The 144179-nt window shown below is 35.6% G+C and overlaps 1 protein-coding gene, 1 non-coding gene and 1 pseudogene across 7 annotated transcripts; 2 read left to right on the plus strand and 1 right to left on the minus strand.

Annotated features, from left to right (window-relative positions):
* Positions 1-10857: 10857 nt before the first annotated feature.
* PTBP2 (polypyrimidine tract binding protein 2) lies at positions 10858-113046 on the minus strand. Of its 6 annotated transcripts, none has more exons than XM_037826570.1 (15): positions 112780-113046; positions 111051-111081; positions 84890-84943; positions 71819-71894; positions 64382-64554; positions 55932-56075; positions 51688-51852; positions 51490-51600; positions 39409-39604; positions 23465-23619; positions 21965-21998; positions 21454-21546; positions 12705-12921; positions 12524-12601; positions 10858-12353 (listed from the first exon to the last, which is right to left on the minus strand). In XM_037826570.1, the coding sequence occupies exons 1-15, from the start codon at positions 112785-112787 to the stop codon at positions 12221-12223; spliced, it is 1668 nt and encodes a 555-aa protein (XP_037682498.1). In that variant the 5' UTR covers positions 112788-113046; the 3' UTR covers positions 10858-12220. The 6 variants fall into 6 exon arrangements, with proteins under 6 accessions (XP_037682498.1, XP_037682500.1, XP_037682499.1 ...); XM_037826572.1 differs by having other exon boundaries at positions 23465-23604; positions 112780-113045; XM_037826571.1 differs by having other exon boundaries at positions 10858-12350; positions 112780-113045.
* LOC119526985 lies at positions 42525-43123 on the plus strand (annotated as a pseudogene).
* On the plus strand, positions 74179-74285 carry LOC119528425. The gene has a single exon (XR_005215723.1). It is a non-coding gene; the product is annotated as a U6 spliceosomal RNA (small nuclear RNA).
* Positions 113047-144179: the final 31133 nt, after the last annotated feature.

Raw genomic sequence — 144179 nt, forward strand, 5'->3', positions numbered from 1 at the left:
AGAAGAGAAATACAGGCAGAACTGCAGCCAGCTGAAGCAGAGGACTCTATTTCATACATACATACACATACACACACACACACACAAACATCCCTCTTAGGCAAAGGACATAGTTGAGAATTTGAGGTATCTGCCCAACTTAGAAATCAACAGCAAAGAACCATCACTGAAAACCAAGCCTAACTTTGTGCTTCCTCTTTTTTATTATCCTTTGATTTCGAACCACAGAGACTGTGGCAGGTGTGACAATGAGACACAAGAGAAAGAATAAATGTGTCAAAAGAAAAGTATGCATATTTATGGAGGCATATGATTAAGTATTATCACTAAATATCTATGGGCTAGGATGATTATATATATATTGGAAGTATTAGTGGGCTTTGGCTATGCCATTTACTGTGTCCTTGGTAGTATACTCTATTGAGCCTCATTTTCCTCTAATATGGGAATCTTTATCTCACACCACAGCCACAGAAATTAAATGAGCAGAGTTAAGCATGTATCAACCTTAATAGAAAATATCCTTGTTTTAGCCATTTACTCACTACAGGACCACAGCCATAAATCCACTTACTGGACATTAGATGGGTTTTCCTATTGCCACTGCCACTGAATGTGTTGTTTCCTGAAACTTTGCTCCCCTATCATCTGAAAAAGGAAAACAGATATTCTCATGTTTATCCTATAGGAGAAAGGTGGAGGACAGCAAAAAGTTCTGGCTTTCTAGTGCCATGCATTTAGATCTTGTGATAAAAATGTAGAAGGTTTACATCCAAAGAACAGATGAAAAGTTAAAATGCACCAGGAATACAAGTTACATAAATAAGGGACCAAGACCAAAAGAGAACAGATTCAAGAAAGTTCTTTGCTTCATCTTCTTTTGAAGGGCTACTACATAGATGGTTGGCTTTTAGTGTTGGTTGTATATACAAATGGAGGAGTCTATCATGACCTCTTTTTGCACTGCAAATCTTACAAAGTTAGATTAGGTTGACATGCAGGGGCAGCTTAATGAATTAGGATCATGCCTTCATCACAGCAAATGAAATTTAAGTTCTTATGCTAAACCTCAGATTTTTCAAGAAATTGTCAAATAGCCCCACTATATGCTCCACAGAAATAATGCAGGGTTTAAAAAAAAAAATGGTTAGCCATGATTTCAGATACCTATGCATGAAGAGTTGGTTGCTGAGTGTAGTGTAGATACAAAACACACACACACACACACACACCAGAAATCTTACTACATTTTGTATGATTTTGGTTCTTCCTTTTGTCTTGTTTTTTAATCCAAAAATCACAAGGCAGAATTGTTTCCCATCATTTGCCACAACTAATCTAGAAGACACACCTCAGCGGTCCAAACCAAACCAAACAGAAGACAACATTCTAAGTATTCTGGTAAAAACAAATTGAAAAGTTTTGCATACTAGTGCCTGTGTATAAGGTGTGTTCAGATTTAGAAATTTAGGGAAAAGAAAGAGATGGCAAATGAAAACAAAATTTGAACTAATTTTGCCACTTATTTTGCATTTATGAGGCTGAGTTACAAGATGGTCTGAGATTTATGCAGTAAATATATTATATGCTAAAGAATAAATAAGAGTTCCTCAATCTGCCTAGACAGGTCAAACACTATTAAAATAATTACAACTATCTACCTCTGCTCAAAAATTCATTTCAAGTATGTGTCAAAAATTTGATAAGACTTTTGGAGTTACTAACCTGGATTTGAACTAAATATCTACATGCCAGCCTGTTTAAGAATGGTCAATAAAATGGAGAAAAGACAGAAAGAGAACATACTTCAGGGAGGGAGAATATACTATCAGTTAAACAGTGCTAGAGTCCTAGTAGGTACAGTGAAGCAGTGATCAGAAACAAAGCAAATGCTAACAAATATTCTTTGAAATTCTATTTATGTATTACAAAATTCAATATTCCTATAGATGCACTACTTGATTTCAAATAATTCTCATTAAACCCACAAATGACTTTTGTAGATGCAATAAGCTGAGGTGAATAGAAAATTGAGAGACACGGAAGTGGTAAAGTAAGAATTTGCAATCTTTTAACTGGTTTTGTGTGTGGCATTACGTCAAGACTATATTGCATGCATAATTTTACTTGAATTATTTAAAAGACAAGTTATGGTTAACAGGTACGTACTTTCATCCTATTTGAAAGTAGTATTTAAATTTACTGTAAGACTTCAAAATTTTTTAAATGGTTAAACATTTCTTACAAAGGAATCTTTATGCATCTACATTTTTTCTTCAAAACATTAACATTTCAACTTAAAAATTTCTGTATTACTCATAGTAGTGATTCTGTCCCCCACCCCCCCCACCCCAAACCAAACAGCAGCCTGAACAGAGTGTGAACCAATAGCCCTGGGGGGCCATCAAACAAATTCTAAAATGGCCTGTAATGAGCTTTTAAATTTCACTTTAAATATAAAACTTTGTCTTACATTCTTCCAATGATGTATCCATGTTTGTTTTAATGGAAAAATAGTTTAAACTGCCATCAAAAAATGCCAATTTAAATGCAGCATTAAACATGCTTTCTCTTATATAGTAGAGAAGATGGTCATGGGTTTAAATTATCAGAGGATAATGTAGCCTTATTGAATAGATATTCCTTTTATTGGTATTCAACAAAACTCTTCTAGAAGTCTCCATTTTTATATTTTAAAATAATTTAATATCAACTTTAGTTTGAGGTTTTTAGGTGGATAGGTTTAAATAAATTTTTGTGTGATTTTTTAGAATTAGAAAAAAGTAACATAAAAACAAAACCAATTCAAAAGGGTTACTTTGTGAGATTGAGACCATCTTCTTGACCAAAATGGGAAAGCGAAATGTAACAAAATAAGTTTCAGCGGTTGAGAGATTTCAAATGGAGTGGCCACTCTGGTGGGCATTCTTATGTACTATATAGATATCCCTTTTTAGGTTTTAGTGTATTGGAATAGCTAGAAGGAAATACCTTAAACTATCAAACTGCAACCCAGTAGCCTTGATTCTTGAAGATTGTATAACTATGTAGCTTACAAGGGGTGACTGTGATTGTGAAAACCTTGTGGATCACACTCCCTTTATCCAGTGTATGGATGAATGAGTAGAAGAATGGGGACAAAAACTAAATGAAAAATATGGTGGGATAAATTGGGTGTTTTTATTTTTCATTCTTATTTTTATTCTTTCTTGTAAGGAAAATGTTCAACGGCAGACTGGGGTGATGAATGCACAACTATATGATGATACTGTGAACAGATGATTGTACACCATGAATGACTGTATGGTATGTGAATATATCTCAATAAAACTGAATTTAAAAAAAAATAAAAAAGGGTTACTTTAATGAACATGATAAATTTACCAGCCTTGTCACACCAAATCTGCCCTCTCTCCTAAATCCATTCTACAAAATGAAGCCAGGAAAGATATCTAAAAATCAGAATCTCATCATTTTACTTATAATTCTTCATGTATCTCAGGATTGAGTCCAAATGCCTTAGCATGGGTCATAATTTTGACCACTTCCTATCCAAACTCATTTCTCTATTCCTTCCTTGTCTTACAATCTCTGACCAAGCCATGGAACTTGTAGTTTTTCCAAGGTGCTCTTGATTCTGGTCTTTAATTTTTACAAAGTATTCTTTTTGTAAGATCACCTTCTCCTACCTTACCCTCCAGCCAAGCTAAACTCTTAAGTATGCTATTAGATGTCTTACACACAATATGTAAAACTGAAATCTACATCTCTTTTGCTCTCATAGCTAATTTTATAAATATATAAATATATACAGTTATACAATTGCTTTAAAAATATGAAAATGGGAAAGTCAAGGGAATAAACTTATCACAGCTTATTTATACTGTGCTATCTGCTGTAGTGTAGAGAGAAAAGACCTTGGGCTTTCAAATGAAAGATGCCCATTCACTAAAAAAAAAAAAAAAAAAAAAAAAGATCTTATAATCAAATCACCTTAAAATTGGTTGGTCAAAAAGGCAATTTTTGTCCCATTGGAGACATTCCCAAACCTCTATTTCTAAAGCATTTGATATTTTGTAAAGTATTTCGATGAATTATTGTTTGAAAATAAAAATACCCCTATGAGATAGAAAAGATAGATTATCAGCTAAGGCAAACGGGCTCAGAGCTAAATAAAGTGCCTGCCCAAGATACGATGATTTAAATGATGATGCCCTAACTCAAACAAATTTTCTGACATGTAATGCTGAATTTTTTCTGCTATATGCTGTCTGCTGTAATGTCAACTAGCCCAGGAGCTCCTTAGTTACAGAAATCACACTATGCAAAACCACAGAATAAAAAATCACAGGGCTTAGGTGGAAAATGGAGTTAGGTGCACAACACTCAAAAAAACTTCATCCATGACACAAAAGATAAGAACCAAATAAAAAAAAAGGCAGCAGCGTTTTACATGTCAAATGGTTAAGACACACACACAGTACAATAAACATGACACTTTATCTTGAAAAAGGATCTCAAGTTTGCTTATGGAAGTGGGTATTGGAAGGGCTGCAGCTAGTGAGTTAATTATGAAGGGTTGGAAGGAGGGTTGTCTGAAATCAGAGGGAAAGTTGTCATCAGCTGATGTGGATGAGTTTGGGTCCTAACAAGCTAACTGAAGCAGCTTACAGATATCTGAGGTGTGTGCATGTGTGTTTTGTGTATTCCTACACATTTTCCTTTTGATAATCCTACATAGCATTTTTCTGGTTTCACCTAGTGTTTTGTTTACAATGAAATCATACATAAGTAAACATGAAATGCATGTTATGCTCAAATTGTTCCCTAATATACCAAATACGTTGCCACATTTTTTTTTCCCCAAAAATGTATGTTATGGAAGAATTGATGGTACTGTGGTTCTATTCATCTTTCTATTCCTGACAACAAACATAGCAAGTGTCCAGTAAATGTCTTTTGAGTACTTACAAGAGTTTGAAATTAATATTTAAGGAAAAAGAAAGTCTCTACAATTGGAATAGCAAATACATTTCTGCCAAAAAGGCAGATGAAAAGAAACACTACCAATGGAATAGAACTGTATCAAATAATCCTCACAGAAAACAGATGAGGTAGATATTATCTCCACTTAAAAGATAAGAAAATTAAGATCTCATTGCTCCTGGGTAGCAGAATAAGGCTTGAACAGAGCTCAGCCTAATTGTCAATGCCTATGCTTTTCCAGTATAAAATATATTTATAATTTATTATGTATTAATTTGTATTTTACATTATAAAATTCAAAACCTAGGGAAGAGACAACTACAGCGATGTTATTACACTCCTCCTGCACTTTTACATTCTTTAAAAATAGCAATAATTATTTTTTTGAACACGTACTTAGAATTTTAGAACTTATTACTTATAAATTGGACTCAGCTTTTAGAATTCCTTAAAGGAGCTCTTTAACCACCCTCTCCAAAGCAACAGTAAATCAATAATTCTTTAGCAAATTCCCCTACATGTAGCGGAGTTGATTACGCTTCTGATACATACATGAATCCTTCAATTTCTGGGAGACTTCTAATGATTTCAACCATTTGGAACTGTTACAATCCCCAAAGTTAAAAAGCAAAACAAAACAAAACAACAACAAAAAAGAAAGGGATTTTAAGCCAAACAAGACAATAAAAATAGAAACACCTGATTATACAACATATTGTCATTAACCAGAAGTAAAAAGAAAAGCTCTAATTGGTTGGCTATGGTTATAAAATCCAAGTCAGAGAAGCAAGAAATGTAATTGCAAAGAAAAGAGAAAGATGAAAGAAAAATGGAGAAGAGAGAAATTAACAGCCTAAGTGATGGACAGCTAAAGCAGCAAAAAGGATTACAGACAGCAATAGGAGTGCATAAGGAGGAAATACTTTGTTAAAGGTAACACATGGCAATGGAGAAACGGCTAGCCACAAGAACATTAAAAATTGTGCTAAAGGTATGGGGAATACCCCTGGAGGCATATTATTGTACAGCTAAATCCGTATTTATAGCACAGCTCTAACCCTTAGAGAGAATATCAGAGTCATCACTCAATAAGGTTTATAAACTTAAACTCTAAGACTGTGTGCAAGCCAACTGGAGTGGGGAAAGTGATAGAAGCAGCATTTGATGAATATGAAGTCTGCTTACTAAAATGACCCAAAGGCATAAATTATACCACACAATATAGTAAATAAGTCAGGGCTTAGTGTTAATTTGCAATTATTTGAAAAAATGAGTTCACATGGAAGTGTTTTCCCTATCAGGCTAAATATTATTAGTACTAAATTAAAAAAAAATCACTGATTTGTCATTTATAAACTTGTACATTAAATTAGACTAGTTGTAGTTCACAACTAAAATTATGTTTCTCCTTCAACTGGTATTAGTACGTTGAAAGACTGAACTGGAAACTCAAGAACCTATAATCTAATTAGAGCTAAGTTACCATAAATGCTAAAACATTTGACATCTCTGTAACTGTCTATATTTAAAACCAAAAATCAGAACTATATCTTGAGTCCTTTTCAATTCTTCAATTCTTTGTTTTTAACAATACATCTTTTTGGGCAATTTAAAATTACCAATAAAATATAGCAATTCTCTCAGGACAATTAGAAGAAAAAAATGAGAACTTTAAGATGATTTTCATAATATTGAAAGGATGTGTTGTTACAGTGCCACTCAAAACTTTTTTATAAGACCATATGCAGATCTTGTAAAAATGTAGACTCAGAAGGTCTGAAGTGGGGCCAGAGAGAGATTCTGATTTTCAAATAAGCTCTCAAGTGATGCTAATTGCTGCTAGTCCAGGGACTGCATTTTGAGTAGCAAAGTTCTAGGGTATAAAGAAACGTAATACTGACAAAAGCTAGGCTAGCCCATGCATTATTAGAAAATAGTGCATTATGACTAAGGAACAAAAACACTGTAAGGAAAATATGCCAGACAGTTTCTTAATGAAATATGTCTGGGATCTGCATTTAAATATGGGAGTTGAGAGGTGTTTGGTAGAAACAAGAATGGTCGTAGTTGCTAACTAAAGCTTAGTGATGGGAGTTCCTTATCTGGTTATGTCTACTTTTGTATGTTTGAAATCTTTTGTAATATGATGTAATTCCTGGACTCAAAAATCCTACATGACACTAACATCTGCCAGAGATGAAAGCCAAACAATAAACTGAAACTGAAAAAAAAAAACGAATGAAGGAAGGAGGGAGAAAGTGAGGAAAGGAAAATGGTTAGAGTAAGTTACAAAAGAGTAGCTATGTCAAACTTGAAAGGGAATGTTTACATTTAAGGATCTAACGCGTAACTTCAGCTTTAAAAATACTAACATTGCTCACCTTTTACGTATTTTACTTTAAGAGAAACTTTAGAGACCTGAACTCATTCCATATTTAATGAGAAGAAATTGATTTTAAAAATTCCTTAAAATTGGTTAAATGTCATGAGATTTCATATGGGGATTAATGGCCAAACTTCCTAGTCTTAAAAAAATTACAAAATGTGTGCTATGGAGAACACAATATTGTGCTACTTAAACACCATTAATAATTACAGTACTTGCAGTATCTTTGTAACTAGGCAGAAAAATAAATTCAGGCTCCAGAATACAGAACAGATTCCCTCTGAAAAGCAACCACTGAATGATAAAACACCAAATTCAAGATAATAATTACCTCTGGGAAAGGGAATGAGGTAGGAACTGAGATCAGGAAGACGTACATAGGGGATTTCAGTTTAATCTGTGATGTTTTACTTCTTTAAAAAAGTCATACATAAAAATTACATATAAAGTATGAAAAACTGTTAGCTGGTGATATAGAGTTGAGTGAGACTTGCATAGGTGTTCATTGTTTTGCCTTTTTCTTTATATTTGAACACTTCATTTTGTCCTTAGTGTGGGTAATCTGATATTCTTCCTAACTTCAAATTTTATACTTATAGCAATCTTAAAGGATAATTCAGAGGGAGTATATTTAGGAGAATAGAGAACTCTAAAATTAAGATTTTTGGTACTTAGTGCACGTATTCTAACATTGTGGCTTAAAATTAAGATTTCTGCTGAATTCTCAGCACCAGATTTTCTAGAAACAGATATTCAGCTAAAATAGAAACCTCTGTATGTTCAATTTCACTAAACAATTCTGTAACCTTTCTTCCTGAGAAAAAGCATGTTTTGTAGATTTAGGCTCCATTTAAAAATATTAAGGCAGCCTTGGAAATCTTGCTTGAAATCCTGAGCTACTAAAGAGACTGTCTTTTCCTCCTGGAAAGGATTTAAGTGTTAGAATTACCTTCAAGTTTCATAGCAACTTTTAAAGATTTACTCATATAACATCTCATTTTTAAGTGGAGTCTCTAAATGTCTCTACAATTTTATTACTGGGCTATCAAATAGTTCTTGATTATCCAAAAGAAAATAGAAGGCTAAATCCAAAGTCTCCTTTCATTTGGATTTGGTTGCACTATAAAATGGCACTCTGCATATCTTGCTGCACCAGTCTAACATTTAAAATAATTTAAAAGCATTAGAAAATATTTCTGTGTAGCAAGAAGATAAATATATTAGGACATTTATTGTGGCTAATTAAGTTTACTATAGGCAAATCTGCAGCAGCCTAGAAACTCTGACATTGTAACTGTTTTTAACTTCCATAGCGGTTTACCAATCACAAAGCATCTCTGCAGTTATCTTATTTGAATCTCATGATAACCTCATCAGAATAGAGCAGAGTTTATTGTCTCCATTATACAGAGAAAGAAACTGAGGCTTGACCTTTTCCTGGGAACTACATGGTGATCTAAATGGAACTATATGAACAAATAAGCTTATTACTACAATTTGATTCTACTAAACTTCACATTAAAATTTAAGGCTAAAATACATCAAGTGTGCTGGTTAATATATTCCTAAAGAAAAATCTGTTACCATATCTGACTAAGCAAGAATTTTCTTAGGAGCTTTCAAATGCTTAACAAGGTTTCTAACATTAAATAAACTGTATGAATTTATTTCTTAAGTACTTTGAAATACACTTCCAAAATAAATCTTACTTAATATTAACAAATCAGTCTTTGCATCTCTCAGTTACTTTTTTAAAAAAATGAAGACATCTTTCTGTATATTCAAGGTCACAATGCATATTTTATAGTAAGGCCTGTATTAACAAAGTAGCTGAATCTTAAGAATACTTCGCTGTAAGAGGTAAGAATATGAGACTGAAACATAAAGAAGTAATAACGATAATGCCGATATTATCATTTTTACTGAAGATTTAACAAGTAACTTACCAGTGCCAAAGACTGGGTTAAATTTTTTAATGTATTTAATATATTCTAGAATGTTAAAATTCATATTTTGTTGACGGCTGTACTGGAGGGTCCTGTAAGTGACTGTAGTATCTACCATGTCCCTGTGTGGGACACTTTGGTTTCTGGTCATCCCCATAAGGGAGAAGTTGGGAACTCTTCCCAGCTCAGCACCTAGAGCAGCCCCACATTCCACACATATCTCAGGACTTTCTCCTTCCAAGCCAATCCTACTCATAAAGAACTGCTTGAAAAGGGGACAGAAGCTCCTTTCCAGTATTGTAACCACCATTCAATACTGAGAAAAACTGAGCATACCCTGAACTTGCTCCTTATCCAGAGTAAATTCACTGAAAGTAGCTTTGTTTAATTACTATTCATTAAGCATGGTATTCATAACTTAGGTATGCCTAAGTTGGTATTTTTACAGAACTTAGGCAGATTGATGGTGCTTGGATGCCTCCATATTACAACGCTATTTTAAGAAGAAAAAACATGGGGGATCAACTTTCTTCCATATCAACCTGTAAATCAAATACATTTTTTATTTACTATATTCTTGGGTATAACTGAATTATTATATGAAGTATAATACCTTTAAATGCATTTCATGCTCTTTCATTTCTTTTTTAAACACCTAATTCATGGATTTTGTATAATTATAAAATGACAGAACAAATCTAAGGAACATGTATAATTCCAAAGTTATCTAATACCATATACCTGTTTGGAAAAAGTGACTATTAATATTTTAGTAATATAAATAGCACCCTAATAGTAATCTTGTAAAAAATGAAAGTAATAATATTTATAGTTGTAAAATGCAAATTACCCTTAAAGAAAAACTTTAAATACCTGAATGAGTATCTTCCCACCCAAGGCAAAAGTATATGATATGCTATGCTCTTTCTTACTCTCCAATCACATCAAGTTCTTTTATCTTAAAACTTACACAGTTGTCTAACATTAGTAAGAATCTTTAGCAGACACAAAAGACGAAAGATGAAACTGCAGCAAGAGAGCATGGCAAATTCAAAAGATCTATTAGTGCATAAATCTACAGGGAAAAAAACAACAACAAAAGAGAAAGAATTAACAAGCTACAATAAAAGTTATGTCTTTAAAGCAGTAGATTATAACAGGGTGGGAAATCTTTAGTATGTGTCACCCTAAAAAGCAGTTACCATCTTTTAAATTTAAACCAAAACCAAAACCAAAACAAAACAAAAACAAAAACAAAACAAAACAAAACAAAAAAACAGCTGGTATATTTTCACAGCATCTAGATTTATTTATGGTATAAAGCCATGGAATTGTAATATTATTACTCCTTTCCCACCCTGGCAGAGAATAAACATGAATTCAGAAGCACAGTGGAGTGAAAACAAAGAGGAGAGAGAAAAGGCAGCAGAGAAAGACAGAAAAGGTGAATACAGAGCTACAGAAGTGTTTATTGAGCATGCTACAGAGGTAAGCAGAGTACACACAAAATGAAATTAAACAACCATCAAACCTCCCAACTTTGTTAGAAAATTAATTTTTAATTGTGCCGCTTTCAAACTATACTGAATTTTACATTTCTAAAGATGTAAAAACTTAACTAATAGAAAATATACATGACCATTCTGTCTACATAGATAACAGAATCTATGAATCTTGAAACTAAGTACATCAATTTCAAAAAGTATTGGTCATTTAAACAGAATCAACAATTCAGATTGACAAGAACTGTTCAAATTAATTTGACCTGTAGATTCTGAGCCATGTTTTTATTAAAGTCAGATCTATTCCTAAATACAAAATATTTTGAAGATTTATTAAAACTGAATATTACAATGCAAGGTAAATTAAGACTAAAGGCACATAAACTTTGGTCCCACCTGTTTGTCAGTTTTAGAAAACTGCCACAAAATTAACCTTCCTGCAAATTTTCGCAGTACACTTTCTTTGTCTTTGAAAAATACATGCACCAGTTCCTGAACTAGCTAGACCAGTCTGCACATGCTCAGAAATCCACAACCATATTCCAAATCTTAATACAAACTAAGGATGGCAAGAGATATTTAAATGCACATAAGTCATGTCAACTTCAAAAACATCTACGAAAAATATTCAGCCACAAACAAGACATTACTTAGTGCTGACAATTATATGATACATCCCACAAGAGTGTGTACAAAAAGGTTAAGATTCCACAATGCTTTCCACATAGGGCTCAAACTTACAGAAATCACTCTGTCGTCTTAAGAAATTAATACTCTGCATCTTGTTAATTTTAACTAATGCCTACATTCATAACTGAATTTAGACCAGAATTCTGAGATACAAAAGGCCAATGTTTTTTTTTAAAGCAATAAAGCCTACAATAGTAAAAACTAAAAAAATGCTGTTTTGTTCTTTCAATATCACGTATCTTATTTATTAAATAGAAAGAAATGTGACAAGCCAATAATTAAAAATAAGTTCCAAGCAGGAGAAACAAAAACTTAACCTTTTTACACACCCCTGCCTAAACATATTTTAATTCCCATATAACAATGTGCCCTAGACAACCAATTCCTTTTTTCTAGTAAATGCACAATAGCAACACTAGTTTTCCTTTTTAAGGCACGTATGTCAACTAAGTTGAAAAAGAAAAAAAGTAAAATTAAACCGAAATTTTAAAGACAATAAAAATGGCTTCCCTACAGAACAGATGAAGCAAAGCAGTTCATAACTCTGCCTTTACATATGCCATTTCAGTTTATAACAAAGGAATGATAACAGCATGGGAAAAAAAAAGGAAACAACAAAAAAATCAAACTCTGGTCCCCACTTTTCTGAACAGTCAATAGGTGATGACACCAAACAATGTGATTCACCCCCAATCTTCATCTCCCCCTTTTTAAATTGTTGATTTGGAGAAAGACACTCTCAGATGATGGTTTTCACCAAGGTTATAATTATGAAGATCAATCAAGGCCTGGATAGCTTCTTCCACTGTTGCCATCTGAAGAAGAGCCATTTTGTGATCTCTTCTGAAACAAAATTATGAAATTAGATACTTAATAAAAATTAGGAAGAGCTTAAATACATGAATTCTGCCAACTGGAGAATCAAAAATTTCTATGAACAAAAAGAATAAAAACTACTTGAAAACTTTTACTTCTACTGAGTCATTAATATAAAGACAAAGAAGCTTGCTTACTGAAAAAACTTAAATGCTTTCACAGTGCCCCCAGTGTTAGCAAACAGTGTTCGCAGATCCTCTTCTGCTACTGAAGGACTAGGAAAATTGGAGGGAAATAAGAAATAAAGGTTAATAACCAATTTTATATTTTTGTCTTTGAAATTTATATCTTTTACTACACTCCAGTTTAAATACTTACGGGATATTAGACAGGTGAAGGGTTGCAGAAGGAGGAAAAATATTCTGAAAATTTTTGGATCCAGGTTTCTTAAAACGATGCAATGGGGAATTACCAAAATCTTTCGTTAACCCTTGATCATCAAGTCCCTCTCGAGGTAATTGTACAGTCTGATGTTTAGAGAGAGTAACACGAATAATTTTTCCATACATTTTTTGTCCATTAAGATGATTCATGGCTATAAAAAGAAAGGACACTTATTAAAAAACAGTATTATTAAAGTTCAAAATGAAAAGAATTCTTATTTAAAATTAATAAAGATCTGAATTTTCATGATTTCAAAATAAACCATAAATTTACACTAGCCATTGGTGGCATGATTCATTCTATTTTTATTTGTACTATACAAAGCATTTTGGCAAAAAAGCTTCTTTCACAAAAGAAAATCAAGATTATCAGTGTCTCTTCCTTAATCTTGGGGCTTCAAAAGTGTTCATTATCTCAGTAAATCTCATACTTCACTGTCTAAAAAACATAGTAATCCTTTTTAACTCTTCTTTTCCATGTTCCACATCGTAACCACTAAAAACTGGTACTTTTCCTCCTAATTATTTCTCAAATTCATGTTCTCTTCATTTTTTCACTTTTCAGTGCCATTATTTTTGATTTGGATAATTTAATCAGTCTCTTAATCTATCTTTCCTGTTGGACTCTTTCTCTGCTTTTCTCCAATCCATTCTCTACACAGCAGTTGGAGTGACCTTTTTAAATTGCAGATTCTGATCATGCCATCCTTGTTTAAAATCCTTAGGGATAAAGTCTAAACCCATTTTTTAACATGGCTTACATATCTTTCCCAGTCACACGCTTACATATCTCTGCAGGCTCATTTAACAGATATTTATATTGATGATGTGCAATACCAACCACTATGCTAGGGCTGGGAATAAAATGGCAAGAGAGGATACCATCCCAGTCCTCATGGAACTTAACAATATCTAAGCACCAAACTGTACTTCATGCACTTTATGCTCCAGCTATACAAAATGTATTTCCTGAAAGTTAGTGCTATTTTTCTTATTACTTTTAGTCCTGTGCACATGCTGTTCCCACTGTAACAGTTTCATATTTCCTTCACTTCCCCTATTAGTCTACTCATCCTTCAATGTCACTTCCTCCAGGCGGCCTTTCTTCATCCTCTGGAAACATTTACAAACTCACTAAATATTCCCCATGTAACTTACTAACCCATACCTCTTTTTAAATTCATTACAATTTATTTTAATTATCTTTATCCTTCTTCACACTGTAAGGTACATGAAGGTAGAAGTAGTGTATCTCAGCATGTAACACAGCACCTGAACACAGAACATTATGAGGCTACTTCTTGATGTTGATGTTAGGTCATTTATGTTTTTAACTTTCAAAGCACATATCCTCTCCACCTATCTATTGTTCAGTTTCCCCACCAGTCACAATAATAAAAAAGACCATTTCTCTTAAGTCATATACTTTGGCTAAATTCAAAGTGTGAGTGACTATAATCAAGCTGGAATAAAAGTATTACAGCATAAAGGTAAAACCAATGTGAAAGAGCAGAGAATTCAAAGCAGAATCCCTATTCTCCAAAGTGTAAAAACATCCAATTAGTATATACAGCACAAAATCTGACACAGGAGATAACCAGAATGCTTAGTTAAATCCATGAATCTTTTCATTCTCACTTGTATAGAATAAGTTAAATATAACACAGGTCTGAAAGGGAAAATACTGTAGAAGTATAAGATACCATTCAGAAAACAAGCAAAAGTCAAGTATTATTTAAGTTATGCCTTCCCTAATTTGAAAAAGCAAGTTTACTCTTCTTGATAGTTACAGCAGTGTGATGTATCTGTAATAACTTTTCCTTAGATGTTCAACTAATGGTAACAGAAAAAAAGTCATCTCTCAGGTCTGAATCATTTTACCTAATAAATTAATGCTGCATTTTCTTACGCTAATTTCTTACACTACATTCTACATACATTCATAAAACCAACTATTATTTACAGTGATGGCACATAAAATCCTTTTATAATAAAATCCATTTGAAATATAAAGTATTTTTAAGATTCTAGAAATCTATTTTAAGTGAACATTACTTTTGCTTATGACAAAATGCTATTATCTCCAGACAAAATGCATTGTAAGATACGAATTTGGGAAATAAAGTGATATAAAGACATAGACTATGGTTGCTGTAAGAAAGCTGCCTATATAGCAAAAAACGCACAAACAGCTGAGCTTTGAGATAATGAAGGGTGGGAATAAGTAAACATTAAAAAGTACTATGTACTGCAATTGTACAAAGAGGAGACGGACAACAGAGGAACAAGATTAAAATAAAACAAAATAACCAAACAGCTACTTCAAGAAGTAACCAGGTAATGAGAGAGATTTTAGTTAGCTGACTGCTGACAATAAAATTCCGGCATGATGACAGTACCTCTAAGAAAAAAGAGGGGGAAAGGGGATGATAATTAGAATACTAGAGGTTTTTACATTAAAAGGTTTTAAAAAATTGAAGTACACACAATGACTAAATAAAACAAAGCAAAAGAAGGTTAACTGAATTATTAATTTGGAACAGACCAAGTCTTAAATAAACACTTTGAAATCTACTTCTCCAAAAATATGATATAAATGGACGCAGCAGTGATGTAGGAAGAAAAAGACAATGCTGCACAGATGCAGGAGATATCTGTAATTATGTTCTTTTATGATTCAAAATATTGTTTATTCTTATCACCTCTCTCTTTTTCTTCATCAATCTGAAAAGACACTGGTCCATTTTATTAGTCATTTCAAAGGACCTAACTTTTGGCTTTTCTGAGAGTATTTTCTCTCAATGGTTGGTCTTCTATACCACCGATTTCTGATCTTGTCTTTATTATCACTTCTCCCTTGATTTACTGTTATTCTAAAAGTTGAAAATTTCCCTTAAAACACACCTGCACCGCACCACACATTATCATTTAGTTTTAAGTATCATTTAAGTTTAAATTTCCATTAAAATAACTTCTTTGACGATTATATAACTATGTAGCTTACACAGTGTGACTATGTGAAAAGTGAAAACCTTGTGGCTCACACTCCCTTTATCCAGGGTATGGACAGTTAAGTAGAAAAATGGGGACAAACATTAAATGAATAATGGGGTGGGTGGGATGTTCTGGGTGTTCTTGTATTTTTATTCTTGTTTTTATTTTTTTAATTTTAATTTTATTTTTTTTAAGTAATAAAAATGTTCAAAAATTGATTTTGATGATGAATGCACAACTATATGATGGTACTGTGAACCAACTGTACACTATGGATGTTTGTAGGGTATGTGAATATACCGCAATAAAACTGAATTAAAAAAAAAAACAAAACACAAAATTCCAACAAAGAAAAAACAAAGTAACTTCTTTGAGGTATTTGGACTTATAAAAAACTTTCCAAATACATGGAGATTTTAAATGTATCTCTTTATAATCTGAATAGTCAGAGGATGTGATTTCTGATATTCTTTGAAATGTACTGAAGCTTCCTTTATGGCTTAGTGTATGATCAATCTTTGTAAATATGTGCTTTAAAAGAATATGATGGCAATTGCCAAGAGATGGAAACAACCCAAATGTCCTTCAACAGATGAGTGAATAAATAAAATGTGGTATATACACACGATGGAATACTACACGGCAGTAAGAAGGAACGATGTTGTGAAACGTATGACAAAATGGATGAACCTCGAAGACACAATGCTGAGCGAAATAAGCCAGGCACAAAAAGAAAAATATTATATGCTACCACTAATGTGAACTTTGAAAAATGTAAAACAAATGGTTTATAATGTAAAATGTAGGGGAACTAGCGATAGACAGCAATTAAGGAAGGGGGAACAGTAATACAATAAGAACAGATAAGCTATCATGGGTAAATTTAACGTTCTGGGAATGCCCAGGAATGACTATGGTCTGTTAATTTCTGATGGGTATAGCAGGAACAAGTTCACAGAAATGTTGCTATATTAGGTTACTTTCTTGGGGTAGACTAGGAACATGCTGGAAGTAAAGTAGTTAGCTTAGGTTAGTTGTCTTTTTCTTACTCCCTTGTTATGGTCTCTTTGAAATGTTCTTTAATTGTATGTTTTTTTTAAATTTTTTTATTTTTTTTTTTGTTTTTCATACAGTTGATTTAAAAAAAAAATTTTTTTAAAAAGGAAAAAAATATGCAGAGCCCCCTTGAAGAGCTGGTGGAGAATGCAGGGGTATTGGCCTGTCCCACCTCAATGGTTGCAAACATGCCCACAGGCATAGGGGACTGGTGGTTTGATGGGCTGAGCCCTCTACCACAGGATTTGCCCTTGGGAAGACTGTTGCTGCAAAGGAGAGGCTAGGCCTCCCTATAATTGTGCCTAAGAGCCTCCTCCCGAATGCCTCTTTGTTGCTCAGATGTGGCCCTCTCTCTCTAGCTAAGCCAACTTGAAAGGTGAAATCACTGCCCTCCCCCCTACGTGGGATCTGACACCCAGGGGAGTGAATCTCCCTGGCAACGTGGAATATGACTCCCAGGGAGGAATGTAGACCCGGCATCGTGGGATGGAGAACATCTTCTTGACCAAAAGGGGGATGTGAAAGGAAATGAAATAAACTTCAGTGGCAGAGAGATTCCAAAAGGAGCCGAGAGGTCACTCTGGTGGGCACGCCTAAGCACAATATAGACAACCCTTTTTAGGTTCTAATGAATTGGGGTAGCTGGTGGTAGATACCTGAAACTATCAAACTACAACCCAGAACCCATGAATCTTGAAGACAATTGTATAAAAATGTAGCTTATGAGGGGTGACAATGGGATTGGGAAGGCCATAAGGACCACATTCCCCTTTGTCTAGTTTATGGATGGATGAGTAGAAAAATAGGGGAAAGAAACAAACGAACAAACAAACAGACAAAGGCACCCAGTGTTTTTACTTTAATTGCTCTTTTTCACTTTAATTATTATTCTTATTATTTTTGTGTGTGTGGTAATGAAGGTGTCAGGGATTGATTTTGGTGATGAACGTACAACTATGTAATGGTACTGTGAACAATAAAATGTACGATTTGTTTTGTATGACTGTGGTATGTGAATATATTTCAATAAAATGAATATTAAAAAAAATGTGATGGATGTATAATTGCCAGATGCATAATTCTATAGATGTGTAATTCAGGTAATTGTGTTGTATCATTTACATCTTTGTTAACTTTTATTTTTATCTGCCTGACAGATAATTCAGAAAGATGGGCTGAAATCCCCTATTATGACAGTGGATTTGCCTATTTCTTGTAGTTCTATCAATTTATGATGTCTATATTTTGAGGCTATTTCATTAGGCACAGACATACATAAAATTTTTATATCTTCATGGTGAACTAAATCCTTCATCAAAATTCTTTGTTTTAATACAGGTACGTAAGGTTTTTTTTGATTAATATTTGTCCAATATGTTTTCAAATTCCTTTACTTTCACCCTTTCCATGTTCTATGTGTCTTTCATAAGAAGTATACAGGTAGCTTTTAAAAAATTAAATCTGATAACCTGTTGTTTTTTTTGTTGTTGTTTTTTATTAAATTCAGTTTTATTGAAATACATTCACACACCATACAATCATCTATGGTATACAATCCACTGTCCACAGTATGATAACATAGTTATGTGTTCATCACCACAATCTATCTCTGAACATTTTCCTTACATCAGAAAGAACCAGAACAAGAATAAAAAATAAAAGTGAAAAAAGAACACCCAAATCATCCCCCCATCCCACCCCATTTGTCCTTTAGTTTTTATCCCCATTTTTCTACTCATCCATACACTAGATAAAGTAAAGGGGGTGTGATCCACAAGGTCTTCCCAATCACACTGTCACCCCTTGTAATCTACATTATTATATAATTGTCTTCACGAGTCCAGACTGCTGGGTTGGAGTTTGGTAGTTTCGGGTATTTACTTCTAGCTATTCCAATACATTAAAACCTAAGAGGTGTTATCTATATAGTGCATAAAAATGTCCACCAGAGTGACCTCTTGACTCCATTTGAAATCTCTCAGCCACTGAAACTATTTCGTCTCATTTTGCATCCCCCTTTTTGTCAAGAAGATACTCTCAGTCCCACGATGCCGGGTCCACATTCATCCCTGGGAGTCATATTCTGCATTGCCTGGGAGATTTACACCCCTGGGAGTCGGGTCCCACGTAGGGGGGAGGGCAGCGAGTTCACCTGTCGAGATGGCTCAGTTAGAGAGAGAGGGCCACATGTGAGCAACAAAGAGGTACTCAGGGGGAGACTCTTAGGCACAATTACAGGCAAGTTTAGACTCTCCTTTGCAGTAACAAGCTTCATAAGGGCAAGTCCCATGATCGAGGGCTCAGCACATCAAACCTGTTGCCTTTTAATTGATGAATTTAATCCTTTACATTTGTGACTATTTATTTATCTAGACTTGTTTCTAACAGTTTTTCATTTATATTTTCTTCCATATCATGGGCTATTTTTTCTCCTGTTCTCTTGGTCATTTTCTTTTTTAGGGTGGGGAGAGGAAGTCTCTTTAGATATCTCTTCTGTGAGACCAGCAATGCCTCACTGAAAGTGAAAGCCAGTATACATACCTAAAAGTTGCTCAAATATCATGAACTAGAGTAATATGATTTCCATTCACTTTATAGCACAATTTGATAGATATAATTTAGTAGGATAAAGGTCTGTTTCGAACAAGAACTAAATAAAGTTTACTTTTGAGATAGCAGCTGTGTATTAACTAAAAACAATTGAGACTTCTTTTTAAGTAGTTCTTAAAAATATGACTTGGAGAAACTAGATGATTACTTTGCCATAAAGGAACCATTCTTTGGCATTTTGTTACAATCCATGCACTATTTTTAAAGATGAGAATCTACATATTATTTCATTCTCAAAATACGTGATTTGAGCAAATAATACTGATATATATCAATTAAACAGTCAAGTTTATTAAGAAAATCTTAACGTCTGCAAATTTTAAAACTCTTGTCTGAAATGATTTACTATCACCTCTAAGATTTACGACAATCCTATTTACATTTAAACATACTGACTATCTCTCTCACCAATTTTCCGTTATTTCTCCCATGCTACCTCCTAAGCTAAAACACATCTGCCTATATTGTAAACAATGAGTGTTTCCAAATAGTCCCATGAAAACCAAAAACAATGAGAACAGAGCCCCAAACTAAGGCATATTAAATTTCTTTTAGTCTCACTTATTTTTCTCAATAGTGATCCCTAGTTTTGTGTAGGTTTTGAGTATGCGTGTTTTAAAGGCACAGGAAGTGTGAGCACTTTTTTTTTAACGAATATATACTTAAAGGAAGTAAAATCCAATTGATCCTAGTGGCAATGAAAACTAATGAATTAATTACCACTACATATAGTCTCAAAATTATGAATCATGTCATTAGTAAGTAAAAGCTCTAGTGAAAAGATCTTATGAAAACTGGTGAAAGAGTTACAAGTTGAAGTATAATAAAAATTAAAATATCACTTACTTAAAATAGTCTTTTCATAAAACAAAAACGCTAAATAGCCTGAAAAATTTGGATAATTAAATTCTACCTCAGGCAACCAGGATGATTTTGCAGGCTTTATTTATACAACGTAGGTAATGCCACAGATCTCTCACATGGTGATTAAAAAAAAAGAGCAATATTTGACAACACTTTAATCATAAAGCACTATAAAATGCTACGTGCAATACAAATAAAAATAATGGCAATGACACCCCCAACCCGAGTACAGAAGTATACAGAAGCAGAGGAAAAGATTCAATAGGTACCTATTACATGATCAGTTTTATGTATCTTTAAGAAAGCTATCCCTATCTCCAGAAAAAGTTTTACACTTTGTCTGAACTGTCAAAAAAGCTGTTAAGAAACACTGATATTCAAAATAACTTCTGACTCCAAAACACAAAATTAGTCCAGTATATCACGTTATTCATATGTGCGTCTCATTTGGGTATAACTGCAAAGACAAACTATTCCTTACTTAAAACAAGGCAAATTTCAAAATTGAACTATGTGAATTTGGCCAGTCTGAAAGTCCCTGAATCTCAGTGAACAGAATCATAAACTAGAATATACTGATATTTATTGTTAATCACACTGTGAGGATGAAGTTGTATTTTAGATTTACATGATTTGACTTGGTACATGAAGTCAAATAGACTAACAATGGTGTTTTTGGCACAGGTTTTTCATTTTCTAAGACACTGTTGTCTCTAAGACTTTTTGCATGTGACTCTCTCCATTAGTAAGTTTAGCCAAATACTTATGACTTTAGAAGAATTAAAATAACAGCAGTAATCAGGATTCCAAACTATGAACAGTTAACTTCTATTACAGAGTAGCCAAGAATGAAAAACACTAAGAAAGACTTAATATAACTCTTTGGTGAAATTGTTAATATTGCAGTTTGGAGCCAAACCCTTTCCCACTGGATTTAAACACTGAGAACTTTTAGGAGCAAATCAGGAAAATACAAATAAGTTCATCATGCACAACTATGCACATTAAAATATGAAAAATATAATGACATTTTGAGCCCCAGCTATTTATAAAAAATGATTTCTTAATGGCATATAGATGCTAATTCCTATTCATAGATTTACATTATATATTTGAAATCAGATTTGAGGATATATAGGTAACACATAGTACAGTCTTACCAAGTTGTGATTGGTTTCCATCAGCCATCTGTATTAGGGCACTGTCTTTCTTATTGTACAAAATCTTCACACGCTGCACATCTCCATAAACACCTTTTTTGAAGCCACAGAGAGTTAATCCAAAAAATGGAATTAATTTTCAGTGCAAGTCAGCTAAAGATTATCTTTCTGACATATCAATGGAACATTCAGACATCAACATGATCACTCATTCAATCTCATCATTCACACAAATGAATAAAGAAGATCAAGATTTTGAACAGTGAATTTTGAAAAGAATAATTTTTGATAAACCCTCAAAGCTATGTGAATGATATTAAATTAAAGACCATGCAAAATAAATCAGCATGCATTAAAACAAATTTTGTGTCTATGGAGAGTTTTAAATAGCAAAGAAAAATAGCAAAAGATTTACTATTCAACTTTAAGCCAAAGTGCTAGCTACAAATAAGAATTAAGGTGAAACAAAAATCAAATCAATAATAAAAGTATAGTGCTAACAATAACATACCGAAGAGGGTAAACAGACTTTGGGGCGTAACCATCTTTAGAAGGAGAGAAGAGCAAGCAGCGTAAGACAAGAAGAGAGAAGAGTCGAGGAAGAGCGGAGATGAACAGATCATCCATAACGAAGGGTGGTTCCCGCAGAATGGTGAGGTGGTCATGGATCATGGTTCAAGGCGGTTAATTGGGGCAAGTTGGTCCGAGGAACATTTGTTCAAGCACAGAAGCATGAACATAGGGAATGGAGACAGGGAATGAAGACAAGGACAAGGAAAATAAAGGTAAGACAGGGAAGGGAATGGGCATTTGGGAAAAGACAAGGAAAGGGAAGGTGAACACACAGGGAAAAGGATGAAATGGGGAAGGGAAACAGCAATGCAGAAGAAAAAAATAAGGAATTGGGGAACAAAAAAAAAATAAAATATAGGTCAGTACATAGGAAATGCAGGAATTTGGTCAGAAAATGGTTGGTTTATGTACTGTACAAGAAAAACTGAGTAAAATGTAGTCATCCAAGACAAATATGGGTAAAGTACATCTATATCAAAGAGTAAATTACAGCATTTCATCTCAACATAGGGAAGGAAAGCATGCATAGGAATTTTAAACTTTGAACTTTAACTGCATAAGCATGGCTGGTTATGAAATGCAGGCAAAAGTTTTAAAATAAAAACAAAGGCACTCTGATCCAAACATTTTAGCATGCAGAACTGTGAATGACAATACTATTAAATGATAAAATAAGCTTAATGTTCATATTAACAGAGGCCAATTAAAAATGAAACAAATATTCAAATTAGACATAATAAACTGATACATTGAACTTCCCACATTTCATACCAGCTTTCACAGCAATCAAAATAAAACATACTAGACATAAAATGTACAACTAAAGAAAACAACTCAGCAATAGATTTCATTTAACAAGAAAGGGAGAGGGGAATAAAGTTGAAAAATATTTTTAGAAGACAATGACTAATAACTGCAAAGAAAAAATTACTAAGAAAGACTGGAAGAGTGCCTCGTCAAGATCTTTGGAAGAACCTTCAAAGAAAAATGTATTAGAGTAGTTCACATAAAATAAGATTTAAAAAATGCAATGACACATAAGCATGGAATGAACAAGCAAATAATTAGAAAAGGCAAAGAGCAAAATTGTTTTACAGTTAAACCTACAAATTAGATCATATTTGCCTTTCAGAACAAAAAGATAAAAAGCCAAACTATGGTACTTCACCATATTTTTCTTAGGAAAAATAGGTAGCTATAGATTTAAATAAATATAAATACTTATAGATAAAAATATAAAGATATGACTATACAAGGAAATAAAGTACTACCTAAACAAATACATAGATTTTATTCAGAAGTAGAAATGTAACATACAGAAAATACTTTGACTAATGAATGTACATAAAAAAGGCAAGTGCAAAATGAAATAAACATGAAAAACTTTCACGAATGAAATGGAATTAAATAATACACATTAGAAAATTATTTTACTAACCTCTTCATTTAAATTGCTAACCAACAGGACTGTATTGCCACCAGCTGAGACTCCAGGCATACCCACTCGGCCAGCAGCAGCTGCTGCAGCTGCTGCAGCAGCATTTGGAATGGCCAAAGGACTCAGAGCTCCTGGAACAGCTGCAACAGGAAGCCCTAATTTTAAAATAAAGCATATTTTACGAAACACACACAAGTCCTTTACAAAAACCAACTTAAGCATGATGGCTGCATGGCTTATGGCTGACCATCCCAAATGGTTCCTGAAAGTTAATTTCGGTAACACTTAGGAAAATGGTTTCCGATGTGCAGTAGAGAAAAATAACAGGTTTCAATGAAACTATTAATTATTTAAACTAAGGTACATACCTGTATTTTGTTAAAAAATTAAATATACAACAAGCCGTTTCCTACGAAAAAGCAAGCAAATCATAAAGAATGTAATACTTGAAAGTCTAAAAAATTTACTTCCATGGTTTACAGTGAGAAGCCAAATCTAAAATATAGTACTTCAACATAATAGTAACTCATACTTTTTCCTTACATAAACTCACACTTGGAGTCATATAAATAATTATAAATTATGAAACAAATATTAAATACTTCACTTCCTAGAGAAAAATCACTCTAAACATTAGTATTTAATTCATTCAAATAACCGGAAGAAAATCTTATCAGCGTTTGTTTGCCTTCTAAATTCCACACTCAGATAGTTATAATGAACACAAGTTTCTCAAACACATGCTCCCAGTGCAAAGAATTAGAAGACATCACTACATCACACAAGCTTTCTCTTTCAATATTTTCCCATCCTTTGCCAACCACTTTGAACATTTTGTTCTTAGTTTCTATTGCTCTATTTTCCAGTGTTTCTCTTGTCCTATCATCTTTAAGTGATTTTATCTCCAGTCATAAATTAAAGAGAACTCCCTTCTGTCTCAGCACTTTTTATTCACTTCTCAATTATCAATGAACTCGGATTCTTTCATTTCAAATTTTTACAAACCAGCTTCTCTATAAATACAAGTTCACTAAAAACAAACAAACAAAAAGAATCATGTTTTTTAATATTCCCATGATAAAGGAAAAAAAGTAACCAATCTAAACGATGTTGACTTCATGACATACCTGGATAGAATTGGCCCTAATCACTGTTGTCCCGTAAGTTCACGTTTTACTTCTTCTCTTTCCAGCCTTCTTGTGCATGTCATAAAGATCTGTTGTTACATTTGGTTTCAGACATTATTCTTTTTAATTAATCTTTTGATCTTTTTACTTTACAGAAACTACCATGACCTTTCCTTAGCAATATGAGGGATTCTTTAGCATCACAATTCTTAATTCCTTTAGTTTTTGACTTAAAAAAAATTTCCTCCAATCTCTTTTTAATTCAGCCTCCATCCATGCTGTCTGAACACTCCACCAGGAGAATGAGGTTTCTCCTTTATATTATGGCTCTGGATGAGTTTATTTTACAACTTTTTACTCACATTATTTTTTGGATCCCCCTATTTTTCTTATTTCCCCTGTTTTTACTTTTTATTTTGGAAAGTTTCCAACATAAACAAAGTAGAGTGACTAGAATAAGGAACCCTCATGTACCAATAATCCAAGTTCAATAATAATCAACTCAAGACCAATTTTGTTTCATTCACTTACTCACTTATCCTAGAGATAAGGATTTCATTTCAAAATAGGAACTTCTCATATCTAATATTTAATGTAGAGTAGTACTCAGTGCTTTTTGGGATCCACCAGTGTGGATCTTTACAACAGACTATTCTAAAGCATTACTAATTTCTTCATGTCACCTCCCAAAGCTTTCATTACACTCAATAATTTCTATAGTTGTTCCCATTTAACACACTCAGTAAACATTTTGATTTATCAATTTCAAATGGAGATACATTCCTAACTCCTAGGAATGCATTCACAATAGTTTTGTTCTTGCATACTCTTTGAAAGTGACCGCTTTGTTGTTGTTTTTTATAAAGTGTTCTTCAGGACTTGCAGATAGCTTTGGCTGAATGCACATGTCATTCAATTAAAATTGAACAAACAGAATTTTAACAGTAGTGAAAATTCCAGATTTACTCATTATATTGTTAAATTACCTCCTGTTTTCCCACCTTTAATCGACTTTAATTGGCTATTTTTACATTGAAAAAGTATCTTAGAATCGTATTATGTTTCTTGATCTTTAATGGCATCCAGTTGATGGCAAAAAACTGCAAAATGTGGCATGCAAAAGAAACAATACCAAGCCTCAAATTCACTTTTAATAAAGATATCTCTTCTGAAAATTTTCAAATCTATCTGAAATCTGACAAGCTCTTGTCCACAATAAAAAAATAAATTAGTTTAATTTCTAGTTTCATTTTCAATTTTAACAGGGAAGAGGCAATTCTCTGGCCACTAAGACAGAGAAACTTAACTTTGAGCTTATTTTAATTACTTATCAAACTTAATCTAAAAAATCTCCTAATCACTGGCATTTTCTCTGTACCTTTTAACTCTTACCAACATCTGTTTACTGAAATACTTTGGATCTACTTCCACTTATCCTAGTAGAGGAGTCTTGAAGTTTGTATCCCACTGTGAAGCAATTCTCAAACATTTTGGTTTTAAGATCCCTTTACACTCTTAAAAATTACTGAGGACCCCGAAGAATTTTTGTTTTATGTGAGTTCTACCTATTGATATTTATATCAGAAAATAAAAGCAGGAACTTTTTAAAGCACAAGAATACACGATAACACATTCCCTAAGTCTTCAGAGTGATGTAAATTCCACTGTACACTAGTGAGAGAATGACACTGAAAAACCAAATCACATTTTAGTATTATCATGAAAATAGTTTTGACTTTATGGAAATTCTGAGAGGGTCTCTGGGACTCTCAACAAACACTGTCATGTATACTTGGAATGATACCTTGCACATACGGGGTACTCAAATTCCAGGTTATTAAAAAGATGCACTTACTCACTTCAGAGGAAAGAAAATGCTGTAATGTACAATAGGTATGTTTAAAAATGAATGCTGACACACATTTAGTTGGATTATACACTATGTCACTTTCAAAATTTATAGTTTTAAGTCATTTATTACTCATTTCCTGTTGACGTCTCCAAAAAAAGTTACTGACTCATAAAACGTATATAAAATATCACACTACTTAAGTTCAAAATATCAATCTAAACAAGACAGCCTAAGGTTAACACTTCATTTTTGAAGAAAACTGCTTATTCTAAAATATGCCTCTATCATACCAATATTCAATTTATAGTTAAACCACCTAATTACTTACCAAAAAAATTCAAAAGTGAAGGAAAGCTTGTTCTAGGAGACTTTAAATACTCAATACACAATTGTCTTAAAAACACACTTCTCCCTGAAATCTGGATTTTACAATGGAGATAACTTGGTGGATCAATATTAAGAACATCAAGCCTTATTATGGAAAACTGGTAATTGAGAAAGACATTTTAAAAATCTAGGCTAATGCTCTTTTTTTAGTGCAGTAAACCCAAGACATGTTTTTAAAAAACAAAATGCCAGATAATATCATTAGTTTTATACACAATATTGTGCTTTAGTAAAAATAAGATCACTACTTTTCTAATGGGAAAAATTGGGACTCAAAATAGATGTAATTTTCCTCCTTATAGCATGTTTACCAGAAAGCTTATCAAGAAGTAGAATGTAAACTGTGAGGCCCCAACTGCTGTTGTTACATGTAGTCTATTTACTTTTCCACTTATTATCACCATTTAGGCTACTAAGTCAGGTGATCTATTTTTCTGCCAATGATCCTTCTTCATTTAGGCAGGTGAGGAATGGTGCAAGAGATAAAGGGCAGTCACTGCCTGTCCTTCACACCACTAACATATATTTCTCTTCCATTATTTCCTTCTCTGGGATGATAATGTAGAAAAATTCCTAAGGCCACCTTTAGGTAGTTCTAAAGCACTGGATTAATCTAAGCTTTTACTGGACTTTTAAAGTGTCTAAGAATAGATTCTACAATTTCTCTCAGAATATTCTTCTCTGATAAATCACTTTACCAATCAGGTAAAATTTCTCTAGGTTTAATCTAAATTGTTTTGCTGCAATAAAAATTTAAAAACCTACAAATTAGTTCATGATATACTATTTATACCACAATAAAGTCTGAAGAGAATTCTGTATTGTATTTTTCTTATAAAAGTTAAATCCTAGCTGTAATACATTTAGTATTTTCCCTTTATAAAAATTACATAAAACATGTTATATACATTATATATATTGGTTTCAGTGGATTATTTTTAGCTACAGATATTTTAACCATTTATATCTTTAGCTAAGGCAGAAGGTATGGTTGAAAAAAATGTCAAGATGGGAGACAAAAATGCCTGCTCTACTCCCAGGATTGTTACAAAAATAAAATAATGTAAAACAGCTTATAAACTGCCACATGCTAGAGAAAAGGAAGGGGTCAAAGGGATCCTTTCCACGTGAAATGATCCTCATCATCTGGGCCATCCAGATATTTTGAATGAGCCAGCAATTTTAGAAATATCCCAAGTTAGTCCTGACACTGTATTATTGCTAACTCTCCCTTCCACTGAAATTGATGGAAACACAATCCTGTATCTGATGGAGACCCAAAGACCTAAATCCAGAGGCAAGAAGTGATATAAACTATATACTTATCTCTCTTCCTTTTAGATCATATTTTTCTGACATACAAAGGCATTCCTATTTTATTTTATCTCAACTGAAGAATTAAATTGTCTTTTAAAATTCATTTTAAATCATTTATAAATTTTACTCATGATTTTTAAAGTGTAATTTTTTAATTCTAGAACAATCTAGATTTATGAAAAAACTGCAAAGACATTACAGAGTTCCTATATGCCCTACTCATTCATTTCCCCTCATTATCACCATATTACATGAGAATGATACATTTGTTACAATAAACTGATATACCGGCACATTAATATTAACAAAAGTCCATACCTTATTCAGATTTCCTTTGTTTGGACCTAATGTCCTTTTTCTGTTCCAGGAATCCATCCAGGATCCCATATTACTTTAGTCTTCTTGTCTCCTTAGGCTCCTCTTGACTGTGACAGTTCTATGATTTTTAAGGATGTAGTATATGTTTTATCCCTGATTCCCCATTCCAAGCCTTCTATCGAAAGCCAATATATGATTACTTCTTTTCCCTGTTCAAGACATCTGCTGGTTATTAGTCTTACATACTACTGAACAGGGGACTGGCTGAAGTGGGATTCTAAGGGCCCTTCTAATTCCGGAAGTATAGGGTTCTGGGAGATGGGTGTGAGGGGATTGAGGCTGGGTGTGATTAGGGGAACAGGACAGCTTTTACAACATTGTATTTCCTGATCTGAAAATAAAATTCTACTTTTGACAAGAATGATAATTGCTATTTTTACCTGAAATAGTCCATTCCTCCTCTTCCACCAACCTTCCCTTCAATTCCTATTTTGACCTCTGGAATCCATTTGCTTTTCTATCATTAACAAATGTCTTTTTATTCAACCTGCTCCCTGGGAGAAACTTTTTAATTAAAAGTTTGCTTTGTCCTAATGACACTTCTCTTATAATTCTCTCAAAAAGTCTTTTTCTTTCTCCAAACCTTTCCCCAAAGGGAAGAAAAAGTATGCAGTATTCATCATTCTACCTCACCACCCAATGTTACATTCAGAGTGCTGTTCTACCACCATCAATACCCTCCAATCATACTACCTCCTTTCTCATCAATATAAGCATTGGCTCCCCGGTACATTTAAGTCTTTACTTACAGACTTTAAGTACCTGGTTTTATTTCCTCTTCTCCTCTAGCCCCTGCCATCATTCTTCGTTATCTTTGCAAAACTCTGGTCTCACGATTTCTTAAAAAACTACTTTGGTTTTCACTATATTTACAGATTTTTAGCAAATTCTGTTTGCTACATCTTTGACTTTTCTTTTCCTTTTGCCATTTTTGACATTTAATTCCCTTTCCTGACTCCATCATTCCATCTTCTTCCTCCTATTCCCACACAACCACTAAATCTACTTTGGGCCTATATGGTGACCATGCCCTTTCTATTCTCCCTAGGCTTCAGTTTGCTATACAAGTTAGGCCTTTTAGTCCAACAATATCCTTGCTTGCTACTACCCATTTAATGCTCTGCAAAGCCAAATTGGGATAAATCCAGTCTTGTATTTTGTCTACGCTTTTATCTGGATTCAGCAATACACAGAAAACACACACAGCAAATTGGATTCCACATTTTGTTATCCAATTTTAGCCAACTTTCTAGTTTATTTTCAAAAGGGGATGATGTCATCAACATGGTGATGTTAACAGCTACCGAAAACTTTTCTCCAGAGATTCAACAAAAAAAAGGACAACTCTGAATTGTTTGAAACTCTGGAGGAGGATATATACTGGAGAAAGACCATGCAAATGCCAAACTGAAGAAAGAGAAGAAATACCAGGTAGGAATCTTCCATCCCAGACTGGCTGGTCCCTCTCCCCTCCTCCTCACTTGGTCTCCATGTGGGAAAGGCACTGAAACAGCAGACGGGACACCCCTCCCACCAAAAAGTCTATAAATCTCTCACAATAGTGAGACATACCCCCACTGTTTGAAGACCCAGTGGACAGGGGAAGACATTTCAAGGCCCAGATCAGTGAGGGACAAAGAGACTGAGAAAACGTGGAAAGAGACTGTTTCCAGCCCTGGGTCTAAAAGCTCTTCCCCCACCCTTGAAGGAAGAAGCAGCCAGTTGCCACTTCTTTGCCCTGGAGACAGGTGAAGTGTTGGGTCAGCTGGGGAAGTACTTTGCCACAGGTGGAGTCCCACATCCAGCCAGATTTTGGTTGGCAGAGGGCATAGAAATCCTGCAGTTTCAACCCAGCTGGGTCAGACACAGCTTGTGTTCAGAGGCAAAGCAGCCTCTGAGGATGATTAAGTTACCAAACAGCACCATCTACTGGACAGTCTGGAAAGTGCAAGGAAAGTAAGAAACTTTTTAAAAAAGATGCTTCAGATGCTTTCTTAGGAGCACAGGCGCTGGTCCACATGCCCTGTATGGAAACATGGCCCTGTTTTGATTGAGAAAACAAATGCTAAAGCAGGGCTCCAAAACAAAGATCTTGCTAGCTGGTGGAAAACAGAGCACCACTGGAAGCCAGAAGATCTACATTACCACACACAGTGAACCTGCTGGGGTACCCAGTGCCTACCTCCCATCCCTGTGTCAGGCCACGGTTGGCACATGATTCTGGAGGGAAGATTGAGGGCCACAGCCAATCTGACAACTGGCCAGGGAGAGAAACAAAGAAAAGATAGAGATCAAAGACAACCAACAAGAAAACCTTAGGCAAAAGAGAGAAAAGTCTCTAGAATAAACCAACCAAGAAAATCAGAGGCCTACACAGCAAAAAATCACAGGCCAAACCAGGATATGGGAAGATATGGCCCAGTCAAAGGAAAAAACTAACACCTCAACTGAAATTTAGGAGTTGAAACAACTAATTATAGATGTTCAAACAAATCTTCTAAATCAAATGAATGAGTTGAAACAAAATGCAACAAAAGAGATGAAGGATATAAAGATGATACTGGGCGACCATAAGGAAGAATTTGTAAGCCTTAAAAAACAAAAGTCAGAAATGAAAGGCATGACAGAAGAGATGAAAAACACAATGGAGACATACAACAACAGACTTGGAGAGGCAGAAGAAAGGATCAGTGGGCTGGGGGACAGGACATCTGAAATTCTGCACACAAAGGAATAGACAGGGAACAGAATGGAAAAATATGAGCAGGATCTCAGGGAACTGAATGACAACAAGAAGTGCACAAATATACATGTTATAGGTGTCCCAGAAGGAGAAGAGAAGGGAAAAGCAGCAGAAAGAATAACAGAGGAAATAATCAACGAAAGTTTCCCAACTCTTATGAAAGACATAAAATTACAGGTCCAAAAAGCACAGGGTACCCCAAACAGAACTGATTCAAATAGACCTACTTCAAGACATTTATGAATCAGATTTTCAAATGCCAAAGACAAAGAGAGAATTTTGGAAGCAGCAAGAGAAAAACGATCCATCACATACAAGGGAAGCTCGATAAGACTACGTGTGGATCTCTCAGCAGAAAGCGCGAAGGTAGTGGTATCATACATTCAAGATACTGAAGAGAAAAACTGTCAACCAAGAATCCTATATCTGGAAACCATCCTTCAAAAATGAGGGAGAGTTTAAAATATTTACAGATAAACAGACACAGAGTTTGTGAACAGGAGACCTCCTCTACAAGAAATACTAAAGGGAGTGCTACAGACCATAGGAAAAGACAAGAGAGAGAGGTATGGAGAAAAGTGTAGAAATGAAGATATCAGGAGCTAGAAAGAGGGGAAAGATTGAGCATTTGATGTTGAAGGAGTGTAGAATGTTCCAGAGGGTTGACTGTATAGATCCAGAAATGGATAGCACAATACTGTGTGATGGTAGCACCCTATTGTAAGTACACTGAAAAAAGATGACTGTGAATCAGCTGAAAGAGGAAGGTTAGGGGTATGAATGACACCAGAAGGAAAGATAGAAGATAAAGACTGGAATGGTATAAATTAGTGAAACCTGGAGTTGTCAATGATTGTGATTAAATATAAAATGTAAGAATGCTTTTGCATGAGAGAGCAGCAAGAAAGAATGCAGCTACGTGAATGGACTGTGAGGACAGCAGGCTGAGTGAAATAACTAAAAGCTTGTCATTCCTTAAACATGACATACTTTACTACATTTGCTCATGCTATTTTTTAATCCTAATTATTATTATCCAAATCAAATGGCCTTATGCCCATAAAATCTTCCCAATTCTCCTTTTGATAATGAATCACTCATTTCATTATGCTCTAATACCACACTATTATAAATTTTAGTGTATTATATATAAAAATATATATTATAAAACATTGTTTTATATGTTTTATATTTGTCTCACATTTAGAGATACTCTATGTTTGCTGCCTCCACCAAATTATGAGCTTTATGAAAACAGAAACTTTGCTATTCCTGAGTCCCTGAAGTGCTTAGTGTTATATGACTGCTGAATAGTAATATGAATAAACAAACCAGGATGTCATGTACATGAAGAAGACTTCATCTAGAGACGTGAAATACCCATGGCTAGTACTAAAAGGGGTTTCAGAAAAATTTAAAGAAAGAGGGGAAAATACGGAGGGTAGATTAAAAGAGCGAGGTTACCACTTTTAGAGTAAAATCTAAATAAAGGGTAAAAAAAGAAACTATAGATAAATGAAATAGAAATAAGCGGTTAGGAAAAACTCTGGAAAAAAAAAGATAAAGGAAAGAAATCGAAATGAAATTTCCTATATATATCTATCACTTTCTTGATTTATCTTTACAAAAGTTTATGAAAATTTTTTGCATAAGTTTTACCTCCTTTGAAAGAGAGGTAAGTTTTATACTATGATCACATGAGCATATACAGTTTTTACTACTAATTGCAGGGCAACAGTAATATACTTCTTTAGATGGCTTTTATTTATTTCTTTTAGCCAAACAATCAAAAACTTGTAAATAACATTCATCTTTGGATAATAATGAACAGCCCAAATTCATTAAATAATATGTAAAAGACAAAGAATGAATATATCTTTTCTTAAAAAAAAAGAGAGGAAAATACATACGTATCACTTATATATGTATTTTTTAGAAAACAAATGAGTGCTGTTCATTGCTCCAATACTATATTTCCAATAGGTCTGGTTTTTAATTATTTTCCCCACTAATCACTCTACTAGAAAAAAAAACAATCAACAGGACAGCAATGTTTCACAAAAGATGTATGTTTTTACAGCACATCTTATAGAATCAGATTCAAAGAGTAAGCAGGCATAGACTACATACATATGTTAAGTAAGACAACACCTGAGGAATATGATTGACATCGCTTAATTTAGTAACTAACCTACAAAAGGTTATTTTTTCTCAGAATTAGGTAAAGAGAAGTGAGTTATAATCTATTAGTATTTACTGAGAAAATATAAATGCATTCTGGTTCTTTACTGTATGGGATTCATTCTTTTCTTTGAGAGAAACATGTAAATTTTAATTAGCTCTATTTGGGGCAACTGAGCCTAGGCCTAAATAGACAGATAGATAAATAAATCTCACCTCTAGACCAGTAGGTCACCACATCAAACCACTTTGGGTCTACCAGAACCCAGAAGTAGCCTACAGTTTCTAAAATTAAAAGCATTAGTTGCGGAAAACCTATACTGCACCCATTCAAAAACTGGTAAAGCACTTAACTAAAAACAAATAAAAGCTGGGCATCAAAATATTCCATTTAAAATTAATAAATAAATTCAAGAATTTAACCATCCTTCACAAACTGTTATTTCAAGGTAAAAAAACAAACCTAGGTGATGAAGGAAAATTCTACTTTATTAAAGGTTTCCAGCTAAAAAAATGTAGAAGAAACATGTGAAGGGGGTGGAGGGAGCACCATTTACAACCCTCAAGGAAAAAATTAAGGCAGCAATTAGAATACTAAAACCATTAAGGAAAAATACAATGGGAAGAATCAATTGGTACCACCTGAAACCACTATCAGTGACATTACCAAAAAACACCCTGGAAATCAGGCAACCAGATGTTATGTCTCTTTAGGAGGCCAGATATGAAGTACAAAGGAACCCCTATAGAAGTACTCTTGCTGAAACAAACAACTGAATCTGAATAATCATGCCTTTGGAGCTAACTTCCAGTTTATATGCAAAAAGCAGCAGAGAGAGGAACAGTTTAGAAAACACTACAACTAAACAATCAGACTTAAATTAAGGCTATGGGACTTTCTAAAAGGATAACTAGTTACCTTCAACAATTTAGGAGTCAAAACAACCAAATGCCCCGTGTGGCCCTTGTTAGGATCCTGTTCAATAAACAAATCAACCCTTAAAATACATTTTTGAGAAACTGGGATTGGGTATTAGATGATACTAAGAAGTAACTGTCAATTTGCAAAGGTGTGACAATCATATGGTTTGGTTAAGAAAATGACATTTCAGAGATACTAGGTAATATGCTTGAGGTGACATAGCACAGTATCAAGGAAGTGCTTTAAAATGCTATAGGAAAAAATGAACAGATGAAGCAAATACACTAAGTACTGAATCCAGATAATATGTATGTGAGATAGACTGTTTTAGTGTACGATGACTGAAATGTTTTGATAAAAATTTTAAAAAATTATCATCTGAATGACCCATAATAAAAACAAAAGCTTCAGAAATCATTTAAAAATAAGTTTGTTAACTACAACACATCATAAATACACACAAGAGAAAAACATCATCAGTTTATATAGATATCCCTTTGTAGTTTTTAGTGTATTGGAATAGCTAGAAGGAAATACCTGAAACTGTTGAACTGCAACCCAGAAGCCTTGATTCTTGAAGACAACTGTCTAATTATATAGCTTACATGTGACCGTGTGATTGTGAAAACCTAGTGGCTCACACACTCCCTTTATCCGGTGTATGGATAGATGAGTAGAAAAATGGGGACGAAAATTTAATGAATACTAGGGCATGATGGGTGGGTGGGATGTTTTGGGTGTTCTTTTTGACTTTAATTTTTAATACTTTTTTTTGGAGTAATGAAAATGTGCAAAAATTAACAGTGGTGATGAATGCACAACTACATGAATGTACTGTGAACTGTATACGTTGAATGATTGTATGGTATGAATAAACCCAATAAAATTGAACTAAAAATAAAAAGAAAACACTTTTAAAAAGAAAACAAAACAAAAAGTATTTCAAAGAACGGGAAATGTCTTCCTACAAAAGAAAAAGTAAAATAAATAACTAAATAAAAATACTGCCATATAGAGTATTTTTAATGAGGGCACCATTTGCTAACAAGCTAAAATCTAGCATCTGAAAAATTACAAACTTTTTTCACTAGCAGCAATTCTCAATTCTTGCCACACAGAACCATCTTGGGATTTTCTGAATAATACCCATACCTGGGACCTACTCCAACAATTCTTAGATTGGAGTGGGCCCAGTGATTTCAATGTGCAGCAAGGTTTTGAGAAACACTGTTCTGTAATGATGATTGGACATTTACCTTCGTGAATAAATGTTTGTCATATCTGTTCTCAATTAGCAATTTTTAAATATTAATAATTCCCCTAAAAACTTTGCTTTGCCTTTCTTTGAAGACTGATGAGAATGGCTGAAGGCTACTTTATTCAACTTAAAATACAATGAAAGCTCTAAAATAATTATCTGTTGTAGGTATTACATGCTGCAATTTTTAAAAACATGGAAAACATAATTATGAAAAATTAATTACTTCTGGCAATTTTTCTAAAAGTGATCCATCCCTTAATAAATTAACTATATTTCTTGAACATAAGAGGATCATTATAGCAATATCTCAATTTATAATCTCAAAGATTTTTGATCACCTTGTTCTTTGAAGTGGAAATATGTGAAAGACTAATAGTCTGCTGGGTTTGTGATTATGTTGTATTTAGATGTCAGATTTCTAACTAACTATAAAGAACTCAAAGTCTCCCTTCTTCAAATAAATTATATTTTTTGAGACACTGTGATCCCTAGCACTAAGAAAGAACAAGAGAAGACAGATATAAGTGGTAATTTAAAAAAATTACAGTGCATAATCTATCAATTAAAATTTATAATTCTGATTCTAAAACAATTATACTCAGTCAAGTGGTCAAATATAATATGAAAATTATACAAGGTATAACTCAGGAGAAGAGTATTATCACCTTTCGTCTTCTTAGAAAATCTTTGAAATCAAGGGGTACTCTTATCAACTTCTTCATTTTGAAAAAGTACCGTTTGAGGAAGAATCAGCTAGAAACATGTCCCATCAATACTAGTGTGTACTTTCAAGTCATCTGACTGATTAAATATAATTGGGGGCAAAGAAACAGAAAAGATTTAGTTATCATTCCATGAAACAATACATTAAGTGGTTCCTCAAAAAAGACCACAATTATGCACCAAATATGTGAAAAAATTATTTTAAAGTCTTGTAAAGGGATACTTTTGTACTGAAATGAATTATTTATAAATATTTTTCACAAAACTGGCTAAGTCTAATAAAGTTGAAGGCTCAACTCATACCAAATATGAACACCAATATCCTTACTAAGCATTTTACAAGAATTTTTGTACATCTCAATGAAAGAATGTGGACAATCAATTCAGAGAAGAATTGCAAATACCTAGAAAGTATAAATTTTGAACTAGCTCATACAGTAAAAAAAATTAAAGACTCATTTCCCTATCAAATTACTTTCATTATCAAATTAAAAAATAATCCTATGCTAGTAGAGGGAATGCAGGAGAGCAAATCTAATATGTCATTCACTCATGTTAGTTTAAATTAATATCACCTTTTTATAAGGAAATTTGCAGTAAGAATCATAGTCTTATTATATTCTTTGACCCAGTAAGCCTAATTTCAGAATCGAGTCCAAGGAAACAATCAGAAAAAGCAAAAATGTTATGTACAAGACTGTCACAATGCAATATATATTAGTAAAAAGTATAGAAGTAGCCTCAATGCCCAGCAAAAAGTAATTTTTCAAGGAATATATCCATTAGAATGCTATGCAGCTATAAAATTATATTTTTCACAAAAGTCTTAACACCAACTACAATAAAATGTAAGAAAGTTCCAAGTACAGTGTGATTTAACTTTGAACAAAATTAAGAAGAAATATATCAGACAGTGGTTATCTTTTGTAAAATATCAAAACTAAAGAGTCCACTATTTGGTTTTGAAAACTTATCAACCCACCTACTTTCAAAAATCATTTGAGGATACTTAATAAAGTTCAGTTATAAGATGCAAAGCCATCAGAACAGGTAAAGATGAAGATCTAGCACAGAAAGATGAATTCACCATATTTTTCAAGGAGCATGGCAAAAGCTTTTCCCTTTATCAGAGATGTAAAAACAAATATATTTAAAATTTTGTATCAGTTGAAAGGACACTACACAAACTGATTTATTAAGAACTGAGGAAATTACTTAAGAACATTTAGTGCAAAAATGCAGAATACTTGAAAAATGAATACATTCAAGCATTGAGCAAGACGAAGTTATCTGTGCTAGGGCTTCATAATCTATTATCAGAAAAGCTTTTAATTATTACTTTTAAAAAATTTTCACCACAGCCATGCATCAAACTGTAGGGAAAAACGGTGATGAATTCCCTAGAAAGGTCCAGGTGACTTCTAACCTGCCTCCACTCAGGATCTGAACACAAACACATTTAAGTATACCCAGATGGGCAAATGTGCATAGCTCCTCATGGTCCCAAAAGTGGTATCTGTTGTGGTCCTCTGTCTGATGATAGCTGGAGTTTCCTGCTCTTTTTTCCTTAAATTGTTACTTTAATGAGTGAATTTGTAAACCTCTCAGAAATAATATGTAAAATCTTGATGCAATCAACCACCTTCATTTAGTTATTGTATAGATTAACTATTGTATCTGCAGAGTGCCTAGCAGAATGCCTAGGACCTAGAAGCTACAATAAAAGCTGACTCTTTTCTCTTCTAGAAGACAACACAATTTCCAACAGCAAAGAGTTTAAGAATCTATACTCATCACAAACAAGGGCCATACATCACTCATTATTGTCTCAGCATGTTTCAAAAAAAAAATTCGTACACTTTGAAATAGTCAAAACTATTCATTTGTGAGCCAAGACAAGGGAATCAAGGTTTTTAAAAACTAGGCCCATAAAGAGACAGAAATTCTGTCAGGAAAAAGTGTTATCAAATTAAAGCATCTGTTATAGTCATAATAAATGACTATGGCTCGTGTCAGATATATTAGAAAATTAGAATAAAGGGACAGCTTTCTATGAAATAACCAGAGTATTGGTTTCTCTCTTCAAAGATGTATCACAAATGGACAATACTATAGTTACACAGCCATAGCAAATAAGTGTGAATTTCTAGAAACTACATAATTATACAAGGCTTTTTTATTATTGAAAGATGAACACTAAACTGTAAGAGGTAGTTTGTGACTCATTAATCTTGTGTTCCATGTAGACAGAAACTCTGATATAAAGATAATCTAACCAATGTCATAAATCAAGAAACAATTTCCCAAACAAACTGAATAAAAGGAAACTAAATAAAAGTCATCGTGTTATTAATCACTTCATCCATTTTACTTACAAAATAACATTTTCCCTTATTTTTTCTTCATCTTGACTCCATCAACTACACAGTGGCATATTTTTACACTGCATTTGTTAGGGGGTCCAAATTCATTGCAGAACAACGTGAAATATAAATGATTAAGACAAAATGCAAATGAATAACAAAATAAATTTTATAGAAATTCTTCTGCATTTAAATTTTAAGAGAGGCTATAATAAGCTTCGAGAAATCCACCTGCCTTCTCCCATTACATATGTTTTATCTGTTAACATTTCACCATTTCTATGCAGCACTAACCTAAAACAATCAGAATAGCTATATGGAATACGCACAAGGGCCATACAACCTGAAAGACAGTATGGCATCAAGTCTGAAATGTAAATATTATATTATGAAGTCAACAATATTTCTTCCTTAGAGTTTTCTGTCATTTGTCTTGGGAGAGTGGTGAGGGGGTACGGAGGTGAAAGAGACAAAACAGATATACTTTTAATTACATTTATGAAGAAAACTTCAGGTTTTTTTTCTCAACTACATTTATATCCTTGCTCACCTGAGAAAAACAAAACCATAAAATCTAACAGAATTTCTGAACTTCTAAAAGGCATATTCATTATACTTACTGGAGTTTAACACGCACTTTCCCATTTGGCAAAAATGGGAGAAAAGTGGTAGTGCCAACAAAAATCATACCTAAGAGAGATGTTTCCTTGGCAAATGCTGCAGCAATAGCTGGGTCCAATGCAGGTTGTCCATCTCCGGATGGAAGGTCAGGTCTAGTATAATCTCTACTTTTATCATTGTTGTATTTTACATTCAAATTCACAAGTTTGGAAAAATCAATCCTTAGGGTACAGCAAGCATTATATATATTCTGACCATCTAGAGCCTATAAAAAGTAAATAAAATGTCAGCAATGCTTTTGACAATAAAACCTAACAATGAAAACCTACACATAAAAGACGTCAGAAAAGGGATCAAATTTCATACAGCTGAACATGTATTAGTTACCATCAAATACTATCTTCTCTAAATAAAAAGCGCTCTTAAATCTAAAATACAACCAATTAAATACTCATGCTAATACTTTTAATTTAAAAAGTGCAAATAGCTTTATTTTTGCAAAAAGTCCCACCACTGAAGTAGTACCACTATAGTAAAAGTCTGCAAAGTACTTTTTAAAGTTCATTTTATAATACATATATTTTATGGTGGATGGAAGTATTCATATGACTTGTTATATAACCTCTGTTTGATGCCACATTGTATGAGGCTGACTCAAACAAAATAAATATCCCTATGATACATTATAGCAATGTATGTGAAGCTGGGCAGAAGTAAGTATCATCCTTTACTTCAGGGGTTCAACCTGAATCAAAATAACTTGAGAAAATTAGCAAATCCAAGCCATTCCAGGGGAGGTTGGGAATAGAAGAATATTAAATCAAGATTTAAAAGCTTGGACTCAATTAGGCCATCTTGAGCAAGTTACTTAACCTCTCTGAGTCTCAATGTCTTAATCTGGATGATAAAGGCAACTATGTTTCCTCACAGCATTATTTTCAGGATTAAATAAAAGATCACATGTGTAAGTGCACTGTGAATTACAATGGACTATGAAATGCGGCTGTTACGATTATTGTTTTATTCTGCTCCTATACAATCACCATTTCTAGTCCAGCTGTATATAAGCCTGGAACAAACTAGAGAACAGGAGACTATACTGTCAATTTTTCATATCAGTAATTAAGACCATTCTTAGTTCTATAAATCACTGTGGAAATCAAACAACATATCTTCTGATAATACACAAATAGAAGGTCAAACCTGACGTTTACAAGAGTCATTACGTGTGTAAAAATAAATTCAGAACTGTATTACTTTAAAAGTAGACAACATATTTTATTACAAACCTGGTGCTTGAAAGAGCATTTTTAAATTACTTTAGTACTACTACTTTAACAGTCATTTGGTTAACTAAGGAAAGTAACTAGTTTGACTTAAAAATAAGAGTGCATTGTTCTGGAAAAAATAAACCTCAAAAGCTGTTTGGGCATATGAAGCTTATACTTCATTCAAATACTCCCACTCTCTGGAAATACAAAACTCTACGCCTTAATACATAACATTAAGTTTAATGTGACTCTATCAAGCTAAAAACTAACCTAAAAAATAATTCCAGAATTTTTAACGTAAGGTCATTCATTTCAATATGGTACTGATAAACACTCACCTAAAGGAACTACATACACACCAGGGACTGAATTACATTTGGGTTAGACAAGGTACCTATCACCACATAAAAGTAGAAACCAAATACACGGAAGTGGAAACCAAGTATCAACTCCACTTGCCATAATAATACAATTACTAATATATTTAATACCCTGTTGTAAAGGCAATCAAAGTATTAAGCAAACGCAGGTATTCATTTACCCATGCAACACTCCTATAAGGAAAATGTGAGCCAAGAAACAGAATCTACGTTTCCTCAAGTATGAGTACCAAAAGATGTGTAGCATAATTTACCCTTAGGTGACTTCTTCAATAATATTAAAGAGGAAAAGATATCTTGGAAGTAAAGACCTTGTTTTGAGTCACAGTATCTAAATTAGTGCCTTAAGTAAAACAAATGACACTAGTAAATCAACAATAACATCAGTTAAATTTCTATCAATAACTTCAGTGAAATTTCTTTGAGGCTGTGTATTTTTTCAAGCAATACTGAGGTTGACTAACACTGCCAAATGTCTAAAATAAATGTCAATTTTTAGAAAGCCCTCTTAAGAAGCCTTTGACTTTTCTCCCTTTAACTTTTACATAACTTTGTGAAGCTGAAAGGAAGACAGCCAAGTATACCTAAGGTGCAAGAGCTAGAAATCAGCAAATAGTAATATGTAAATTAAAACAATCTGTTAGCAAGAGGAGAGGAACACTAGGTCAGGATCCATGAATACAGGAATCTAGGCATTTTCAAGTCACCTGAAGTAAAGTGAATATAAAAAAACAAGGTATGAAAAAATAAACATTAAAATATACATGCAAGATCATTTCAAAAAGTGTCACTTCAAGCTCAGGTGTTTGCAAAATCCAAGGAAATAACTGCAGCACACAATTCAGTCCCGTGGTTAGCAATCAAGAATGCAGTGATATCGCTGGAGTAAAGATTTTGAACAATTTTTACTGTTTGCAGAAAGACTTCCCAAATGTATCTACTCACAGGGAGAGCTTAGGGAGCATGTAAAAACAATCAGGAAAAAATTTTCATAGTAAATAACTATCAGATTTAAGGCTAAAGCATAATAAAAACTGGGGGGCGGGGGGTGACATCATCAACATGGCAATATTAACAGCTACTGAAAATCTCTCCCCCAAATATCAACAAAATAAAAAGGACAATTCGGAATTGTTCAGAACTTTGAAGAATATATAGATTGGAGAAGGCCCGTACAAATGCCAAATTAAAGACAGAAATAAATATCAGGAGCTGCATGCAGGCTGAAGTATTTAGAAATGAAGTGTCAAGATGTCTACAGCTTTCTTTCAAATGATTCAGCAAACTTACAGATACACAGAGAGAAAGATGGAAGACAGAAGAATATGAACAATTTTTTAATCTAGCTGGAGAGTATACGGTTGTTCTCTACACTATTACTTCAACTCTTCTATGTGTTTGAAATTTTTTATAATAAAAAACTGGCTGCACCAATGGGACCAATGGGGAGGGGTGGCCACAATTTTCAGGCCTAACTTTGTGGGGAGTTCAGGTGAAGAGAGAGAGCTTGGAGTTATTTACTGTGGCTTTTGTCATGGTTCGTCCACTAAACTGCATCGTCGTCATGTCCCAGAACATGGGAATCAGCAATAATGGAGACCTGCTCTGGCTCCCGGTCAGGAATGAATTAAACTATTTCCAAAACATGACCACAACCTCTTCAGTAGAAGGTAAATAAAATTTGGTGATTATGGATAGAAAGACTTGGTTCTCCATCCCTGAGAAGAACCGGCCTTTAAAGGACAGAATTAATTAAGTTCTCAGTAGAGAACTCAAGAAACCCCCAGAAAGAGCACATTTTCTTGCCAAAAGTCTAGATGATACCTTAAAATTTATTGAGCAACCAAAATTAGCAAATAAAGTAGACACGGTTTGGATAGTGGGAGGCAGTTCTGTTTATAAGGAAGCCATGCATCAGCCAGGCCATCTTAGACTGCTCGTGACAAAGATCATGCAGGAATCTGAAAGTGACACATTTTTTCCAGAAACTGATAGAGAGAAATAGATAAACCTCTCCCAGAATACCCAGGTGTTAGTTCTGATGTACAGTAGGAGAAAGGCATTAAGTACTAATTTGACGTGTATGAAAAGAATGATTAACGTGAAGATGTTTTCTGACTCAACTTGTTTCCCTCCCCCAACAAAAAAAAAATTAAGTCTTTTCACATTAGAAAAAAAAAGCTTCTGTTAACTTTAAATCTATAGATAACTGTTCTAAGCATGGTGGTTTTACTCGCCATTAATCTTCACTAAACTGTATCAGATACCATTTGTGACGTATTTCTTATTATAACTGCTTTAATGCCCATCCCTCAAGGGTCAGGATTAGGTCCCCAATACCTACCTAATGTACCACATTCATCAAGATAGCCCAAAGCTGGAGAAGTTACTGATACCATGAGTTGAAACCAGGACCCATAGTGATAGGAGCTAGACAGATTAGTCCAAAGGGCAGTAAGGGATTACAAACAGAAGTACAACCAGTATTTTAAAAGAAAATTGGATCAGAATAGGGACTGTAAATTATTACGGTTATATTATCCTTCTGAAAAAAATTCTGTTCGCTCAGATAGGAAATCAGTGAATTGAGAACTCCACTACATTCAATAGAGAAGGCAGAGGTAGGTAGGAGACTAACTTTTTGAGGTTTAAAAGAGAAAAGGTCTTACACCTTTAAAAATTCTGTTTCTCATCATCAGTAAGATTCAGAGTTGTTATATGAAAAAAAAAAAGGCTGCTCTTTACAGAAAGAGCTCAATCTAATAGCAAGCATGGTGGCTAAAATTAAACTCAAAAAGGTAATGAATTGAGAAGGAATATTGCTAGAGCCCAAAATTAGTTTGTTAGAAAATAAGCTTTGCAACATTAAAAAATAAAACTTAACAGTATTTTTTACCCATCATGTTAACAAAGATTTAGATTATATCCAAGAAAATAAACATTTCAGCATTTTATGCATTATAAATTGGCACAACCATTTTAAGAGTGAAAATCAGCAATATAAATTAATTAAATAAAATTTGAAATTTTCATATCCTCAGAACCCAAAGCTTGCATTTCTAGAAATTAATCCTGAACTAAAAAAGAGTATTGTAGAATTTTTTTTAAGTCAGTCTGGAAACAACCAAATGTTGATCAATAAAGAAATACATAAGTAATGCATCTATAAAATGTTAATGTTCTACAGTAGTTAAAATGATTGAAGTACTGACAGAAAAATGTCAAAGACTGCTAAGTCAAATAAGCAAATTGTATGTATTAGCCAAATTTCTAAATAAATATTAATATGTATCAAAAAAACTGGGAAACATTTCAGAATTTAAATAAATTTAAATGAGACAAATCTGTACAAATTAATATGGCAAAGCCATAAATGGAAGAAAAAACAAGGTATACTCTTTGTTTGGAGAACACTTTCTCAATATCTATCAAAAGTTTAAAATGCTCACTCTGACTCAGTAATTTTACTTCCAGGAATTTATACGAACAGAGATATTTGTACACATACACAAAGATGTGTGTATAAAGATTTCACTGCAATATTTGTAAAAACAAAATACTGGAAACTACCTAAATATCCATCAGTAGGAGAGTAATAAAAAAATACTATGAAGACAAAAAAAAATACAAAACTGAGGAAAGATGTTACAAACACAGAATGCACAAATAAATGAGCACAATGAAACAATGTATGTGGATTGAAATTACGGAAAGCCACAAGGAAACTCTTTCCCCTTTCCCTTGAAAATGTTTACCACTTACTTAGGTATGTTATTTTTTTGAGATTGCTGAGATACAGATTTAACAAATGCTCAGGGAAGCTTTAAGCTCCAAATTCCATAAATATGTAACTTTCTAATTTTTAGAAATTTTTAAAAATTATCAAAATCCAGAATATAGGACAAACATGATCTCATATGTTTGATGAATATGCAAACATGAAAATACGCAAATTCATAAAGTCAGAACCTAGAATACAGATTATTATCAAGGGCAGTGTGGGAAAGGGGGCATTAATACTTAATTAGTAGAGTTTCTGTTTAGTGCAACAGAAAAAGTTTTGGTAATGGATGGTGGTAACAGTAGCACAACACTGTGAATGTAATTAACACAACTGAATTCTATAATTAAAAGCAGGTGGAAATTTTAGGTTGTTGTATACATATTACAAGATAAAAATTTTAAAAAAGCAAAACAAAACAACCATATATGGTAGTCTGAAGTTGTCATATACCCCAGAAATAACATTTTTGAATTTAATCCAATCCTGTGGGTGTAAACCCACTGAAAGTAGGATCTTTTGATGAGGTTACTTCAGTTACCTCATATACCCCAGAAATAACATTCTTGAATTTAATCCAATCCTGTGGGTGTAAACCCACTGAAAGTAGGACCTTTTGATGAGGTTACTTCAGTACAAGTAGGGCCCACCTCAGTTAGGATGGGTCTTAATCCTATTACTCAGAAAGAGAAAAAAACAAACACAGCAAGAGGTTGGACCTCAGTGGAACCTGGAAGAGAAGGGCGAGACCAGGAGACACCGCCATGTGTCCTGCCATGGGACAGAGGAGCCAAGGATCACAGGCAGCCAGTCCCAGAATGCCAGTCTTTGGGAAGAAAGCATCATCTTGATGATGCCCTGATGGAGACTTTCTTTTAGCCTCAAAATTGTAAGCTAATAAATTCCCATTGTTTAAGTCAACCCATTTCATGGTATTTGCTTGAGCAGCCTAGAAAACTAAAACACAACCCATAGAACTAAACATAAACTAAAGCACAACCCACAGAACTATACATACATATATATACATAAAAATCCAGAATGTAAAAATGGTTTTATAATACTAATAAAATGTCAGAACAACTATGTACCAATATAAAAAAAATCCCAGAATCATGCAGGCTTTTCCTAAAACATCCTAAAGCAATCATTTCATCATAAATCCTCCTGCCATATGAATGCATAAAATTAAGTGGAGGCCAAGGAGAAACTTTATCCAAGAAAACAGTAATGGATAATATGATTAGGTCTCTTGAAGAATCTGCATAAAACAATGAGTACTGGGTATGAAGGAATGAATGGCATGATCTTACTACTGCAAATATTTTACCTCATGTTTATTTTTACTATTAATAATTAATGAAAAACAGTCACCTAGAAGGAATCAATAATGAGAAACCACCCACTTGTATGCTAAAATAAAATGACCACATAAAAGGACTTTCAAAAGACACAATGTCACTATTCAGTGTCAACTACAGATATTCCTAATAAAAAGAGATAATGCTCCTGAAAAACTGATTCTAATAAGATAAAAAGTACCATTTTCTACTCATGTATTAGTAATTTCAGGGCTGCATAAAACAGTTTTTAAAAGCCTCAAGTGAAAAGGAGATTACATCAGTCTCACTATTACAAAGTCTGTGATATTTTTATGCAGCATGTAATTCTGCTCCTCAAAAATATAAAAGCTCAACTGGTAAGCCAAGGGAGAGCCTACCTTTGTCCAACAGTGCTTGCCAACAAACAAACAAGACTTTGTAAAAGGAATTAGGGTGCTTTCTTATTTTAAAAAATGTGAAGATCATGTAAAATATTTACTTTTTATTGGATCATTACAATTGTTACCACGACGTGTGATTATCACTCTGTCAATTCTCAATATGAACACTAACTTCTATGGGTGACTTAAGATGTTTTTAAGCGATTGGATTGCAATATATACCAATGTCAGGACAAATTCAGGAGACTGTTGGATTCCTTCCCCTAACCCTCATTAGTAAATCTCCATGTGTTTATCTCCTTTTTTCTGAATTGCTTACTCTCTTTAATAGCAAATTCTTAATAATAAGAATAAAATCCAATTAACAGAATGTACTTGTCAAAGATCATAGTATGCGGAAAGAGTTTGGTTAGCCCTATCACTCAAAGCTGCATTCACACAGCAGTGGTTCCCTGCGTTTCCTTAAAAAATATAGAATACTAGGTTCCCAACTCTAAGGATTCTGATTGTGTAATTCAGAATTGCCAGAGAGGCACATTTTAAATAAGTCATCTACATAGGAGAAGAATGCAAGTGGTCTTTGGAACACACTTTGAAGAACACTATAAATTTTCTTGGCCTGTTAAATGGATTCCCAATGCTTAATAAGAGATGTTTTGTCGTCTCTCACTCATTTGATAAACTACCACTAGAAGCAGAGAAATAGCCATCAGGCTTTCTTCCCAAACTCATATCCCTTGCTTATAATTTTATATGGTCGCCACTAGTTTTAAGCATAAAATGTAACAAGTGAACTACAAAATTTAGAGACAACTCATTTTATAATATGCTGTATTGTTGAAAGGCAGGAAGAGATTTGCAGCATACCAGGCACTGGGAAAAATTGGGACAGGAAAAGATTCCTTAACGCCTTCAATAAGCCATGTATGGTGCTAGGAATGTAGTAGAGAACAAAGTAGACATGGTACTAGCTTCCATGTAACTGTGGTCCAACAGAAAAAAACAGATATTTAACAAACAATTATGAATCTAATATGCAGAAATAAGAATTAAGAAAGGAAAGGATCTAGTCTAGCTGAATGCTCATAGAAGACTGCTCTGAGAAGTGACTTACAAATTGATACACCAAAGAGGAAGATAGCAGGAGTTGGACATAAAGAGATAAGGAGAACATCTTAGTATTATCAAATGGAATAACAAGTTGATCAGAAAAAAACACAAAAGCATTCAAGCTATTTAAAGTAAGTCCAGTATAGCTAAAGAGGTGGGAGGTAACACTGGAGAGGCAAGCTGAGGATTGATTTAGAGATCTTGTAAGCCCAAAAGCCCAAGGGCTGTGGACTTTATCCTAAGAGGAAAAGTAAGTGAACTGAAGGGCATTAATAGAAGTAATAAGACTAAGCTGAGATCATTCTTAGCACTCTGTGGAAAAATAACGGGGGTGGGGGAGGAACTCAGAGTATTAAGTTTAGTCAGAAGGCAAATAAAGAAAGAGTGACAGGATGATGGCTAGGATCAGTGCTACTCAAACTGTGGTCCATGGACCAGCAGCCCGGGTCACACTGCATGAAGATAAAGGAGTTTGTGCCAGAATTTAAATCAATATTGACACTAAGTATGCTGTAGCCAGAAGTGTGCTGATTTGTATTTTGGCTCAATCTCTTTACACCATCAGAGATCAACACTTTAAACAGCTCTGACTAGGGTGGTGGCAGAAAAACTGGACACAACAGGACAGATTCAACAGAAATCCAGGAGCTAAAATCGATTAAAATTTGGTGATTTTAAGTGAACAGGAGGCGAGAGGAATAAAGGATGACTCCAGGTTTTCAGGCTTGCAACCACATTCAAGTTGGCACCTTGCACTTTACTGACAGGGAACACCTGAGGTTGAGCAAGTGTCTCTCTGAGGGGTAGGAGGAGTTGGATCGAAATGCTAGGTTTAAGGGTATCCCATAATTCTCTGGCTTCTTAGTATGGGTCTCTTTGAAAGATCTGGGCTAGAGAAAGAGATGTGCACATTGCCAGTAACAGAAGTGTAACTGAGCTGTGGGGGCTGGTGAGGCCCCCCAGGCAGAAGAGGGAAACAAGAAGAAACAGCCAGAGAGGTAGGATAAATCTAGATGTGAAGTCAAAGAGCAGGAAAAAAGGATTTTAAGAAACAGTGTAAAATAAGGATTGAATAGTGCTTTGGGATTTAGCTACTCTGATGATCACTGGTGACACTAGGAAGAGCAATTTGGATAAACGGGTTCACTAAATAACAGCGGGTAGAGAAATGAGACATAAATAAGTGTAAACAGCAAACACAGCTTCTTTAAAAAGTCTAGTTATAAACAGGAAGGGAGAAAGGGGAGACAGGGTGACAGATGGAAACAGGTGGTGGTAGAGGTAAATTTACATCAAATGGGAAAGGCTTCAGCATGCTTGAAACACTAATGAGATACAGCCAACATAAAGAAAACTACAGGAGGGAATCACAGTGCAAAATCCTTTGGGAGGCAGGAGAGGACAGGACCCAGTGCCCACTGGTCTTACATAAAGAAAGCTTTTTATGAGAAGAGAGAGATTGGAGTCGGTATAAGCAGATTTTGTGAGAAAACCTGAGGGAGGCTCCATCTGATAGTTTTTTTTTTCCCGTGAAGCACCAGGCAAGGTCATAAGTGTGAGTGAGGAGGGACATAGTGGAATGGGAAAATTTCTATGATACAGTCATTGTGAAAAATGAGAGAACATGCTGACTGGAGAACTGTGGTGAGAATGATCAAGCAGGTAGAGGGCCTACTGATGGCTGATGATCAGGAATTTAAACTAGAATCAATTGATAGATTATGTGATATTCTCTATTTATATTCAATAGCCCAGATGCAGGGATGAAGGAAGATGACTGGAGTCATCAAAAGTTTAAGTTTTACCAAGGAGACTGGATTACAAGAAAATGGGGCAAGTAAGTTTAGGATACAAACTAATAGAAGGGAACTTAAGTATGCTTTTTGGTATCTGAACTCAATGAAATAATGAAACAATGATCCACTCTCTTAGAATTATAATTTTAGAACTTTGTAGAGAAGGCCTTAGTGAATGTATATACACTTATAAATATCTGTGTTTGCTTTTTTATGGGATGCTTACTATCTGTGCTCTGAAGACTGGCTGAATGAAAACCTCAAATGCTTAATAAAAACAAGTTCTATCTTTTATCAAGAGATTAAATGTAACCAGAGATTATTTCAGACAAAATATACATACAAACTATTTTTCCAATAAAAATGATAGCCCAAATGCAGCATAATTAATCATATTCTATTACATTGGTCCTTTAAATAAACAAATACTCTCCCTCTGGATCAGAAGGTAAAAACAAGTATAGCAAAGAAAATACTCATCAAGAAAAATATGCACTATATTTAAAAACATTTAGAAATGTGAAAAATGTCAGAGATCAGTGTCTAGATTGTCCCTATTGATCAAACCTCAAATCATACCAGACTGATTTGGTAACTCAAAAAATATAAGTTAACTGTTAACCTATGTCTGAAAAGGCAAACGTATTAAGTTTAGATTATATAACCTGGGAACCAGTGAGTAGCAAGACACTGAAAAGAAAAAACTGTATCTGAAATGTACACTGAAAAAATGTCTAGCTTACAGATAGTGTGCTTTATTACAAGCAACTTTTCTTTTTAAATCTAAGCATCTACTTGGAAAATAGGAAAAATTCCTGTTCTTTTTACAGCACAGAGCTGTGGTCAGGAAAAAAATGAGATAACAGCACTTGGTAAACTATTCCAATTATGCTAATATTACTCGTATAGACTTTTTTGCTACCTGAAGCTATTTTTTATGCTCCCTGAATAAGATTCTGAGGATGGAAATGAAATGAAACAATAACTGAAAATAGCCTATGTTAAATATAAGCAATCTTAATTTGGGGGAAGCATTCAAGTATCAGAGGCTATAATTAGTCTGAGGGTCAAAGAGTCAAAGGAAGAGAGAAACGACAAAAAGGAGGAAGACAAAGGTAAATAAAGACAGCTGATTTAATGGCTTAATAATAAAGAAATATTCAGTGAGATAATATGTCACAGAGAAGTTAAACAGACATAGAACAAAGGTGGGATTTAAGTAAGATATACAAACAGAAGATTAGGGCATTTTGGAAGCAAAAATGTGGTATGAAGTTTTCAATGTAGCCACACATGGGAAAATTTTACTTTTTTTAAGTCACTTAGCATCCATATATATAACAACAACAACAAAAGCTAAAAGTTAATAAAATGTAGAACTACAAACCCATTCAGAAACATGTCTTTTAATACAAGATTAAAAATAAAATGTTTTGAAAGTCACATGGGTATCTTGATAGATGAATTTATTAAATCTCACTTAAGTGAAAAAACATAAAAATGAAATAAGTTTCTCCATCTTTCTAAAATGATATACATGCTAATTAGAAAACCTTAACCTGTGAGTCCCTTCAAGAAAATTAATCTCAATTAAAGGTCATTTGTTTTAAATAAAATAAAGCATATAAGATGTAATTTTAAATAAACCAAGGACACATCAGAGCAAGATGTAATTTTAAATAAACCAAGGACACATCAGAGCATTTGAGCCACACCTGTACTGAGCCACATCAGCCACACTATCTCCAATGTTAAACTAATTACTGAAACTCTTTCCTACTGGATACTACTTAAAATCTTATACTAGTGTACATATATGACACACAATCATTAGTCTTTTACTGGTGTACATGTACAACACAATCCTCCTCAAGAGCAAAACACTATGACTAAATTAAGCAAAAATGCAAAATATAAACCATATTATAGGAATAACTACAGGGCTAATTATTTTTAAATAAACATATTTTTATGACAAATACTAAGGTTTTCTAATACCTCATGACACCATTTTCTACCATTCATAACAACAGCTATATCTATCAGCCACTGAAAGATATCACTATCTCAAAAGACGTTCTAGACTTACCAGTTTTGCTTGTTGAGCATTTACTGGATCACCATACTGGAGCAAAGCTTGAAACTGGTTATTTTTTGTAAATGTGATTATCTTCAACACAGCACCAAACTTAGAAAATATCTGTTAAAACATTAAAATCAAAACATTATCTACTGTGTTATTACTTCTCCAATTTATAAGTGAATATGCAAACTAAAATGAACTTACTTGGTGAAGAACATCAAGTGTTACAGGATAGTACATATTATCAATGATTATTCTAAGTACTGGACTCTGAGCTGGAGTAACTGCACTCTCACTAACTGTGGTGCCACTAAGAGGAGTATTTGCTGTTTGGACGGCTGTCACAGCTTGAAGAACTGCTTGAGCACGCTGAAAATTAAAAAGAAAAAAGAGTTAAGTACTTTAGAGAGAGCTATTATTTTCATGTACACTTTGCCATATGTTAAACTATTCATTTCTTTTCTAGAACATACTCAACAAATATTTCTGAGCACCTTCAATAAGACAGGCATTGCCTGTACAAAACTCAAGTATCCTACTAGTGTTTACTTCAAAACAATTATCTAGGCTTTGGTATCAATGTTGAATAAGCAAAGATAGGCAGTGTAATTTATTCTTTTTAAGATGTAGTTTGGCTGATCCATGTATCCAGAAATGTTTTAAGCAGAAACTTTTAAAGAAGTATAGAACATCAATCTAACACTAGTCACTCCATAAACAGGTGCATGGTTAGCTTAACAAGATTACTGATTTTATCCAAAAAACTCCCAGAAAGCTTTGTTATTACTAATACAATTTTAAAAGAGAAATACTCAAGGTACAAGTTTTTTTCCCCCCATACTATTGTAATGTAACTTCCGATAAATATTTAGAACAGAAATCGATGTATACTCCACTAAAAAACATAAAATTTTCAGGCATGATTTAAGATGTAAAGAATATTTTCCAACTATATATTTTCTAGTATCTATTACATACATAAATTCATTATTATTTTATATGTAACTAATAAAACATTGCCATTTAAACCAAGACAGTTCAATATCATAAAATGCATCCTGATTTCAGAGATTTTCAAATGTGAAAAATATCATACATATAGCAATACAGTATTTTTAGAAACTCTGTCAATCAAATCATATGTCAAATGCTCTAGGAAGGCTGCATTTATTATTATTGTGCCTTTCCTACTATTATTTTGGCAAGTATCTATCTTTCTACTATATTTGGACTCAGAAAATCTATGTAAAGGCAAATAATTATTAATTATAACAATGACAAATACTTCTATAATGTTTTATGGTTTGAAAAAGATATCTGCAGACACATAGGAATATACATAGAGCACAGTGATGAATGAAATGTAAGGCGAGCACAAAAGAAAAAGGACATCTATGAGAACAAACACAAATAGTCATTTTACTAAAATATTATATAACCAAAGGATCAATAAAGTTTGGGGACTCAAAGAGACTGTGTACTCATCTAGTCAAACCTCACAATTTAAGGGCCAATTAAATAACATTCTGACCTATAAACTCATATATTAGTTGATCCAACATTTTGAAACAAGGTAAGTATATAATATGATACCTTTACACTAAGGAAAATATATTAGGAAAGAAAACTAATAGCGATAAAAAGATTTCTAGAGCAATGTTTATCTACTTAAATGTTCAAATATATTTAACCCAATATATACAAAGTTTTTTATGTGGTTCACTGCAATATTACTTTCTTAATTAATGAATAAATTCTTATGTACATGCATCTTAAAATTATTTAATATAATAAGCATGGAAACATCACAATAATAAATGAATAAATTCTTAAGTATATGTATCTTAAAATTATTTATCTAACATAACAAGCATGGAAACATCACAAATAAGAAAAACTACCATCTACCATTTCAAGTAACAGAATATCTTTTTTAAAAGAGGCATCACATGATCATGGTATAAATCCAAGCAGCACAGAGGATTCAAAGTTCCCCTGTAACCCTGTCGCCCATTTTCCTTTCCTCTACTCACCTCTCACAAATACTTTCAGCATGACACAAATCCATGCTTTCCAAGTACTAGCAACCTGTTTATTCTTATTGCCAATTTATATACCACTAAATTAGTATACCCCATAACATATTCTATTGCTGTGGAACATTTGGATTCCTTCCAGTTTGGGGCCATTACACATAGTTTGTCATGAACTTCCTCATGTATCTTTTGAAGCACTCATATATACATTTTCCTCAGGTATTTAACTAACTAGTAATGGATTTAATAGAAAACAGTTTCTCAGAAATGTTAACCCTATAAAATCATTTTGATAGTTTGATAGTTTATGAAAAATAAGCTTATGAAACTTTTGGCCTAAAAAATAGGGTTAAATTTTCAGCTTTTAAAAAAAATATATTATTAATTTTGGTAGTAATTTTCATTCCTTTAGAACCAGAAATAGTACTTACAAGAATTTTTCATGAGGAAATATACCAAAAGAAAACGACCATTCTCTGTTCTTTTTATTTATAACTTAAAATGGCATTTGCTATTCTACCTTTTTGTAAGAGATAAGAATTTCCTTATCTCAGTTTTACTGTAAGTTTTCCAAAACGGTTCTACCAATTTACATTCCTACCTTATATATGAGAGTTCAAGTTTCTCTACATCGTCACCAACACTTAGTATATTACCTCCCTTTTTATCTAAACTAATCTAGTAAGTGTATTAAAGTATGTCACTGTGATTTTAATTTGCAAGAAAGATTCTCAAAGGCTCACTCTCACCATAAAACAAACAAAAAACCTTAATACTTAAAAGAAACAGAAACTCTAAAGGAAGTTTTGCTAGCCTGGAATAAAGGCCTCCTTTGGCATCTGGGAGATCCCAGTTTAATATCCAACTCCTTAACACTTTTCCCTAAAGGAAAGCATCTAAGTCCAATAAAACTTAATTGTTCATTTTGAAATATGAACAAAGAGGGATCAGATCCACAGACACATGAGAGAGGGAGAGAGTGGGGGCAGGGGAGTGGTAGGGAGAGGAGGAGGGAGAGGAGGAGATAAACATAATAGTTAACCCTGAAGAAAATAAGAGGTGATTCCGAGTATAGCAAGGCATGTAAAAAATACCTGTGATGAGAATCCTCAAAAAATTGTGAAGCTGTAAAACATGACCAAATGCAACGCAACAAAGAGAATCGGAGAAGATTAAAGGGCTTTTCAAAATTAAAAATACGGCTGCAAAAAAGAACTTTTTTTTAACAGAAGGAACTTTGCATTCCTTGATTGTTCCTTCTATTTGGAATAACTGAGACTGGAACAACTGGCTTATTCCCTAACCTCTCTGAAGTTCATTATTCAAATATTACTTTCAACGGGGCTTTCACTGGTCATCCACTTATCTAAAGATTCCTGATCTTTCTTCTTTACACTTTGCTTTCAATTGAATCTTTTAAGATGAGAAATGTGCTCATAAATTACTTTGCTAATAAAAAAAAAAAGCTATTTTTAAATTACAAAAAGGTAGAATAGCAAATGTCATTTTAAATTATAAATAAAAAGAACAGAGAATGGTCATTTTTTTTGGTATATTTCCTCATGAAAAATTCTTGTAAATACTATTTCTGGTTCTAAAGGAGTGAAAATTACTACCAAAATTAATAATATATTTTTTTAAAATTTAACCCTATTTTTTAGGCCAGAAGTTCCATAAGCTTATTTTTCATAAACTATCAAACTATCAAAGTGATTTTATAGGGTTAACATCTCTGAGGAACTATTTTCTATTAAATTTTCTATAAAACAAAGAACCAGAAAGTTCAGATTTCTTTTATATATTCAGTTCTAAAACCATTCTTCAGCTATTTTTAAAAATATATTAATTGTAAATAATTAGTATCTTCTATAACACATTTTAAAGAGACAAATACATCCAGTTTCAGATCCCTGCCCCCCACCAGAAAATCATCAATTTCTTCGATAGGAATTTTTCCATAAGAAATTAAGACCTATAAAGTCAAATAACCAAAGGCAATGAGCTTCATATCTTAAAATCTAAGCAGCAGAACTGTATAGTTTATGCTAATAAATCCCACCTCATAAAAATTTTAATTTGCAACAAAAAAAGTATATTCTATTTCCCCAGATATTAAACTGTTATTCTGGAATTCCTTTTGACCAGGACTTTAAAAACATTTAAAAAATATTATTTAACTAAAATTCACCCAGTAACTAATAATTTACACATATAAAATAGACCATGCATTTTTTTGTAAATTAATGCAATATTTAAGACATAGGGACATGTTGCCAGAAAATACCTTACTAAAACAAGAATATGTCTTCAGAAACATATTGAGTGCTTATAAGCATTTTATTTTCTGTTACCATGTTATGAGATTTTTAATATGCTCTAGCCCATTTTATTTATGTACATACACATACTCACTTGGTTTAACGTATTATCTGTCTTTAGTTCTTTATGATTGGAGTACTGGATATAAATTGGTTGGTTACGGAGATGAGGTGTCACAGCAGAATAGTAATTAACCATAGTAATAGCTGCTTCCTCTGTTGCTAGTTCTAAAAATGCCTGAAATAAAATTTAAATAGCAAATATTTTAATACTATGAATTAAATAAAATAAATTTCAATACTGTGTAACCTATTCAGCTGATTTTAGAAAATCAGTCTCTGAAATATAAACTTTCAAGCTACATTTAGATGTTCTATTCTAACAAATAGTTAGAAATCCCTCATTTAAGCTTAGATACACAATTAAAACTACCTCAAAAAGAAGCTCTCTTCTGCCTACCACCTCTGATTCCCTCCCACCCCCCAAAAAATCTATTCCTCAAAAGCTAGAGAAAATAAAAATCAGTTTCTAGCATCAGAATTTTATAGTTCCTAACCCTGAGAATACAAAAAAATTTAAAAGTTATTTGAGAGACAATGTAATTTATTAGAGACAAAGAAAAAAATTAAAAATTGTAAGTCAGATAAGCGACATTAACATTCAAGGGAATGTTAAATTTCATAAATTCTTCCAATGATACCATTAGAATCTTTTTTTTTTTTTTATCATCATTTTATTGAGATATATTCACATACCACGCAGTCATACAAAACAAATTGTACTTTCGATTGTTTACAGTACCATTACATAGTTGTACATTCATCACCTAAATCAATCCCTGACACCTTCATTAGCACACACACAAAAATAACAAGAATAATAATTAGAGTGAAAAAGAGCAATTGAAGTAAAAAAGAACACTAGGTACCTTTGTCTGTTTGTTTGCTTCCCCTACTTTTCTACACATCGATCCATAAACTAGACAAAGTGGAGTTTGGTCCTTATGGCATTCCCAATCCCACTGTCACCCCTCATAAGCTACATTTTTATACAACTGTCTTCGAGATTCATGGGTTCTGGGTTGTAGTTTAATAGTTTCAGGTATCCACCACCAGCTACCCCAATTCTTTAGAACCTAAAAAAGGTTGTCTAAAGTGTGCGTAAGAGTGCCCACCAGAGTGATCTCTCGGCTCGTTTTGGAATCTCTCTGCCACTGAAGCTTATTTCATTTCCTTTCACATCCCCCTTTTGGTCAAGAAGATGTTCTCCATCCCACGATGCCGGGTCTACATTCCTCCCCGGGAGTCATATTCCACGTTGCCAGGGAGATTCACTTCCCTGGGTGTCTGATCCCACGTAGGGGGGAGGGCAGTGATTTCACCTTTCAAGTTGGCTTAGCCAGAGAGAGAGGGCCACATCTGAGCAACAAAGAGGCATTCAGGAGGAGACTCTTAGGCACAAATACAGGGAGGCCTAGCCTCTCCTTTGCAGCAACCGTCTTCCCAAGGGTAAAACTTATGGTAGAGGGCTCAAGCCATCAAACCACCAGTCCCCTATGTCTGTGGTCATGTTAGCAACCATGGAGGTGGGGTAGGCGAATACCCCTGCATTCTCCACAGGCTCCTCAAGGGGGCACTACATTGTTTTTTTTTTTTTTTTTTTTTTTTTTTTTTTTTTTTTTTTTCCTTTTTTGTCTTTTTTCTTTTTTTTTTTTTTTCTTAACTTTCCCTTCTTTTTTCAAATCAACTGTATGAAAAAAAAAGTTAAAAGGAAAACAAACATACAATAAAAGAACATTTCAAAGAGACCATAGCAAGGGAGTAAGAAAAAGACAACTAACCTAAGATAACTGCTTAACTTCCAACATGTTCCTACTTTACCCCAAGAAAGTTACATACTATAGCAACATTTCAGTGAACTTGTTCCTACTACATCCATCAGAAATTAACAGACCATAGTCATTTCTGGGCATCCCCAGAACGTTAAATAGCTTATCTGTTCTTCTTGGATTATTGTTCCCCCTTCCTTAATTGCTCTCTACTGCTAGTTCCCCTACATTCTACATTATAAACCATTTGTTTTACATTTTTCAAAGTTCACATTAGTGGTAGCATATAATATTTCTCTTTTTGTGCCTGGCTTATTTCGCTCAGCATTATGTCTTCAAGGTTCATCCATGTTGTCATATGTTTCACCAGATCGTTCCTTCTTACTGCCGCGTAGTATTCCATCGTGTGTATATACCACATTTTATTTATCCACTCATCTGTTGAAGGACATTTGGGTTGTTTCCATCTCTTGGCAATTGTGAATAATGCTGCTATGAACATTGGCGTGCAGATATCTGTTCGTGTCACTGCTTTCTGATCTTCCGGGTATATCCCGAGAAGTGCAATCGCTGGATCGAATGGTAGCTCTATCTCTAGTTTTCTAAGGAACTGCCAGACTGACTTCCAGAGTGGCTGAACCATTATACAGTCCCACCAACAATGAATAAGAGTTCCAATTTCTCCACATCCCCTCCAGCATTTGTAGTTTCCTGTTTGTTTAATGGCAGCCATTCTAACCGGTGTTAGATGGTATCTCATTGTGGTCTTAATTTGCATCTCTCTAATAGCTAGTGAAGCTGAACATTTTTTCATGTGTTTCTTGGCCATTTGTATTTCCTCTTCAGAGAACTGTCTTGTCATATCTTTTGCCCATTTTATAATTGGGCTGTCTGTACTATTGTCATTGAGTTGTAGGATTTCTTTGTATATGCAAGATATCAGTCTTTTGTCAGATACATGGTTTCCAAAAATTTTTTCCCATTGAGTTGGCTGCCTCTTTACCTTTTTGAGAAATTCCTTTGAGGTGCAGAAACTTCTAAGCTTGAGGAGTTCCCATTTATCTATTTTCTCTTTTGTTGCTTGTGCTTTGGGTGTAAAGTCTAGGAAGTGGCCTCCTAATACAAGGTCTTGAAGATGTTTTCCTACATTATCTTCTAGGAGTTTTATGGTTCTTTCTTTTATATTGAGATCTTTGGTCCATTTTGAGTTAATTTTTGTGTAGGGGGTAAGGTAGGGGTCCTCTTTCATTCTTTTGGATATGGATATCCAACTCTCCCAGCCCCATTTGTTGAAAAGACCATTATGGCTCAGTTCGGTGACTTTGGGGGCCTTATCAAAGATCAGTCGGCCATAGATCTGAGGGTCTATCTCTGAATTCTCAATTCGATTCCATTGATCTATATGTCTATCTTTGTGCCAGTACCATGCTGTTTTGGCAACTGTGGCTTTATAATAAGCTTCAAAGTCAGGGAGTGTAAGTCCTCCCACTTCGTTTTTCTTTTTTAAAGTGTCTTTAGCAATTCGAGGCATCTTCCCTTTCCAAATCAATTTGATAACTAGCTTTTCCAAGTCTGCAAAGTAGGTTGTTGGAATTTTGATTGGGATTGCATTGAATCTGTAGATGAGTTTGGGTAGAATTGACATCTTAATGACATTTAGTCTTCCTATCCATGAACATGGAATATTTTTCCATCTTTTAAGGTCCCCTTCTATTTCTTTTAGTAGAGTTATGTAGTTTTCTTTGTATAGGTCTTTTACATCTTTGGTTAAGTTTATTCCTAGGTACTTGATTTTTTTAGTTGCTATTGAAAATGGTATCTTTTTCTTGAGTGTCTCTTCAGTTTGTTCATTTCTAGCATATAGAAACATTACTGACTTATGTGCATTAATCTTGTATCCCGCTACTTTGCTAAATTTGTTTATTAGCTCTAGTAGGTGTATCGTTGATTTCTCAGGGTTTTCTAGATATAAGATCATATCATCTGCAAACAATGACAGTTTTACTTCTTCTTTTCCAATTTGGATGCCTTTTATTTCTTTGTCTTGCCGGATTGCCCTGGCTAGCACTTCCAGCACAATGTTGAATAACAGTGGTGACAGCGGGCATCCTTGTCTTGTTCCTGATCTTAGAGGGAAGGCTTTCAGTCTCTCACCATTGAGTACTATGCTGGCTGTGGGTTTTTCATATATGCTCTTTATCATGTTGAGGAAGTTTCCTTCAATTCCTACCTTTTGAAGTGTTTTTATCAAAAACGGATGTTGGATTTTGTCAAATGCTTTTTCAGCATCTATTGAGATGATCAATTGATTTTTCCCTTTCGAGTTTTTAATGTGTTGTAATACATTGATTGTTTTTCTTATGTTGAACCATCCTTGCATGCCTGGAATGAACCCCACTTGGTCATGGTGTATGATTTTTTTAATGTGTCTTTGGATTCGATTTGCAAGTATTTTGTTGAGGATTTTTGCATCTATATTCATTAGGGAGATTGGCCGGTAGTTTTCCTTTTTTGTAGCATCTTTGCCTGGTTTTGGTATTAGATTGATGTTAGCTTCATAAAATGAATTAGGTAGTGTTCCATTTTTTTCAATGTTTTGAAAGAGTTTGAGTAAGATTGGTGTCAGTTCTTTCTGGAAAGTTTGGTAGAATTCCCCTGTGAAGCCATCTGGCCCTGGGCATTTATTTGTGGGAAGATTTTTGATGACTGATTGGATCTCTTTGCTTGTGATGGGTTGGTTGAGGTCTTCTATTTCTTCTCTGGTCAGTCTAGGTTGTTCATATGTTTCCAGGAAATTGTCCATTTCTTCTACATTATCCAGTTTGTTGCCATACAGTTGTTCATAATATCCTCTTATAATTTTTTTAATTTCTTCAGGATCTGCAGTTATGTCACCTTTTTCATTCATTATTTTGTTTATATGGGTCTTCTCTCTTTTTGATTTTGTCAGTCTAGCTAGGGGCTTGTCAATCTTGTTGATCTTCTCAAAGAACCAACTTTTGGTGATATTTATCCTTTCTATTGTTTTTTTGTTCTCTATGTCATTTATTTCTGCTTTAATCCTTGTTATTTCTTTTCTTGTACTTGGTTTAGGATTGGTTTGCTGTTCATTTTCTAGCTTCTTCAGTTGATCCATTAGTTCTTTGATTTTGGCTCTTTCTTCCTTTTTAATATATGCGTTTAGTGCTATAAATTTCCCCCTTAGCACTGCTTTTGCTGCATCCCATAGGTTTTGGTATGTTGTGTTCTCATTTTCATTCGTCTCTATATATTTAGCAATTTCTCTTGCTATTTCTTCTTTAACCCACTGATTGTTTAGGAGTGTGTTGTTTAACCTCCAGGTATTTGTGAATTTTCTAAGTCTCTGATGGTTATTGACTTCTAATTGTATTCCATTGTGGTCAGAGAATGTGCTTTGAATAATTTCAATCTTTTTAAATTTATTGAGGCTTGTTTTATGTCCCAGCATATGATCTATTCTGGAGAAAGTTCCGTGAGCACTAGAAAAGTATGTGTATCCTGTTGATTTGGGATGTAATGTCCTGTAGATGTCTGTTAAATCTAATTCATTTATCAGATTGTTTAGGTTTTCAATTTCCTTATTGGTCTTCTGTCTGGTTGATCTATCTATAGGAGAGAGTGATGTGTTGAAGTCTCCCACAATTATTGTGGAAACATCAATTGCTTCCTTTAGTTTTGCCAATGTTTCTCTCATGTATTTTGTGGCACCTTGATTGGGTGCATAGACATTTACGATTGTTATTTCTTCTTGCTGAATTGCCCCTTTTATTAGTATGTAGTGGCCTTCTTTGTCTCTCAAAACATCCCTGCATTTGAAGTCTATTTTATCTGAGATTAATATTGCTACACCTGCTTTCTTTTGGCTGTAGCTTGCATGAAATATTTTTTTCCATCCTTTCACTTTCAGTTTCTTTGTGTCCCTGTGTCTAAGATGAGTCTCTTGTATGCAACATATTGATGGTTCATTTTTTTTGATCCATTCTGCGAATCTATATCTTTTAATTGGGGAGTTTAATCCATTTACATTCAACGTTAAAACCGTGAAGGCATTTCTTGAATCGGCCATCTTATCCTTTGGATTATGTTTGCCATATTTTTCCCTCTCTCTATTAATATCCTTTATTGTACCTATACCGAATCTCTTTAGTACTGAACCTTTCTCCAAGTCTCTCTGTCCTGTCTTTGTTTCTCTGTCTGTAGGGCTCCCTTTAGTATCTCCAGTAGGGCAGGTCTCTTGTTAGCAAATTCTCTCAGCATTTCTTTGTCTGTGAAAAATTTAAGCTCTCCCTCAAATTTGAAGGAGAGCTTTGCTGGATAAAGTATTCTTGGCTGGAAATTCCTCTCACTCAGAATTTTAAATATATCGTGCCACTGCCTTCTCGCCTCCATGGTGGCTGCTGAGTAGTCACTACTTAGTCTTATGCTGTTTCCTTTGTATGTGGTGAATTGCTTTTCTCTTGCTGCTTTCAGAACTTGCTCCTTCTCTTCTATGTTTGACAGTGTGATCAGTATATGTCTCGGAGTGGGTTTTTTTGGATTTATTCTATTTGGAGTTCGCTGAGCATTTATGATTTGTGTATTTATGTTGTTTAGAAGATTTGGGAAGTTTTCCCCAACAATTTCTTTGAATACTCTTCCTAGACCTTTACCCTTTTCTTCCCCTTCTGGGACACCAATGAGTCTTATATTCGGACGTTTCATATTATCTATCATATCCCTGAGGTCCATTTCGAGTTTTTCAATTTTTTTCCCCATTCTTTCTTTTATGTTTTCATTTTCCATTCTGTCATCTTCCAGGTCACTGATTCGTTGTTCAACTTCCTCTAGTCTTGTACTATGAGTGTCCAGAATCTTTTTAATTTGGTCAACAGTTTCTTTAATTTCCATAAGATCATCCATTTTTTTATTTAGTCTTGCAATGTCTTCTTTATGCTCTTCTAGGGTCTTCTTGATTTCCTTCATATCCCGTACTAGGGTCTCATTGTTCATCTTTAGTTCTTTGAGTAGCTGCTCTAGGTGTGTCTCTTCTGGTCTTTTGATTTGGGTGCTTGGGCTTGGGTTATCCATATCGTCTGGTTTTTTCATATGCTTTATAATTTTCTGTTGTTTTTGGCCTCGTGGCATTTGCTGACCTTGATAGGGTTCTTTTAGGGTTTGTAGACCAGTTGAAGTCCTTATCTCTAATTTATCAGATCTACAGCTTCGTGGAGTACACTTTCTCTAACTAACCAGCAGGTGGCGTCCACGAGCCTCCTGTTCTCCACAAGCCAGATCTCCCCTGCTTAGCCTTTTTGGTGAGTGGGGGAGTGAGTCTTGTGGGGCCCAATTGGTGTCCCAAGCTTGCGTGTGTAGTTGGTGTTGCCTGCCCTGTATGTGGGGCGTGTTTCTGGGCAGTCGGGGAGGGGTTGTGGCCCTAACAATCAAATCTCCCTGATGATCCTAGAGTTTTAAAGCTACTGCAATAGTCTAATCCTTCAGTTCAGTCCTGCCACAGTTTGTCTCTGCCACTGACCCACAAGTCTTTGGTATTGGCGTATGGCTCCTGAGACTTGCAAGTGGGCCCCTCTTCCAGGCTGTGCACCCCGGGTCCTCTGTTGAGGGATGACTGTGCTATGTCGCAGGTGAGTGCCGTCCCCCCAGGGCAGTTCTGGGCTGCTGGGCTGTGTTGGGAGGCTCCCAGTCTGCTCAAATGATGGCTGAATGGGGCTCTGTTAATTCACACTGCTCCCCCTTCCCAGCTCTGGGACATTCAGCTGAGGTTGCAGGGAAGGCTAATGTCCACGCCCAGTTTTGTGGTGTGTGCCTGTTATTTGAAGCACTTCCGTCACACTGGGTTGTCTGGGGCAGCTCTGGGCTATGGGGCTGGCGATGGGCAGGAGTGTTTCCTGTCCACCAGGATGGTGGCTGTGAGCGGACACCCCCCTTTTCTTGGGAAGTTGTGTTGTTTAATGAATTTTCTCAGCCACTGGATTATTGCCTTTTGTCTCAGAGCTCTCTTAGTTCTGCTCTTGACTTGACGTGCCCAAATTTCAATTCTTTGAAGCTTTCTGTATTGAGCTTAGATTTTGCTGATCTCAGCAGTTCCACGTTTTCATGAGTGTTGTATGAAGTATGCCCAAAGACAGATTGCTCTGTGGTGTCCAGTCCACGCAGTTCCTGGCTTTTTACCTACTTTCCTGGAGGAGTAACTAAAACATACAGCTCACCAGTCTGCCATCTTGCCCCGCCTCCAAGGCCATGTTCTTTTAAACCATCGATACCATTAGAATCTTAAAACAAAATTTCATATTTAATTTACCTAGGCCCTACAGCTAAAGGCATATCTATTCAATCAATATCCAGGATTAATGACCAATTTATTCTAATGCTATCAGATATTTTCATGGAATAAATCTAAAGGATAAGATGCTGATACTACAAAGAGCAGAGCTACAACAAAATATCATTTGTATGTTCCACAATTTCAATATAACAACTGTTAAATTCATGTCTTAAGGTGATTTCAAAAGACAAGAATCTGAAAACTATGGTGGACTTACGTATTCTGGCACCCTCTCTTTAGTTTCTTACACAGCTACCAAGAAAAGTCAGATTAAGACTTCTATAATGTTCTTTCAGAAAATTAATCTACTATATTCAACCTGCAAGGTAGTTTGGGATTTAACATTTTATAAGCTCTGAAAGAAATAGTTACCTGATTTTTTCCTTTCAGCATAAGAATGTTGGTCACCTTACCAAAAGGTAAGCCTAAAGCAATAACTTCAGTTTCTGTCACTTCACCAGGTAATTTTCGAATATGAAGTACACGAGAAGGGGCACCATCCATTTTATCTTCTCCTTTAAATTTTTTACTATCATTACCATTGGCTGAAAGACATTAAAAAAAAAAAAGTCTTTATATATGAATAATAAAAAGAATATATTAGTTTTCCTTATTTGCATGAAAAACCTGCAAAACAAAGTTTACAAAAAGAACTTAAAATAAAACTGGTGTACCATCACTAAAATTTAAAAAATTGGGGTTTCAAAGGAACAGAGAAAATCATATCCATCGATTATCAATGAAATCAAGTTATAAATTAGTTAAGATTGCTGTTAAATAATGTTTCTGAATACTACAGGTAAAGACTAACAAGTGATAAGCAAAAACATTAAAACTAGCAATTTTATAAAGAAATTGCCCAACAGCTAAAGAACATAATTAGTTGGTAAATGCAATTTAATCATCTTATTTCAAAGTAACATAAATATAGAAAAAATTGTGGAAATTTTGGACTGGCATCTGGTGAGGGCAAGTTATCTAACTTCTCTACACACATTTCTTCATCTGTAAAATGAAGACAACAGTATCTATTTATTAACCAAAGTCCAACTGCATGTCTGTTTTGTAGAAAAATTATTACTCTCTGCCTGATTATTAATATTGATCCTTGAAAATGTTACTCAAATGTAAGATTATGATTTAAAAACAAGATGGATGAAAAACAAAACAAAGCAAAAATTAGCGAGGTTATAACTTTACCTGAGAAAATGATAAATTGTTCAATAAGGAAAAGAAGGAAAAGATTGTACTCAAAAGTAGGATGAAAGAAGGGAATGCTGTAAAAATTATGCAGTCAACCCACATTTTAGCTTATCTACAATGAGCCCCTCTTAATTTGTTAAAATAACCATCTAATCTACTCAAATACATGTATATTTTGCTGTCAACACATACAAAATACTCGTGAATCTGACTGCCTTATTCTGTTTCTCTGATATTTAAAGTAAAGAGATACATATTTTTTAATCAACAAATTAGACACCTGCCTTCATTCCAGAACTTCAGTAAAAGTTTTTATTAAATACATCAATAAACTACGTGATGTTTTAGGTAGAATTGTTTGAAGGACTTGTGGTCTACCCACTATGCCTTACCAGTGATTCTTAATTTTGGGGGCAAACATTCAAGTATCTTTCTGATACTCTAACTAAAATGAAGGACCCATACACATTCAGAAATATACATGTACTCCATTTTGCATATAATTTTAGGTACTTATGGAACTCCCTAAAACATTCAACCCTCAATCCATAAAACTCTGAGGTCATCTGATCTCTATGTGTCTTCGAAGCCCATTCACCCATTGATTCTTTAAACATTTACTAAGAATCAAGATGTCTGGCATTATTCTAGGCTCCGGAGGTGCAGCAATGAACAAGACAAATAGGGTCCCTGAAGCTCTAGTGGTATAGTGGTAGAGGTAGACTAAGCAAGAAATGAAAAAGGTAAGTTTCTTATAGTGATAAATGATGCTATGAAGAAATTAAAACAGTGATGTGATTAAAAAGTGACTTAGCTGAGAATGGTGTGTTACTGACTTCACTGGGTGATCAGAGAAGTTATCTCTAGAAGATACTATGTTAACTCATTTACTAATTTCCCAAGTTATACTTAAGTGGCTATACATACTCTAGGATACTTGAATGGCCAGAAATATAAGATTGAAAAATCAATATAAGATTGAAAAATCTTATATTGGCTTTGTACAGAAGAGTACTAAGCTCTGGCTTGTAAGTATAGCATCATGAATATCTTGCTGTCTAGCTCATCATTACTCTAGCAATATGAAAAACTACAGGAACCTCTCCACTCCTCCTCTCAAAACTGAAAAAGATTTGTATGCACAGGTACCTGATCTTCTTTCAGTTTCTCCTAAATTGGTCTGTCCTTTTCCTTCTGGAAGAAGGGCAAGAAAAAACACAATAAAGATACTGCCTACCACTGTGCAAATAGGAGGAAAAATGATTCCCAATCATTTTTAGAATATGTTACCCTAAAGGCAAAAGCTTGCCTAAACTTCTGAAGAGAATAGAACAGTTTACTGTTTTGGATTTGTGTTGGATATTTTCTGGGCAGTGGATAACAGGTAAAAGTAAAAGAGAGTGCAATAGTTTAAACAATCAAAGAATAAAGATCCTGGTTTCCTGGAGAAATATAGAAAAGATGCTGCTTCTCTTCTGCATTAATATTTAACATTTATTGCAAGTAAACTCCATACCAAACATTTTATAATTCTAAGATTGCTATTACCATGATCCATCAGCTCCATTTACAGATTAAGAGCTAGTGAGCTGCCCCAAGTCACTACAAAGTTACTACATAGTGGAGACAGGAAGTGGTAGAAAAAGGATTAAAACTCAGGGCGCATGCCTCTGTTGCCTGTGTTCTTAAACAACTACTACTACAACTACAACTACAACTACTACTACAACTACAACTACAACTACTACTACTACTACCACCACCACCACCAATAGGAGGATTTCAAATACAAACTTCACATTAAACACAATGGCCTAGAGAAGATCTGCCTTTTATTTTCCCCCCAAAATCAAGCCAGCTATCTTGCAACTATCAAAATCTATACCCTCTTCACACTATCTGATATTCTCTCAGTTAGTTAATAGCTTTAGAGTGTGGCTATTAAGGGTTCACACCTTAGTGCTATATATTAGGAAAATCTTCATATTAAATAACTGATACCATGAGAATGTGAAATTGGGCAAAAAGGACTCCCTTAATCATACAACAAAACCTATTTTCACACCTAAAAAATGAAATAAAATAAAGTAAAATAAAATAAAGTAAAATAAAATAAAATAAAATAAATCCTGGCCTGGAAAAGAAACAGAGCAAAGGAAAAAGTGTGGCTATCAGCTTCTGAAAGCCTAGACATCTATTATTTTATCTAAGGATTGGGTTTGTCTGGGTTTTCAGATCTAAGATTAGAAAAATAAATGCTGGTACTCTTTGCATTCCTTTGTGGGAACACAGAAATACCAAGGAGTTAACTTAAAAAGCAGGTATATACAGATGGTATCTTCTATAATTCTACTGGCTGTTAACTATAATAGCCACCACCCAAAAAGCATTATAGTAAAAGCTTGATATAACTCTCTACATTTCTAAGTAGCTGCATAACCTAGTTGTTAAAAGTACCTTAGGCATGAGCTGGATGGAGGGAAAAATATAGAAAGTAACTAGAGAAAAGCTATTACCACATATGCAAGAGGACATGTTAAGATCCTCATAATCATTCAAACTGTGAACCAACATGCGGGAATACTCTGAAAGCATTATTATAAAACAAAATGACACCACATCAAAAACGTCTGTCTGTAAAAATTAAAATGAAAATCCCAAAGCATTCAGAGTTTACCAGAATCTATGGAATGATTTCAGTTCTTTCATATAAGCAAAACATCATACTTTTAGCAATAATAAATAAGCCCTGCTATTCCAGAATGACAATCAGCACTGGCAGGAATATGTATACCCAACTTAAATGTATATTCCAGGAAAATAACTCAAACATTAAAGAGGTCATCATACCTTAACAATTGTAAAGCCTCCTCCCCACTGCCAAATAGTTACAAATTCCTTACATAAACAAAATCCATTTCCAATGCTAGATGGGGCCACTGTTTTTGAATTGTGTATTCACTTCTCAGAAAGGAACTATTTTAAAATAGTCTTCATGTATCAACTTATTAAATATCTACTGAGATTAAGTACCCAATAACATTAATTTTTCTCACTTCTAAAATTATTTTTCTTTCTTTTTCATAAAGCACCTTTCAGTAGATGTAGAGAAAGGAACTCTGGGCAGATAAGGGAAAGGCTGTTGAGATAGATGCTGTTATACCACAGTAAAATCAGTAAGAAGAAACAGTTTGGGATAAACCTAGAAGCTGGACATGTGAATGAAACCCTGCTCTGTATTTGTTAATCATAAAAGTATCCTTTTAACACTGTCCGCAAATGTCCCTTTTTGAGACACCTGGACCATGAAAGTATGATGTATTTCCAGACAACATAATCACTGGATTTTCAAGGTCTTTTATGCTATTTCATAAAGTAACAATATTAAAATTGAGGTCAATTGTCTTGTTAAAACATGCAGACCCTCTTCTTTCTTTGTAAGGAATAAAGTGTAGAAAAATCTTAAAACTTCTACACTAAATAAATTAATTGCATGTAAATTTACCTTAAAACAAAGCTTTATGGAAGTTCACTCCATCTCTACAAAAACACTAGATCCATTCTTTAGTCACAAAGTGTATTACATATACATTCTCAAAACAAGATAGTAACATATCTCCTTTATTCTCTTTCCATCAATAAATGATCTTCTTTTCCACTTTTTCCCCTTTCTCCCAAACTCCTGTAATTTCAGATACCTCAGAAGTTCTTCCAATCTTTTGACATACCATCTCCTCCATATCCTACATCCAAGCCCCTAAAATTCAGGACTTAGTATTTCTAAGTAGATTACTGAAAAAGTTTTAACTGTCTTCCCTACGTACAATACTAAGACCCTCACCCCTGAAACACAAATGCAACAAAAATCCTTTAAAAAACCTGATGAAGTCCAAGCTCTTTTATGTAACAAATCACATTTAAAGAGTACATTTTCTCTATGCATTTCTTTGGTTGCCCCCACAAATGTGACACATTATACAATACTTTTTCACTCTCCTTCAGTCGGAAATATGTCTCCTGTCCTTTGATCCATGTGTTGTTCAGAATTGTGCAGTTTAATTTCTAAACATTTGTTAATTTCCTAGACTTATTACTGCATTTGATTTCCAATTTAATTCTATTATGAAACCATGTAAGCTTTCAATCACTTATCTATTATGGTGAAGGTTCTATGAACACTTAAAAAAAAGAAAGGTACTCTATAAATAGTTACTGGGTATAGGGTTATGACATGAATTAAGCCAAGCTAATTGATTGCATTGTTCAAATCTTCTATGTAGCATTATTATTACTATTCTTTTGTTTAACTGCCCTGTTAATTACTATTAGGAATGTTAAAATATCCAAATATGATTGCAGATTTCTCTCTTTAGTTCTGTCATGTTCATGTACGCTGAAATCATTACTGGCATGCAAATTAAGGAATGTCATTTTCCTGGCTATTTAAAAATTTCCTTTTTATTGTTGGATTTCAATATTTTGGCTATTATATGCTTAGGCGTGGTTCTTTTCATTATCCTACTTGGGGTTTACTAACTTTCTTAGAACTGTAAACTGATCTTTCCCTCAAAATTTGTTTTTGGCCATTACTGCTGCTGCTTTTTTTCCAGACCCATTCTCTCCCTACCTCTGGGCTAAAATTACATGTTAGACTGTTTAATTTTTGCAGATATATATCTCATTCTTTCTGGCAGACTGAATAATTTCTACTCATCTGTATTTAAGTTCAGTAAACTTTCTTCTGTTGTCTCCAATCTGTTAATCCCACCCATTGAGTTTTTCATTTGAATACTGTCATTTTCAGTTAGAGTATTTCTATGTCATTGACTTTAGAAGGTGCTGTTTTCTTCTGGCAGACAAATTACTGGTAAATCCTTTAGGCTGGACAATTTTAGTTATTTAACTTAGTCTTATGAATGGTGTTACTATAAAGTGTGATCCTTTCTCTTAAGTCTGCCCTTTCTGCAGTATAAATTGAATGTTTGAAGTACCCAGCAAGATGTCACCATTCAGGTTCCCAGAAGTCCAGTAACAAGCACTGTGCAACCTTTGCTATCACCATTTAGCTATCCTTGCCGAGTCTCAACCTAAACCCACATAGCCCAGCTGTCATCCAAATTTCTGAATGAAGCTGAATTCCCCACACCAAATTCTGCCCCCTGTCCTATTGCTAAACCTCTGGACAACCCTTCTTTTCTCCAGGATACTGCTATACAAATCCAGCTGCTTGAGGAGCCTTGAATTCCAATTGCAACCTCTTCAGCTCACTGAGACTCAATGCTTTGCTTGGGCTCTGCTTCCCTGTGCCACAATAGTAGTGCACCCCAAGGCAGAAAGCTGAGTGATTATGGGACTGACTTCACATTTCCCTTCTCTTATCATGATCTTGCTCCATCTGCTGATCAATTCCAGATAGTTTGCCCACTGTTTTACAGTATTTGTTCTTGTGTTGGGAGAAGAAAGCTGGTAGTAGTTACTGTCATGGCCCTACATAGTAATTTTAAAGACATTTCGTTATCAATCACGGTATGCGTTATAAAAAAGAAAGAAATTGACAAAGCAAAGTTACAAATAATCAAGCCTACTTGTTCGTTTATTTGGTTCATGGTACTGTGATTATCAAAATCATGGCTTTATTTTGCTTTGTAATATCTACAAAGAAAAATCTGTAATAATGTGTTGACAGGTACATTTTCACATATGAAGCACATCATTATGACTATATTTGACATTACCTCATAATTTTTAGTTAATTGAATTGCCAAGGGGTGTGTGTGTGCGCCAAAGTGTATATATACACAAAAGCAATGGCTACTAGAGGAAAATCAAAAAGCTTTACAGTCTTTTATAATCTTTTTATTACCCAATATAATTAATTCCTCACGGAAATAATTCAGGAAAGAACATAGAAAAAGAACTTTTTTGATTTTAGGTACATAATGTGAAATGTAGGGTTATAAGGTAAATCCATTAACAATAGAAACAAAATTTAATCCACTAGCCATAAAGCTAAGTTCTAAAAATTAGTCTGTATTTATTTATACCGACAGATATCACAAATAAAAATGTTATTTCAAAACATACAATAAGAGAAACTAACTTGGAAGATTAAATAGCTCATCTTAAATTTACAAGATAACAGAAAGGAAATCTATTCAAAGAATTAAAATATTGTTATAGCAAAGAAAACAGGTTGAAAGCAGAGGAAAACATTTTCATTTTTATTTACAGTTTGTGCTTTTAGGTTTGGGTGATAAAGAAGAAATACTTAAAAATATCTTATGACACTCATGCAAAAAGTAAAAACAAAAGAGAAGTACAATGGGGGAATGTGAGGGGGCTTTTAACATGACAGAGAAAAGGTTATACTTTGGTGATTTCTTTTCAAAAATGACATCAGACTTCAGAGTTACTTGACTACAAAAGTCACCCACTTCAGGTGTTCTCACTTGGCACATATATACACTCTAGAAAAATTTCCTCTAAAATGTTTAAAAACAGCATTTGAAAATAAAGGCTATTGCTACCATTGACTAAATTTTAGATATAGTATTCTGCCCCATAAAATGGCAAACAGTGACAGACTATTGAGAGAGGAACACTTACCTGTAACAACCATGCTGCTCATATTAGAATTTGGACTACTGAGAACACTGCCTGAGAGTAGTTCGTCAGATCCTCTCTATAAAAACAAAAACAGCATAGTGTAAGAAAGCTTTAAGTTTAAAAATGTTCACATGAAAGTCTGTCACTCACCTGTAACTTTTCAAATATTCACTGAAAAACAAATGTCACCTTACATTATGGGAACAATTAAAATTTTAATTCAAGAAGAGAACCTAAAACAACAAAAATTAACTTCAACCCTCCACTCTATCCCTTTCCCTTTTCCACAGACCAACAGTATTTCCTTCCCTCTCTTCACCTAGGTCCAAAAGAAAATAAAAAGGAAAAACGATTAGGTTCCCTAATTAAAGGCCTTGGAAAGCTACTTCAATTCTTAACTCCAGGTTTTAGAAAATTAACAAGTTAATGCCACAGCAGCTAGACTGTCTCAGAAACATTCTGTGAATCTCCCATCCCTATAGCCTTTTATGCATCCAGATAACTCAGAGCTTTACAGCTGGACAACAAAGAAGACATCATCATCATCATCATCAAAACTAAACAATGACGTATATACTTCAGTAGCTATGACACTGAAAATTAAGTAAAATCTCTGGAATGAGAAGTTTCTTTCTGTCAGTATAAAAAGATCGAGCAGAACCATGCCCTAAAACCCTTTTGTAGAATAAGGTTATAAATTCATTTGTTCTGGGGAACTAGTTGCTCAAACCGATCAATGTTGTTTTAGCTGTTTTAAGTAAGTGTATATTTACTTAAAACTGCACACTCAACTGTTCTGCCTATTTTAAATGTGTATATTTACATGAAGGGTAGTAATATTTAAAATAGCTAACCAATACTGGCTGATTTAAACACCAAAAAAGAAAAAAGCATAAAAGAGTTATCAATTTGTCAAAACATTTCAGAAAGTCCAGAAAACTCCAAATTAGCCAAAAGCTTTACGCTGATTTGTATTTAAACTCATAAGCCATATTATATTACAACAAAAATGGATATTCATAGGTCATCTCCCTTAAATCTTTTAAAAACTTTCCATTCATTAACATCAAATGCTCAAAGAACTACAGTATGAGAAAAAGAAAAACATAATAATCATATTTAATACCATACTTACATCAAGACTAATTTCTTATCAAGATAGGAAAGATTCAGCAAGGCACAGTAAATGTTTTATAAGAACATGATAAGCAGAATTGGATACATTCAAAGTATAGTCCTTGGACCAGCAGCATCTGCTCTATACCTAGGAACTTGTTAGTATTGCATGCTCCCAGGTCTACCCCAGACCTACTGAATACAGAACTCTAGTGATGGGATCCAGCAATCTGAGCTTAAACATGACCTCCAGAGACTACTGATACATCCCCAAGTCTAAGAACTATATATTATTGGTTCACTATGAACAATAAAAAATGTTTTCTACTTTTTTTATGATGTGTATGTAAAACAGTGTTAAGAAGAAAGGCGCTAAAATTCAACTCCCACTTACTAGTTATGTAATTTTGGTAAATTTTGGTAAAACATCGACACCACAAAGGGAAAATGTTAACCAGGCCAAGTGCCTTGCCCACACTAGTAGTGTTCACTATTATATTCCCAAGTGTCAACCAAGCACAGGATCCACATATATTTGTTGATTAAATAAATGAATGAATGCTGATTATTATTAACAACTGCCACATTTATGGCCTCTGTTCTTGGACCAAATAACTGAAGTCAAGTTACTCCATACACAGAGCAAAAAAATTCAGCCCTTCTTCAAAAAATGAACAGAACTCCAGACTTAGGTATTCTAAAAGTTAAATGAAACAAAACCAGAAGAGAAGAGATCCTTATAATTTTATTCACTTAAAATTAAAAACCTCTTAAAAGATCTTCTATGCCTTATCCCCTTAGTTCTCAACAACCACTGACTCTCCTAGTTTTTAAAAGTATATTTTATCTCTTTTGAAATGTATAAGGTTTACTGTTTAGATGTTTGCTTACTTGTGAGTCAACATCCTTCCACCCCAGTGAATCACAAGTAATTTTGGAATCTTGGGTCTATTTAAGTATAAAAAAAAGCCTATAATTTTGATATGTGATGTGTGGGACACTCTCTTTCCTGCAATGCATCTTTATCAATGGCAGTCTGAATTTTTTTTTTAATTGTATCTGTGGCCTTTCTCCCCCATGAATAATTTCATAGCTGCTGCTGAAAGAATAGACACAACAGTCTTCATAACCAAGTCATAAGAAATAATATCAATTATTTGCAATTTTGTGATAATCTACAAAAGTTACTGAAAGATGTTTTTGATAAAATTATTACATTATTTTTATATTAAAAAACTATACTTGTGCTTGCTTTGGGGGCACATATACTAAAATTGGAACGATACAGAGAAGATCAGCATGACTCCTGCGCTAGGATGACACACAAATTCGTGAAGCGTTTCAAATTTTTATTCTTATTTTTATTATTTATGGTGTAAATAAAATGTACAAAAATGGATTGGGGTGATGAAGGCACAACTATATGATGGTACTGTGAACAGCTGATTGTACACCATGGATGATTTTATGGTATGTGAATATATCTCAATAAAACTGAAAAACTGAAAAACACCTTTCAGTATATATATTTTATAACAGTGGAAATACCTGAAAATGTGGAACTATCGCCCATAACATTCTTTGAAATTTGCTTTCTAACTACTTGTTAAATCGAACTTTGAAAGTTCAGTTATGTATATGTGTTAAAGTGCACAATAAAAAAAACCTTTTAAATTATGCTTGCCTTTCCACTGAGTAAAAAGCCTACCACTATTATGCCCCAAAGAAGTGATTCTTTATTACTAGTAATGCTAACATTTCAACATTGACAGGACAATTTTACTTCAAATATCTTGCCCAATTTGTTTAACTTGGAACAGATATAAAATGAAATGAATAAACAGTTTAGTGGCTGACGGCTGTCCCACATCAGTGGAACAGTATTGAAACTAATTAATTAGCAGTACTTAAACTCAGAATCAGAATCTATACTCAGAATAAATATATATATATATATACTTTTAAATTTAACTTATCTAAGAGAGATGTCATTTGATCTTAGTTTCAATTTTTTAAAAAAAGAAAGTGACTTAAAATTGATAATGATGTTCTTCGTTTTATCTGACCACAGAAACTTTCCTCTCTGTGTAACATCTATGACCACTTCAAGAGAAACTAGCATCCCAAAGAATCAATCAGGACAATGAAAACTCAAAATTTATATGTTATCAATGAGAGAAAGAAGTAAAACAAGATAAATGCAAAAATAAGTACAAATGACAGCGCACTTGACATTATGCAAACCAGTGATGAATATAGATCCTTGTTTCTTTCTTTTTTTGGTTATTGATATTTTGTCATCATAATACTCTAATCCAACTACCATTCATTCGCAGGTAGAAGAGCTGTTGGAATTGCCAGGAAGGCAGGACAGAGAGAAAAGCAAGGTTGACAAGAAACCTTGGGCTCTGGTAGGATTCTGGACTGAGAACTGGCCAAGGACTTTTCTCTACAGAGAAAATGTCGGACTAGGAACCAGGATAAAGAGATGGGGCAAGGATGTGAATATCAGATTCCTGGGAAGAACTTGGTCCTCCAGAGAGGAAGAAAGGTACTCACTCATGTGATCTGCTCTCGCTGGACACAGAAGTGTTGCTAAGGAATGAACAGGTGGACTGAATGCCATGTACCTACCAGAGGCTGAGAAATCACTTACTCTTATTACCAAGAGAGATCACAGAAAACAAAGATACAAAAAAAAAAAAAGACAAATCTCAGTTGACAATGAAGGGTAGGGGGGAAGACTGCACAATTATACATCATCAGACCACGCAGACAAGAACAAAAACCTAGGGAATAGTGAAGCAATAAGATGGAAGAAACTTGGCCTGGTGAATAACCTCATGGAGAGCACGGTGATCCCATTTTCATACACCAGCAGGACTTCTGTTTACAAGAGAGAAATAAACCTGGAGCCTATTTATGTCTCTATATTCTGCATTATGTTTCAGTAGTTTAGCCTTTACCCCAAGGTATATATGCTTGTAGTATGAAACAAATAGCACTGCAGATATTTACTTAATTGGTTAGTCCTGTAAGAGCAAGAAATGAAATTGGAGCCCTATCAAATTAAATACACAAAAACAATTTTTGGATAGATAAGACAAATGTGAAAGGCAAAAAAAAAAAAAAATCAGAAAAAAGTATATGAAAATATCTACAATCTCTGGGTATGTAAGGAACTACATAAATTAAGACAGGAAGAGAACCAACCATAAATTCTACTACAAAGTGGCCACAAAATCTCCATGTAAGAAACTGTATACCAATAATTGTTGAAAACCTTAAAACACTTACTAGGGTTTGCTAAGAGGCTTCCAACAATCAACATGGAAGACATCCAAAATAACAAAGGGAAAAATTTAAATGAACAGAAAAAGAATCTAACTTGGATGCAAAGGGAACTGTGGTCACTCTATATACTAGAATTCTATATGTTAAAATTAGTAACTTCTATTCCATCAAAAGACATTACAAAGAAGTGAAAATGCAAACTAAAAACCTGGAAAAGTTATTAGCAACACAAAACCAACAGAGGACGAGTAACCATAATATATAAAACTACAAAATCAGTTAAACAACAAATTCAATTTTTTAATAAGCAAAAGATACAAATAAGGTATTTCTCATGAAGCAACACCAACAACTATAAACACATAAAATAAAAAAGACATAATACCTCAATTATCAGGGAAATAGAAAGAAAGACCAAACAAGACACTACACACCAGCCTGGCAATAATTAAGAAATCCACCATTTAGCCAAGTGCTGATGAAGACTGGGAATAGCAGGAACTCCCATGCACTACTGGTAAGAACATAAATTGGAGCAATGCCTTGGAAAATAATCTGGCACTATCATGTAATATTTACCATGCTCTAATTCCCAGAAACATATACCTATATATATAAACTCTTAAAAACTCTTGCATTTATGCACCAGGAAACAAGCACAAAAAATGCTCAAAGAATTGCTCTTAATGGTAAAACTTTAAACAACCCAAATGTCCACCAACCGGAAAAGGGATATACTGGAGTTATTTTCACAGAACAGAGGATTACACAGCATGAATATTGTACAACTACAGGCAAGAACAGAGCTACATATTAGAAATATTATCAAATTAAAACACAAGTCACAGAAAACACCATGAGTTTACCACTTTCATAAAACTCAAAAACCATGAAGAACTAAATACATTATTGTCATATAAATGATGAAATCATATTTGAAAGGGTAAGACTCAGAATTCATTGTAGTGGTCCATCCCTGTAACAGTAAGGAGGATAAAAAGGAGCATACAGTATGCAAGAGTACTTCTCTTATGCAAGCTCCAGCCAGACATCCCAAATGGCCCCAGTATGCCATGGCCTTACCAAAAAGTAGTCCCCAAACACCTACGTCCCTACCTGAAATTCTATAAAAGATTCACTCACTAAGTTTTATCTTTCAGAAACTTAAATTCACCAGAGTGTTCCTATGCACACAAGTCCTAAAACCAAGGCAACAACCTTGTTAAGATCAACAATCAGATGCAGCCACCTTCCCCATGCTGTTGACACTCCAATTCAATATAAACAAGTAGGGTACTCACTGTCTAGACACCCCTGAAGATGGAGAAAGAGATTAGGTGAGAGGAAGGGTAGACAAAACAAGATAAGATTTAACAAAGGTCTAGGAATACTGAAACTTTATATATACATATTTAGATGCTGGGGTGTTGGAATGGCTGGAAGGAGGTAAATAGCATGGTGGAACTGTACCCTATAACATCCTTTGAAATTTACTCTATAGCTACTAGTTGAATTGTGCTTCGAAAGTCTTCGCCTTTCTGTATATGCCTTATATTGCATAATAAGGAAAGAATTGAAACTGTGGAACTGCAACCCATAACAATTTTTGAAATTACTTATATAACTGCTTGTTGAGCTGTACATCTAAAGTTAACACCTTTCTCTATGCGTGATGTTTTACAATAATGAAAATAGCTGAAGTTGTGGAATTGTGACCCATGACATTCTTTGAAATTTGCTAACTACTTATTAAATTGTACTTTCAAATTTACCACTGTTATGCATACATGTCAAACTTCACAATAAAAAATGCATTAAAAAAAAGAGTTCTGGTAGCATTCATGTTTTTATTTGGATGGCAGATACAAGGAGTTCATTTCATATTTTCAAAAATATTAATTAATATAACAAAAGATATTAGGGAAAAAGTAATGGGTAAGGATAGGGTGAGCAGATATTTTATAACCCAAAATGGGACACTTGAAAGTGAACAGGGGTACTAAAAATGATAACACCTTGAAACAGACAAAAACCATTACAATAATCTACATAAGAAAGAATAACAACCAGAAGGTTTAAATAAGACACTCAAGTAAAACCAAACATTCATAATTATAGTTTATTAAATATAGAGACTCTACTATTAACAGGTAGAAATAGTAAAAGAACTTAATCAAACTGTAATCAAAATGGTAGATTAAGAAACCGCACTAATTATTTCACAAAGAAGACACACAAAAACTAAGAATGAGAATAATTTAATGAACTTAAATAGTCAATGTTGCGTTGCCTGCAAAAAAAGATGGTATGCTTTTTTAAAGACTCTGGAATCACTTTTTAATATTTACTGAAACATGACATACTAAATGGACATCACGCCCCTCCCTCAAATAAAGCTATCCCCAGATATGGTTATTTTGTTTTCTAATTTTCATTAATCAAGATATGAGACCCAAAGAACTAGTCAAAGAAATCTGTCTCATCTTTTGGTCATCTGTTCTTCTATTTATGGAATATGGTTTATAAAAATAACATGTGCATATTTTAATGCAGGGATATGCCAAGAAAGAAAAAACATGGACCACAATCTCTCTGAAACTCCAGATAACTCAACTGACATTTTAAAAATTAAAAATAAATACAGAGTTGGCAATTCAAATTCAAAAAGATAGAAAATATAAAGTGAAAGTTCTCCCCCACTCCCAAATTAACAATTCTTAAACTTCATATAACTGCTTTGAAAAAAAATTTTTAATTCATCTACAGAGCTGCAGAGCATTCCATTATATTGGTGTATCATAGTTTTAAAAAATCCCTATTGATGCACATTTCAGTATTTGCAGTTTACCCACTGTATTAGCCTGTGAAGATCACAAAAGTAGATCATATATTATATAATGTACACCTCAATACATTCCCAAAGAAATTGGACAGATCATAATATTTGGTCACAACACAATAAAACATTTTAATGAAAAGAACAGAGAAAAAAACTGAAAACAAGTTTAATAATTTTTGTTTAATCAGATGAAATTTCAAAACAATTCCTACGTAAACTCAGGTCCAAAAGGGAAACAAAACTTCAAAGACAGACTATCATAAGAATTTAGAATAAAAGACCAGCTTCCCTATTGAAGAGATAAGGCAAGAGATAAGAACAGTTCCTGGTATATGAAAAGCAAACCATTCTTAAACTGAAAATATGTTCCATTTTGCTCATTATTAAGAAAAATCCAAACTGAAACTACATTTAGATCCATCTCAACTATTAGCCTGGCAAAATCCCAAACACCTGACAATATACTCTGTTGGCCAGGCTACCAGAAAACAGGCACCCACATACTTCTCCTGGTGTGAGAGCAAAATAATACAATTACTACACCAAAAAGAATTCAACAGTATCTAGTAAAATTACATTTGTATTTACATGATGACCCATTAATTGTACTTCTAGGAATCTATTCTAAAGATATACTGGCAAAAAAGCAAGATTACATATGCACAAAGCTATTCACTACAACATAACTTGTAATAGCAAGAGACTGGAAAAAATCCAAGTGTTTATTAGCCTACAAATATGCAGTAGTATAAAAGAATGAGAAAATTTTCCATATAAATTCATAGCATGATCTCCAGGATATATTTATCATTAAACAAAAAAGGGAAGGTATAAAACCCTGTATATAATGTGCTATCTTTTATCAAAGGCAGGAGTGGGGATTGCAAGGAAAGAAACACACATTTACTTATTTTTTAAAAAAAGAGGAATAAGCCCCAAATTAACGAAAAAAGACACCTATTCTAAAGGGAGAGAAAAAACAAAAGACACCTATTCTAAAGGGAGAGAAAAAACAAAGTAGAGTGGACATGAATAGAAAGCTAGACGTCTATGAATGTTATCTTGATTTAGTTCTGCCTTTGGAAAATGAAACATACAAACCTATCAACTTGGCAGTTGAACCACACAGAGAATTATTTCAAGAAACCTTAAAATTCTTTAATTGTACTCTACACCCTTTGTGAAATACACATTAAGGACAAAAATCACTGCAAAGAAAACTTAAACTGTATTCACTAATTATATATCAGTATAGTAGTGATATTTTAAATCCGTATTTATATAAAATAATGTTAATGTTAGCAACCAAGATTTTTTAGTGTACAAGAGATAAAAACATAAAATCAGAGAAGCAAAAAATGTAAACAAATTTGAATAGGAAATAAAAATCATTCACAACGTATTTTTGTCTTTAAAAAACTGCTAGCTCTGTCCACTGATCCCGCCTTGCAGCCGTAAGAACCTAAAAGCAACTAACACCTTGGCACCCACATTACTGTGGTCTCTCATACCCACCCAAAGAAAACAGGAATCTAAAGAAATGGCTGATGAAAGGTCTGACACCAGAAATGAAACTTCAAGCAAGGAAGTATCAAAGACTACAATGTTATAAGCTCCTGCTGGCCCATGATGAAACAATTTAAGCATTTTAAAAACAATAACCACTGCCATGTCTGAAAAAATGTTAAAACCCTTGAGTCCACAAGGATACCAACAGCAAAGAACTCACATTGGTTACACTGGAGACTGCTACTGTACTGACTCATTAGGAAAATTTTTAAAAAACAAAGCATCTTATGCCTAAGAGTCACCCCCAGAGAACCTCTTCTGCTGCTCAGATGCCGCCTCTTGCAGCCAATTCTACAAATAAACTCACTACCCTCTCCCCTAGGCGGGACATGACTCGCAGTGATAAGCCTGGCCCTGGCAAAAGGGGGAAAAGAAATGAAACAAAATAAAGTTTCAGTGGACAAGAGATCTCAAATAGAGTTGAGAGGTCAATCTGGAGGTTATTCTTACGCATTATATAGATATCCCTTTTTAGTTTCTAGTGTAGTTGAACAGCTAGAAGGAAATACCTGAATCCGTTGAACCATAATTCAGAAGACTTAATTTTTGATGATAATTGTGTAACTACATAGCTTTTATTGTATGACCACATGATAGTGAAAACCTGGTGACTGACACTCTCTTTACTCAGTGTATGGGCAGGTGAGTAATGAAACAATGACAAAATATATGTATAAATAATGAGGGGGGATAAGGGGTATAGGATGGTTTGGGTTCTTTTAATTTTTTTTATTTCAGAGTAATGAAAACGTTCCAAATTGAATGTGATGATGAATGCACAACTATATGATGATACTATGAGCCATTTATTGTATATTTTGGATGGATTATATGTTGTGTGAGTATATCTCAAACATGCATTAAAAAAAAGGTAAATGTGGCAAAATGTTAAAATTGGTGGCTCTGGGTATCTGGGGGGATAGGGGTATGTTGGAGTTCTCTGTACGAGGTTTGTATTATTTTTATAACTTCTGTTAAGTTTGAAGTATTTAAAAATAAAAAATTTACAATAAAAAAACAGCTTTTCTTAGTTGATGGAAAAAGTTCTTAGAATTCTAGCTAACATGCAGGGAAAAAAAGAATATTACCATTTTTGCAATACCTAATGAAATCACACAATTAACAGCTTTTAAAAACTATTAAGCATGTAAACTGTGGACTACAAATAATAGTATAACATAATACTGTTTCATCAGTTGTAGCAAAAGTTCCACACTAATGCCAAGTATTAATAATGGGAATTCTGCATTTTCTGCATGATTTTTCTGTAAACCTACTTTTCTAATAAAAAAAATTATATTTAAAAAAGAACTATCACAGCCAAAAAAAAAAAAAGCCATTAGGTGAAAGGATAATGGAGCACTCATTATATAATGGACACAGGCTGCCAACAACTGAATGCACTGATAAATTAACATCACAAGGGTTAATTAGACATTATATACCCCCTAGTGTGACTCAATAAGAATTACCTAGCATATATCTACAAAATATTCATGCTAAAATATATGAATCTGATAAAGCTTCATCTAACTACACGTTAACAGGAAATACAGAGGACATAAGGAACATAAACAATGTCAACATGGAGATACAATCAGCCAACCCCAGAATATGAAAATTGTACAGAAAAGATGACTCAGTTTTTTTTACAAAGAAATGGCAAAGGGGGGGGAGAGTAAACTGTTATAAAGAACTTAAAGAGACATTATCTAAATCAGAATATGGACTTTGCTTGGTTTCTGATTCAAAAGAAAAAACAAGTGTGAGAGACTTTTCTGGGGCAACTGGGAAATTATGAACACCAGTGGAGATTAGATGACATTAAGAAATAATTTTAAATTTTATTAGGTACAAATAATAGTATCGATGTCATCTTTAAAAGACAGATTATATCTGTCAAAGATACACACTACAGTATTTAGGAGGCATAGGAAATGATCTCTGATATTTACTTTAATACTCTCCAATAGGAAGGAAAAAAGTTATATCATTCTCTCTACTTCTGTGCATTTTGAAACTTTTAGAATGAAACCAATGAAAAAGAGAGCTCCAAATGTCAAGAATTATTACCAAAGCTATCAAACTAATCATTCTTAACCTTGAATACATTAATTTTTAAGCAAGAAAATAAATGAGTTCAGGTTCCAATTTAATATGGCCAACAAAATTAATAGTAAAATGAATCTAGTGTAAGGCATTGTTCTAGTTTGCTAATGCTGCCAGGATGCAAAACACCAGAAATGGATTGGCTTTTATAAAAGGGGGTTTATTTGGTTACACAGTTACAGTCTTAAGGCCATAAAGTATCCAAGGTAATGCATCAACAATTGGATACCTTCACTGGAGGATGGCCAATGGCATCTGGAAACCCTTCGTTAGCTGGGAAGGCACGTGGCTGGCATCCACTCCAAGTTCTGGTTTCAAAATGGCTGTCTCCCAGGACGTTCCTCTCTAGGCTTCAGCTTCTCTCCAAAACGTCACTCTCAGTTGCTCTTGGGGCGTTTATTCTCTCTTAGTTTCTCCAGAGCAAGAGTCTGCTTTCAACGGCAGTCTCCAAAATGTCTCCGTAAGCTGCAGCTCCTCTCTCAGCTCTGTGCGTTCTTCAACATCTCCCTCTTGGCTGTAGCAAGCTCGCTCCTTCTGTCTGAACTTATATAGTGCTCCAGGAAATTAATCAAGGCCCATGCTGAATAGGCGAGGCCACAACTCAACAGAAATTATCCAATGAAAGATCGCACCCTCAATTAAGTGATCACATCTCCATGGAAACATCCAATCGAAAGTCTGCAACCCAATCAAAACCAATACATTTCCTGCCCACACAAGACTGTATTAAATGGCATTTTGGGGGACATGATATATCCAAACCAGCATGGGGATAAAAAGAAATAAAGATAAAGCAGAAATCAGTGACTTATGAAACAAAAAGAAATAAATACAAAAGCTGGTTGTTTGAAAAGACCAACAAAATGTGTCTCTGGCAAGACAAATCAAGAAATAGAAGACAAAAGTGTTCAACTTTAGTAACAGAAAGGAGAGAATTTTAAAATGCTATACAAATTCTGAGAAACTAGAAACTCTCAATAAAACAGATAATTCTCTAAGAAAGTACTGAATAAGTGAATGAACCAATACCCTTGAAGAAACTGTACTATTTGTCAAAAAGTATCTCTATTCTCCCATCCCCCGACCCCCCTTCAAAGGGCACTTACTGTTTAAAATACTTCTAATATTTAGGAAAAATGATGGAAAGTATATATAATGTTGATTAGCTATGGTGGTGGATAGGATTACTGGTGATTTAAATTATTTTCCCCTTTCTGCACTGTTTTCTACATTAAACATGTCTTTGTAATTAGAGAAAATGTAGGGAAGAAAGTAAAACCTCTTCAAAGAAATGTTATGGTTATCTGCCTTTGAGTTCAACCAAAAATTGTCATTTTATTTTACTGAACGTGAAAACAAAATGTTCTCCCAAATAATGTGTAAATTTAATGTAATTATAATCAAACCCAAAGAGTTTTCACGGAACTTGCCAACTGATCTTAAAATGCATCCAGTAAAGAAAACGCCAGGACAATTTTGAAAAAGAAAGTTGTGAAATTCACTCTACAAGAATTATTTTGACGCTATAATAATTAAGACGTGGTAATGGTACAGGATAGAGAAACCAATGAAACAGAACAGATAGTCCAGAAACAGGTTCATGCATATATGCAAACCTGAAAAAGAGCTGACACTGCAGATGAGTAGGGAAAAGAAGAGCTCAACGTTATCTATAGGGAAAGTAATTAGACCTTTATCACACACTACACACAAAAAAGTAAATTTTAGATAGATCAAGGCCATAAATGTGGAAAACAAAAGTGTAAAAAGAAAATCCACAAGACTATATTTAAGACTTTGATTTTAAAAAAAAGATTTGACAAAAGAGAAACATAATTTTAAAATAAAAAATTGCAATCTCTATTCAACGTGAAAAAAAAGTCACAGATATGAGGAAGTTATCTGCAGCACAAATAACTGACAAAGCATTAGTATCCAGAATATATAAAAGAAACCCTGAAGAAAATATACAAATCATAATAGTAAAAAGGAAATGATGTAAGTCTGGTTTAAGAAAGGTGAGCGTGAGGGCCAAGTGGTGCTTCTTTTAGCCCTCCCAGCCCCCAGCAGCAGGGCACACACAATGTGGGAACTCACTGTGAATGCTAAATTAACAGCATCAGTAATTAGAGACTGCTGATTACCTTCCCAGGAGCTTTTCCCCTTTCCTCTTTCAACGTCTCCAACCCTGCCCCCTCCTAAAGAAAAAACAGAAACAAAAAAACCCTGAAGCAATAAAAAAGAAAATGAAAGACTATGTGAACAAGCTTTTAACAGAGAAAAAACATGAATGACCAATAAATTAATGAAATACACAATTAATAGTCAGAGAATTAAATTTAAAACCACAAAAAAGACACCATGCATGTTTGGTTGACAACAATTAAAAAGTCCACTCATGCAAATTATCAGAGAGGGTGCAAACAAACAGGAATTCCCATATACTACTGACAGAGTATAAACTAGCACAATTTAGGAACGCAACATGCCAATATCCAATGAACTTGAAAATAAACATATCCTATAATCCAATAGTTCCACTTACAAAGAAACTCTCTTATACATATTCAAAATATGCACAAGAATGTTCACAGCAGCAGTTTGTAGTAGGAAAAAATGGCAAACAACCTCAACATCTGTCAACAGGGTAATGGTATATTCATGTAATCATAAACTACATGGCAATGAAAATGAAAGAATTAGAGCTTCACATTAATTTGGATTAAGAAAGCACTGGAAAAGAGCAAGTTACAGAATACATACAGTAGAAAGCACGTATATACAGCTTAAACATGCAAAACAAAACCATATATTGCTTAAGATAAATACACATGTAGTAGAAATATAGACAAATTCATAAGAATGGTTAACACCAAATTCAGGATAGTGGATGCCTGGAATGGGGGTGGGGGGTTCAGCTCCACCAGTATTTTGGTATAAATGTATTCTTGAATTAGCCTTTGTATCAGCAGCTCTCATTAGTCTCAGGACTCTTTTAAACTCTTTAATGATTATTGAGGACTCCGAAAGGCTATTTTTTATGTGGGTATATCCTATCAGTACTCACCATATTAGAAATTACATCTGAAAAAATTTTTAAATACTTTAAAATTCACTTAACTACAGTAAGCTGATTACTCATTAACATAAATAATTTATGAAAAATAACTATTTCCTGAATTTAAAAAATTAGAAGTTACACACTTTTGCAGTCTCTTTACCGTCAGGCTTAACTGAAAGCAAATCAACTCTCATATCTGCTTCTATATTCAATCTGTTGGATACTACACATCAAGTAACCTCTGGAATATCTAGTATACACTAGTGAAAGACTGAAAGTGAAAAAGGCAATCAATGACCTAATATTATTATGAAAATAGCTCTGAGTTTACAGATTTCTTGACAGTTTATTAGGGAATCACAGGTATCCCTGGACCACACTTTCAGAAAAGATGCCTTCTTCATGGTAAGCATTTCATTTTAAAAAATTATCTTTAAACTTAGTATCAAATAAAAATGTAACAACTTGATAAAAGTTTTTAATCCTTTTTCTGTAAATGTCCTCTAAATGGTAATTCTCGTATTTTCCACTCTTAAACACTGCCAATAGCTCAAATTAAATTTCAATATTTTATTTCTTTTACATGAATTTTAAGTGAAGTTTAGTTATCTTTGTAGATATTCTTTAAGAATACTGATTTAACAGATATAGTTTACTGAGTGCAGACTATGCCTGGCACAAACAAGATGAAGGAAGAGTTACCATAATAAACACTATTCTGAGGAAAATTCACAAAAAGCAAGTCATATATCATATGTCCTATGGAAAAACACATCACCACCTATAAAACAGTATTACCAAAATAAAAAAAGGTGAACAAAAACAGAATCTGATGAAGTCTCTAGATCCAACTACCAATTAACAGGAAATATAGAGAACACGTTAAATTAGAACATCAAAATATAACCAATAAATGCAGACTGTGAGCAACTCTATAGACCAATAATCAGTTTTCTTCAACAAATAAATGCAATTTAAAAAAAGGATAAAAATGGAAGGAGAACTTGTGGATCAAAAGAAATTTAAGAGGCATATCAACCCATTGAATGTGTTGATCTTTTTGAACCTCATTTGTCCCCCCACCCTCAAAAAACTGTAAAAATACTACAATATGTATGAGGCAATTAGGAATTTTAACACAAATTTGACACTCTTCTGACATTAAGAGATTGTTGATTTTTGTTAGAACATCAAAATATAACCAATAAATGCAGACTGTGAGCAACTCTATAGACCAATAATCAGTTTTCTTCAACAAATAAATGCAATTTAAAAAAAGGATAAAAATGGAAGGAGAACTTGTGGATCAAAAGAAATTTAAGAGGCATATCAACCCATTGAATGTGTTGATCTTTTTGAACCTCATTTGTCCCCCCACCCTCAAAAAACTGTAAAAATACTACAATGTGTATGAGGCAATTAGGAATTTTAACACAAATTTGACACTCTTCTGACATTAAGAGATTGTTGATTTTTGTTTGGTGTCCTAACAATATTGTGGTTATTTATAAATACGTGTCTGTGTGTATGTATACATATATTTTTAAGGAATACTATCTTTTAAAGATGCATGCTAAAATATTTACAGATGAAACCAAATGTTATCTGGAATCTGTCTCAAAATAATACAGAAGGGAAAAGTAGAAAGTGGCTAAGTTAGTTTTAGCTATGGGTTGTTGGTAATTGTTGGGAATGAGTGATACATACATAATGGTCCATGATATTATTGTGTCTACTTTTTTATAGGTTCAAAATTCATCCCAATGAAGAGTTATAAAAAAAATCATTGCTCAAAAGAAGTTATTATCTCTTATGATAACTTGTTGTGATACTTTATTTTTAATGTTAAATTAATATTTGACCAACTTTTCCCCTTGGGCAGAGTATCTAAAACAAAATTAAGAAAGCTATTACAAATAAACTAAATAAGATACTAAAATAATTAACAGTTATAGTGACTCATGACTAATTTATAGTGCTCCTTGCAATACAAAAGCTGATTTTTTTGGACCTCAATCTCCACATTCTAAACACAGCAGAAAAATGAAATCGTTTTACATATGGAAACATATAGAATAGTGCCTACCAGATGAAGTACAAATACTTTTACACATGCAAACATATAGACTAGTGCCTACCAGATGAAGTACAAATTACATAATCCACACTTGAGGCCTTCTACCACCTTTCTGTCATACTATCTATCCTGTCATACCCATACACAAATTCTTTGCCATAAATGCCAAATTATTCAGCTCACTGTTCAGTGACCGTGAATTGTACCATTTCTATAGTGTTAGTCACAGCATTCCCTCAATGTACATTGCCTACCATTCCCACCTATCTACATGGCACAGGTCACAGTCCACTGTTTTCACAGTACTTAACTCTGATCTCACCAACTAAAACTAATCTTTCTTAATTCAGCAACATGACACTTACCCACACTGAAGACAGTGACCCTTCTGTACTCACTAAGTATTTAAGTATGCACTATGTAACATGTACTGTAAGAGTAGTAAATTAAAACAAACAAAAATGCCAAAATTAATTACCAAAACCTACAAATACAAAAAGTTTAAGTCATTTTATTAAAATACAACAAATCTCTGTGGTTAGATTTATGTGTTAACTTGGCCAGGTAATGGGTATCCAGTTGTCTGATCAAGCAAGCACTGGCTTAACTGCTTCTGCTAGAATATTTCGTGGACTTAAATCAGTAAGTTGATTGCATCTATGGATGGTTACATATACAATAAACTAAGGAGAGCCTCTTCAGCAACAAGAGATGTTTAATCCAATCAGCTGAAGGCTTTAAAAGAAGTAATGACTTCAGCAGTTAGAAGAAAGAATTTTCATCTGCCAGCCAGCTTCTGAGGAATTCACTGAAAACTTTCATTGATACAGCCTGCCCACTGTAATTTGGACTTGTGCATCCCCAGAGTTAGATGAGACACTTTTATAAAATCTCATAATATTTACAGATGTCTCCTGTTGGTTCTGTTTTCGTAGAGAACTGTGACTAATACAGCTTTGGTACCGGGAGTGGTTTTTGAGAAACAGAATGTTAAAAATGGGCTTTCCAAACTAGTTCTGGAGTTTTTGCAATTGGTTCTCTACTCTGATTAGATTCAAAGGCTCTAATGACTCTTTTTCCAACAATCACTCATAATATAGCAACATGGCACTGATGCACATTGAAGTCTGTTCTAGTTTGCCAATGCTGCCAGAATGCAAAACACCAGAAATGGATTGGCTTTTATAAAGGTGGTTTATTTGGTTACCGAGTTACAGTCTTAACGCCACAAAATGTCCATCAATAAAGGGTACCTTCACGTAGGATGGCCAATGGCGTCTGGAAAATCTCTGTTAGCTGGGAAGGCACATGGCTGACATCTGCTCCCAAGTTCTGGTTACAAAATGGCTTTCTCCCAGGACGTTACTCTATAGGCTGCAGTTCCTCAAAAATGTCACTCTTAGCTGCTCTTGGGGTGTTTGTCCTCTCTTAGCTTCTCCAGAGCAAGAGTCTGCTTTCAACAGCCATCTTCAAACATCTCTCATCTGCAGCTACTGTCTCAGCTTCTATGCATTCTTCAAAGTGTCCCTCTTGGCTGTAGCAAGCCCACTCCTTCTGTCTGACCTTATTTAGTGCTCCAGTAAACTAATCAAGGCCCATGCTGAATGGGCGGGGCCACACCTCCATGCAAATTTTATCCAATCAGAGTTATCACCCACAGTTCGGTGGGGTACATTAACATGGAAAACAACCTAATCCAAACTTTCCAGCTTAATTCCCAGTAATATATCTGCCCCACAAGACTGCATCAAAGAACATGGCTTTTTCTGGGGGACATAATATATACAAACCAGTACAAGGTCAGTTAACCTCCTATAATCATTAAGCATTTATTAAGTATGCACTATGTAACATGTACTGGAGGAGGAGTAAATAAAAGAAATGAAATACCAAAATTAACTACAAAAACCTCCAAATTACAAAAAATGTAAAAGTCATTTTAAAGAAATACAACAAACCTCATATTAAAAATTTACAAATTTCATTTGTTTTACAGTCTCACATAAATAACCAAAAACTGAAAGCTAAATAACCACAGCAAAATTATAAAAGGGCATAGAAAATGAGATTTCAACGTAGGTCCTAAAGCCATAAAACTTGGATGTTCTAAACACAGGTAACATAACCAATTGCCCAGCAGGTGGAAAATATTTTTATGCATGATCACATTTAATCCCACAACTATTACAATCCCAATTTTAAAACTGAATAAACTTGAGGCTAAAAAAGTTTAAGTATCAAATACACACCCAAAAACAAAGAAAAAATATATTACTTGTGATGCTTAGGTTCATGTGTCAACTTGGCCAGGTGACGGTGTCCAGGTGTCTGGTCAAGCAAGCACTGGGCTAACCATTACTGCAAGGACATTTGTGGCTGGTTAATAAACAAAAGGCTGGTTTATTAAATCATCAGTCAACTGAATGCACCTGTGGCTGATTACATCAATGAGGAGTGTGCCTTCAGCAATGAAAAAAAAAAAAAAACAACCAGCTGGGTTTAATCCAATCAGATGAAGACTTTTAAGGGAGGAGAGACAGAACTTTCACTTCCTCTTCAATCAGAAAGAGGAACTTCCTGGGGAGTTCTTCCAGGACCTTCAACAGACTTGCCAGCTCACTGCCTGCCCTACTCAATTTGGAATTGTGCATCCTGCCCTACGCAATTCAGACTTGTGCATCCCCACAGTTGCGTGAGACACTTATATAAAATCTCATATTTACAGATATCTCCTGTTGGTTCTGTTTCCCTAGAGAAACCTAACTAATGCACCTTGGTACCGGGAGTGGTTCTTGAGAAACAGAGTCTTAAAATGGGCTTTTACAATTGGTCTTCTACTCTGATTAGATTCAAAGATACTAATGACTCCATTTCCAATAATTAAGATGGCACTGGCAGTCAATGACATGAGTTGGCAATGGAGATACGCAAAACACCACCATTTGATTCTACTAATCATACTCTTGTATGAATCAAGGCACTGGGTGACAGTGTGTTTGACACCTTACAGAATTTGTGGAGTTAAGAGGTATAATGTTGGCTAGTTGTTCTCAGAGACACTAAATGAAGTTATAAGACAAAGGGACAAGGTGAAGGCTTCAAATTTGAAACTTAAATGCTCTAATACAGAAGTAGAAGTTTCTGCATGTGCCCTGAAAGAAAATCTTATTTCCTGTAGCTGCAGACTTGAGATCACTGAAAACCAGACCCAGAGTCTCACTGTGCAAGTACCAGATTTACAATGTAAACTAAAATCTCAAATTCACAGGTTGTCTGCTGTTAAACTACTGGAAAAGAATGAGATCCTGAAAATTGGGCTGGGGACATATGGGATGATAATAATGGCAGTGGGGACACTGGAATCCTCGATTCTGCTGAGTCACTGCTAGATAAAGCTGTAAGTCTGACCTGAGGAAACAGCACCCCCACCTCTAGTCTGCCCTGAGGAGACAGCTACCCAGACTCCAGCCTGCTTCCTGGCCTCCAGTCTGCCCTGAGGAGCCTGTCATCCAACCTCCATCTAAAGAGATTAACCCTTCAGTGCCTGCTAAACCTGTAATCACCTCCTCTGTCTGAAAAGATTAATCCTGTTTCACCAGATGAAACTGCAACAGAATGTCCTGTGGTAACTGGCTTGAAGGATGCTTCTAATTCTTTTCATGACCCACCCCCACCACCAATCTTTACTTTAAACCTATAACTAAAGTCCCAACAGGCCCCCAAGGGTGAGGTGCAAAGTGTAACCTATGAGAAGTATGCTATACTACAAAAGAACTGCATGGCTTTTCCAATTTATATAGACAGAAATCAGGAAAAAATGTGTGTGGGAATGGATATTAAGGGCATGGGATAATGGTGGAAGGAATATAAAGTTGGATCAGGCTGAATTTATTAATAAGGGCCCACTAAGCAGAGATTCTGCATTCAAGGTTGTAGCTCAAGGGGTTAGAAAGGGCATTAACAATTTGTTTGGGTGGTTGGCTGAAAACATGGATCAAAAGGTAGCCGACATCACCTGAGCTAAAAATGCCAGAACTGCCCTGGTGTAATGTAGATGAGGTGATCCAAAGGCTCAGAAAAACTGGAATGTTACAGTGGGTTTATCATGGAAGACCTGCTCACACAACCCAGAAATGTCCAGAGGACACACCTTTTACCAGGATTGAGAGGAATAAATTTCTGAGACTAGCTCCATCATCCCTGAAGAGCTCTGCAATCACCCTTCTCTGTAGGTCAGATATTACTGTGGGAATTGCTGTCACTGAGCTGGAATCCTTAAACATAACGGGCATAATCGGAGCCTGAGTTGGTAAAAGTCAATCACCAAAGTCAAGGTGGGCATGGTTACCACAATGAACAGCAGGCTCGAAGCAGCAGCCAAAATAATCTGACTCAGAGAGCCTTATGGCATTGGCTAGTAGATCATGACTCCAAGTAAAAAGGAAGCAAAATAGATGAGCAGTCTACTAAATTTTTGTTTGATCTGTGTAAGCACAAGAATTCTAGGTCCAGTGAACAAAAGTCTAACTTGAAGTACAAAAACAGAGTGTAACAGCCCCTTGATCAATTTCCAGACTTAAGACAGTTTACAGACACTTGAATAAGAGGAAGGCCTGGTACCCTTGGGGAAGGACTTTGTTACACTGCCAAAAATTTATACTGTTAATCTTCCTCCCAGCCTTCCCCAAGGGGACCTGCAGCCTTTTACCAGGGTAACTGAACATTGGGGAAAAAGAAATGACCAGATATTTCGGGGATTATTAGACACTGGCTCAGAAGTGACAATTCCATGAGACCTAAAACGTCACTCTGGCCCACCAATTAGACTAGGGGATTATGCAGGTCAGGTGATCGATGGAGTTTTAGCTCAAGTCTGTCTCACAGTGGGTCCAGTGGGTCCCCAAACCCATTCTGTGGTTATTTCCCCACTTCCTGAATGCATAATTGGAACAGACACACTCAGCAACTGGCAGAATCCCGATGTTGGTTCCCTGACTCATGGAGTGAAGGCTATTATGGTAGGAAAGACCAAGTGGAAGCCACTAGAACCACCCCTGCCTAGCAAAATAGTAAATCAGAAGCAATAACAGATTCCTGGAAGGACTGCAGAGATTAACGCCACTCTTAAGGAACTGAAGGATACAGGCGTAGTGATTACCACCACATCCCCATTCAACTCTATTTGGCCTGTGCAGAAAACAGATGGGTCTTGGAAGATGACAGTGGATTATAATTAAGCTTAACCAGGTTTGACTCCAATTGGAGTCAATTGCAGCTGCTGTTCCAGATGTGGTAGCATTGCTTGAACAAATCAACATATTCCCTGGTAATTGGTATGCAGCTATTGATCCAGGAAATGCTTTTTTCTCAATAGCTGTTTGTAAGGACCATCAGAAACAGTTTGCGTTCCACTGGCAAGGCCTAGCAGTATACCGTCACAGTCCTACCTCAGAGGTATATCAACTCTTCAGCCCTATGTCATAATATTGTTTGTAAGGAGCCTGATCATTTCTCTCTCCCCCAAGAAATCACACTGGTCCATTATATTGACGGTATCATGTTGATTGGACCTAGTGACCAAGAAGTAGTAACTACTCTAGACTTATTGGTAAGGTATTTATGTGTCAGAGAATGGAGATAAATACAACAAAAACACAGGGGCATTTCGCCTAAGTAAAACTTCTAGGTGTTCAAAGGTGTGAGGCATGTCGAGACATCCCTTCTAAGTTGAAGGATAAACTATTGTATCTGGCCCCTTCTATGATCAAAAAAGAGGCACAACACCTAGTTGGCCTCCTTGGATTTTGGAGACAACGTATTCCTCATTTGGGTGTGCTACTGTGGCCAATTTACTGAGCGACCAGGAAAGCATCTAGTTTTGAGTGGAAACCAATACAAGATGAGGCTCTGTGACACATCCAGACTGCTATGCAAGCTGCTCTGCCACTTGGACCATATGATTCAGCTGATCCAATGGTGCTGGAAATGTCATTGGCAATAGAAATGCTGTCTGGAGCCTTCGGCAGGTTCCTACAGGAGAATCCAATCCAGTGCCTTAGGATTTTGGAGTACAGCCTCACCATTCTCTGCAGATAACTACTCTCCTTTTGAGAAACAGCTTTTGGCCTGCTATTGGGCCTTTGCAGAGACAGAATGTTTAACCATGGGCCACCAAGTTACCATGAGACCTGAACTCCCTATTATGAGCTGAGTGTTGTCTGACCCGCCAAGCCATAACATTGGGTGTGCACAGCACACTCCATCATAAAATGGAAATGGTATACACAAGATGGGGCTCAAGTGGGTCCTGAAGGCACAAGTAAGTTACATGAGGAAGTGACCCAAACGCCCATTGCCCCCACTGCTGCCACATTACCTTCTCTTTCACATCCCAGAGCTATGGACTCTTGGGGAGTTCCTTACAATCAGTTGACTAAGGAAGCGAAAAATCAGGCCTGGTTTACAGATGGTTCTGCATGTTTTGCAGGTGCCACTTGAAAGTGAACACCTGCAGCACTGCGGCCCCTTTCTGGGATATCCCTGAAAGACAGTGGTAAGGGGAAATCCTCCCAGTGGGCGGAACTTCAAGCAGTGCACCTGGTTATTCGTTTTGCTTAGAAGGAGAACTGGCCAGAGGTGTACTTGTATACTGATTCATGGGTTGTTGCTAATGATTTGGATGGATGGTCAGGGACTTAGAAGTAACATAATTGGAAAACTGGTGACAAAGAAGTCTGGGAAAGAGGTATGTGGATAGACCTTTCTGAGTGGGCAAAAAACATGAAGTATTTGTGTCTGATGTGAATGCTCACCAGAGGATGACTTCAGCAGAGAAATATTTTAATAATCAAGTGGATGAGGTGACCCGTTCTGTGGATATCATTCAACCTCTTTTCTCCAGCCACTCCTGTCATTGCCCAATGGGCTCATGAACAAAGTAGTCATGATGGTAGGGATGGAGGTTATGCATGTAGTCAGCAACATGGAATTCCACTCAGCAAGGCCGACCTGGCCATGGCCATTGCCAGCAGCAGAGAACCAAACTCAGTCCTCGACATGGCACCACTCCCTGAGGTGATAAGCCTGCTACCTGGTGGCAAGCTGATTACATTGGAACACTTACATCATGTAAAGGACAGCGACTGTTCTAACTGTAACAGACACATACTCTGGATATGGGTTTGCCTTCCCTGCACGCAATGTTTCTGCCAAAACTACCATCCATGGATCTATGGAATGCCTTATCCGCTGTCATGGTATTCCACACAACATTGCCTCTGATCAAGGAACCCACTTCACAGCAAATGAAGGGAGGGAATGGGCAAATGCTCATCAAATTCTTGGGTCTTACCATGTTCCCCATCATCCAGAGGCAGCTGGGTTGATACAATGGTGGACTGCTTGTTGAAGACTCAATTACGGTGCCAACTAGGTGGCAATACCTTGTAGGGCTGGGACAGTGTTCTCCAGGAGGTTGTGTATGCGCTGAATCAACACCCACTCTACGGTGCTGTTTCTCCCATAGCCAGGGTTCACGGGTCCAGGAATAAAGGGATGGAAATGGAAGTGGAACAACCCACTATCACTCCTAGTGATCCACTAGGAAAATTTTTGCGTCCTGTCCCTGTATTCTTAAGCTCTGATGGTCTACAAGTCCTAGTTCCATAAAAAGGAGTGCTCCCACCAGAAGACACAATAATTCCACTGAACTGGAAGTTAAGACGGCCACCTGGCCACTTCGGGCTTCTCATGCCTCTGAGTCAACAACCAAGGAAGGGAATTACTGTATTGGCTGGGGTAACCAATCCTGATTATCAAGGGGAAATAGTACTGCAACTACACAACAGAGGTAAAGAAGAGTTTTCCTGAATAAAGGAGATCCTCTAGGGCATCTCTTAGTACTACTGTGATTAAAGTCAATGGAAAACTGCAACAAATCAATCCAGGCAGGACTACCAAGGGCCCAGAAACTTCAGGAATGAAAGTTCTGGTCACCCCACTACACAAAGAACCATGGCCAGCTGAAGTGCTTGTTGATGCAAAGGTAACATGAAATGGGTAGTGGGAGAAGGTAGTGATAAATATGAAATGGGTAGTGGGAGAAGGTAGTGATAAATATGAACTATGACCACGTGACCTGTTATAGAAACAAGGATTATGATGACAGGAATATTTCCTCCATGTTTTGTTATAGAATGGTGTATCTGTCCATAAAGCAAATATCTTTGTTTTCTTCTCTACCTTATCCCCTTGTCATGACATAAATTGTACTGTTCATTTCCTAGTATTTAAGTTATAGGATATCAAGTTTAAGAGTAAATGTTACCCAAGGACCTGCACCCTATCCTGGAGAGATTTGGTGTTTCTGGTTGTATGCAGGACAGCTGAGTATTGTTAGGTGAAACATATGTCTGTTTTTGGGTTCTGTTTAGAGATTAAGTATGGTTTAAAGTGATGTGTATAGCTGCCAAGTTGACAAGGGGTAGACTGTGATGGTTCAGTTCACATGTCAACTTGGCCAGGTGATGGTGTCCAAGTGTCTGATCAGACAAGCACTGGCCTAACCATTACCACAAGGACATTTGTGGCTGGTTAATAAACCAGAAAACTGGTTTATTAAATCATTAGTCAACTGATGGCATCTGTGGCTCATTATATCAACGATGGGCATGCTTCCGCAATGAGAGAATTTAATCAGCTGGATTTAATCCAATTATTTAAACTTTTAAGGGAGAAGAGAGAGAACCTTCACTTTTTCTTCAGTCAGGAAGATGAATTTCCTGGGGAGTTCACTGAAGACCTTCAACAGAGTTGCCAGCTCACTGCCTGCCCTACGGAATTTGGACTTGTGCATCCTGCCCTACAGAATTTGGTCTTGTGCATACCCACAGTTGTGTGACACTTTTATGAAATCTCATATTTACTGATATTTCCTGTTGGTTCTGTTTCCCTAGAGAACCCTAATAATATACTACTTTAAAATTAAAAAAGAATCTACACATTCAAAACAATATAAAGAATGCCAAAAAAGTAACAAAAGGTAAGAAAAAGGGTATGCAGTGCCTTTGAAAGCAATTTTCTTTCTATACAAAGTTGTAGCAAATAAGATAAAGACAATTAAAAAGGGCCAAGTATACAAAGGTGGCTTACAGAAAAATATAAACCACCAAATATTTTAAAGATATCACCCATTTTAAAATGCAAATTGCAAGATACTTACTTTAAGCTTGAGTTAGCTAATATTCTAAATTTTGATAAAAATCCAGAATTCGCAAGGGCATAGAATTCCCATACACATTTGTGGGATTCAAATTAGTGAACTCTTGGCACTGTGATTTTCATAAACTTTTAAAATGTAAATTTCACTTGACACAGCATCCTAAGTAATTCCACACTTTTTAATTGCAAACAGAAATCAAATCAAAATTTCATAATGTTGGAAATAAATTATGGTGTCCAAGAGAGTATCATCTGTCATTAGCAAAGAATGTGGCAGACGTATAATTCCTGATGTTGTATTATACAATTTTTAAAAAGGTAGACTTCTCCTTCTGGCCAAGATGGAGTAAGACAGACCAGATTTCCCTTGTTAAAATTGAAATACACACACACACAGAATGATAGTTTTCACGACACTGTTATCAGATAACCGAGGACGATGACCCCTGAGTGTCAGAAAACAAATGAAGTATGTTCATGATTGCCCAGCTTGCTCCCTCAAGATAAAGAGTCCAGGCCATGGCAAAGCTCATATAGGGAAACAAAGACAGGCCTGGAAGATTCCTTGAGTTAAAAAGGAACCAAGAGTCCAAGGAGACCAAAGCAACTACAGTGCTCGAATACATCACTCTCTCCTATAGACAGATCAACCAGACAGAAGACCAGTAAGGAAACTGAAAACCTAAACAATCCGATAAACGAACTGGATTTAACAGACATATATAGAACATTACATCCCAAATCACTAAGATACACATTCTTCTCTACTACTCATGGAACTTTCTCCAGAATAGGTCATATGCTGGGACATAAAACAAGCCTCAATAAATTTAAAAAAAACTGAAATTATTCAAACCACATTCTCTGACCACAATGGAATACAATTAGAAGTCAATAACCATCAGAGACTTAGAAAATTCACAAATACCTGGAGGTTAAACAACATGCTTCTAAACAGTGGGTTAAAGAAGAAATAGCAAGAGAAACTGCTAAATATATAGAGACAAATGAAAATGAGAACACAACATAGCAAAACCTATGGGATGCAGCAAAAGTGGTACTGAGGGGGAAATATATAGCACTAAACGCATATATTAAAAAGGAAGAAAGCCAAAATCAAAGAACTAATGGATCAACTGAAGAATTAAGAAAATGAACAGCAAACCAATCCTAAACCAAGTAGAAGAAAAGAAATAACAAGGATTAAAGCAGAAATAAATGACATTGAGAACAAAAAAACAATAGAAAGGATAAATAACATCAAAAGTTGGTTCTTTTAGAAGATCAACAAGACTGACAAGCCCCTAACTAGACTGAAAAATCAAAAAGAGAGAAGACCCATATAAACAAAATAATGAATGAGAAAGGTGACATTACTGCAGATACTGAAGCAATTAAAAAAATTGTAAGAGGATACTATGAACAACTGTATGGCAACAAACTGGATAATGTAGAGGAAACAGACAATTTCTTGGAAACATACGAACAACTAGACTGACCAGAGAAGAAACAGAAGACCTCAACCAACCAATCACAAGCAAAGAGATCCAATCAGTCATCAAAAAGATTCCAACAAATAAATGCCCAGGGCCAGATGGCTTCACAGGGGAATTCTACCAAACTTCCCAAAAAGAACTGACACCAATCTTACTTAAACTCTTTCAAAATATTGAAGAAAATGGAACACTACCTAACTCATTTTATGAAGCTAACATCAATCTAATACCAAAACCAGACAAAGAAGCTACAAAAAGGAAAACTACAGGCCAATCTCCCTAATGAATATAGATGCAAAAATTCTCAACAAAATACTTGCAAATCGAATCCAAAGACACATTAAAAAAAATCATACACCATGACCAAGTGGGGTTCATTCCTGGCATGCAAGGATGATTCAACATAAGAAAATCAATCAATGTATTACAACACATTAACAGATCAAAAGAGAAAAATCAAATGATCATCTGAATAGATGCTGAAAAAGCATCTGACAAAATCCAGCATCCCTTTTTGATAAAAACACTTCAAAAGGATTGGGCAAGATGGCGGCATAGAGAGGAGTGGAAGCTAAGTAGTCCCCCTGGAACAACTACAAAAAACCAGGAACAAATAGTAAATAATCCAGAATAACTGTGGGGGGACAAACAAGACCATCCATTCATCATACACCAACCTGAATTGGGAGGAATGCCTGAGGACACAGCATAAAATCTGTAAGTAAAACCTGCGGAACCAGGTCGGGAGACCCCCTCCCCCATAGCCCGAGCTGTGGAGCCTCGTGGTGCCAGAGAGAAGCTCTCTCCCAGCAAGCGAATATAGCTCAGCTGAGCTCCAACTGGGGTTTTAAGTAGCGAGTGTGAACTGCTCACTACAGGTACGCAGCCCCAAAAAACAGACAGAGGCTTTGGGTGACGACTGACCTGGGAGAGCCAGAGGGTCGCCTTGACTGGGTCTGAAGGGGACTATCTGTTTCTTTTTCGGCTCAGTGGAGAAAGCCCCAGTCATTTTAACTTTCCAGGGCTGTGACTCAGGGAAGGGCAGAGACAGCACAAGCACAGAGCAAGACCATTGAAATGCTAATGACCTCCACCTGGGGGGTCTGCCTTCTCTAGGAGATATGAATAGGCCTAGGCCAAGACACTTAATAATCAGATTATCAAATATCAAAGACAAAGAGAGAATCCTGAAAGCAGCAAGAGAAAAGCAATCCATTACATACAAAGGAAGCTTCATAAGACTATGTGCGGATCTCTCAGCAGAAACCATGGAGGCAAGAAAGAAGTGGTGTGATCTATTTAAGATACTGAAAGAGAAAAACCGCCAACCAAGAATCCTGTATCCAGCAAAGCTGTCCTTCAAATATGAGGGAGAGCTTAAAATATTTTCTGACAAACAGACAATGAGAGACTCTGTGAATGAGACACCTGCCCTACAGGAAATGCTAAAGGGAGCACTACAGGGTGATAGAAGACAGGAGTGTGTGGTTTGGAACACAATTTTGGGAGATGGTAGCAATGTAAGTACACTGAAAAAAGGTAACTATGAATACGGTTGGGAGAGAAAGATGGGGAGCATGTGAGACACCACAAGAAAGGAGGAAAGATAACAACTGGGACTGTGTAACTTGGTGAAATCTAGAGTATTCAACAATTGTGATAAAATGTACAAATATGTTCTTTTACAAGGGAGAACAAGCAAATGTCAACCTTGCAAGGTGTTAAAAATGGGGAGGCATTGGGAGAGGGATGCAATCAGCATAAACTACAGACTGTCACTAATAGAATCATTGTATTATGCTTCCTTTAATGTAACAAAGGTGATATACCAAGGTGAATGCAGATAAGAGGGGGTATAGGGGAGGCATGTTAGACACTTGACATTGGTGGTATTGTCTGATTCTTTATTCTACTTTGAATTAAGGTTATTTTTCCTTTTGCTGCTTCCTAGCTGTCATTTTTTTTTTGTTCCCTCTTCCTTTTGCCTCTCTACCTTCTTTGACTCTCCCTGCTGTCTTGTGGAAGAAATGTAGATGCTCTTGCTTAGTATGAGCAGAATGTTCAATTAGGATAAACTTAAATGTTTGGAAATGAACAGGGGTGTTGGTAGCAAGATGTGAGAATAACTAACAGCGCCGAATGGTGTGTGAATGAGGTGGAAAGGGGAAGCTCAGAGTCATATATGTCACCAGAAGGAAAGTTGGAGGTCAAAAGATGGAAATGTATAAAACTGAATCCTATGGTGGGCAATGTCCATGATCAACTGTACAAATACTAGAAATCACTTCATGAACCAGAACAAATGTATGACAATACAATTAGAAGTTAATAATAGAGGGGCACATAGGGAAGAACTATATACCTATTACAAACTATATACTACAGTTAGTAGTATTTCAACATTTTTTCATAAACAGTAACAAACGTACTATATCAATACTAGGAGTCAACAATTGAGGGGGGTTGGTTAGGGATAGGGGAGGTTTAGAGTTTCCTTTTCTTTTTTTCTTTTTTCATCTTTCACTTTATTTCTTGTCTGGAGTAATGAAAAGTTTCTAAAAATTGAACAAAAATTAAGTGTGGTGATGGATGCACAGCTGTATGAGGGTACCCAGGGGCAAGTGATTGTACACTTTGGATCTCTGGATAATTGTATGGTATCTGAACAATCTCAATAAAAATTAAAAAAAAAAAAAAAAAACACTTCAAAAGGTAGGAATTGAAGGAAACTTCCTCAACATGATAAAGAGCATATATGAAAAACCCACAGCCAGCATAGTACTCAACGGAGAGAGAATGAAAGCCTTCCCTCTAAGATCAGGAACAAGACAAGGATGCCCGCTATCACCATTGTTATTCAACACTGTGCCAGAAGTGCTAGCCAGGGCAATCCGGCAAGACAAAGAAATAAAAGGCATCCAAATTGGAAAGGGAGAAGTAAAACTGTCATTGTTTACAGATGATATGACCTTATATCTGAAAAACCCTGAGAAATCAACAATACAGCTACTAGAGCTAATAAACAAATTTAGCAAAGTAGCAGGATACAAGATTAATGTACATAAGTCAGTAATGTTTCCACATGCTAGAAATGAACAAACTGAAGAGACACTCAAGAAAAAGACACCATTTTCAATAGCAACTAAAAAAATCAAGTACCTAGGAATCAACTTAACCAAAGACATAAAAGACCTACACAAAGAAAACTACATAACTCTACTAAAAGAAACAGAAGGGGGCCTTAAAAGATGGAAAAATATTCCATGTTCATGGATAGGAAGGCTAAATGTCATTAAGATGTCAATTCTACCCAAACTCATCTACAGATTCAATGCAATCCCAATCAAAATTCCAACAACCTACTTTGCAGACTTGGAAAAGCTAGTAATGAAATTTATTTGGAAAGGGAAGATGCCTCAAATTGCTAAAAACACCCTAAAAAAGAAAAACAAAGTGGAAGGACTTACACTCCCTGACTTTGAAGCTTACTATAAAGCAACAGTTGTCAAAACACCATGGTACTGGCACAAAGATAGACATATTGATCAATGGAATCAAATTGAGAATTCGGAGATAGACCCCCAGATCTATGGCCGACTGATCTTTGACAAGGTCCCCAAAGTCACTGAACTGGGTCGTAACAGTCTTTTCAACAAATGGGGCTGGAAGAGTTGGATATCCATATCCAAAAGAATGAAAGAGGACCCCTACCTTACACCCTACACCAAAATTAATTCAAAATGATTCAAAGATCTCAACATAAAACAAAGTACCATAAAACTCCTAGAAGATAATGTAGGGGAACATCTTCAAGACCTTGTATTAGGCGGACACTTCTAGAATTTACACCCAAAGTACAAGCAACAAAAGCAAAAATAGATAAATGGGAACTCCTCAAGCTTGGAAGTTTCTGCACCTCAAAGGAATTTCTCAAAAAGGGAAAGAGGCAGCCAACTCAATGGGAAAAAAGTTTTGGAAACCATGTATCTGACAAAAGACTGATATCTTGCATATATAAAGAAATCCTACAACTCAATGACAATAGCACAGACAGCCCAATTACAAAATGGGCAAAAGATATGAAAAGACAGTTCTCTGAAGAGGAAATACAAATGGCCAAGAAACACATGAAAAAATGTTCAGCTTCACTAGCTATTAGAGAGATGCAAATTAAGACCACAATGAGATACCATCTAACACCGGTTAGAATGGCTGCCATTAAACAAACAGGAAACTACAAATGCTGGAGGGGATGTGGAGAAATTGGAACTCTTATTCATTGTTGGTGGGACTGTATAATGGTTCAGCCACTCTGGAAGTCAGTCTGGCAGTTCCTTAGAAAACTAGAGATAGAGCTACCATTCGATCCAGCGATTGCACTTCTCGGGATATACCCGGAAGATCGGAAAGCAGTGACACGAACAGATATCTGCACGCCAATGTTCATAGCAGCATTATTCACAATTGCCAAGAGATGGAAACAACCCAAATGTCCATCAACAGATGAGTGGACAAATAAAATGTGGTATATACACACGATGGAATACTACGCGGCAGTAAGAAGGAACGATCTGGTGAAACATATGACAACATGGATGAACCTTGAAGACATAATGCTGAGTGAAATAAGCCAGGCACAAAAAGAGAAATATTATATGCTACCACTAATGTGAACTTTGAAAAATGTAAAACAAATGGTTTATAATGTAGAATGTAGGGGAACTAGCAGTAGAGAGCAATTAAGGAAGGGGGAACAATAATCCAAGAAGAACAGATAAGCTATTTAACGTTCTGGGGATGCCCAGAAATGACTATGGTCTGTTAATTTCTGATGGATGTAGTAGGAACAAGTTCACTGAAATGTTGCTATAGTATGTAACTTTCTTGGGGTAAAGTAGGAACATGTTGGAAGTTAAGCAGTTATCTTAGGTTAGTTGTCTTTTTCTTACTCCCTTGCTATGGTCTCTTTGAAATGTTCTTTTATTGTATGTTTGTTTTCTTTTTAACTTTTTTTTTCATACAGTTGATTTGAAAAAAGAAGGGAAAGTTAAAAAAAAAAAAAAAAGAAAAAAGACAAACAAGGAAAAAAAAAAAAAAAAAAAAAAAAACGATGTAGTGCCCCCTTGAGGAGCCTGTGGAGAATGCAGGGGTATTCGCCTACCCCACCACCATGGTTGCTAACATGACCACAGACATAGGGGACTGGTGGTTTGATGGGTTGAGCCCTCTACCATAAGTTTTACCCTTGGGAAGACAGTTGCTGCAAAGGAGAGGCTAGGCCTCCCTGTATTTGTGCCTAAGAGTCTCCTCCTGAATGCCTCTTTGTTGCTCAGATGTGGCCCTCTCTCTCTGGCTAAGCCAACTTGAAAGGTGAAATCACTGCCCTCCCCCCTACGTGGGATCAGACACCCAGGGAAGTGAATCTCCCTGGCAACGTGGAATATGACTCCCGGGGAGGAATGTAGACCCGGCATCGTGGGATGGAGAACATCTTCTTGACCAAAAGGGGGATGTGAAAGGAAATGAAATAAGCTTCAGTGGCAGAGAGATTCCAAAACGAGCCGAGAGATCACTCTGGTGGGCACTCTTACGCACACTTTAGACAACCTTTTTTAGGTTCTAAAGAATTGGGGTAGCTGGTGGTGGATACCTGAAACTATTAAACTACAACCCAGAACCCATGAATCTCGAAGACAGTTGTATAAAAATGTAGCTTATGAGGGGTGACAGTGGGATTGGGAATGCCATAAGGACCAAACTCCACTTTGTCTAGTTTATGGATGGATGTGTAGAAAAGTAGGGGAAGCAAACAAACAGACAAAGGTACCTAGTGTTCTTTTTTACTTCAATTGCTCTTTTTCACTCTAATTATTATTCTTGTTATTTTTGTGTGTGTGCTAATGAAGGTGTCAGGGATTGATTTAGGTGATGAATGTACAACTATGTAATGGTACTGTAAACAATCGAAAGTACAATTTGTTTTGTATGACTGCGTGGTATGTGAATGTATCTCAATAAAATGATGATTAAAAAAAAAAAAAAAAAAAAAAAAAAAAAAAAAGACAGTTCTCTGAAGAGGAAATACAAATGGCCAAGCAACACGTGAGAAAATGTTCAGCTTCACTAGCTGTTAGAGAGATGCAAATTAAGACCAAAATGAGACACCATCTCACACCAATTAGAATGGCTGCCATTAAACAAACAGGAAACTACAAATGCTGGAGAGGATGTGGAGAAATCGGAACTCATATTCATTGTTGGTGGGAATGTATAATGGTTCAGCCACTCTGGAAGTCAGTCTGGCAGTTCCTTAGACAACTAGATATGGAGTTACCTTTCAATCCAGCGATTACACTTCTCGGTATATACCTGGAAGATCTGAAAGCAGTGACACGAACAGATATCTGTGCACCAATGTTCACAGCAGCATTACTCACAATTGCCAAGAGATGGAAACAACCCAAATGTCCTTCAACAGATGAACGGATAAATAAAACGTGGTATACACACACCATGGAATACTACACGGCAGTAAGAAGGAATGATGTCATGAAACATATGACAAAATGGATGTACCTTGAAGACATAATGCTGAGTGAAATAAGCCAGGCACAAAAAGAGAAATATTATACCCTACCACTAATATGAACATTGAAAAATGTAAAATGAATGCTTTATAATGTAGAATGTAGGGAAACTAGTGATAGAAAGCAATTAAGGAAGGGGGAAAGATAATCCAATAAGAACAGATAAGTTATCGTGGGTAAATTTAACATTCTGGGAATGCCCAGGAATGACTATGGTCTGTTAATTTCTGACAGGTATAGTAGGAACAAGTTCACAGAAATGTTGCTATATTAGGTTATTTTCTTGGGGCAGAGTAGAAACACGTTGGAAGTAAAGTAGTTACGTTAGTTCTTTTTCTTACTCCCTTGTTATGGTCTGTTTGAAATGTTCTTTCAGTGTATGTTTTTTTAATTTTTTTTATTTTTTATACAGTTGATTTAAAAAAAAAAGTTAACTAAAAAAAAAAAAAAAAAAAAAGGAAAATATGCAGAGCCCCCTTGAGGAGCTGGTGGAGAATGCAGAGGTATTGGCCTGCCCCACCTCGATGGTTGCTAATGTGCTCACAGACCTAGGGGACTGGTGGTTTGATGGGTTGAGCCGTCTACCACAGGACTTGCCCCTGGGAAGACTGTTGCTGCAAAGGAGAGGCTAGGCCTCCCTATAATTGTGCCTAAGGGCCTCCTCCCGAATGCCTCTTTGTTGCTCAGATGTGGCCCTCTCTCTCTAGCTAAGCCAACTTGTAAGGTGAAATCACTGCCCTCCCCACTACGTGGGATCAGACACCCAGGGGAGTAAATCTCCCTGGCAACATGGAATACGACTCCCGGGGAGGAATGCAGACCCGGCATCATGGGATGGAGAACATCTTCTTGACCAAAAGGGGGAAGTAAAAGGAAATGAAATAAGCTTCAGTGGCAGACAGATTCCAAAAGGAGCCAAGAGGTCACTCTGGTGGGCACTCTTAAGCACAATAGACAACCCTTTTTAGGTTCTAACGAATTGAGGTAGCTGGCGGTAGATACCTGAAACTATCAAACTACAACCCAAAACCCATGAATCTTGAAGACGATTGTATAAAAATGTAGCTTATGAGGGGTGACAATGGGATTGGGAAAGCCATATGGACCACACTCCCCTTTGTCTAGATTATGGATGGATGAGTAGAAAAAGGGGTGAAGGAAAAAAACAAACAAAGGCACCCAGTGTTCTTTTTTACTTTAATTGCCCTTTTTCACTTTAATTAATATTCTTGTTATTTGTGTGTGTGTGTGGTAATGAAGGTGTCAGGGATTGATTTTGGGGATAAATGCACAACTAAGTAATGGTACTGTGAACAATCAAATGTACAATTTGTTTTGTATGACTGCATACAAACACACTTCACCGAAGATGATACACAACTGGAAAAAGCACATGAAAAGATGTTCTTCAGTCGTTACAGAAATGAAAATTAAAACCACAATGAAATACCACTTCACATCCATTAAAATGTCTTTAATCAAAAAGACAGACAGTAACAGGTGTCTGAGAGGATGTAGAGCAATGGGAAATCTCATACCCCGATGGTGGTAATGTAAAATGGTACAACCACTTTGGAAAACAACAAGTAGTTTTTTAAAAAGTTGAACACAGGCCTACCACATTATCCAGCCACTCCAATTGTAGGTATTTTCCCAAGAAAAGCGAAAGCATATGTCCATACAAACTTGTGCAAGAATGTTAACAGCTTTATTTGTAATAGTTGAAAACTGGAAACATCCCAAACACTCACTAAAAGTTGAATAGATAAGCATATTACTATATATTCATACAATATATTACTAAACAATAAAAAGGAATGGCGTATCGGTACATACAACATGTATGAGTCTCAAAACAATTATGCAAAGCAAAATAGGCTGCCCCCCCCCCAAAGAAGTACATATTTTATGATTCCATTTATTTAAAATTCTAAAAATATAAAAACTAATCTACAGTGACAAAAAGCAGATCAGTGGTTGCTAGGGGGAAGACAGGCAGAAGAGAGGGATTATCAAGGGGCATGAGGATACTTTGGAGGGCAGGGTATAGAAGTTCATTATCTTGATTGCTGTGACAGTTTCACAGGTATATACATATGTCAAAATACTGTATAATTTAAATATGTGCAGTTTATTTTGTGTTAATTATGTCTCAATAAAGCTGTTCTTTAAAAAGGCAAAATATGGGTGAGGAAATATAGTGTGACTCCATTTGTGTACCTAAACAAGGATGTTTACATGTATGCTAATATATAAATTAATAACTTGAGAAAAACATGCACAAAAATTTTCTAAATAATTATATTCACCTAAGAAATAGGACTGGGAATAATGTCTTTCACTCTGAATTTCCTAATGATGTGTAGAAGAAAGCTTAATTATTTTGTACATGTCTGATACCAAGGCAAAATTTCTTAACCACTAACCTAGAAAACTATATTAAAAGAACTTCAGTTATTCAAACTTTATTATAGTAAGCAATGATAAAAGATTAGGAATTATTTTTATATCATATTCTAATGGTTTCCTCTCAAACCTAACACAGAAAACTGGTGTGACCAATGAATCATATCCAGACATCACATTCTGAGTCTCTTCACTTCTTTCTTCCTACTCATTCTGGGTCTTGTCTATAAGCACCTTCTCTCCTCACCCACTAATGGTAGACAACTCAGATTTGTATGATTTATTCTTTCATGAAACTCACTTCCAGAGGGTAGTGGGTTGAATAGTGTCCCCCAAAACTTCATATCCACCCAGAACCTCAGAATGTGACTACTGGGACACAACATCTTTGCAGAAAAAGATATGATTAAAATGAGGTACTACTGGATTAGGTGAGAAGAGGAAAGGACACAGAGACACACAGAGAAGGCCATGTGAAGATGGTGACAGATATTAGAGTTATGCTGTCACAGCCAAGGAACGCCTGGGGCCACAAGAAGCTGGAAAAAAGGAAGGATTGTTCTCTGAGCCATCAGGGGGAGCACTGCTGGCACTGATTTGACGCCCTCGATTTCGGACTTCTGGCCTCCAGGACTATGAGGGAACAAAATTTCTGTTGTTTTAAGCCATTCAGTTTGTTATACTCTGTTACAGCAGCACTAGTAAACTAATGCACTGAAGTTATGTGGATGGTAACTGCTAACTACCTCTTGAGCTCCTGAGCTATTCCCAACTTCAAATCATACAAACATCTCAACTTAGTAACTATCACTTGAGAATAAAACTAAATATGTACCCTCCTCCCCCAAAAAGCTCAATACTTCTCCCCCAATCTACACAGAATATACTCAAGAAATAAGCCTAAATCTTAAAGCATGGCAAATTATCTAGTTCACTGTGTAGGGTAGAGGACAGAAAATAAGCAAGAAAACACAAAAAGATAATTTCAAGCAATGATACGATTAAGCATATCATTGAACTAGTTACTAGGGTAGGCAGCCACTAGGTTGGGTAATAAGGGTAGACATAAAATGTCATTCAAATCTTAGCTCATCAAGAAACAGCCAACCATGCGAAGATACAGAGGGAGGGATTTCCAGAGAGAAAAATGTTAGTCAAAGGCACTAAGTTTGATATGTTCAAAGAACACAGAGGCATGTGTACCTGGAACAGAGAAAGTGAGGAAATGGGTGGTTAAAAGATGAAGTCAGATCATATGAGGTCTTGTAGACAAAAGAATTTCAACTTAACTTTGAGTGCTCTGGACATATACTGAAGGGCTTTATGCAGGAGAATGACAAATAATTTACTTTAAAAAGATCACTCTAGCAACTTTGTGGAAAATGGATTATGTAAAGAAGCAAAACTGGAAGTAGAGAGTCCAAGGACTTTAAAACTGTAGTAGTTTTAGAGAGATGACAGTGTGAGCTTGAATTAAAGTAGTAATGGAAGATATGGTATAAAGCCGACAGAGGACGTATGATGGGGTAAACCCAAATGCCTTGCTAGTAAAGAGATGACAAAAAAAAGACTCTAAAATGAACTCTTGATTTTGGCTGGAACACTTAGGTGATTGGTGGGGTCATTTGAATTAGGGAAGAATAGGGTAGGAAAAGATTTCGGGGAGTGAAATAAATCAAGAGTTCAGTTTTGGCCATGTAAATTCTAAGAAAATTATTAGATATCTAAGTGATAAATGAAGTAGGAAGTTGGACAGATAAACAGATAAGTCTGGAGATCAGTGGAGGGCTATAGATGCATATTCTGATGTCTAGATCACCTAAGAGAATGTATACAGAGAACAGAAGCCATGCCCTAGGGCACTCAACCATTTAGATGTCAAGCAGAAAAGATGCCAACGAAAGAGACTAACAAGTGGTCTCTGAGACAGGAATGCAGTATAATCAAATTCATCCAAGACAGTAAGAATAATTACATAAACATACCACTTGCTCACATCCCTCAGATAATTTAAAAACTCAAATTTTATCACCCTGCTCCCACAGGTTAAAAATCACAACCAAGAACATTTAACCATGTTATGTACCTACTAAAGCCCTTACTTGAAGGACTAATTTAAGGGCACATTCTAGAGTCTCATTTTACTTTTCTGGTAAAAGTCTGCTCAGATTTTATGCATTTTCTCAGTTTTGCTCAAAATTCACTTAATATTTTCAAACCAGTACCATATAAATTGATTTTACTCATATTTACATACACATCAACCCTTTCAATGTTGCCCACAAATATGTACAATTTTGAGGTTAATCTTAAAAGTAGTTAGTATCTTCAGAGACTATACTATTATTTCAGTGGTGTAGTAACTGTATAAACATTTTTGGAATGGCTCTTACTTTTAATTTATGAACCACACAAGAAATACCAGTATCACGACTAACAGTAATATTAAAACGTCTATTACAAGTATACTATTCAAATCCCCCCTTGAAAGACAGACTGAACATTTCCAATAATATTTTAAAGAATACCACACTGTTACAAATACAACTTTAGGAGTTCCAAAAAGTATTTTGAACAGTCAGCTTCACTGGAGTAAGCACATAATCTCCCAAGGATACTCATGCTTTGTAGAGTGGGGGGAATCTCACTGCATTTAACAATTATTTATTACTAGGCTTGGGACATGCTGTGCTGTTGCGCCAAACTTGGGAAAAAGATAAAAGGACCCTGCCTTAACAGGGGCAGACAGCTTACAAACAAAAATACTATAATAAATCATGATGTTAAAAGGTGCAAGGATCCAAGGGAACAAATGGATCCAAGGGAACAAATGGCCTAAGTTTTAAGGGATAAGTACGAATTTGCATGGCCATAAAGTGAGTAAGGAAGGATTCCAAACCATCTCTAATAAGACATAACTTCCTTTAATAGAAAGACAAACAAACTCAACTTTTGACTCAAATTTGAAGCTAACTGTCTAAACAAGTTTCTTTTCTTCTTAAGGATCAGGATAACTGATTTCCAAAGTGCCTTATTAGAAGAAATGTCATTAACATAATGCTGAAAGAAGAGTAAAAGAATCTTAGATTAATAAAATGATATAATCTAGATGAAATCACTTATCTGTCCATTCCAAACCATAGTTCCCCCTCAAAAAATTGGGGTAACGTTTCATATTAACAAGAAACCATGTCTGAAAAGCTTTTTCCTTGAACATTATGCACATCTACATTAAAATGTTATTCTCACCGACAGCCAGTTTAGAAAAACTTATGGTTGTCTATTTAGATCACGAACTATTTTTATAATCCAAATTTACAAATCAAATGAAACATTTTACACGTTTGGTTAGCTAGATTACAGTTTTCAAAAGCGAAATGAAAATTTCCATTAATGATGAAAACAGCAAATTCAGCAATCCCAATTTCCATATTAGTTTCAAACATAATCTTATCCTACCTTCACACCAACTGCAACCTCAGTGACAATTCTGTAAAGAAAAATAAATAGTATCAAACTCTTATCATTCTTCGGAAAGATTATCAGTGCTTGTCTCTGAAACTCTTTAGGGTACTTCATTATTTATAAATCTTGCAGACACAATACAGATAGAAAAGAGATACACTGATGGTCAATGATGTTTCTCTGTACTATTATCAACCCGGTTTTCTAGAAATAGCTTCCTAAAAGTGAAACAAAATTCAGTAAACTTTTGGTATTTTTGAACAACACTTTAAATAGCAAAAGGAGCAAAACCCAAAACACCATAAAGCCATTTCTGCAAGGGCAGTACACTTAGATTAAAAATTCAACATTTAAATCAGCTCTTCAGTAAATCCCGATAGTCTAGTATCAGGAAACATGAATTCCACTGCAAGTTTTGCCATCAATTTCCGTGTTGATCTGGGCAAATACTGAACTTCTAAGGATCTGTGTTTCATCTGTAAAATAATCTCTACATAACGTCTAGGATAATTGATGTTCTATGAGTCTACCGACAATTTCCAAATGATCTTCACTTAATATCCTAAAAAACATCAACTAGACACAACCAAAATAAACTACTTCTGAATCTTCAAATACTGATTCTAATAAATGTACTTTTTAAATGATACTCTTTTAATCAGCCTCAAAAAGGCTGCAAACAGCCATATTCTCCCTTAAGTGTGCCCCTTTCTAACAATGAGCTAAATTATTAAGCCTTTTCAAACGTGGAGTGTTAGCATCAGACAAGCATTGGTCCACATCATTTCCAACAAGCCCTTGCCGCACTTCACTCAGCATTCTCTCTCCACATTGGGGTTCTGAAAGATGCAGCAAGGTTCTGAATTTTTGTGGTTGTTTTTTTTTCAGAAACTGGTCAAAGTAGCTTTAAAAAAAAAGGCCTGTGCTGACTACCTACTCTTGTCTCTGCCGTGGCTGTTGGCCTTTGCCCATGTGACTGATGTAGACAACAAACACTGTTTTTTAGATGATTTAATTTCTGGGCCCTTTTGCCAAGCCTTGAATGTCCTTATGCCCCACAAAAAGGCATTTTTTTTCCTGCCTCCCGCCCCCACTACCAGACTCAAGTGAAAACAAAGGAGTATGACATCTGCCCTCCCCCTTCCTCCCGCCGCCGCACGCCTTTCCCGTTCCCCCTCCCCCTTCCACAGCGGCTCCCACTTTGCTTTCTCGGGAGCTCCCGCCACCGGCATCTCTCCCAGTCAGGGCAGGCCGGCGAGGTTTTGGATGGCTGGGGCCCACAATGGGTGCTTCTCGCTTTTCCCCACAGGAACCCCCACATACAGGCCTCTCTCTGGCCACCATACTCCCTTCCCCCAGGCGCCGCTCCCCCAGGGTTCGAGTCCCAGGTTACGGACTGAAATGGCTCCTTAGAGGGGGCAGGGACGGGCGAGACGTTCTGGGGTTCCCACCTCACCCCCGCTACCGTTCACTCTCTGGGATCGTCCCCACCGGCATCGCCCTAACGCCTCCCCTGTCTACAATGCCCGCTTTCTTCTCATTTTCTCTACCAGAGCCCGCCCGAGAAAGCAAAGGGAGGGGTGTGTGCGATGGGGCGGGGGTTGGGTAACGGCAGCCCAGCCTAGGGAGGGGCCGCCGGCGGGTTTATGCCGAACCCCTGACCCGGCCGAAGAAGGATCCAACCGCTCTCTCATTCACACCTCTCGCCGGCCCGATTACATACCCGTCCATTGCCGAACCGGACAAAGCTTCGCTCACAAGAACCGAGCCACGCAGCCAGCCAGCCACACAAGCGGCGAGAAAATGGCGGCCAGGGCCCGACGGAAATTGCCGAAGGTTCCAGGGCGCACGGGGCAGCGAGCGGCAGCGGCGCCGACGGAAAGAGCCGAGCGCGTCGGCGCCAGGCTGCTGGCGAAGAACGGCAGTGCGCGGGGATGGGGGGAGTGGGCGCTGCTGCGGCTACAGCTTCCTCCTCCACGCGGTAGCGCGTCTGGGTCCCTCCGCCCTCCTCCTTCTGGGACCTGACCTTCTGCTGAGGACCGCGGCGCCGTAGGCCCCTGTTCTCCCTGGGTGGTTGGGAGAACTCCCAACTCGCCACATCGACTGTCCTGAACCTCCGGAGAGTGACCTCTGGACTGCAGGACTGTACCCCAGCAGCCTCTACTTTTCCTTGCAACTGAAAGTCTCGGCTACTCAATCTAAGCGTGCGAAAGAAAAAACTATTTTATAGTTTCCCTGCTATGCTTTTATTTTCAGACCCTCTCCATCCCCTAGAATTTTTTTTTGCCCCTTTTAACAAGACCATTGCCTGTTCAATACTTTATAGAGCAGGTAGATCTAATCAGATGGTAACAGGCTTTTTCTTCTAAACACTTGTAGTTCATGCCAAGTTAAGGAAAACTTGATTCTCACCTCAGTTGATGACTAGTGTGTACCTGTAGGAAATATTCACAATTCCTTGGATGGAAAAGAGACAGATTGAGCACCCGTCAACGAGTTTGTACTAATCAGGCTAACCATAGTCAGGGTCTAACATTTGAGGACATAAAAGCGAAGGTGGGGATAGAAGTAGGGGCTGCTGAAATATTTTAAATGGGCTCCACAACTTGACTCCCTTTCATGATGTCTCACAGTCTCAAATTTTAATTTTAGTAGTACGTGTTTTTAATTTTAAATAATGTGTTTTTATCTGAGGCTCAGCAGAGTTTGAAAAGGCACCCACTTTTAGAGAAATTGCTCAGTGGATGTAACTGCTTTGCCAGTCCTCTTCCCTCTTCCCCATCCTTCACTGCCAAGTCGACCCAAAGGAAAGGTATTCCTTACATTTCTCCAGTTACTCTCAGTACTCACTCTGAGCTTTCCTGTATTTCCTTAAGGCTGAAACCTCTTACCCTTTCCTAATTGGAATTTCACTGAACTAAATGGTAATTTCTGTGTAATTCTTAAAATTATATCATTTTTAAGTTGGACGAAACCTTAAAGAGAAACTTGTGCAAATACTTAGTTATAGAACTCTTCAAAGTACCCAAATGTTTGAGAAATCTCTATTTGCTTCACAAATTGACAATCCTCAAAAAAAAAAGTAATCTAATTTTCTATAATGTCATCCCTTTACTCCAACCACTGACATGATTCACAAAGGACCTCTTATCAGTGCCATTAATAATTGTTTTTCACATATTTGTGGTTTGGTACATGTTTTTCGCTCAACAATTAAATACATAAGCTCCCAAAGGGCAGGAACTATAGCATGATTCTCAGTAACCCCCTCTTTGGTTCAATCAATATTGATTGATTGGTTCTCACTTTATCCTGGCAAAGACAAATTGTTTCATCAGGGAAAGCCTATCATTGGTGGCAGAAGAAATTATAGTATTCACAAAATCATATTTTTCTTTATTTTTTTTCCTTCTAATGAAGTACAAAACTAAAAATATAAAATAGTCAATATGCTTGCCTTATTTAAACCCAACCCTTTCTAGAAAACATCTAAGGTTGTTCACTAGTCAAGACACATAAAATACTAGATAAAATAAATTAAGTGAAATAAAGAGGAATAAACCAAAATGATAAAACATAACCTGGAGTCAGGAATGAGGCTAATTAACAATGTATACCACAGAAGTATGTTGATAAAAGCCTGGGTTAAAATTTGATATCTTTTATCTAGTAGCTATGTGACATTGGCCATGTTCTAAGAAAAAGTTTCCATTCCTGTAAACTGTAAAATGAGATTAAAAGTAGGACCTGAATCTTAGATGATTGTGAGCTCTAAATGCCTTAATGCATGTAAAGCACTTCCCTAGCTCATTGACTAGCTAGAGTAAATACTCAATAAAGTTGGAATTATCATCCTTACTATTTTTGTATCGCTATTATTAATCACTTAAGGAGTCAGCCACAAATTTGGCTTTTAGATTTTATGAGCCAACAATATCCACATAACTAAATCTACATAGAGATTTTCACAAAGGTTAACCAAGTCACTAAAGTAATTAGATAGGCTAGTATCTGGTAGAATAAATCTGGGAAAATGTCATAGATAAGTTTCTAAAGCCCCTTCCAAATCTAAATTTGTATGACTTGATGAGTTAACCATGGAGTAGATTATTAATCTCAACACTAGATGACCAACCTTCATAATATATGACAAGATTATGTTAGTGCTTATGGATTCCTAACAAAATAAGGCAATAAAAAGTGATGTACTGGTATAATATTATTTTCATTCCCAAATCTTTTTTCAGTATAATGATTTGTTCTTTCCCTTCTGATTGGTAACTTCTTTGACCTTTTGCAAAGATTTACGTGTATGTGAATAATGATTAAATCTGAATTTCAGTGTACGATAAGCCTGAATGAGGTCTAATATTGATGCAATAAAAATAGGAAACAGAATCTTGTTCTAATGTTCTGATTTTATTCCTAGCCCCACTTCTCATCTGCTTATAGTACTAAAGACATCCTTTAACTTTTTCATGCTGCTATTTCCTCTTAGGGCAAGAGGAAATAATAACAGGATCAATTAGGTAATATTTTATATGTATTTTGTGAATAAGTGAAATATTCTGAAATATTCAGTAAAGGAAATATGTAGAGACATAAAGTAGATTAGTGGTTTTTAGGACTGGGAATGGGAAGTGACTGTAAATGGGCACAAAGTTTCTTTTTAGGATGACGGGAATGTTCTAAAACTAGATTTTGGTGACAGTAGTACAACTGTGTATATACTAAATTTGTGTATACAGATTTGAATATATTAAAAATTCACTGAATTATACACTTAACACAGGTGAATTTTATAGTATGTAAATAATATTTCAATTAAGCTGTTAAAAAGAAAAAAGCATATACTTAGTATCACTGCACCCTAGCTATTGAGTTCCATGTTCCAGTGGGAACCCCTCTTACCAGTTTATTGCATATCCTTCCACAGATGTTCTAATGCATATTTTGATTACATATATAATTTTCTTTTTTATTCAAAAGTGGTATTGGGGATTGAATCAAGTCCCCCACAAAAGACATATTTAAATCTTAATCTGCGTTCCTATGGGTATGAACTTATTTGTAAATAGGACCTTTTGAAGATATTATTAGTTAAAGTGTGACCAAACTGAGTCAGTGTGGGTCCTAATCTGTATAACTGGAGGTCTTACAAAGAGAAGAAAATTGAACCCAGTCAGAAGAAGCAAGAAGTCAGAAGAAGCCAGGGAGGCATGACAGTTGCCCCATGACAGAGGACTGCCATCACCAGAAGGAACACTACCAGCCCAGGGAGAAAGCATGAACTCACCGACATCTTAATTTTGGACTCTGGTCTTCAAAACCATGAGACAATAAATGCTTGTTGCTTAAGCTTACCTACCGTGTGATATTTGTCATAGCAGCCCTGGCAAACCAAGACAGTAGAAACTACTAAACACATTGTTTTGCAACTTATTTTTTAACTTAAATAATGTAACTTAGAGATCTTTCCCTATCAGTACATTTACAACTACCTCATTCTTTTTTTAACGTAATTTTATTGAGATAATTTCACACACCATACAATCCATCCAAAGTATACAACCAATGGTTCACAGTATCATCATATATTTGTGTATTCATCACTATAGAACTGCTCATTCTTTATATGTGGCTGCATAATATTCCACTGAATAAATAAATTTTGATTTATTTAACTGGACTGTTTTGATGGACATTCAGGTTACCTCTAATATCGCTACTTAAAAGCAATTCTACAATAAATACCTTTGTTTCTAAGTCATTTTCCACAGGTGTGAATACATCTGCTGGATAAATATCTATAAATAAGATTACTGGGTAAAGTGCATTTTTAATTTTTAAAGATGCTATCAAATTGCCCTTCCTAGAACTTGAGTCTTTGAGGAAAAATATTTGCAATTCATATCATAAACAAAGAGCTCATTTCTTTAATATAAAAGAAGTTCCTACAGATAAAAAATCAAGATCAACAAACAAATAGAAAAATGGATAATATGAATAGAATATGAACAGATAGATTCCAGAAAAGTAAAAAGAAGTATGCTAAACCTCATTTATAATAAGAGAAATTCAACTTAAAGCTGTACCCAGATATTCTTTTTCACTTGTCAGCAATCACCCCAGGCAGGCACAGTCCCATATGTGCAAAATTTCCCCTGAGTTCTGAAAAGAAAGATCCCTTGCCAAACTATCAATAAAGTAGGAGAACAGAATACAAGGATACTTGTAGATACACTGAATGTCAAAAGGTTTACCTTCTATGCATATTTTTCTTTGGAATCTTCTGGAGGATTTATTTCCCAATAATGAGGCAATATGTCAGGAGTGAAGATATGGGATCCAGGAAATCAGGTATCCAACATAGAAGGAAATTAAGGAAATGTTGGGGAAAGAAGTCTCAGGCTGAGCTGGTTTGAATCTATTATGTACCCCAGAAAAGTCATGTTCTTTTAATCCAATCTTGTGGGTGCAGATTTATTATGGGCAGGACCTTTAGATTAGATTATTTTCATGTGGGGCCCCTCCTATTCAAAATGAATCTTGATTAGTTTACTAGAGTCCTTAAAAGAGCTCAGGGGCTGACAAAGCCCCAGATGCTGGGAGATGCAGACAGAAAGATGTTTGGAGATGCTAAGAGATGAAGCCCAGAGCCTGCCCCAGAGAAGCTAAGAGAGGACCCTTAGATGCTTAGAGAGAAACACCTGAGAAAACAAGCAAGGATGCACAGGAGCTGAGAGAGAGAAGCTAAGAGAGACAGAAGCCTAGAGACACTTTGGCGAGAGCTATCTTGAAACCAGAACCTGGGAGCAAAGGACCAGTAGATGCCAGCCACATGCCTTCCCAGTTGACAGTGGTGTTCCGGACACCATCAACTTTCTTCAATGAAGGTATCCTCTTGTTGATGCCTTAGTTTGGACACTTTTATGGCCTTAGACTGTAAATTTGTAACCTAATAAATCCTCTTTATAAAAGCCAATCCATTTCTGGTATTTTGCATAATGGCAACTTTACCAAACTAGAACGCAGGCCAACAACAATACAGCAGGCCTAGAATTCCAATGGGACATGAGGCAAGAGGGCTCTAAAAAAGATGTCTGATAGACTAAAAATTGATATATTGGGCATTGTTTTATAGTTCAGTTATAGGGAAAGAATTAATGAAAGATACGTAGGAAATTTTTAAAAACATTAACTCTGGGATAAACAAAAGTTATAAGGCAATATAGTACACTCTGTGGCATAGTTGTAAAAATAGTTACATCTTTATTATTATGTAAACACTGAGTATTAATGAAATCAAGATTGTAAAACAACTTTGTAAGCAAATAAAACTATGTAGTGTGCATATTTGTGTGTGGCAGGAAGTATAAATTCTCCTCTTCTAAAGTAGGAAGTCAATAGATAATGTCTACAATTGATAGGCAAAGAAATAACAGTATATTATTTGGAAGCATGAAGATAACCACCAGGAGAATCACGGAGAAGCGTTAAAAGAGGCTGTTTCTGGGTGGTGTTACTTGGGAATGAGAAAGGGTATGACAGAAGGGTTTTCTTTATTTCATGATAATTCTTCCAGAACCATTTACTTTCTAACCTAAGTGCATGTGTTACTTTGATATAATATAATTTTAACATTAAAAAAAAAAAAAAAGAAGACGGGATGAAATAGTAGCCTGCAAAGGACTGTCATAGCACAAACATTGCCTCTTTTGTATTCAGCAATAATGACTGCTTATCTACATGTCACTGGAAAAAGCTTGGCATAGCTGGCCATCCTTCCTATTCTGTGAATATAATAAAGCTTATTCTGGGAAGAGAACACAATAGTTTGAGTGGATCAGCAGTTTTTAGAATGATCGTACATAAAGAACTAAGCTAGGAGAGAGAATGGGAAAAGTAAAGAAAAATTGCATAGGAAAGTAAAAAGATGAAAAAATGATAAAAACAAAGGAAATGAAATCATTTTGATTTATATTATAAAATATTACAAAATCCACATTATAATTTATGTGGATCTATGCAAAAGGCCGCATAAGCGAAAACTGAGGATGAGATTTACAAATAGAGATACTATATCTTAATTCAATATACAGGTTTTAAGCTCATACCTGGAACTAGTAACCCTTCCAAACTAAATTCTTCTGATAACTTCCAAAAAAAAAATAAATGGCACAAATAACAAATAGAAACCACTAGACTTATTTAAATCTTTCAATATTAATAAAGTCTTCAAAATTGTTTGAATACATTTGCCTCTTAACATTGACAATGGAAAACTGAGAAATGAAAGCTGAAAATATTTCAGATTTGGTTTAGTCTGTTCATTGGCTTGCAATAGATGTATCATTGTCACCTCACTCTATGATCCCTTCAACCCCATACCCATTTTCTTTATAGAAGTAAAGTACCCATTTAAAAGGGGTCAAAGGAATATGATTTTTACAATGAATATAATATTTACAATGAAGTATGTTTAACAAATTTGCAAATTACAGGTAAGTTATATTAGGGATGATAGAACTCAAAATGCTGTTGAAAATGATATTGAAAAGACTATAACAGGAATATAAATACAATGTCTCTCATTTAGGTTAAAAAGTTCAGCTGCATAAATACTCTACAAATAAGGGGATACATATAAATGTAAAGAAATCACAAGGCATTGATCCAAAGCAATTATAACCTTAGGCTTTGTTAATGAAATAAAATATTCAATTAAGGATGTGATAGTTCCATTGTGCTCTGCTCACATTTTGCCCATGGATTAGGTCGAAATAGAAGAAATATTTAACAAGACAATGATAGTTATGCCAAGATGATTGTGGCAATGTAGCTGGCCCTTCGACATTCATTCTATTCTCCCCTTGTGGAGCAGCCGTGCATTTGGATGGATTTGACGCCCATTCCCAGCTCTAGAAGTAACCCAATGAAGGTAACCATACTCCTTCCACAGTGATAGTTTCAGATAATCCAGACCTAAGGCCAATCAAAGCAGGGTATTCCCTTGACCCCAGGGATTGGTTCGGGGATGGGTGAATAAACATGGAATTTAATTTTGATGATGATGGGAGCCATCATCTCCCTCTTGATGGATACAAACCAAGCACATAGCTCTGCTCAATGCTGGCAGCCACACTAAAATCACAAAAGGAGCCTACTTTAACATAAAGCTTACAGGTAGGACATTCTTGTCTCCTCACAATGTAGTCTTAACACCAGCCAAGGAGATCCTTTCAAAACAGTATATCATATCATTCCTCTGCTCAGAACCCTGAAATGGAACTGATTTCATTCTGATTAGAAGCCAAAGTCCTTACAAAGGCTTATGGGTCCTACATGATCTGGTCCCTTATCGTCTCTCTGATCTTCTCCCTTACAACTCTCCCCTTCACTTATTCCACTCCAGTGCTCTGCTATTCCTAGAACATATCAGGCAGTGCCTCACCTTAGGAGCTTTGCTTAGGCTGCTTCCCTGTTCTTTTCTCAAATATGCTCTATTTGGGTTTGCTAAAGCTACTGGAATGCATTATACCAGAAACAGATTGGGTTTTTCAATGGGATTTATTAGGTTGCAAATTTACAGTTCTAAAGCCATTAAAACATCCAAATTAAGGCATCAAGAGGTAGATACCTTCTCTGAAAAAAGGCCAATGGCATCTGGGGTTCCTCGTCACATGGGAAGGCAAGTTTCTGGATCTGCTAAACCTTCTTTCCTGGGTTTATGTTCTGGTTTCCATGGCTTTTTCCAAAATGTCTCTGGGCTTCTGTCTCAGCTCCTGTAGTTCCTTGCTTGCTTCTCCAGGGGCATTTCTGTCCCTCTTAAAGGACTCTAGTAAAGGATTAAGACCCCCCTTTGTCTTGGATGGGTCACATCTCCAAGGAAACAACCTAATCAAAAGGTCCTACCCACAATAGGTCTGCCCCTATGAGATTGGATCAAAAAAAACATATTCTTTTCTGGGGTACATAATAGATTGAAATCATCACATGCCCTGACCCCAGATTAGTCCTGCGTCTTTAAATTTATTCAAATCTCCACTTTCTCAATGAGAGATACTCTGATCAAACTATACAGTACTGCCTCTTATCCACCACCTTGACAATCTCAACCCCCCCCCCCTTTCCCTGCTCTACTCTTTTTTTCAAAGCAATTATCACATTCTAACATACTGTATAGTTTGGTTGGTGTTTTTTTTTTTTTTAACATGTATGTTTACTGTCTGTCATCCTCCCCTAGAATGCAAGCTGTAGAACTGCTTGTTTTTCTCCAGATGTACCTCAAGTGCCTGAAAAATGCCTGACATGAATAGACTCTCCCTAAGCATTTGTTGAAGGTTGAGTAAGAAACAGAGATGCACAAGATTGTCTACCTTCTGAAGACTGACTCTATACTTGCTAAAGATGAGCCAAGATGATTCCTTTACTGCTGTATGCACTTGGAGTAGGAATTTCTTCTTTAGGCAATTGAAAACAAACTAACAAAATAGTAAAGGCTGAGAGATCCATATCAGAGAAAGAATATTTGAAGGAGTTGGAGATATTTAACCTGGAGAAAACCAATAAGGGTCATGTTAGTTATCTTCAAATAAATAAAGGGCTGTCATATAAAAGAGGAATTAAGCAAATTATTTATTGCCCCACAAAAAAGAATGGACAAAGTTATAGAGAGGCAAATTTCAGCTCAGTATAAAAATGAACCTTCTAACTTTAATTATTATTCTTGTTATTTTTGTGTGTGTGGTAATGAAGGTGTCAGGGATTGATTTTGGGGATAAATGCACAACTATGTAATGATACTGTAAACAATCAAATTTACGATTTGTTTTGTATGACTGCATGGTATGTGAATATATCTCAATAAAATGAATTAAAAAAAAAATGAACATTCTAACTATAAAAACTGCCTCACAGTGGAACAAGCTGCCTTAAGCTTTAGTCAGCTGTCTATTATTATGAATGTTCAAGCAGAGGCTGAATGCATCTGTTAGAGAGAGGATAGAAGAGATCACTCCACTGGCAGGGGTTGGACTTGGTGATTTTCAATTCCCTTTCTACTATAGAATCTGGTGTGCAGTATTTTGATGTGGGCACTAACAGGATATCTGCTTGACCCCTGAGCAAATCCTCTTTCTCTGTGAACTACCTATTCCCTCATTCCTTGATCCTCTTCACACGATGGAATTCAGCAGCTGTATTTGTACTGTGTAAGCCCAGTCCCTTTCATCATTGCTGATTGGGCCTCGAGTGGGCAGCTTATCAAAATGTGCCAACCAGATTTTTCCACTCTGAAAATTGAAATAAGAGAAAAGACTCCCATTCAATGTGATGGTTAAGTTCAGGTGTCAACTTGGCTAGGTTTATGGTGTCCAGTTGTTTGGTCAGGCAAGCACTGGCCTGATAGTTACTGTGAGGATATTACATGGATTTAAATCATCAGTGGGTTGATTGCATCTATGGCTGATTAAACCTACAACCAACCGTGAAGACTGCCTTCAACAATGAGATATCTCAACCAATCATTTTAAGGCCTTACAAAGAGAAGTGATGATTTCAGCAGTCAGAAGAGAGAATTTCCATCTCTTACTTCAGCCAGCCAGCTTCTCCTGGGGAGCTCATCAAAAACCATCATCAGGAATAGGCGGGGCAAGATGGCAGACTGGTGAGCTGTATGTTTTAGTTACTCCTCCAGGAAAGTAGGTAGAAAGCCAAGAACTGCGTGGACTGGACACCACAGAGCAATCTGACTTTGGGCATACTTCATACAACACTCATGAAAACGTGGAACTGCTGAGATCAGCGAAATCTGTAAGTTTTTGCGGCCAGGGGACCCGCGCCCCTCCCTGCCAGGCTCAGTCCCGGGGGAGGAGGGGCTATCAGCTCCGGGAAGGAGAAGGGAGAACTGCAGTGGCAGCCCTTATCGGAAACTCATTCTACTGATTCAAACTCCAACCATAGATAGACTGAGACCAGACACCAGAGAATCTGAGAGCAGCCAGCCCAGCAGAGAGGAGACAGGCATAGAAAAAAAACAACACGAAAAACTCCAAAATAAAAGCGGAGGATTTTTGGAGTTCTGGTGAACATAGAAAGGGGAAGGGCCCTGAGGCACATATGCAAATCCCGAAGAAAAGCTGATCTCTCTGCCCTGTGGACCTTTCCTTAATGGCCCTGGTTGCTTTGTCTCTTAGCATTTCAATAACCCATTAGATCTCTGAGGAGGGCCCGTTTTTTTTTTTTTGTTTTTTGTTTTTTGTTTTTTGTTTTTTTTTAATCCTTTTTTCTTTTTCTAAAACAATTACTCTAAGAAGCCCAATACAGAAAGCTTCAAAGACTTTCTATTTGGGCAGGTCAAGTCAAGAGCAGAACTAGGAGAGCTCTGAGACAAAACGCAACAATCCAATGGCTGAGAAAATTCACTAAACACCACAACTTCCCAAGAAAAGGGGGGTGTCCGCTCACAGCCATCATCCTGGTGGACAGGAAACACTCCTGCCCATCACCAGCCCCATAGCCCAGAACTGCCCCAGACAACCCAGTGTGACGGAAGTGCTTCAAATAACAGGCACACACCACAAAACTGGGCGTGGACATTAGCCTTCCCTGCAACCTCAGCTGATTGTCCCAGAGTTGGGAAGGTAGAGCAGTGTGAATTAACAAAGCCCCATTCAGCCATCATTTGAGCAGACTGGGAGACTCCCTACACAGCCCAGCAGCCCAGAACTGCCCTGGGGGGATGGCACTCACCTGTGACATAGCACAGTCATCCCTCAACAGAGGAACCAGGGTGCACGGCCTGGAAGAGGGGCCCACTTGCAAGTCTCAGGAGCCATACGCCAATACCAAGGACTTGTGGGTCAGTGGCAGAGACAAACTGTGGCAGGACTGAACTGAAGGATTAGACTATTGCAGCAGCTTTAAAACTCTAGGATCACCAGGGAGATTTGATTGTTAGAGCCACCCCCCCCCCTCCCTGACTGCCCAGAAACACGCCCCATATACAGGGCAGGCAACACCAACTACACACGCAAGCTTGGTACACCAATTGGACCCCACAAGACTCACTCCCCCACTCACCAAAAAGGCTAAGCAGGGGAGAACTGGCTTGTGGAGAACAGGTGGCTCGTTGACGCCACCTGCTGGTTAGTTAGAGAAAGTGTACTCCACAAAGCTGTAGATCTGATAAATTAGAGATAAGGACTTCAATTGGTCTACAAATTCTAAAAGAACCCTATCAAGTTCAGCAAATGCCACGAGGCCAAAAACAACAGAAAATTATAAAGCATATGAAAAAACCAGACGATATGGATAACCCAAGCCCAAGCACCCAAATCAAAAGACCAGAAGAGACACAGCACCTAGAGCAACTACTCAAAGAACTAAAGATGAACAATGAGACCATAGTACGGGAGATAAAAGAAATCAAGAAGACCCTAGAAGAGCATAAAGAAGACATTGCAAGACTAAATAAAAAAATGGATGATCTTATGGAAATTAAAGAAACTGTTGACCAAATTAAAAAGATTCTGGACACTCATAGTACAAGACTAGAGGAAGTTGAACAACGAATCAGTGACCTGGAAGATGACAGAATGGAAAATGAAAGCATAAAAGAAAGAATGGGGAAAAAAATTGAAAAAATCGAAATGGACCTCAGGGATATGATAGATAATGTGAAACGTCCAAATATAAGACTCATTGGTGTCCCAGAAGGGGAAGAAAAGGGTAAAGGTCTAGGAAGAGTATTCAAAGAAATTGTTGGGGAAAACTTCCCAAATCTTCTAAACAACATAAATACACAAATCATAAATGCTCAGCGAACTCCAAATAGAATAAATCCAAATAAACACACCCCGAGACATATACTGATCACACTATCAAACACAGAAGAGAAGGAGCAAGTTCTGAAAGCAGCAAGAGAAAAGCAATTCACCACATACAAAGGAAACAGCATAAGACTAAGTAGTGACTACTCAGCAGCCACCATGGAGGCAAGAAGGCAGTGGCATGATATATTTAAAATTCTGAGTGAGAAAAATTTCCAGCCAAGAATACTTTATCCAGCAAAGCTCTCCTTCAAATTTGAGGGAGAGCTTAAATTTTTCACAGACAAACAAATGCTGAGAGAATTTGCTAACAAGAGACCTGCCCTACTGGAGATACTCAAGGGAGCCCTACAGACAGAGAAACAAAGAAAGGACAGAGAGACTTGGAGAAAGGTTCAGTACTAAAGAGATTCGGTATGGGTACAATAAAGGATATTAATAGACAGAGGGGAAAAATATGACAAACATAAACCAAAGGATAAGATGGCTGATTCAAGAAATGCCTTCACGGTTATAACGTTGAATGTAAATGGATTAAACTCCCCAATTAAAAGATATAGATTCACAGAATGGATCAAAAAAAATGAACCATCAATATGTTGCATACAAGAGACTCATCTTAGACACAGGGACACAAAGAAACTGAAAGTGAAAGGATGGAAAAAAATATTTCATGCAAGCTACAGCCAAAAGAAAGCAGGTGTAGCAATATTAATCTCAGATAAAATAGACTTCAAATGCAGGGATGTTTTGAGAGACAAAGAAGGCCACTACGTACTAATAAAAGGGGCAATTCAGCAAGAAGAAATAACAATTGTAAATGTCTATGCACCCAACCAAGGTGCCACAAAATACATGAGAGAAACACTGGCAAAACTAAAGGAAGCAATTGATGTTTCCACAATAATTGTGGGAGACTTCAACACATCACTCTCTCCTATAGATAGATCAACCAGACAGAAGACCAATAAGGAAATTGAAAACCTAAGCAATCTGATAAATGAATTAGATTTAACAGACATATACAGGACATTACATCCCAAATCACCAGGATACACATACTTTTCTAGTGCTCACGGAACTTTCTCCAGAATAGATCATATGCTGGGACATAAAACAAGCCTCAATAAATTTAAAAAGATTGAAATTATTCAAAGCACATTCTCTGACCACAATGGAATACAATTAGAAGTCAATAACCATCAGAGACTTAGAAAATTCACAAATACCTGGAGGTTAAACAACACACTCCTAAACAATCAGTGGGTTAAAGAAGAAATAGCAAGAGAAATTGCTAAATATATAGAGACGAATGAAAATGAGAACACAACATACCAAAACCTATGGGATGCAGCAAAAGCAGTGCTAAGGGGGAAATTTATAGCACTAAACGCATATATTAAAAAGGAAGAAAGAGCCAAAATCAAAGAACTAATGGATCAACTGAAGAAGCTAGAAAATGAACAGCAAACCAATCCTAAACCAAGTAGAAGAAAAGAAATAACAAGGATTAAAGCAGAAATAAATGACATAGAGAACAAAAAAACAATAGAGAGGATAAATATCACCAAAAGTTGGTTCTTTGAGAAGATCAACAAGATTGACAAGCCCCTAGCTAGACTGACAAAATCAAAAAGAGAGAAGACCCATATAAACAAAATAATGAATGAAAAAGGTGACATAACTGCAGATCCTGAAGAAATTAAAAAAATTATAAGAGGATATTATGAACAACTGTATGGCAACACACTGGATAATGTAGAGGAAATGGACAATTTCCTGGAAACATATGAACAACCTAGACTGACCAGAGAAGAAATAGAAGACCTCAACCAACCCATCACAAGCAAAGAGATCCAATCAGTCATCAAAAATCTTCCCACAAATAAATGCCCAGGGCCAGATGGCTTCACAGGGGAATTCTACCAAACTTTCCAGAAAGAACTGACACCAATCTTACTCAAACTCTTTCAAAACATCGAAGAAAATGGAACACTACCTAACTCATTTTATGAAGCTAACATCAATCTAATACCAAAACCAGGCAAAGATGTTACAAAAAAGGAAAACTACCAGCCAATCTCCCTAATGAATATAGATGCAAAAATCCTCAACAAAATACTTGCAAACCGAATCCAAAGACACATTAAAAAAATCATACACCATGACCAAGTGGGGTTTATTCCAGGCATGCAAGGATGGTTCAACATAAGAAAATCAATCAATGTATTACAACACATTAACAAGTCAAAAGGGAAAAATCAATTGATCATCTCAATAGATGCTGAAAAAGCATTTGACAAAATCCAACATCTGTTTTTGATAAAAACACTTCAAAAGGTAGGAATTGAAGGAAACTTCCTCAACATGATAAAGAGCATATATGAAAAACCCACAGCCAGCATAGTACTCAATGGTGAGAGACTGAAAGCCTTCACTCTAAGATCAGGAACAAGACAAGGATGCCCGCTATCACCACTGTTATTCAACATTGTGCTGGAAGTGCTAGCCAGGGCAATCCGGCAAGACAAAGAAATAAAAGGCATCCAAATTGGAAAAGAAGAAGTAAAACTGTCATTGTTTGCAGATGATATGATCTTATATCTAGAAAACCCTGAGAAATCGACGATACAGCTACTAGAGCTAATAAACAAATTTAGCAAAGTAGTGGGATACAAGGTTAATGCACATAAGTCAGTAATGTTTCTATATGCTAGAAATGAACAAACTGAAGAGACACTCAAGAAAAAGATACCATTTTCAATAGCAACTAAAAAAATCAAGTACCTAGGAATCAACTTAACCAAAGATGTAAAAGACCTATACAAAGAAAACTACATAACTCTACTAAAAGAAATAGAACGGGACCTTAAAAGATGGAAAAATATTCCATGTTCATGGATAGGAAGACTAAATGTCATTAAGATGTCAATTCTACCCAAACTCATCTACAGATTCAATGCAATCCCAATCAAAATTCCAACAACCTACTTTGCAGACTTGGAAAAGCTAGTTATCAAATTTATTTGGAAAGGGAAGATGCCTCGAATTGCTAAAGACACTCTAAAAAAGAAAAACGAAGTGGGAGGACTTACACTCCCTGACTTTGAAGCTTATTATAAAGCCACAGTTGCCAAAACAGCATGGTACTGGCACAAATATAGACATATAGATCAATGGAATCGAATTGAGAATTCGGAGACAGACCCTCAGATCTATGGCCGACTGATCTTCGATAAGGCCCCCAAAGTCACTGAACTGAGTCATAATGGTCTTTTCAACAAATGGGGCTGGGAGAGTTGGATATCCATATCCAAAAGAATGAAAGAGGACCCCTACCTCACCCCCTACACAAAAATTAACTCAAAATGGACCAAAGATCTCAATATAAAAGAAAGTACCATAAAACTCCTAGAAGATAATGTAGGAAAACATCTTCAAGACCTTGTATTAGGCGGCCACTTCCTAGACTTTACACCCAAAGCACAAGCAACAAAAGAGAAAATAGATAAATGGGAACTCCTCAAGCTTAGAAGTTTCTGCACCTCAAAGGAATTTCTCAAAAAGGTAAAGAGGCAGCCAACTCAATGGGAAAAAATTTTTGGAAACCATGTATCTGACAAAAGACTGATATCTTGCATATATAAAGAAATCCTACAACTCAATGACAATAGTACAGTCGGCCCAATTATAAAATGGGCAAAAGATATGAAAAGACAGTTCTCTGAAGAGGAAATGAAAATGGCCAAGAAACACATGAAAAAATGTTCAGCTTCACTAGCTATTAGAGAGATGCAAATTAAGACCACAATGAGATACCATCTAACAACGGTTAGAATGGCTGCCATTAAACAAACAGGAAACTACAAATGCTGGAGGGGATGTGGAGAAATTGGAACTCTTATTCACTGTTGGTGGGACTGTATAATGGTTCAGCCACTCTGGAAGTCAGTCTGGCAGTTCCTTAGAAAACTAGATATAGAGTTACCATTCGATCCAGCGATTGCACTTCTCGGTATATACCCGGAAGATCAGAAAGCAGTGACACGAACAGATATCTGCACGCCAATGTTCATAGCAGCATTATTCACAATTGCCAAAAGATGGAAACAACCCAAATGTCCTTCAACAGATGAGTGGATAAATAAAATGTGGTATATACACACGATGGAATACTACGCGGCAGTAAGAAGGAACGATCTCGTGAAACATATGACAACGTGGATGAACCTGGAGGACATAATGCTAAGCGAAATAAGCCAGGCACAAAAAGAGAAATATTATATGCTACCACTAATGTGAACTTTGAAAAATGTAAAACAAATGGCTTATAATGTAGAATGTAGGGGAACTAGCAATAGAGAGCAATTAAGGAAAGGGGAACAATAATCCAAGAAGAACAGATAAGCTATTTAATGTTCTGGGGATGCCCAGGAATGACTATGGTCTGTTAATTTCTGATGGATATAGTAGGAGCAAGTTCACAGAAATGTTGCTATATTAGGTAACTCTCTAGGGGTAAAGTAGGAACATGTTGGAAGTTAAGCAGTTATCTTAGGTTATTTGTCTTTTTCTTACTCCCTTGTTATGGTCTCTTTGAAATGTTCTTTTATTGTATGTTTGTTTTCTTTTTAACTTTGTTTTCATACAGTTGATTTAAAAAAGAAGGGAAAGTTAAAAAAAAAAAAAAAAAAAACAAGGAAAAAAAAGATGTAGTGCCCCCTTGAGGAGCCTGTGGAGAATGCAGGGGTATTCGCCTACCACACCTCCATGGTTGCTAACATGACCACAGACATAGGGGACTGGTGGTTTGATGGGTTGGGCCCTCTACCACAGGTTTTACCCTTGGGAAGACAGTTGCTGCAAAGGAGAGGCTAGGCCTCCCTATGGTTGTGCCTAAGAGCCTCCTCCCGAATGCCTCTTTGTTGCTCAGATGTGGCCCTGTCTCTCTAGCTAAGCCAACTTGAAAGGTGAAATCACTGCCCTCCCCCCTACGTGGGATCAGACACCCAGGGGAGTGAATCTCCCTGGCAACGTGAAATACGACTCCCGGGGAGGAATGTAGACCTGGCATCGTGGGACGGAGAACATCTTCTTGACCAAAAGGGGGATGTGAAAGGAAATGAAATAAGCTTCAGTGGCAGAGAGAATCCAAAAGGAGCCGAGAGGTCACTCTGGTGGGCACTCTTATGCACACTTTAGACAACCCTTTTTAGGTTCTAAAGAATTGGGGTAGCTGGTGGTGGATACCTGAAACTATCAAACTACAACCCAGAACCCATGAATCTCGAAGACAATTGTATAAAAATGTAGCTTATGAGGGGTGACAAGGGGATTGGGAAAACCATAAGGACCACACTCCACTTTGTCTAGTTTATGGATGGATGAGTAGAAAAATAGGGGAAGGAAACAAACAGACAAAGGTACCCAGTGTTCTTTTTTACTTCAATTGCTCTTTTTCACTCTAATTATTATTCTTGTTATTCTTGTGTGTGTGCTAATGAAGGTGTTAGGGATTGATTTGGGTGATGAATGTACAACTATGTAATGGTACTGTGAACAATTGAAAGTACGATTTGTTTTGTATGACTGCGTGGTATATGAATATATCTCAATAAAATGAAGATTTAAAAAAAAAAAAAAAAAAAAAAAAAAAAGACATAACGCTGAGCAAAATAAGTCAGGCACAAAAAGAGAGATATTGTATGTTACCACTAATGTGAATTCTGTGAAAAATGTACAATGTTTTATACTGTAGAATGTAGGGGACCTAGAGATACCAATTAGTGGAGGGGGAATGATAATCTAATAAGAACAGATAAACTATGGAGGGTAATCTCAATGTTATGGGAATGCTCAGGAATGATTATGGTTTGTAAACTTTCTTGGATATAGTAAGATCATGTTGGAAGCAATAGAGTTATTTTAGGTTTTTTTTTCTCTTATTCCTTTGTTTTCTTAGGGGTTGTTAATTTTCTTGGGGTATGGTAGGAACATGTTGGAAGCAATGTAGTTATTTTAGATTATTTTTTTTTCTTACTCCTCTGTTTGGACATGGTTTATTAATTTTCTTGGGATATGGTAGGAACATATTGGAAGCAAAGTAGTTATTTTAGATTATTTGTTTTCCTTAATCCATTGCTTTGTTTGAAATATTGTGGGGTTTTTTTGGTTGTTGTTTGCCTGTTTGTTTTTAATTTTTTGATAAACAAAGTTAAAAAATTGAAAAAAATCAGTAGAAAAATGGGAGTAAAACTAAATGACAAATAGGGTGGGATGGGGGGATGGTTTGGGTATTCTCTTTTCACTTTTATTTTTTATTCTTATTCTGATTCTTTCTGATGTAAGGAAAATGTTCAGAAATAGATTGTGGTGATGAACGCATAAGTATATGATCATACTGTGAACAGTTGATTGTATACCATGGATGACTGTATGGTTTGTGAATATATTTCAATAAAACTGAATTTAAAAAAAAAAAACAAAAACAAAAAACCATCATCAGAGTTCCCAGTTTGCAGCCTAGCCTAGGGAATTTGGACTTGCCCATCCCCACAGTAGTGTGAGCCAACTCCTATATAAGAGTCTCATGCCATTTATACTATATACATATATTATGTCTCTTGTCAATTCTGTTTCCCTAGAGAACCCTAATACAGTCAGTCTCCTTGTGTAATTAGAAAGTAACATTTAAACACTGGAGAATGGACAACCATATTCTGTCATGTGGACTAAAAAGTGGAGATAACTGGTCTTCAGAAACAAAAAAAAAGAATGAAGCTGATTGATTCAAGAGAAAACAGAACTACCCACAAAGAAAATTCCACCTGAGAATCCATAATGGCTTTCCAATTCCTAGTTTAGTCCTTCCTAAGGTCCAATGTTATTCTTATCCTTGAATTTAAAGGGACACCCCTTAATGCTTATAATAAATTCTCCTTTTCTCTTTTTTTTCCTTAAGGTAGTTGTGTCAGTCAGGGTTCTCCAAAAAAAACAAAGCCAACAGAATAGATAGAGAGAGAGAGAGGGAGAGAGAGAGAGAGATTTATTATAAGAAATTTGCTCATATGATTTTGGGGCTGGCAAGTCTGAATTCCATAGGGCAGACTGTAAACTGGAATTTCTGGTAAAGGTGATGCTGACATCTTGAGAAAGAAATTCTTCTAACATCTGGAACCCTCAGTGTTTGCTATTAAGACTTCCAACTGATTGGATGAGGCCCACCCACATAATTGAGGTCAACTGATTGTAGATGCTAATCCTATCTATGGAATACCTCTACCTAAGTAACAACTAGGCCAGTATTTGTCCAAACAACTGGATACCATAACCTAGCTAAGTTGACACATAAATTATCACACCAGTCAAGCTATTTCTGTTACTTGCAACTAAAGTCATAACCAATGTACATTTTATTTTGCTTTTACCTTCTTTTTGATTTGGTAAAGCTGCTAGAATGCAATATACCAGAAACAGGTTGGCTTTTTCAATGAAGTTTTGTCAGGTTACAAATTTTCAGCTTTAAGGCCATGAAATTGTCCAAATAAAGGCATCAAGAAGAAGATATCTTCTCTGAGGAAAGGCTGTTGGCATCAGGCTTCTGTCATGTGGAAAGTCACATGGTTATGTCTGCAGGTCCTTCTCTCCTGGTTCTGGTTTCAATGGCTGTTTCCAAATGTCTCTGGGCATTTCTCTCTAAGCTCTTTGGGCTTTTACTGCCTTTCATCCTCATCACAAAGGACTCCAGTCAAGAATTAAGCTCACCTTGAATGGGCTGGGCCACATCTCCATTGAAATAGCCTAACCAAAAGATCCCACCCATGACAGATCTGTCCCCAGAAGAGTGGATTAAAGAACATGGTCTTTTTTGGGGTACACAGCAAGATTCAAACCAGCACAACTTTTGTTTATCACATTTACATGTTCTATCATTTATATAAAAAGGGTAAAAACAAGATTCTCTCTACATACTAATTGGAGCTATATATATTGTAAGTTAATTGAAAAATTTAAGTCTTATGACATTACTTGCAATGCATTACTTGCATAAATATCAGACTAATGCTTAACCCAAAGTTCTAAAATAAATTGTAATACAGTTCTAAAATGCTGAGTATTTTGGATCTTCATGAATGTACTATATATTACTATTTGGGTACCTTAAAGCTTTTATTGTATCCTAGTCACTTTGGGGGAAATTAATACTCTCTGTTCCTGGTCTTTCCTTAGCTCTTTCATTCTTTCAGGTTTAGATGGCGGTGATATTGTGAATGTAAAAAAATGGGTATTATGGATCAAGGAGAGACTAAACATTTTTAAAAACCGGGAGTGGGGTGTAGGCTGAGAAAGAGGGCTTTTTTGCTGATATCATTTGCTAATCACAAGGAGCAGTAACTACTAAGTTTACCTCAAGTGTTCGGGTTGGGCGAGATTGTAAGGATATATAAGGAAACAAGCACAACCATTTGGCCAGGTCTCCACCATGTGAACCGGCCTCACAGAGGTCAGATCTGGCCACTAAGGGGATGATTTCACCTCTGGTACTCTCCCTTCCCTTAGTGTACAGGAACACAGGCAGTAGTATGCTAATAACAGCTTCTACAGTGAGGAGAGAGAGAGAGGAAGCCCTGATTTGTAGTGTTTGCTGATTTGTGTGGTATAAATATTCCCACCATGGCTGATTTCAATTTACAAACATAACTAAATGTGGATTTGGGAAAAGATATGCCTAATTGGCCCTTGTAAATTGGTAGAAGGTGGCTCTAGTAGTCAACTGATTCGGGCCACCATGCTATACCTAGAACACACAAGCAGGTCTGTCTCAGGCTTTGCTTTCTGCCTTGAATGCTCTCCGCGCATGTCTTCACAGGGCTTGCTCTTTTACTGCATTCTTACTCAGAGATGATAGTCTCAGAGAGGCTTTCCCTGACAGTTCTATTTAAAACAGCAACTTCCCATCCCATCACTTTCTATACATTTTCATACTTTATTTTCCTTCATAAGAATTACCTGCCTAACATTATATTATATGTATAGTTGGCCATTGTTTGTCTCACCTCCAAAAATGCAAGCTACCTGATAGCAGTGACTTTGCATTTTTTGTTCTTTGCTGCTTGCCCAACACCTACAGCAATGCCTGGTACAAAGTAAGTAGTAAAAAAATAATTGTGGAGTAAATTAATGAGTAGAATTTGTTAAATCAAGTGGAAATCAGCTCTGTATATTCAGTGATTACTATAGTGCCTGGCCCAGGATTGGCACTCAAAGAAAATATTTGAATATGTGAAATAAGTAATTAGCTAAATAAAACAAATGAACTAAGGGGAAGTTAGAAGAAAGTTCATTAGGGAACATTATTATTTCAAGTGATATGCCTGCATAGCAGACGGCAAATCTTTTCTTCCTTTTCCTGTTTTATAGCTTGGAAGATTGAAATACAGAAAACAAATTGAATTTACCTAAAGATATAACATGTATTGCATTTATATAAGACTAGTATTTCAACTCAGAAATGAAAGTTTGGATTTGTACCAGTCTGATACAATGGAAAGAGCACTAGATTGGTAGTTTAGGAGACTTGGCTCTCCTCCAGCTACCTAAACTGGGTTGGATGCATCATTTTGCTTCCTTTCACTAAAAAAAAATGACATGAAATGACATTACAAGGAGGTGTACAAAGTTACTTCCAATTCAAAGCCTAGGATCAAATTACATTATTTAATATATTTTCAAGTTGTTTTATGTTATCTGAAATATCCAGTTCAAAAAAAGTAAGTTTCCATTCCAAAGGTTTCCTTTCATGTTATTGTTAGTGAGACAAGTGAAACCAGTTATTAAACTAATCCAAGTAAAAAAAAAATATGTACATATATATATACACATATACATACATGAATGAATGAAAGAGTTGACCAAAAGGATAGGACATATATTCATTCATTCATTAAACAAATATTTATTCACATAGTAATATTTATTCATTCAATAAATATTTTACTTATGTATATATTTATTTGACCACCCGATTTGATAGTGTAACTTCCCCCCCAGCACACCTGATCCTCTTCCACCTGCTTTCATTTTTTTCATAACGTCTTCTAAAATAATAAAAAATCTCTTATGTTTATAGTTTATTGTCTTTCTTCCTTCCTTGCCATCCCCTCTCCCCAGCCACCACTCAATGCACTCCATAAGGAAAAGAACTTACTTTGTTCACTAGTGTATCCCAAGCACTTACAGCAATACCTGGCACACAGCAGTTAAATCAATAAATATAAGTTAAATGAAAGAATTTCACACTTCCCATATTTTAGATATCTTCTAAAGACTAAGAATACAGCAGAGAACAAAACAAAGACTCTACTCTCAAGGAATTTATAATCCAGAGGGGAAAGCAGAAAATAAATAAATAAATAGGAGATAATAACTTCTATATAGACAAACAGCAAGGTAGGGTAGAAAGAGAGTCATGAAGCCAGAATTGATGATATAGGCTGATTAGGGAAGGCCTTTCTGATAAGGTGGTATTTATACAGAGACTTAAAGAAAGAAAAAGAAAATAATATGAGATTGTACATCTAACAATCCAGGTTGGTAAATAATATGGAAATGTATCGACTGTGTGTGTGTTCAGAATTTTTGAAAATTACATTACCTAACAAATGTTTTTTTGAAAATCTACCGTGTCTCAGGCTCTGAGCAAGTAGTGGGGTTATAAAGATGGAAAAGACAAAACAAAACACAAAATCTGTCCTCAACCTCAAGTGATTCATCTTCTGGTAGAGGGAAGAGATTAGAAAATCAGTTATTACAATTCAATGTGGCAGTAAACAGGAGGAGAGTAAAGGAAGGTCCTTATGCTAAATGTTTGAAATGTGAGATGGGGATGGTGGGTGGGGTTCCATGATCAAGAGGCTGAATATTGATGTGACTTGAAGGACAAACCAGGTTGCCAGTAGATGAAGTATGGAAGGGCATTACAGATAGAGAAAACAGCATGTGCAAAGACAAGAAGTCAGTAGAGAGAATGGAGTGTTTGAATCCAGTAGGTAAGGAAATATGGTGTGGAGCATTTCGGTGTAAAGAACGGAGAGAGAAGAGGGAAGAGGCAGAAAGTGGATCTTAAAATGTCTCTATCTGTTGTGCTAATGAGTTTTAACTCTGTCCTAAAGACAATGCAATAAGAAGTTGTTAAAAGATTTTAAGCTGCAGAAGGACATGAGTTACCAAGAGGCATTTTGGTAGAGGTTCAGAGACCGTTTCAGGAACTGTCACCCTTTTGAGTATCTTGATGTCTCAGAAGAAGAAGAAAAAAGCCAGTGTAATGAGTTTATAATTTCTCTTGAATATTGATAAATATGAAAGATATAATGCAAAGCAACCAATTATGGCATAGGTTTAGGGTAAAGTTTAATATGTTTAATCAACATATTGTCAGCTTTAAAAGTTTGAGTTGCTTAGGATCTGATTGCTGAATGAGTAAGGCAAGATTGTGAAATGTTTTCTGCCCTTCTTCTTTATGGTCTTCATAAAATGAGCTTGCATATTTTTTTCTTCTTTCCACAGTGTCTATCTAAGCTTCTTTGGTACCTCTTCCTTTAAGACTGACCACCGTCATTTCTATGGATAATATCCAGCTCAGAGGTCAAAAGTAATTTTTGAAGTCACAATTGCTGAAAACAATATGGTTTCCAACTTTCTAGTTTCCAATGTATTCCAAAATCAAAAGAATACTAAACCTTGTCCAACATTTTCTTTTAGGGACAATTTGGAAGCTTTTCACTGAAATATCAAATACCAATCTTTAAAAAAGAAAAAAGTGATGCCCCATTTATTATTATTTTTTGACATCGTAAGTACAAAATTAGCCTATTGGTTAATCCAGCATTAAGCATTATAGTGACTACCCTGACAACATTTTCTAGACAAATTCCTAGACAAACCAGAGCAGACTTGAGATCCAGCACTTGAATTTAGAAATAGGTGCTTGTAGTTTTTGGTATAAGGTTGTTGTAAGGGTGGTTTTATTTATAGCTCAATTATGGAAGTTTACACTAGTAACTGAATGCACATATGTTTCTTTTATTCAGCCTTTTAGAAAATTTTCATGTGCTATCATAGTACTCTGATGTTTGAAAATGTCATGCCCTTGTTATATGAAAATGACAGCATTGAGCTGAATTTTGAGTTGTTTATTTGGAGTCAGTGAAAGGTCAGAGATCCAGTCACTCTGCAGCTCTTCTTATAAAGTTAGCATGCACCCAGGAGAGAGATGCCTCAGAATAGTTTACCTATTGAATGCTTCTGTGAAAGGCATATGCTAAGCAGTTAGGAGATTTAGAAAGGAATCAGTTGAATTCTGTCCTTGAGAAGCCACAGCGAGGAACTTCCTGCCATTGAAGGTAAGCTTGACTTGAATTCTCAGTTTCACATTATGTGAAAATCTATACCCGAAAGCTTAAATTCTCATGATCCACTCTGCCTCAAGTTCCTGTATCTGTGTTACATGTGTGTCTTCACCTTGCACTAATCTGTGTGTGAAATTCAATCCCTTGACTAGGTTACATGATAAATCAGTTTCTACTAAGTATTCACGAGGTTGTCCCTGATTATTTGGGGGTGACAGTAAGGAGTTATATCATGCAGGGGACAGACTTCTACAACCTATTTTCCTTCCCTTTCCTTGTTCTGTACTCGCTTCCCTCTCTGCCAGAACAAAACAAAATTTTCTTCTCCCTCTCTGCATATCATTTTATTGAGCATCATTTATTTATTGTTTGAACATTTATTTATTGTTTGAGGGTCTAACCCTCAACCCCAAGGAAAAATTCTTCCAAATAATACTGTACATTGTTCACCCCAAGAGATGCTCTGGTGAATACAATTTTCTCCACTTCATTGTAGGGTTATTGGGAGAAAAATACTAAAATATAGGTTTTGATCATCTAAAGAAAGTTCTTAATTATCAGACAGAGAAATTCAAATACTTATTGTCATAGTTTTCCAGAGCTGCTATGATAAGTACCACCAATGCATTGGCTGATACAACAATTTATTGGTTTTGAACAGCTTTTTGGTTTTATGGTTTTGAAGGCTGTAAGTCCAAAATTAAGATGTCAGCAAGGCCATGCTTTCCCCTGGGGTTAGTAGTGCACTGGTGATGGCAGTCCCCCATCACCTGCCTGCCTGTTTCCCTCTCTGGCTTCTGGCTTCTGGCTTCTGGTTTCTACTGACTGACTGAGTCCAAATTTCCTGATTATAGGGCCTCCAGTCATACAGATTAAGACCCACCCTGATTCAATATGACTTCACCTTAATTAATATAGCATCCTCAAAATGTCCTATTTACAAATGGGTTCATACCCACAGGAATGTGGGTTAAGGTTCAAACATGTCTTTTGTGGGGGCATTATTCAATCCCCAATACCTATGTTCCCAATTCAGTCTAACAAAACTCCAATCAAGCTTTAACCTGTCGCTTTTTCTTCCCTTTTTCCTTAGCAGTTGAGTGCTGCTAGTGAAAAATCTCCCAGTCTTTACAGGCTGAAGCCAATACAAAGTCATATTTTCAAATCCCAGCTAATTTAACTAATTCCATCTATAACAACCCTATTTCCAAATAAGGTCACATTCTGAGGTTCTGGGGCTTACAACATCGACATATCTTTTTGGGGGGACACAATTGAACCTATAACAATGCCCAAATAAAATTAATCTTTATCCCTGGGTTGCTTTCTTCTTTTGCATTTGCCATCTTCTTACCAACTCTGGCCCTTCTTTCTAGCAGAAAGGTCACCTATTTTGTTCTGGAATCTGTTCTTCCTCCATATGATGCAGAGACAAATCCTGATTATTCTGTCCATTCCCCATGCCAATGACTGATTGAAGGTAAACTTGTGATATAGTTCTGGTCAAGAAGACCTGTGGAAGTGGGGTGCTTCTAGGAAGGATTTCCTTGCCCAAAGAGAAGCTAGCTTGAAGATTAGGCCAACATACTAAGAATGGCAGAGCTGAAAAATGGAAAGAACCTGGATTTTATGAATCAGTGAATCACAGTGTTAACCAACTCTCTGGCTTCCCTACTTTGAGACTTCTTTCAAGAGAGCAGAAATACTTCTCATAACTTACACCATTTTGTGTTACACTTTCTGTTACATAAAACTGAAAACATTCAAACTAATCATCCAGCTAATTACCTAATCTAGAAACTTGGGAGTCATCGTTGAATTCTTCCATAAGTAAATCAATCATTAAGTCCTGCTGAACTTCTGCTAAGGCAGTAGTTCTAATACTTTAGTATATATAAAAATCTCTGAGACTCTTGCGAATTCTTCAGCTTTCTGCTAGATATTCTGATTTAGGAGTATATATGTTTAACAAGTATTTCCAGTGATTCTGATTCAGATGGCTTCCAAAGTGTAAGAAACAATCCTTAACGTTCATACCTTGACTCTAGCTTCTGATTTCCCTTCCTACATCTTTTGCCTAGATTCAGGCCTGACCAGGCATTATGTCCTAACTCAATTACTGCAGTAACTTTTTCACTCTTCTCTTAAACTCTATTCTTATCCTTTTTACCTCTGTACTCCACAGCATCTATGTAAAAAACAGATCTCTTATGGGCAATAACATTCTTAAAATCTTTTAACGGCACCCCTTTGCTGTGGGTAAAGTCCAAGCTTAACATGAAATGCAAACCCTTCATGGTGCTTAGTCATATTTAAAGGTACTCCCAGTCTCCCATCTTATGAACCAGACAAATGGGACACCAGTAGTTTCTGCACCTACCATACCATTTCTTGATTTAGTGCCTCTAATTATGACCTTCCCAAGTTTCTCACACCACACCACACATGCCCTTTGCCAAATGAATTCTGTTTACCTTGTAGAGGTCAATTAGTATGTTATTTCTCCCAAAATATTTCCTTTTGTGCTGCAATAGTACCCTGTGGCTTCCCATCACCCTTTTTGATCTATCGTTTTCAAATTATTGCTTTAAGTCTGTGTATCCCTACTCCCCCACCACACATATCTTGTAGGTTATTGAGGATAGGAACCATATTCTATTCATCTTGATTCACCGTCTCTTTTATTACACAGCAATCACTGACATATATTTAATTAATTTCCTCATAATACTTAATTCTTTCTCTGGACACCTTGTTTTTAGAATTGATAGAACCATTTAGTTTAGGTCCATTTGCAAATGGATTATCCTTTCTTGTTTGTGTGTGTTTGCTTGCTTGTGTGTGTGTGTGTGTGTGTGTGTGTGTGTGTGTGTTAACAGGGTATATACAGGAATATGTTGTTCACCACATAACAGCTAAAATATAAGATGTGAATGTTATAGTTTTCAAGTTTCTACCTTACTGTAAGTAAAACCGTTAATTTTTATTTTGAAATGTTTCATACATATGAAAGAGTACATAAAGGTTTATAAAGAGTTTAAAGAATGTTAGTGAAATCAATACCAGCTGGGTTAAGAAATAATGACCCAGATCTTGAGTGAGTCCTTGGTAGCAATAAGGTTCACTATATTCTGGGTACCTGGCCTTACTATAGTGTGGACAAAATCCTTGATCTACAGCAGGAATAATGGCCACTTCTAAATTCTAAATTTTTGCTTCTAAAATCACCATCTACAGCTCTCAGGAATAGATCCAACTGAAATCAGATTCTCAGCTGATCCAGCAGCAGGGCATAGAGGGGTGATCAGGAACTTCACTAGTAAATAGTAAAGACAAGTAAACCACAGATAAGAATCTGGGCTAAGCTAATCCTTAACCATTATATAGTAAATGGACATGACTTTCCCTCTTAACATAAAAAAAAAAAACAAAAAATCAGGAAAACTTTTAAAAATATAGAAAACAATTGTTTCCATAGTTGGGCAACAAGCAGGGAAGAATTTGTAACCATTGAAGGAAGGGGAAAAATTAGGTCACTGTGTAATCTCTCCAGCTTCATGCTTGAATACACTTTCTAGAATATGGTGAGAATAGAGTTAAGTCAAGCAGAATGTGGCAGTCTCAAGGAGGTGAAGATTCAGATATCAGTTTTAGGAGAGCCTAAGGCATCTGAAATTTGAGGGTCAGAGAACTGGAGAGGAGAGAGTTAAGCAGAGAAAGAGTTCCCAAAATCTTTTTGAGGTACCATTGAATCTGTTGATGAATACTGAGCTGTACATGAATAGGGAGAAACTCCATATGGTTGAGCAGTGAATGACTGGAAGCTGTAAGATGAGCAATTCACAGAGCTTACACAGGGCTGGAACACATTTGAGTTCCAATGAACCTAGAGAGTCCTCAATGAACACTCTAGGCTCTACGTATTCAAAAGAAACCTCAGAAGGGTCACACCTTAGTGGTAGGACTAATCTAGCTGTGGAGTTCAGATTTCTCTAGACCATCCCTAACCAAGCTGCAAAACTAATCTTGAAACAGTCAAGTTGATCCAAAAATAATTTAAATGCCTACCAAACAAAATTCAAAACTCGTTGAAAAAGACACAAAACACAGACAACCAACAACATAAAACTTGCAATGTCCAGAACTCAATTAAAATTACTAGACATTCAAAAAACAGAAAAATGGGACTTATAGCCAGGAAAGATATCTATCAATAGGAACAGAATCAGAAATTATAAAGGTATGAGTTTTATCAGATACTTTGACAGCTATTATAAATATGCTCAATGATTGAAAGAAAATTATGACTGTAATGAAGAAAGAGATAGAAGATATTAAAAAGAATCATGTGGAACTCACAGAGGTGAAGATCACAATATCTGAAATGAAAAATTTGCTGGATGAGCTTAATTCAGATTAGAAACTGCAGAAGAAAATACCAATCAACTTGAAGACGTAGCAATTGAAACTATCCAAACTGATGCACAGCCAAAAAAAAAAAAAAAAAGAAGAAAAAAGAAAAAGGAATGAAAAAGAAATGAACAGAGCCTCAGTGCCCTGTGGGACAATATTAAACAATCTCAAATATGTTTAATTGGAATACTAGGGGTGGGAGAAAGAGTGAAAAATATTTGAAAAATAATGGCTGAAATTTTTGTAATTTGATGAAAACTATAAACACACAGTTTCAAGAATTCAACAAAATCAAGCACAATAAACACAAAGGAAACCATGTGAAGGCACATCATACTGAAATTATGTAATAAAGAGGAAATGTTAAAAGCCACCAGAGGAAAAAAGAAAAGAAATGTCACAGATTTCTCATCAACAATATGCAATTCAGAAGACATGTAATGACATCTTTAAAATGTTGAAAACAGCAACAACACTGTGAATCTGGAATTCTATATTCAGGGAAAAAATCTGCCAAAAATTAAGGGAAAATAAATTCTTTTTCAGGCAAACAAAAGCTGAGGAAGTTTACCAGAAAACCTGTATTATGAGAAAAAGAAATTGTTCAGGTAAAGAAATTATGCCAGATGGGAAACTAAATCTCCACAAAGGAATGAAGAACACTAAAAAAAGTAAATATTTGGGTGTATTTAAAGACATTTTTCTCATTTAAAAAAATTCTTCAAAATATAATTGACTGTTTAAAGCAAACATTAATAAGTGCATTGTGAGGTTAACAGCATATATAGAAGTAAATATATGAAAACAATAGCACATGGATGGCAAGGAAATATAATATTTTTGTAATGTTTTTATATCATATATGAAGTAGTATAATATTGTTTAAATGGAGTTTGTGATAAGTTAAAGAAGTATATTGTAAAAACTATAGAGACCACTAAAAAGATGCAACCAATAAAGCAATAGGGGAGATAAAATGGAATCATAATAGTGACTTAGTCCAAAATAAGGTAAGAGAAGAGGGAAAAAAACAAAGAAGCAGATGGGATAAATATAAAACACAAAGTAAGGTGGCAAATTTAAACCCAATTATATCAATGCTTGTATTACATATTATTACATAAGTGTTCTAAACAGTTGAATTAAAAGGTAAATGTCATCAGTCTGGATAAAGAGCAGGCACAACCATGTGCTATCTACCAGAAACACCCTTTAAATATAAAGACATAGGTTGAGAAAGAAGAGAAATAGTTATTATTGGTTAAATGCTATGTAAAAATGGTAATACTTGAACTTTTAGCATCTATTTTATTGTCAAAGTAAAATTGTTTTCCAATGTTGTAATAAAAATATGTAGAACCATTATTTTTGACATAAACTCTCTTCTTGTTTTGAAAAGCAACTTATTCACATAAATTATAGATTATTTTTTCAATTTTCGTAGAAATAAAGTGATATTAATTGTTTTTGTAAAATACTACTAATTATAGAATATAATAGAAGATGAAATAGAATATAAGATGCAAATTCTACCTTTCATTTGACGGACTCTTAAAACACATGGGTCTGTGTTCGATCGTCAATATTCAATAAAGGAACTCGCACACTACATGTCCTAATCTTTAATTCATTATTATTCAATTCTTTTCAGAGCTCTGACAGGAGGAAAATATTATTTTTGAGGAATTGACTGAAAGCTATGTCATCCATCTGTTTTTTTATGTTATAAAAATCCATTTTTAAAATTATGACAGACATTAGAGAGCATCTACTGGCTGCATGTTATGCCATTAGCTTATATTAAGGCACATGGTGGCACATATGTGGAGTGACCAAATACCCTGGTTTACCTGGGCAGTTTTGGTTGCAATCTGTTGTCCCACTCATTAGTCATTAGTGCCATTTTCACTCTCAAAAATGTCCCAGTTTTGACAATAAGTAAAATGATCATCCTAGTTATAGCTGACTGTTATTTTCTTCTTTCCTGCATTTAGTACTCATATGATCATTTTTAATGCAGGAAAAAGAGCTATGAGTACTACTTTAAAAAAGAAAAAAAAAATCTTTCACTCGGAGTTTCCTTTAACTGCTCAAACAAATTCCATGCAATGGGCTGTCTTAAACAATAGAAATTTAATGGCTCATGGTTTTGATTTTAGGAAAAAGTCCCAATCAAGGCATTATCAAGGCAATGCTTTCTCCCTGAAGACTGTGGTATTCTGGGGCTGGCTGCTGGCGATCCTTGGTCCTTAGCTGGTCACATGGCAAGGCACATGGCAGTGTCTTCTGGTCTCTCCCTTCTCTTCCAGGTTCCACTGATGCTCAGTTTCTGGCTGCTCTTTGGCCTTCTCTTTCTCTGTCAAATTTCCTTCTGCTTATAAAGGATTTAGTAAAAGGATTAAGACCCATCCTGATTCAGTTGGGCCACATTTTAACTGAAGTAACCTCATCAGAAGGTCCTACTTACAATA

The sequence above is a fragment of the Choloepus didactylus genome, chromosome 2, assembly GCF_015220235.1.
Source record: "Choloepus didactylus isolate mChoDid1 chromosome 2, mChoDid1.pri, whole genome shotgun sequence".
Lineage (NCBI taxonomy): Eukaryota > Metazoa > Chordata > Mammalia > Pilosa > Megalonychidae > Choloepus > Choloepus didactylus.

What these genes read in the sequence shown, in the direction of transcription:
- PTBP2 (XM_037826570.1), bottom strand. An exon ending in CAAGGAAACATCTCTCTTAG is followed by an intron (nt 23,620 to 39,408) that starts GTATGATTTTTG and finishes TTTTAAAATTAG; the next exon opens with GGCTTCCTGTTGCAGCTGTT. An exon ending in TTAGCAATTTAAATGAAGAG is followed by an intron (nt 21,999 to 23,464) that starts GTTAGTAAAATA and finishes CTCCTTCTAAAG; the next exon opens with ATGGTTACGCCCCAAAGTCT.